Consider the following 144,179-nt stretch of genomic DNA (forward strand, 5'->3'; position numbering starts at 1 on the left):
GGGGAGCTCTACAGAGCTTCTTTAGTAAAGTAAGTTTATTTTAGAGTTTGTTATTTTACAGGAAGGCTGCTGGCAACAGCCTCGCTGCAGGGAAGGACTGTGAGGGAGAGCAGTATCCGCCCTGCGGGGTCTGAGCCACTGTCTCCGCTGACTGGACACTGAGCTCCAGAGGGGATAGATTGCTCCCCGCCGCAGGGGAACGCTCACCACAGCAGCATGCCGCCAACCCCTTACAGAGCTGAGGTGTGGCGAGTGAGTCATCGGCTCCCTAACAAGCAGGGAGCCGATGTGAAGATGGTGGCTACAGGGTAGGAACGCAGTACTAACTGTGCTCCGGGTGGGGCTCAGCGGTACTTAGTCCGGCGCTGTGAGGGGCACCCTGAGCCAGCACCTTAACCCTACACTGACCAAAAAGCCTGTCGGGGTCCGCGGATCTCAGCCAGCACAAAATCCTCAGGCCAGTATAATCTTGGAAGAGCGGGAAGACAGCGCCATTAAGGGGGCGGAACTTCTCAGAGCGGACCCAGCAGCGTTCAGAGCCATTTTCCTGCCTGCAGACACGCTGCCAGTGCAGTGGCGGAACTAGCGAGCGGTGGGTCCAGGTGAGACAAGATGCTTTGGGCCCCCCCCCCTCATCCCATCCAAGTCCACCCCCTCACCCCTGGAGAGGATCTGATGAGGGGGACCTGCTCAGGGCCAGAGAAATGGATACCTAGCAACAGTGCCGTAACTAGACATTTTAGCACTGTGTGCAAGAAACGGCATCGGAGCCCCACCCCTGCATGCCGTTGGCGCGTGCAAAAATGCATAGGGGCGTGGCTTCGTGGGGATGGGGTGTGGCCACAAAATAATACCAATTCATAAAACGGTGCACAGTAGTCTCCATTATTCAAATTACGCCGCACAGTAGCACCACTACACCAGGTAGAGACCATTTTACACCTTACGGTGAACAGATTCCCCTTTTTACACATTACGGCAGACAGCGTCCCCTTTTTACACATGGCGGCATACAGCGTCCTCTTTTTACACATTACGGCAGACAGCGTGCCCTTGTTACACATTACAGCAGACAGCGTCCTCTTTTTACACATTACGGCAGACAGCGTGCCCTTGTTACACATTACAGCAGACAGCGTCCCCTTTTTACACATTACGGCAGACAGCGTACCCTTTTTACACATTACGGTAGACAGCGTGCCCTTGTTACACATTATGGCAGACAGCATCCCCTTTTTACACATTACGGCAGACAGCGTCCTCTTTTTACACATTACGGCAGACAGCGTCCCCTTGTTACACATTACAGCAGACAGCGTCCCCTTTTTACACATAATGGCAGACAGCGTGCCCTTGTTACACATTACGGCAGACAGCGTCCCCTTTTTACACATTACGGCAGGCAGATTCCCCCTTTTTACACATTACGGCAGACAGTCCCTCTTTTTGGAAAGAAAGAAAGAGAAAGAAAGAATGAATGAATTATACTTACCGTCTCCGCTGGCTCGGGCTCCTGCAGCTTCTGGCAGAGATCACGATTCAGGAGAGAAGGAGGAGGATGGAGGTGGAGGAGGGAGCCGCAGCAGCGCTGTGTTATTGGTGGAGGCGCTGCTGCTGCGCTCCCTCTGCTTCACCATAGGCTGTCCTCCGCTGCTGTGAATGCTGGGATGCGCTTCACAGCGGCGGAAGACCGCCTATAGTGAAGCAGAGGGACAGCAGCAGAGCCTCAACCAATAAAACAGCGCTGCTGCGGCTCCCTCCTCCACCTCCCTCCTCCTCCTTCCCCCCTTGTCCGCTGCGCTCCTCTCCTCTCCGGACGGCTGTGTGCTGCGGGCAGCGGTTGCCCGCAGCACACAGCGGCATGTAATGAGTCAGTTTGACTCATTACATGCTTTGGGCCCCTGGACAGTGGCGGGCCCCAGTGCAACGCACTGGTTGCACTGGCGGTAGTTCCGCCTCTGTGCCAGTGGAAGAGCAGTCCCTTCAGAGCACCTCCAGCTATCTATACGGTAGGGGGTTGTAGAAGGGAGGGGAGCCTGTGTAAAGAGTGTGTCATCTATTAAGGGACACAGTCAGCGCTGGTTAAGGGTCTCCCTATACCTATATAGCGCTGTGTGTGGGTTGGCTCCAATCTATGTGTCTCTCTGCCATTCTTGGGGGGGAAACTCTGTCTGCCCTGTACCCTTTGTGTATGTGGGGTGTGTGGGGTGTACAAGCAAACATGTTTAGAGATTCTGTCTCATATGCTGCAGAGGATTTATCTTCTCAGGAAGATCCCATCCCATGTAATCAGGATTGCACTGTTGTAGAGCAGATCCTAGCTAGAGAACCGGAGTGGTTAGCCTCTCTTAGGGGGGCTATTTCTCTGATTTCTGAAAGGGTTGCGAGGACTGTGCATGCAACTCAGGTATTGCAGTCCTCTATGGCAGTATGGTCCGATACTGCTCCCTCGGGGCCCGCTGCGGTACATTCTCACAAACGTGCTCTTGCCCAAATTATGCAGGATGACACAGCAGACGGTGATGGGGATGTGTCGAGGGGGACGGCATCACTTGCTAAGGGGGTGCAGTTGATGATTGAGGCCATGTGGGATGTGTTACATATTTCTGACACACTTCCTGAGCAGGTTGAGGAGGTTTTTTTCACAGACAGTAAGAAAGCCCCTCTCACCTTCCCGGCATCTAAGGAATTAAATGCTATATTTGAAAAAGCCTGGGAAAACCCAGAGAAAAAATTCCAGATCACTAAAAGGGTTCTGGTTGCTTTTCCCTTCCCGGAAGATGATAGAAAAAAATGGGAGTCTCCGCCTATAGTTGACGCCTCTGTCTCTAGGCTGTCAAAGCAGGTGGTCTTACCAGTCCCGGGATCTACCGCGTTGAAAGACCCGGCAGATCGCAAAGTGGATGCTATGCTCAAATCCATATAGACGGCTTCAGGGGCTATACTGCAGCCTACTATTGCCTGTGCATGGATTTCAAAAGCTATAGCAAAGTGGTCAATCACTCTGCAGGAGGACTTGACTAAGATGGATAAAGGTGACGTTGATTTATTTTTACGTAACATACAAGATTCTGCAGAATTCCTGGTAGAATCCACAAAGGATCTGGGTTCCATGGCTGCGGGGATCTCCTCCATGTCCATCTCGGCTCGCAGGGGTCTCTGGCTGCGCCAATGGTCTGTGGACGCGGAATCCAGGAAAAGTGTGGAGAGCCTACCCTATTCAGGTCAGGCTCTGTTTGGGGAGGCGCTGGATGCGTGGATTGCCACGGCTACCGAGGGTAAGTCTCCTTTTCTCCCCTCTGCTGCACCGGCTACGAAGAAGCCTTTTACACCCAACACGTCACAGTCCTTTCGGCCCACTAGGCCTAGAAAGAACAAGTCCTCTCACACCTTCTTTAGAGGTGGTCGTGCCAAATCCAAAAAGCCTGCTCCCGCAGGTTCCCAGGACCAGAAGCCTGCTTCTGGTACCTCAAAGTCCTCAGCATGATGGTGAACCGCAAAGCCTGGAGGAAGGTCAGGTGGGAGCAAGACTCTGGCATTTCAGCCACGTCTGGGTGTCGTCTGGCCTGGACCCCTGGATACAGGATATTGTGTTCCGGGGGTACAGGCTGAAGTTTCAAACTCTCCCACCTCACCGATTCTTCAAATCAGCTTTGCCGGCAGACAGAGCTATTCTACTGGACGCTATCCGAAAATGTATAGTGTCCGAGGTCATTGTTCCAGATCCACCTCATCAGTTGACCAAAGGTTACTATTCGAACCTTTTTGTGATACCGAAGCCGGATGGTTCAGTAAGGCCAATTCTGAACTTGAAATCTTTGAACCCTTATCTCAGGCACTTCAAATTCAAGATGGTGTCTCTGAGGGCAGTTATCTCAGGACTGACGGAGGGGGAGTTCCTGGTGTCCCTGGACATCAAGGATGCGTACCTCCACATTCCCATTTGGTCGCAGCATCAGGCTTATCTCAGGTTTGAACTGTTAGATGATCACTATCAGTTTCAGGCACTGCCGTTCAGTCTCTCCACGGCACCGAGGGTCTTCACCAAGGTGGTGGCAGAGATGATGGTTCTCCTCCGCAAGCAGGGGTGAACATAATTCCATATCTGGACGATCTGCTGATCAAGGCATCGTCCAAGGAGAAGTTGTTAAGATCCATTGCTCTCACGACGCATCTGCTCAAGGAGCACGGTTGGATTCTGAACCTTCCAAAGTCTCATCTGGAGCCGACAAGGAGGCTGTCTTTCCTGGGATGATCCTCGACACAGAGGTGCAGAGGGTGTTTCTACCGGTGGAGAAAGTGTTGGTGATTCAAACCATGGTCCGGGATGTCTTGAAGCCTGCCAGGGTGTCGATTCATCAGTGCATCCGCCTTCTGGGGAAGATGGTTGCCTCCTACGAGGCTCTGCAGTACAGAAGGTTTCATGCTCGATCCTTTCAACTGGATCTCTTGGACCAGTGGTCGGGATCTCACCTACACATGCACCAGAGGATATGTCTGTCTCCAAAAGCCAGGATTTCGCTCCTCTGGTGGCTACAACTACCACACCTTCTGGAGGGCGGAAGGTTCGGAGTTCAGGACTGGATCCTTCTAACCATGGATGCAAGTCTAAGAGGATGGGGAGCAGTCAGTCAGGGGGAGACCTTCCAAGGAAGGTGGTCGAGTCAGGAGTCCCTTCTTCCGATAAACATCCTGGAGCTAAGAGCTGTGTACAACGGCCTTCTGCAAGCAGCACACCTTCTACAGGATCGGGCTGTTCAGGTGCAGTCGGACCACGTGACCACAGTGGCCTACATAAACCGACAAGGTGGAATGAAGAGCAGGGCTGCAATGTCAGAGGTGACAAAAATCTTCTTCTGGGCTGAAAGGCTTGCTGTAGTGATGTAAGCAATCTTCATTCCGGGAGAAGACAACTGGGAAGCGGACTTCCTCAGCAGACACGATCTCCATCCAGGAGAGTGGGTGTTCGAGGAGGTAACCAGTTGGTGGGGGGTTCCTCACATAGACATGATGGCCTCCCGCCTGAACAAGAAGCTGCGGCGGTACTGTTACAGGTCAAGAGACCCACAGGCAGTGGCGGTGGACGCACTGGTAACGCCATGGGTGTTCACGTCAGTGTGTGTATTTCCTCCACTTCCTCTAATTCCAAGAGTTCTACAACTTGTAAAAAGAACAAAAGTTCTGACAATCCTCATTGCTCCAGACTGGCCAAGGAGGGCTTGGTACGCGGATCTGCTGGATCTACTGCTGGAAGATCCAAGGCCCCTACCTCTTCGGGAGGATCTTCTACTGCAGGGGCCATTCGCTTATCAAGACTTACCATGGCTACGTTTGACGGCATGGCGGTTGAGCGCCAGATCTTAGCTCGGAAGGGTATTCCGAGCGAGGTTATTCCTACCCTGATACAGGCTAGGAAGGGGTAACATCTAAACATTACCATCGAATTTGGAACAAATATGTGTCTTGGTGTGAATCAAATAAATTTCCTGTGGTGGAGTTTCAACTTGGACGTTTTCTCCTTTTCCTGCAAGCAGGTGTGGATATGGGCCTGAGATTGGGCTCCATCAAGGTCCAGATCTCAGCTTTGTCCATTTTCTTCCCAAAATAATTGGCTGTCCTCCCTGAGGTTCAGTCCTTTTTAAAAGGGGTTATGTACATCCAACCTATCTTTGTGGCGCCAACGGCACCCTGGGATCTTGATGCGGTGTTACATTGCCTGCAATCGGATTGGTTTGAACCTCTACAGGAGACTGAGATCAAGTTTCTCACGTGGAAGGCGGTAACTTTGATGGCCTTGGCTTTGGCTCGACGTGTGTCAGAATTGGCAGCTTTGTCCTGTAAAAGTCCCTATCTGGTCTTCCATGAAGATAGGGTGGAACTCAGGACTCGTCATCAGTTCCTTCCTAAGGTTGCGTCAGCTTTTCATATCAACTAACCTTTTGTGGTGCCAGTGGCTACTGACTTCTCAATTGCTTCAAAGGCCTTGGTTGTTGTGAGGGCTTTGAAGATTTATGTGAAGAGGACGGCACGTCACAGAAAATCTGACTCTCTGTTTGTCCTCTATGATCCAAAGAAAATTGGGTGGCCTGCTTCTAAGCAGTCGATTTCCCGCAGGATCAGGTTCACCATCCAGCATGCATATTCTACGGCAGGATTGCCGTGTCCAAAATATGTTAAGGTCCACTCTATTCGTAAGGTGGGTTCTTCCTGGGCGGCTGCCCGGGGTGTCTCGGCTGTACAGCTTTGCCGGGCAGCTACTTGGTCTGGATCAAACACGTTTGCTAAGTTTTACAAGTTCGATACTTTGGCCTCTGATGACCTCAAGTTTGGTCAAGCAGTTCTGCAGGAGCCTGCTCGCTCTCCCTCCCGTTATGGGAGCTTTAGTACATCCCCATGGTACTAATATGTACCCCAGCATCCTCTAGGACATAAGAGAAAATAGGATTTTATTTACCTACAGGTAAAGCCTTTTCTCGTAGTCCGTAGAGGATGCTGGGTGCCCGCCCAGCGCGTCTTTATCCTGCAGTGGTTGTTTGGTTCAGTACGGCCTGGTTCCTAGGTAAGTTCTGCGTTCTTTACTGTTTCAATACTGTTTCAGCTGTTTCTCAGTTTTCCGGCATGTTGGCCGGATTTGCCTTGTTGTGTGAGCTGGTATGAATCTCGCCACTATCTGTGTATTTCCTTCTCTCGAAGTATGTCATCTCCACGGGCACAGTTTCTAGACTAGGAGGGGCATAGAGGGAGGAGCCAGCCCACACTGTTAAACTCTTAAAGTGCCAATGACTCCTGGTGGACCCATCTATACCCCCATGGTACTAATATGGACCCCAGCATCCTCTACGGACTACGAGAAAAGGATTTACCGGTAGGTAATTAAAATCCCATTTTTGCAGCAAAACAATGTGTCTAAAGTAGTAGACGAAAGTAGAAAATTTTAAGAAAAACACATGGCATGGCTAAGTTACAGAGTTCATGGAATGCCAAACCATGCCATACGGCTAGCCGTTAGGAGAGGTGTATGTGGACACATCTGTAGTGGATGACTGGAGGGGAAGTAGAGTCAGTGGGCTCTGTCCCACTGCGTCTAGATAAATGAAGACTTGCAGCAGAGGGGTTTCTGTATGTGTGGGTCCCGGGTGCAGTGAAGAAGTCCCCGGGGTCCAGCAGCAGAAGTACAGCAGCTCTCAGGCTGAGACGGGGGATGGGGAGGCGGCGGTGTGTACACAAGGAGATGCCAGGGAGAGACTCACTGCATCTGCATGGGAATATTCGAGCACACACAGCTAACAAAGCATTGCTTCCCCATCACCCCGGAGCCAGCTGAGACACCAGCCAGCACGACAGCAGCGGCAATTTCCCATTGCCACGGTAAGCGGCGATAATAAATTATAATTATCTTGTCTAGAATGTGGTAATTAATAAATGTGCCCCAAAGTGAGATAGTTGCCACAGATGTCCGGTTGCTGAAGTGGGAGATGGTGCTAGGGTTGATTATGCATGTCTTACATATATCGGGCCTGATGCAGCGTCGAATGTAAGTCAGCTATAATAACCATTCCTGCATTGTGAGATTGGAACTAAATGCCATGTCTCTTCAGTAGCAAATGCAGATGTGGCTGCCATGCCTCACTCCACCGTGCAGCCCGTACTATACTTGTACACACTCCGAAGCAGTGGAAGAGCACACAAGCTACGCTCAGCAAACCGGCATCGCCCTCATAGGCTATATATACAGTATATGAGATAGAAATCAACTTTTAGGGTATATTATGTTTAGATACTATTGTGTGCCGGCCAAGCACATCATGATCCCTATCAGGAGCCACCGGATCAAGAGCCAAGAACGGGCCCCACCAAATATCACAGCGTCAACATCTGAGACTAATAGACATTTATGGTTGTGCAATAGACCCATTAGATTTGCTGATTTAGTTAATTGGTAACATTTCTTATTACCGGCATAAAATTCATACTGGAAAAGAACGTTATTCCGGAACATTAAAGTGGAACTAAACTTGTGACCTTTCTGAAATGAAGCCAGTCTACTTTGTGCCGGGTAACGGTGTCATGATCTTTGGAATGTAACATAGAACTTGTTTCCAGGGAATTACATTTCATGGTAAATGTTCCTGATGTACTGCAATAGCCACAAGGCCCCTTCCCAGAAACTGCTGCGGCTTCTACCATGCTGTTCCAACCAGAACTCCGTCTTACCGGAACACGTCGACTACAGCGCTCCACGTCTACGCAATGCAGACGGCCAGAGTATTATTAATGTTTTGATAAAACCAAAAAGAATTATGGATTCATTCAGTATGATATCCCGATGGACGGGGTGCCGGCGGATAGAGTACCTTAACACTCCCCTGCCCCCTACCCTAACCCTCCCTTGTGGGTGCCTAACCCTAACCTCCCCGTCTGGTGCCTATCCCTAACCCTCCCTTCCCCGCTGCCTAAACCTAACCATTCCCGCTTGGTGCCTAACCCTAACCTGCCCTTGTAAGTACAAAACCCTAAATCCCTCTCCCCGGTACCTAACCATACCCTTCCCGTTCCTGCACCCTAACCCTAACTCCCCTTCTGATTCTTAAACCTAACCTCACACCCCTTGCAGCAGGAAGCGTACGTGTCCTGCTGAAATAATGTTCGGGATTCCGGGCATCGGTATTTTGACACCGGGATCCCGACCCCCGTCGGTATTTAGACGCTGGGCTTATGCTGTCGGTTGAGATTCTGACGTCGGTGTTTCGACCGCCGGGATCCCGTCTTGCTGCATTTTAACTGAATCCTGTTTCATGAGTGATGGCACTTAAAAAAAAACCTGGATGCCTCTGATTAAATTAATGGGATGCCGGTATCTCAAGAGCCGATATTAAAGTCTGGTGAATAAAAAAATATCACTTATTCTGATGATTTCATGGACAAGGTTCAGGGGTCTATTTATGAAAATGCAGAATTTAGGTTGATTTTATGATTGACGCTTATCACATTTATAGAGAATCATCTTACGCCGTATTCCCCATTGAAACCTTATCAAGGCATCTTAACGATGCTTCTACGGTGGTGACGCGGAGTGGTAAGGGTTCCCTTGCGGTTTCTTGGGACAGTCTCATCATATGTGCCTCTCTTGCAGATGCTCTAATACAAGCAAAAAAAAAAGTAAAGAAGAAAATATGTCAAAAAGAAAAAACTTTTAAAATTACTGAGCATTGATAAAATGCATAATTCATGGACTAAAGGATTTTTTTTAGTATTTTTTTACTGTTATCTTTCATCGTCCTTGTATGGGGTTGCTGATGCCACGGGTGATAGTACAGCACCGTGGTATAGAACAAAGCTTATTAATAAGTGTACCCATTCATACAGCATATGCAATGCTTGGATTTTCCATCTCTGGGAGTGACATTGGCCCTCATTCCGACCCGATCGCATACTGCACTTCTTCGCAGCGGTGTGATCGGGTCTGGAATGCGCATGCGCGCCGGGCAACGGCGCTGACAGCGAAGAAAGCGGTCGCAGCGGCGACCGCAAGAAGATTTACAGCAGGAAGGCGTTCCGGGGCGTCAACTGACCGTTTGAAGTCGTTTTCGGGCAGTGGTAAGAAAAACGCAGGCGTGTCCAGGCGAACTGAGGGCGGATGTCTGACGTCAAAGCCATGACCACCATCGCTGGACCCGTCACACAGGATAAGTATGTCCAGGGCTGGTCTTGTTTTGAGTGAAACTTTTTTAGCATAGCAGGCCTGCACAATCAATCACAGCCCTGCTATGCTAAAATGCACTCCCCCATAGGTGGAGATTAGTTGATAGCATGAGCAGCAAAACGTTGCTTGGTACAATCAACTCAGAAACAGGGCCATTGTTAATATACAACATTTTCCCATTTGCTAAACTTTTGTTGCAAAAACCAAAAAAAATACCTTCAGTCTTTACCAATAACTTATAATGCACATGACAGGAAGAAGTTTAAAGTACTAGCAAATGACTTGAGAAATATAGCTGTTTGTATTCAATGATATCAGTCATACACATGAAAACTGTAGATCAGACTTTATGATTGAGACTCAAAACATGGCTCAGTAGGCAACACAACACAATTTGGCTTGTCGCTCGGGTTACCAAGCACTTGACAAGCATTGCAGATGACTTACCTGCCTCCACCAATGTTCCTTGTCACTAGGGGGTTGATTTTCAATTCAGCAGATGGTCAAGCCCGTGAATGATCGTCAACTTTGACAGATGGATTTGAAATGGCAATAGCAAATAATGCTACTCCAGCCTGTTTTACCATCAGTGACTACTGACGTTTCATAGGTGGCTTTGAAAAATCGATGCATGGTAAGTCTGCTCCAAGGTGCTCATAACAGCCAGAAGGAAGTGGGCAATGTAAGAGAACGGTGCAATCACCACCAGCTCAGTCCTACACCAGTGTATGACGGGTAATGATGAGGTGAGGCAGGAAATCCAAGTACTGATGAGGGACCTTCCTATGTGCCCCACCCAGAACTAGTGGTGTAACTAGGGGCTTGGAGGACTCTGGCAAACTCTCAAGGTGGACCTCCTATTTCATTTCTATTAACTGGGTAAGCAGATATACTTACAAAACTCTGATACTATATTGTCGCGCCACCTTGCTGTCTAGCCTGTAAGCAGAGCCGATATGGTTATAAAAGTCTGGCGCTCTTACTGCGTTGCCATTGCATTGTTTTATTACAAGTCACGACTCTAAATCACTAAAGATTAGGAAGGGTGTCTGCACTGTGAGCCGCACACCCACAAATGCTACCAACAGAGCCAAACAGGAAACTGGCAGATGAGGAGGGAGCTGTACAGAATGCTGGTCTTCCCCATGGCAGCCGAGAGCAGGGCTGGGCCCAGGTACTTTTCAAGGAGCGTGGCCTAATCACAGGAGGTGCGGTTATGTACCCGTACAAATTTTATTTGAAAAAAAAAATTGTATTTTAACTTAAAATACTATTTCAAAAAAAATAATAATTTTGTAGCACCTCCATGGCCACACTAGCCCAGTGCACAGCAGAGTGTGATGGGCTAAGGAGAAGCGCTGCAGCTTCTGCTGCCAGGTAAGTAGGAGGGGGCCTGGGCCCCTACTGACCCTCATTGGGCCCCCCCATCAGACCTGGGCCCGCATAATTTGTACCCTTTCCCCCCCTCTCTTGGCACCACTGGTCTTCCCACCGTGTAGTCAGAGGCATCACTCACCTATACTGTACCCGGTTCGGTGGCGGACACAAAAGGTGTGTGGCTTTGTGGGGTGGGGCTTCTTGAGAGGGTGTGTGGCTAAGGACAGGAGCCGGGTTGCTGCATATAATGTTACAGTTCAGCACTCAGTCACTGAGCAGGAGCCGGCACCTTGGTGTCACCCTTCAGCGGGTGACACCCGGGTGCGTGCCGCACACTCCACAAGTCCTGGCTCGGGTTTTCCCGCCAGGTTCAGATCCAAAATCCGAGACAAAGCACAGAGATCCTAGCGTTGGAACTCAAGTGTTTAGCTCCGAAAAGCTGTCTCTCTTTTGCCCGTCGAATCCAATCAGCAGCTAGTACCATGATAACAGGGAACTGGTTGGCTGAGAACAACTGTCTCTCAGCCAACCAGTGGCCTGTTAAATGGTAGTGGCAGATTTGATCCGGTAGGCAGAAGTGACAGAAGAGGACATCGCTACAACCCAGTGGGGCCATGGCTGCAATCGGTGTCTTGCTCCTTCTCAGCCGTGTGTGCTGGGCTCAGGCCTGGAAACTGCCCATACCTCACTCTTCCAGTGCTGCCCCCCGTGTGATAGGAGGTGTTGCCTGGCAAGGAGAGCCCTGACCACTGATTGGTCTGGTGGATTCCCCGCATTATCCACTCGGCTCTGGAGCTGCCACTGGGGATTCCTCTGTGTGTTTGGATCATCACCTGTATGTGTGAAACTTTCTCAGCCTTTGGATGGGGCCCAGGTCTCCACTGTCCCCTACTCTCTCCTGGGGGACTCAGCGAAACCTTCATAGGTTGTAAGCAAAATTAAAATTTATGGAGACCGGAGAGCCCTAATTGGCCCTTATTGTACATTTTTACTGTCATATTGCAGTGATCTGATTATTGATTCATTGATACACTTAATATAATTATATACTGTATGCTATATTATGTTTCCCTTTATTGGGGTTTATTTGCTTTCCAAACTACAGTATTTGGCTTACTTGGTTTTATAATAGGTTTACGTCTGTGTAAATATAGGGGTTAACTCAGTTATTACAACCATAAATACAGTTACCACATCAGAATATATGAAATAGACTTTGTGAAATGTCCAAACAATTCCTTCAGCAGCCTTGGGTTTTTACAGGATACACTCTCCTCTGCTCTCTTCAAGGTTGAGTTTCTCCTTCATCAAAAATATGTGTTCCTAAGACAGTGTTTCTAGACAATATTTTCCATCAAACAGGCCTCATGCAGTTGAAAGGGTGAGTATTGTTGCCAGATTGTGTCACGATACTTGGATGCACTGCTCATTTCACTAGCTGGTTGAATGAATCAGAGTTTCCTGTGAACCTTTCTCACAATTGTGATGTTCTAAGTATCATATGCTTTTCGTAGACACAATCAGGCAACAATACTCACCCTTTCAACTGCGTGATGTTACGTTCTCTGTGCTTAGGACGTGAGCTAGTGAGTAGGTAAGTCCCGAGCACAAGAACGTGACGCTGTAATAAGGACAAGGAATGGCAGTAACCCCTAGGACCCTACCTCCGTTGTTTAACCCGCGTGGTCAGTCTACATATCAAGGCTAAGTGTTCTTGGGCCTACGGCAGCTTCGTTTGAAGGGCGTATTAGGTCTGCTCAACTCCGATGCCCCCAGGTCTTAATAAGAGACAAGGCGTAAACCAAGACGGGATGATAACAAGGGGACCACTAACTAAACAAAACTCAGAGCTAGGGGCTACTACAAAACTAAAAGTAAACGTATGTGCTACACGCCGCCAAAGGAAAAGAACAACAAAGATACTACTGTCCACACCCTACATGGCACCGTCGTGTACCGGGGAGGACAGTTTGGGTGGAAACCTTCGCAAAAACACCAGCAACTAGTTTTACCAAAGAATACTGCGGCCTAGGCTGCAAGACGCGGCAGAAGCCGCTACTCACAACACCGGGAGAGTAACCTCAAGAAACCGAGAACCACGAGATGACAGGCACAGGTTTCAAGCGACTGGAGGACTGGAAAGACTCCCACGACCGGCTTCCGACACCAGGACTCAGGACCACTGGGAACAGAATAGACCAGATAACAGCACGCTGAACTAGGAATTCTCTAGAGCAGGAACAGCTCACAGGAAGCTATCACCGGCGTCTGTGTAAGGCACTGAGGGAGAATATAACAGGGAGCCCTCCAATAGCTGCAGAGCAACTAAATTACTAATGTTGTGCAGCTGCCCTGATGCACAACCAGAGCTGACAGGTGAATTGATTAATAGATAGCAATGGGGAACGCGGTCCGACTGTGGCGTCCCCGTTGCTAAGGGTCCGGCGGTTCAGCGCGCATGGTGTCCCGGTGTTGCCAGGCGCCGTGCGGGAACAGGAGGAGGCGTGGCGGCCATGATGCGCCGAGACCATTGCTTAGCAACGGTCGGGCGCTGGCGAGATCCGCCACGCCTAACACGTGAGGCCTGTTTGATGGAAAATATTGTCTAGAAACACTGCCTTAGGAACACAATTTTTTTTGAAGAGAGCAGAGGAGAGTGTATGCTGTAAAAACCCAAGGCTACTGAAGGAATTGTTTGGACATTTTACAACGTCTACTTCATATATTCTGATGTGGTAACTGTATTTATGGTGGTAGCACCTAGAGTGTATTCAATCTATAGCTTGTATATTTGTGCTTTGGTGTATATTTGTGCTTTGGTGATTGGGAATCACCAGAATACACTTGGGCGGCTTTTTTCCACCAAGCGCTATTTGCTGCTCCACAGACAGTTCTTTACAGTTATTACAACATCCGGTTCTGAATTGTAAGTATAATAACTTTACTGATTAAGATCAATTGGCAACAGTCAAGAGATCAGTGACCTTATATAATGCCTATAAATGTGGAACCATAAATACCAAATTTATCATTCTGGAGACTGATTGTTTTTTGTGTTGCATCTCTAGTGTGAAACCTATGGCCCTCATTCCGAGTTGTTCGCTCGCAAGGCGATTTTAGCAGAGTTACACACGCTAAGCCGCCGCCTACTGGGAGTGAATCTTAGCTTCTTAAAATTGCGAACGATGTATTCGCAATATTGCGATTACAAACTACTTAGCAGTTTCAGAGTAGCTTCAGACTTACTCGGCATCTGCGATCAGTTCACTGCTTGGCGTTCCTGGTTTGACGTCATAAACACACCCAGCGTTCGCCCAGACACTCCTCCGTTTCTCCAGCCACTCCCGCATTTTTTCCGGAAACGGTAGCGTTTTTATCCACACGCCCATAAAACGCCGTGTTTCCGCCCAGTAACACCCATTTCCTGTCAATCACACTACGATCGCCGGAGCGAAGAAAAAGCCGTGAGTTAAAAAACTATCTTCATAGCAAAATTACTTGGCGCAGTCGCAGTGCGAACATTGCGCATGCGCACTAAGCGGAAAAACGCTGCGATGCGAAGAAAATTACCGAGCGAACGACTCGGAATGAGGGCCTATGTGCGGTGCTTGGATATATGGGGTGTTTCATTGCAAATGCAAATTTATGTGTTTGTGACTTACAGTTATAGAAAATATTCTTATGATCTGTTATAGTGGTGTTGACTTTTTTGTGTGGAAAGCAATCCCATGCATTTTTCTTGAGAATGTTTATTATATAATATAAAAAAGGATAATCAATATATTTTTCCTATTTGAAAAGATTATGGGGGGTAATTCTGAGTTGATCGCAGCAAGAAAGTTAGCAATTGGGCAAAACCATGGCCCTCATTCCCAGTTGTTCGCTCGTTCTTTTTCATCGCATCGCAGTGAAAATCCGCTTAGTACGCATGCGCAAAGTTCGCACTGCGACTGCGCCAAGTAACTTTACTATGAAGAAAGTATTTTTACTCACGGCTTTTTCTTCGCTCCGGCGATCGTAATGTGATTGACAGGAAATGGGTGTTACTGGGCGGAAACACGGCGTTTTAGGGGCGTGTGGCTGAAAACGCTACCGTTTCCGGAAAAAACGCAGGAGTGGCTGGAGAAACGGTGGGAGTGCCTGGGCGAACGCTGGGTGTGTTTGTGACGTCAACCAGGAACGACAAGCACTGAACTGATCGCACAGGCAGAGTAAGTCTGGAGCTACTCTGAAACTGCTAAGTAGTTAGTAATCGCAATATTGCGAATACATCGGTCGCAATTTTAAGAAGCTAAGATTCACTCCCAGTAGGCGGCGGCTTAGCGTGTGTAACTCTGCTAAATTCGCCTTGCGACCGATCAACTCGGAATGAGGGCCCATGTGCACTGCAGGTGTGGCAGATATAACATTTGCAGAGAGAGTTAGATTTGGGTGGGTTATTTTATTTCTGTGCAGGGTAAATACTGTCTGCTTTATTTTTACACTGCAAATTAAATTGCAGATTAAACACACCACACCCAAATCTAACTCTCTCTGCAAATGTTATATCTGCCCCCCCCCCCCTGCAGTGCACATGGTATTGCCCAACTGCTAAAAAAAATCCTGCTGCGATCAACTTGGAATTACCCCCTATATACTGTATTTCTTTTTTTTTTAAAGGTACTTAAAATAGTCTCCTATCTCTATTAGGATACTGGCCCTCATTCCGAGTTGATCGCTCGCTAGCTGCTTTTAGCAGCATTGCACACGCTAGGCCGCCGCCCTCTGGGAGTGTATTTTAGCTCAGCAGAATTGTGAACGAAAGATTAGCAGAATTGCTACTAAATAATTCTTAGCAGTTTCTGAGTAGCTCCAGACCTACTCACAGATTGCGATTAGCTCAGTCCGTTTAGTTCCTGGTTTGATGTCACAAACACGCTCTGCGTTTGGCCAGCCACTCCCCCGTTTCTCCAGACACTCCCGCGTTTTTCCCTGACACGCCTACGTTTTTTATCACACTCCCGGAAAACGCTCAGTTACCTCCCAGAAACACCCACTTCCTGTCAATCATTCACCTATCAGCAGAGCGACTGAAAAGCGCAGCAGAATCCACAGCAAATCTACTAAGTTTTTAGTTAAATAACTAAGCGCATGCGCCCTACATGCTTTGCGCATGCGCATTTTGCATCAAATCGCAGCATAGCGAAAATCGGCAACGAGTGAACAACTCGGAATGACCCCCAAAGGGCAATGATTGAGTCTACTGATATCTATAAATAACTAATTACTGACCAGATACTGTCTAGTACCTTTTTATTCTAAAATAATAATTCTAATGTTAATAATACAGTATGTGAGGTGGTCAAAATTCACTGGAAGTGACTGTTAATGAGGTTAAAATTATGTGATTGTAGCTATTTTTTTACGTTTGTAAAAAAAAAATCTATATATACAGGTCAAATACCAAACCATGTGAGGCGGTTTTGGCAAAACCGTATCCAAAACCAAAACCCGACGACGAATTAGAACCAAAAGCAGCATATCTCTAGTAGTCACGCCACTGCTAAGAGAGAGACTGGTAAGAAAAAAACTGTCAATGAAAACTTGATTTGTTAATGTGGACAAATTCAGCCTCAACCTGATCTGCTCAAACAACACCCTGATCCTCTAATTCTTTTATTTCTCCCCATTTTCCAGTATGCCACTATCCCTGTACAGTTGTGTCCTCATACACCAATGCCGCTGTTGCGCCAAATAGCCCCTCTTGGTGAGTCACGTCCTGTGCGGCTTGGCCAAGCAGAAATTTTATTTGCTCATCTAATTCCTGTGTGGTTAAATGCGCAGCCAGGCCTTTGTAGTACACTGTGAGTGGTGTTTCCCTGCATCTGTGATGCGAATAAGATGCCCAATTTAAAGAAAATTGGGCGGCTCAGTCGTGCCTGGCATCTTGCGCCACATGGCGTATTGAGGCTTGGTGTTTGAGGCCACCTACGTAGATCAAGAGATCTTTATTGGCTGAGAGCTAAAGTAGGGTTGTTCATCTGGGTTAGGTATATTATCCTGTGCCGGCAGTCACATGACAGACAGCGGCATACTGACACGGATGATCCCAAAACCGAGTGGGGTAAGTATTCTAAACACCCCCTACCCTAACCCTTCTAGGGTGGCGGCTATGGCTAACACTTTGCGTGTTGTGGCTATAGCTAATCCTCAAGGGGTGGTGCCTAACCATAACTCTTCCCCACCACCACGGACCCTAGTCCGTACCCTGATACTCACCTTCAGGATGTCAGCTGTTGGTGTTCCGACGCAGGTCTCCTGAGTGGTGTCGGGATTCCAGTGTCGGTCTTATGACCGTCAGCATCACGGCTGCTGGGATGCCGAACGCGTACCGTTCATCTAAGATTTTGCATTAATGGTTTCTTACCATCATCTGAAAACCATCAATGATCAAACTCATCAATGGTTCACATCTTTGCATGCACACAAGGGGGTTTATTTACTAATATTCGTGTTTGTGACGTGTTTTAGGGAGTTTGATCTCGAATTTTATCCGATGTATTTTACTGCAACTTTTTGAATCCATCTATGGTAATTTACTAAGCTGCCAAGTTTTCTATTTTCGTCTTTTCTGATGTCGATGTGATTCGTATTGTCGGGCAGTGTTTTACGGGAGTGATTAGTAAAACACTGCCGGACATAACACAATGAATCCCGGCCAGATCAGTGAGGTCCGTGCAGGGCTTCATTGTGTATATACTATGAAGTGATGAAAGGGTTAAAAATGAAAAACAAATTGCGTGAGGTCCCCCCTCCTATGCATAACCAGCCTCGGGCTCTTTGATCTGGTCCTAGTTTTAAAAATACAGGGGAAAAATTGTGTAGGGTTCCCCCATATTTAAACGACCAGCACCGGGCTCTGCGTCCGGTCCTGGTTCAAAAAATATGGGCGACAAAAGACGTAGGGGTCCCCCGTATTTTTTAAACCAGCACCGGGCTCCACTAGCCAGAGAGAAAATGCCACAGCCGGGGGACACTGTTATACTGGTCCCCGCGGCCGTGGCATTACCCACCCAACTAGTTACCCCTGGCCGGGGTACCCTGGAGGAGTGAGGACTCCTTAAATTAAGGGGTGCCCCCTCCAGCCACCAAAGTGCCAGGGGTGAAGCCCGAGGCTGTCCCCCCAATCCGTGGGCGGTGGATGGGAGGCTGATAGCCTTTGTGTAAAATGAAAGAATATTGTTTTTTTGTAGAAGAACTACAAGTCCCAGCAAGCTTCCCTGCAAGCTGGTATTTGGAGAACCACAAGTACCAGCATGCGGGAAAATAACGGGCCCGCTGGTACCTGTAGTACTACTACAAAAAAATACCCCCAAAAAACACTACACACACACACCGTGATACTGTAGTACAATTTTATTTACACACACTTACACACTCACATACCTACCTCCAACGCTGCGATTCATGCCCACTTGTCCAGTAGAATCCACGGATTACCTGTAAAAATAAAATTATACTTACAAACAATCCAGTGTAGATCGGTCCTCTTCTTTATCTTTGTAATCCAGGGGCTTGTTTAAAATAAAAAAACGAATAACCCGAACCACGCACTTAAAGGGGTTCCATGATTACACATGGAACCCCTTTCCCCGACTGGCAGGACCCCCGTGACTTCTGTCAGTGAAGGTCCCGCCAGCCAATCAGGGAGCGCCACGTCATGGCACTCTCCTGATTGGCTGTGCACTCCTGCGCAGTGGTTACAATATATCTTAGCGGCGCTCCATTGTAACCAATGATGGGAACTTTGCGGTCTGTAGTTAACCGCCAAGTTAATTGTCCGGTGCTGGTTGTTTAAATATGGGGGAACCCTACACAATTTTTTCCCTGTATTTTTACAACCAGGACCGGCTCAAAGAGCCCGAGGCTGGTTACGCATAGGAGGGGGGACCCCACGCAATTTTTTTTTTACATTTTTCACCTAAACAGACCCATTCCCACAGATAAGCATGCACGGATCTCACTGATCCGTGCATGACTATCCAAACACGCCAGGAAAAAGCAGGTCTATTTTTCTGCTGCTTTTTTTTACGAATAGCAAAAAAATACAACCGCAATTGAACGTTCAGGGACAAACACCCAAATATGAATGAATAGTGAATTCCCGTGTTGTATGAACAAACTATTCATTCATATTTCTGATCTCTGCCATGAAAACCATTACGAATAGCCCAAACACTGCCGAGATTTTATCTTAGTAAATTCCCGTGTTGCCACTTAGAAAAAAAACACAAAGTCGGACAAAATCGGGACTTTAGTAAATAATCCCCCAGGAAGGAGACCTGGGAAATAAGCATAGGGGCCTCACCAATGACTGGTAAAACCTTCACCATCAGGCACAAATGATCGATGTTTGTCAACCATTTATGGTCAAAGATGGACAACCTAATCCAACATCAGGGCAGGTCAGCTTGTGTTCTGACTAAATCAGGTCACAGATCTGATCAGTGGGCATGCAGTAATTATGCTGACGTTCATTGTGTCAACACCAGTATGTATACATGCTAGGGTATTCAATTATCCGCAAATTCGCTGCAATTTTTCACCCGAAAATTTTTCGCGCCAATCGGGTGAAAATTGCCGCAAAAACGCTCCGTTTTTCGACCTATTTAATTCCAAACGGATTTCACCTGAAAATTCTTGCAGTGAAAAGTGCAGGTGAAAATGGGGAAATCAGCCTGTACCCCCAAAAATGCTAAACTAACATAGGAAAACAGAAGAGAAGTGTGTTAGAGATCACATTAGAGAGTTTTTGGGGACTTCAATTGTGTGAAATGGCGGTTATATGCATTTTTTTAAAAATGCAAAAAAATTATAGAAAGCAAGTTTTATTGAGCAAAATAAATGCTCTCATTAAATTTGGGGTACATGAAAATGGGTATAAGCAGGGGTGTATCTAGGGGTCTGAGCACCCCTGGCAAAGTAGGGCACTGGCGCCCCCCCCCCCCCCCCCCACACACACACACACATTTTTTAAATAGGGGCGTAGCCACGCAATACTTACTGTCGTCAGATATATATTTCTAAAGACAAAGATGAAAGGAGAATGCGCTCATAGTGGAGATTATTTTTATTATTATAAAAGCCATATTACAATATTTCATGACAGGCCAACAGTATTAGCATTATAGCATTAGTACTAGTATTATATGCTATATCAGCTGGATGGCACCGCAGGCATCATGTGAATAGGTGGAGTGCCGGTAACTGCTCGTTTTATATATATATATATATATATATATATATGTGTACAGTGGTCGAAGTGGAAATTTTGAAGTGGGGGTATGGAAATGTCAAGGACGTATCACCCAAAAGGGGGCGTGTCCAGTGTAGTAGAACCTCTTATACTATCTAGTACTGGTGCCCCTTTCGCCTTATAGCACACGGTACGAGCTGAAATTCACATTATAGCACACTGAATGAGCCGAAACTCACATTGTAGCATACTGAATGAGCCGACATTCACATTGTAGCACACTGAATGAGCCGAAACTCACATTGTAGCACACAGAATGAGCCAAAATTCACATTGTATCACACTGAATGAGCCAAAATTCACATTATAGCACACTGAATGAGCCAAAATTCACATTGTAGCACAGTGAATGAGCCGAAACTCACATTGTAGCACACTGAATGAGCCAAAACTCACATTGTGGCACACTGAATGAGCCGAAATTCACATTGTAGCACACTGAATGAGCCGACATTCAAATTGTAGCACACTGAATAAGCCGACATTCACATTGTAGCACACTGAATGAGCCGACATTCACATTGTAGCACACTGAATGAGCCGAAATTCACATTGTAGCACACTGAATGAGCCGAAATGCACATTATAGCACACTGAATGAGACGAAATTCACATTGTAGCACACTGAATGAGCCGAAATGCACATTATAGCACACTGAATGAGACGAAATTCACATTATAGCACACTGAATGAGCTGAAATTCACATTGTAGCACACTGAATGAGCCGAAATTCACATTGTAGCACACTGAATGAGCCAAAATTCACATTATAGCACACTGAATGAGCCAAAATTCACATTGTAGCACAGTGAATGAGCCAAAACTCACATTGTAGCATACTGAATGAGCCGACATTCACATTGTAGCACACTGAATGAGCCGAAACTCACATTGTAGCACACAGAATGAGCCAAAATTCACATTGTATCACACTGAATGAGCCAAAATTCACATTATAGCACACTGAATGAGCCAAAATTCACATTGTAGCACAGTGAATGAGCCGAAACTCACATTGTAGCACACTGAATGAGCCAAAACTCACATTGTGGCACACTGAATGAGCCGAAATTCACATTGTAGCACACTGAATGAGCCAACATTCAAATTGTAGCACACTGAATAAGCCGACATTCACATTGTAGCACACTGAATGAGCCGACATTCACATTGTAGCACACTGAATGAGCCGAAATTCACATTGTAGCACACTGAATGAGCCGAAATGCACATTATAGCACACTGAATGAGACGAAATTCACATTGTAGCACACTGAATGAGCCGAAATGCACATTATAGCACACTGAATGAGACGAAATTCACATTATAGCACACTGAATGAGCTGAAATTCACATTGTAGCACACTGAATGAGCCGAAATTCACATTGTAGCACACTGAATGAGCCAAAATTCACATTATAGCACACTGAATGAGCCAAAATTCACATTGTAGCACAGTGAATGAGCCGAAACTCACATTGTAGCACACTGAATGAGCCAAAACTCACATTGTGACACACTGAATGAGCCGAAATTCACATTGTAGCACACTGAATAAGCCGACATTCACATTGTAGCACACTGAATAAGCCGACATTCACATTGTAGCACACTGAGTGAGCCGAAATTCACATTGTAGCACACTGAATGAGCCGAAATGCACATTGTAGCACACTGAATGAGCCGAAATTCACATTGTAGCACACTGAATAAGCCGACATTCACATTGTAGCACACTGAATAAGCCGACATTCACATTGTAGCACACTGAGTGAGCCGAAATTCACATTGTAGCACACTGAATGAGCCGAAATGCACATTGTAGCACACTGAATGAGCCGACATTCACATTATAGCACACTGAATGAGCCGAAATTGTGACAGCAGGTATAGCCAGAGTGACAGCAGGGACAGGGAGAGAGAGTGACGATAGGGAGAGAGAGTGATGACAGGGAGAGAGAGAGTGAGGACAGTGACAGCAGGGAGAGAGTGACGAGAGTGACAGTAGGGAGAGAGAGAGTGACGACAATGACAGCAGGGAGAGCGAGAGTGACAGTGGGGACAGGGAGAGAGGGTGACAGCAGGGGACCATTACCTGACTGTGGTCGACGGAGGCACCCATGGGCAGCGGCGGTGAAGTCCCTCTGACCATCATTTGTTGCAGGTGGCGGCAGGTGGCTGGCGGCGGTGAGCGGTGGGCAGTGGTGAGCGGCTGGCACCGGTGAGTGGCTGTGAGCTAGTACAGCGCTCTACACAGCCACCGAGCAGGGACGGGAGTACCATATGCAGCAGGATGGCCACTTCCCTAGCCTCCTGCTGCACTTTAATTTCCGGGTCAGTGGAAGAAGTGGCGGTATACCGCACCACTTCGACCACTGTTTATATATATATATATATACATATATAATATATATATATGTACATATACATACATATATAATATATATATATATACATAATGTATTCATATATATATATATATCTACATATGTATACATATATAATATATACATATATATATATTTGTTGTTGTTTTTTTATTATTTTTTCTCTCCTGTCTTATCCCCCTCCAGGCAATTGCTCATCAGCAGCGGCGGCGGCATCCACTGTTCCTGATGCCGGTGTCCGTCCAACACTGCACCGCACTACAATCAAAAAACTCTGTAAAAACTACAGCTCCCAGCAGCCTTTGCGGCCGGGAGCTCTCAGCAATAAGGGCTGCTGCTGGGAGCTGTCGTTTCTACACATATTCTTGATTGTAGTGCGGTGCAAGTGACGGACACCAGCATCAAGAACAGTGGCTGCTGCTGCCGTGGTCACTTACTTCACTGCGGGTGAGGAGAGGATGGAGAGCGGATGGGGAGGGCGGGGGGGCGCGGCGGCAGCAGGCAGGTGATCACGCAGCCTCTGCACAGTGAATCTACCCAATGGCCGCGGATGGAACAGCTGGGCGGCGCCCCTCCTTGGCTGGCGCCCCTGGCGAGTGCCATCCCGGCCAATGGGTAGATACGCCCCTGGGTATAAGTATATATTTGGGTCATTTTAGGATACTTTAAAAAAAAAAGTGGAAACAGACCGATTACTCCCATTTGCAAGCCTAAAAACACCTGTCCCACTCATAAAGCACCCCAATATACCTGTCCCATACCCTTGAACCCCAATTTCCATCACTTTGTACTTTTTCACCCCAAAAAGGACATGTCATTATTGGCCAATTAAAAATAATTAAAAACCTCAACGTGCCTAATTAGTCATTAAGGGGGGTGTCCCAGGAGTTCTGTACCAGGGCCCTCATTCCGAGTTGATCGGTCGCAAGGCGAATTTAGCAGAGTTACACACGCTAAGCCGCCGCCTACTGGGAGTGAATCTTAGCTTCTTAAAATTGCGACCGATGTATTCGCAATATTGCGATCACAAACTACTTAGCAGTTTTAGAGTAGCTCCAGACTTACTCTGCCTGTGCGATCAGTTCAGTGCTTGTCGTTCCTGGTTTGACGTCACAAACACACCCAGCGTTCGCCCAACCACTCCCCCGTTTCTCCGGCCACTCCTGCGTTTTTTCCGGAAACGGTAGCGTTTTCAGCCACACTCCCATAAAACGGCCTGTTTCCGCCCAGTAACACCCATTTCCTGTCAATCACATTACGATCGCCGGAGCGATGAAAAAGCCGTGAGTAAAAATACTATCTTCATAGCAAAGATACTTGGCGCAGTCGCAGTGCGAATATTGCGCATGCGCACTAAGCGGAATTTCACTGCGATGCGATGAAAAATACCGAGCGAACGACTCGGAATGAGGGCCCATATCCAAAATTTTTACCTTAAAATAGTGACTTTTCCCAACTTTTCACCTGCTTCAGAGTAGGTGAAGTGAAATTAGTGAAAAAATGATCACCGATAAATTTTCCAGGAAAATTGAACAGGCTGTAATTGCGTTTCGCGGGAAAAGTCCGGTTTTTCACGCGAAAACCGGACTTTTCACGCGAAAAGTCCGTTATCGCTGCTAATTGAATATACCCCATGGTCTGTATGTCGGCATTCATAATATTGAAATGTTGATAGTGAAAATGTTACATTCACAATGGACATAATGTCAGAATGCTCATTATATCATTATTGAGAATGTGGACAGTCACAAAGTTGACTGTATAAATCAGGGTTTAGGAATAGGGTTAAGGTGCATACACACGGAGCGATATAACTGAGCGATTTTGACTATATAGTCAAAATCGCTCAGAAAGTTAGTGCAGATCGCTCCGTGTGTATACATGCAGCGATAGCGATGCGCGTCCCCGCTAGGTCGCTATCGCTGGGAAAAATAGTCAGTGCAGGCAAGTCAATTTTGGCTATGTCGCTGCAAAAGTTAGTCAAAATCGCTAATACTTTAAGAGGCTAGCGATTTTTCCCAGCGATAGCGATGTTGCAGGCGGCGGTGGTGCGGGCGGCGGCGGGTTGTGGCGGCGGTGGGTTGCGGTGGCGGTGTGGGCGACGGCGGGTTGCGGCGGCGGTGCGGGCGGCGGCGGTGCGGGCGGCGGCGGGTTGCGGCAGCGGTGCGGGCGGGGGAAATTTACCTTTATCTTGCAGAGTTTGGCAGCGGAGCGGTACCAGTTTCAAAAATGGCACCTCAGCGTCATTTTTGAAATTCAAGATGGCCGCCGCGAGCCAATCACGGCTTGCCGCGTCATCGCCCCGCCCCCTCCCGCTGACTTATATAAGTCAGCGGGAGGCAGCGGCTTTCAGTCCGACGGCGGAGGAGGAGCGGAGAAGAGCTCCTGAAGACTGAAGACGCCGTGGAAGTCCTGGATGGGCGGCGGCTATGCAAAAGAGCTTAGCAGCCGCCGCCCACCAGGTGAAGACGCCGGAGCAAGACCCCAGAAGCCCTGGGGAGGTGGCGCCCCCCCAGGTGAAGACGCCGGAAGCCCTGGGAAGGCGGCGGCCATGCAAAAGAGCTTAAAGGCCGCCGCCCCCAGGTGAAGACCCAGTTTAATAAAGGATTTTTTAAAGAATGTGTCGTGTTTTTTTTCCAATATTTTCTTTACAGGTGGACTACAGGTGCCAGCGGGCCCTTTATGTCCGGGCATGCTGGCACTTGTGGTTCTCCAAGTGCCAGCATGCTGGGGCAGGCTTGCTGGGACCTGTAGGCCACCTGTAAAGAACAATATTACTATTGAAAAGCTATCAGCCTCCCATCCACCGCCCACGGATGGGGGGGACAGCCTCGGGCTTCACCCCTGGCCCTTGGGTGGCTGGAGGGGGGGACCCCTTGATTTAAGGGGTCCTCACTCCTCCAGTGTACCCCGGCCAGGGGTGACTAGTTGGGGGGGTAATGGCACGGCCGCAGGGACCAATATAAAAGTGTCCCCCGGCTGTGGCATTATCTCCCTGGCTAGTGGAGCCCGGTGCTGGTTTGAAAAATACGGGGGACCCCTATGTCTTTTGTCCCCCGTATTTTTTAAACCAGGACCGGACGCAGAGCCCGGTGCTGGTTGTCTAAATATGGGGGAACCCTACTCATTTTTTCCTCTGTATTTTAACAACCAGGACTGGCTCAAAGAGCCCGAGGCTGGTTTTACATAGGAGGGGGGACCCCACGCAAATTATTTTTTTAACTTTTAGCTATTTAAATACCAGCCACCCTGTAAAATCGTCCTATATATGACACTCATCCCCTTATTTAAATGAGATAGTCAAAATCTCCCATAGCCAAAATCTCCCATAGCCAAAATCTCTTGCATAGTTAGACAAAATCTATGGTAAAGTTAGTCAAAATCTCCTACTGCCAGTTCAAGGGAAAAGTTAGTCAAAATCTCTCATAGTCAAAATCTCTCCGTGTGTATGCACCTTTAGGGTTAGGCTGCGTTTAGGGTTAGGCCTCATATACTGGAAAAGATGCGGTGTGAAGAGCCACTCCTTGTCCAAGTAAGGCGGCAGTTTCCAGCAGTAACAGAGGCAGGACATAGCACAACTCTAACAGGCATTCTGGTGTCAACATTCTGGATGTCAACTTTGGTGCCATATCCGATCAGTGAACATAAGCAGAAAAATGAGCACATTGTGCACAATTACAGAAATTGGGACAGCCTGCAAAGATAGGGACTCTTGGCATGACATAACATATTGATGTACAGTATTTGTTAAATGGCCTGCAGGAAAGAAAGCAGATGGAGGCTCCACCAGCATCTGATGACATGTTCTTTCCAGATCACTGCAGATCCCATTGTTTGGCATTTGGATCAGAGACCGGGGGGTGGATTAGTAGATCGATGGATTAATAGATGGATTAATAATCATTAGGTCAACAGTGAATGGTCGACATGCAATAAGTCTACCGGTACAAATGGTCAACAGGTACAAAAAGTCGACAGGTAAACGGGCAACAGTGATTATGGTTAACAGGTACAAATGGTCGACATGAAAATGGTCAACACACAAATAGTCTTCACATGTTGGGTTATTTTGTGGCAAAGCTTGGATTTTTACTATTATCTGACTACCATCAGTAGAAACTTCGAACCTCGCGGGCCTGCTTCACTCGCCACGATTCAGGCTTAGGGGCTCTCTTCACTTGCCATAGGTTACTATTCCCAATAGATGTTCACATGGATAGTAAAATCAAGCAGATGTTGAAAAATCAACATGCAACCTCTTTAAAACATACGTTGACCATTTTCATGTTGACCTTTGGAACCTGTCGATCTTTGGTACCTGTCAACCACTGTACCCAATGCCTACCTTTGTCAGGGGGCTCTCTGGCCGGAGGACACTGACATCACTAGCTTTCCCTCTTATGCAACTGCAGAACCAGGCAGCCAGAATGCCAGCAGGACAGTATTCAGTGCTGCTGTATTCATTATTCAGTGCACCCCTGCCTGGTTGTCTGAGTCCTGTTTAACCTGTTAGCTAAGGAGGGTCTTGAGAGACATGCACGCGCACACAAGCAAAGAGTCCCCCTGAGTCCTGTCCCAGTATGTAAGTTGTACAGAGGCTGCTGCTATTCTTACATGTGACAAGATAAATTATAGATTTTATTTTTCTGTGTGTATTTTAAGGTTAAGTTGTCTTTGTTCCACTACAAGAAAACTGTATAAAATAGTTGTCTTTAAATTAGGTGGAGCTATAAATAGTACCCAGGCACTATTAAACTATTAGTTTAAATCTAATATACGCCATTGGTTTAATCTTAATATACACAATCCATACCTCCCACCATGACCCATTCCAGGAGGGACACACTGCTCTCTACCTGGACTCCCTTCTTAAGTTATGATTGCTATCACCTGTGTTGAAACAACTTTCGAATCAACTAAATAGTTCAACACAGGTGACGCCAATCATATATTAAGTAGTGATGAGCGAGTTCGGTTTCTCGGAAACCGAACCCCCCGAACTTCACCTTTTTTACACGGGTCCGAGGCAGGTTAGAACCTTCCCGCCTTGCTCGGCTAACCTGAGCGCGCCCGAACGTCATCATCCCGCTGTCGGATTCTCGCGAGATTCGGATTCTATATAAGCAGCCGCGCGTCGCCGCCATTTTCTCACTCGTGCATTGGAGATGATAGGGAGAGGACGTGGCTGGCGTCCTCTCCGTTTATTGTAGAACTAGAAGTTGATTGGTTTATTTTATTGCTTAATTGTGGGGAGGATTGGGGAGCAGCTGTTAGGAGGAGTACAGTGCAGAGTTTTGCTGATAAGTGACCACCAGTTTTTATCCGTTCTCTGCCTGAAAAAAACGCTCCATACCATATCTGTGCTCAGTGTGCTGCATAATATATCTGTGCTGAGTGCTCACACTGCTTAATTGTGGGGACTGGGGAGCAGCTATAGCAGGAGTACAGTGCAGAGTTTTGCTGACAGTGACCACCAGTATACGTTGTCTGCCTGAAGAAAAACACTCCATATCTGTGCTCAGTGTGCTGCTTTATTGTGGGGACTGGGGACCACCAGTATAATTAATATTATATAGGAGGAGTACAGTGCAGAGTGCACTGCTGTACCTACCTCTGTGTCGTCATCCATTAAGTATACTATCCATCTACATTCTATACCTGTGGTGCATTTTAGTTTTGCAGTTTGCTGACACAGTGTCCACCAGTATACTATATATAGCAGTACGGTAGGCCACTGCTGTACCTACCTCTGTGTCGTCACTCGTCATCCATTAAGTATACTATCCATCTACATTCTATACCTGTGGTGCATTTTAGTTTTGCAGTTTGCTGACACAGTGTCCACAAGTATACTATATATAGCAGTACGGTAGGCCACTGCTGTACCTACCTCTGTGTCATCACTCGTCATCCATTAAGTATACTATCCATCTACATTCTATACCTGTGGTGCATTTTAGTTTTGCAGTTTGCAGACACTGTGTCCACCAGTATACTATATATAGCAGTACGGTAGGCCAATGCTGTACCTACCTCTGTGTCGTCACTCGTCATCCATTAAGTATACAATCCATCTACATTCTATACCTGTGGTGCATTTTAGTTTTGCAGTTTGCAGACAGTGTCCACCAGTATACTATATATAGCAGTACGGTAGGCCACTGCTGTACCTACCTCTGTGTCCTCACTCGTCATCCATTAAGTATACTATTATCCATCTACATTCTATACCTGTGGTGCATTTTAGTTTTGCAGTTTGCTGACAGTGTCCACCAGTATACTATATATAGCAGTACGGTAGGCCACTGCTGTACCTACCTCTGTGTCCTCACTCGTCATCCATTAAGTATACTATTATCCATCTACATTCTATACCTGTGGTGCATTTTAGTTTTGCAGTTTGCAGACAGTGTCCACCAGTATACTATATATAGCAGTACGGTAGGCCACTGCTGTACCTACCTCTGTGTCCTCACTCGTCATCCATTAAGTATACTATTATCCATCTACATTCTATACCTGTGGTGCATTTTAGTTTTGCAGTTTGCTGACAGTGTCCACCAGTATACTATATATAGCAGTAAGGTAGGCCACTGCTGTACCTACCTCTGTGTCCTCACTCGTCATCCATTAAGTATACTATTATCCATCTACATTCTATACCTGTGGTGCATTTTAGTTTTGCAGTTTGCTGGCAGTGTCCACCAGTATACTATATATAGCAGTACGGTAGGCCACTGCTGTACCTACCTCTGTGTCGTCACTCGTCATCCATTAAGTATACTATTATCCATCTACATTCTATACCTGTGGTGCATTTTAGTTTTGCAGTTTGCTGACAGTGTCCACCAATATACTATATATAGCAGTACGGTAGGCCACTGCTGTACCTACCTCTGTGTCGTCACTCGTCATCCATTTAGTATACTATCATCCATCTACATTCTATACCTGTGGTGCATTTTAGTTTTGCAGTTTGCTGACACAGTGTCCACCAGTATACTATATATAGCAGTACGGTAGGCCACTGCTGTACCTACCTCTGTGTCGTTACTTGTCATCTATTAAGTATACTATCCATCTACATTCTATACCTGTGGTGCATTTTAGTTTTGCAGTTTGCTGACAGTGTCCACCAATATACTATATATAGCAGTACGGTAGGCCACTGCTGTACCTACCTCTGTGTCGTCACTCGTCATCCATTAAGTATACTATCATCCATCTACATTCTATACCTGTGGTGCATTTTAGTTTTGCAGTTTGCTGACAGAGTGTCCACCAGTATACTATATATAGCAGTACGGTAGGCCACTGTTGTACCTACCTCTGTGTCGTCACTCGTCATCCATTAAGTATACTATTATCCATCTACATTCTATACCTGTGGTGCATTTTAGTTTTGCAGTTTGCTGACACAGTGTCCACCAGTATACTATATATAGCAGTACGGTAGGCCACTGCTGTACCTACCTCTGTGTCGTTACACGTCATCCATTAAGTATACTATTATCCATCTACATTCTATACCTGTGGTGCATTTTAGTTTTGCAGTTTGCTGACAGTGTCCACCAGTATACTATATATAGCAGTACGGTAGGCCACTGCTGTACCTACCTCTGTGTCGTCACTCGTCATCCATTAAGTATACTATTATCCATCTACATTCTATACCTGTGGTGCATTTTAGTTTTGCAGTTTGCTAACACAGTGTCCACCAGTATACTATATATAGCAGTAAGGTAGGCCACTGCTGTACCTACCTCTGTGTCGTCACTCGTCATCCATTAAGTATACTATCCATCTACATTCTATACCTGTGGTGCATTTTAGTTTTGCGCAGTAAATATAGTAGTAGGCCATTGCTATTGATACTGGCATATAATTCCACACATTAAAAAATGGAGAACAAAAATGTGGAGGTTAAAGGGAAAGATCAAGATCCACTTCCACCTCGTGCTGAAGCTGCTGCCACTAGTCATGGCCGAGATGATGAAATGCCATCAACTTCGTCTGCCAAGGCCGATGCCCAATGTCATAGTAGAGAGCATGTAAAATCCAAAACACAAAAGTTCAGTAAAATGACCCAAAAATCAAAATTAAAAGCGTCTGAGGAGAAGCGTAAACTTGCCAATATGCCATTTACACACGGAGTGGCAAGGAACGGCTGAGGCCCTGGCCTATGTTCATGGCTAGTGGTTCAGCTTCACATGAGGATGGAAGCACTCATCCTCCTGCTAGAAAAAAGAAAAGACTTAAGCTGGCAAAAGCACAGCAAAGAACTGTGCGTTCTTCTAAATCACAAATCCCCAAGGAGAGTCCAATTGTGTCGGTTGCGATGCCTGACCTTCCCAACACTGGACGGGAAGAGCTTGCGCCTTCCACCATTTGCACGCCCCCTGCAAGTGCTGGAAGGAGCACCCGCAGTCCAGTTCCTGATAGTCAAATTGAAGACGTCACTGTTGAAGTACACCAGGATGAGGATATGGGTGTTGCTGGCGCTGGGGAGGAAATTGATAAGGAGGATTCTGATGGTGAGGTGGTTTGTTTAAGTCAGGCACCCGGGGAGACACCTGTTGTCCGTGGGAGGAATATGGCCATTGACATGCCTGGTAAAAATACAAAAAAAATCAGCTCTTCGGTGTAGAATTATTTCAACACAAATGCGGACAACAGGTGTCAAGCCGTGTGTTGCCTTTGTCAAGCTGTAATAAGTAGGGGTAAGGACGTTAACCACCTCGGAACATCCTCCCTTATACGTCACCTGCAGCGCATTCATCATAAGTCAGTGACAAGTTCAAAAACTTGGGTGACAGCGGAAGCAGTCCACTGACCACCAAATCCCTTCCTCTTGTAACCAAGCTCCTGCAAACCACACCACCAACTCCCTCAGTGTCATTTTCCTCCTTACCCAGGAAAGCCAATAGTCCTGCAGGCCATGTCACTGTCAAGTCTGACGAGTCCTCTCCTGCCTGGGATTCCTCCGATGCAACCTTGAGTGTAACGCCTACTGCTGCTGGCGCTGCTGTTGTTGCTGCTGGGAGTCGATCGTCATCCAAGAGGGGAAGTCGGAAGACCACTTGTACTACTTCCAGTAAGCAATTGACTGTCCAACAGTCCTTTGTGAGGAAGATGAAATATCACAGCAGTCATCCTGCTGCAAAGCAGATAACTCAGGCCTTGGCAGCCTGGGCGGTGAGAAACGTGGTTCCGGTATCCATCGTTAATTCAGAGGCAACTATAGACTTGATTGAGGTACTGTGTCCCCGGTACCAAATACCATCTAGGTTCCATTTCTCTAGGCAGGCGATACCGAAAATGTACACAGACCTCAGAAAAAGACTCACCAGTGTCCTAAAAAATGCAGTTGTACCCAATGTCCACTTAACCACGGACATGTGGACAAGTGGAGCAGGGCAGACTCAGGACTATATGACTGTGACAGCCCACTGGGTAGATGTATTGCCTCCCGCAGCAAGAACAGCAGCGGCGGCACCAGTAGCAGCATCTCGCAAACGCCAACTCGTTCCTAGGCAGGCTACGCTTTGTATCACCGCTTTCCAGAATAGGCACACAGCTGACAACCTCTTACGGCAACTGAGGAAGATCATCGCAGAATGGCTTACCCCAATTGGACTCTCCTGGGGATTTGTGACATCGGACAACGCCAGCAATATTGTGAGTGCATTACATCTGGGCAAATTCCAGCACGTCCCATGTTTTGCACATACATTGAATTTGGTGGTGCAGAATTATTTAAAAAACGACAGGGGAGTGCAAGAGATGCTGTCGGTGGCCCGAAGAATTGCGGGCCACTTTCGGCATTCAGGCACCGCGTACAGAAGACTGGAGCACCACCAAACATTCCTGAACCTGCCCTGCCATCATCTGAAGCAAGAGGTGGTAACGAGGTGGAATTCAACCCTCTATATGCTTCAGAGGATGGAGGAGCAGCAAAAGGCCATTCAAGCCTATACATCTGCCCACGATATAGGCAAAGGAGGGGGAATGCACCTGACTCAAGCGCAGTGGAGAATGATTTCAACGTTGTGCAAGGTTCTGCAACCCTTTGAACTTGCCACACGTGAAGTCAGTTCAGACACTGCCAGCCTGAGTCAGGTCATTCCCCTCATAAGGCTTTTGCAGAAGAAGCTGGAGACATTGAAGGAGGAGCTAAAACAGAGCGATTCCGCTAGGCATGTGGGACTTGTGGATGGAGCCCTTAATTCGCTTAACCAGGATTCACGGGTGGTCAATCTGTTGAAATCAGAGCACTACATTTTGGCCACCGTGCTCGATCCTAGATTTAAAACCTACGTTGTATCTCTCTTTCCGGCAGACACAAGTCTGCAGAGGTTCAAAGACCTGCTGGTGAGAAAATTGTCAAGTCAAGCGGAACGTGACCCGTCAACATCTCCTCCTTCACATTCTCCCGCAACTGGGGGTGCGAGGAAAAGGCTAATAATTCCTAGCCCACCCGCTGGCGGTGATGCAGGGCAGTCTGGAGCGAGTGCCACTGCTGACATCTAGTCCGGACTGAAGGACCTGCCAATGATTACTGACATGTCGTCTACTGTCACTGCATATGATTCTCTCACCATGGAAAGAATGGTGGAGGATTATATGAGTGACCGCATCCAAGTAGGCACGTCAGACAGTCCGTACGTATACTGGCAGGAAAAAGAGGCAATTTGGAGGCCCTTGCACAAACTGGCTTTATTCTACCTAAGTTGCCCTCCCTCCAGTGTGTACTCCGAAAGAGTGTTTAGTGCAGCCGCTCACCTTGTCAGCAATCGGCGTACGAGGTTACTTCCAGAAAATGTGGAGAAGATGATGTTCATCAAAATGAATTATAATCAATTCCTCCGTGGAGACATTTACCAGCAGCAATTGCCTCCAGAAAGTACACGGGGACCTGAGATGGTGGATTCCAGTGGGGACGAATTAATAATCTGTGAGGAGGGGGATGTACACAGTGAAAGGGGTGAGGAATCGGAGGATGATGATGAGGTGGACATCTTGCCTCTGTAGAGCCAGTTTGTGCAAGGAGAGATTGATTGCTTCTTTTTTGGTGGGGGCCCAAACCAACCAGTCATTTCAGTCACAGTCGTGTGGCAGACCCTGTCGCTGAAATGATGGGTTTGTTAAAGTGTGCATGTCCTGTTTATACAACATAAGGGTGGGTGGGAGGGCCCAAGGACAATTCCATCTTGCACCTCTTTTTTCTTTCATTTTTCTTTGCATCATGTGCTGTTTGGGGACAATTTTTTGGAAGTGCCATCCTGTCTTGATTGACACTGCAGTGCCACTCCTAGATGGGCCAGGTGTTCGTGTCGGCCACTTGTGTCGCTTAGCTTAGTCACACAGCCACCTTGGTGCGCCTCTTTTTTTCTTTGCATCATGTGCTGTTTGGGGACAATTTTTTTGAAGTGCCATCCTGTCTTGATTGACAGTGCAGTGCCACTCCTAGATGGGCCAGGTGTTTGTGTCGGCCACTTGTGTCGCTTAGCTTAGTCAAACAGCCACCTTGGTGTGCCTCTTTTTTTCTTTGCATCATGTGCTGTTTGGGGACTTTTTAAATCGGCCACCCTGCCTGACACTGCAGTGCCACTCCTAGATGGGCCAGGTGTTTGTGTCGGCCACTTGTGTCGCTTAGCTTAGTTAAACAGCCACCTTGGTGCGCCTCTTTTTTTCTTTGCATCATGTGCAGTTTGGGGACAATTTTTTGGAACTGCCATCCTGTCTTGATTGACACTGCAGTGCCACTCCTAGATGGGCCAGGTGTTTGTGTCGGCCACTTGTGTCGCTTAGCTTAGTCAAACAGCCACCTTGGTGCACCTCTTTTTTTCTTTGCATCATGTGCTGTTTGGGGACAATTCTTTGGAAGTGCCATCCTGTCTTGATTGACACTGCAGTGCCACTCCTAGATGGGCCAGGTGTTTGTGTCGGCCACTTGTGTCGCTTAGCTTAGTCAAACAGCCACCTTGGTGCGCCTCTTTTTTTCTTTGCATCATGTGCTGTTGGGGACTATTTTTTAAATCGACCATCCTGCCTGACACTGCAGTGCCACTCCTAGATGGGCCAGGTGTTTGTGTCGGCCACTTGTGTCGCTTAGCTTAGTCAAACAGCCACCTTGGTGCGCCTCTATTTTTCTTTGCATCATGTGCTGTTTGGGGACAATTTTTTGGAAGTGCCATCCTGTCTTGATTGACACTGCAGTGCCACTTCTAGATAGGCCAGGTGTTTGTGTCGGCCACTTGTGTCGCTTAGCTTAGTCAAACAGCCACCTTGGTGCGCCTCTTTTTTTCTTTGCATCATGTGCTGTTTGGGGACAATTTTTTGGAAGTGCCATCCTGTCTTGATTGACACTGCAGTGCCACTCCTAGATGGGCCAGGTGTTTGTGTCGGCCACTTGTGTCGCTTAGCTTAGTTAAACAGCCACCTTGGTGCGCCTCTTTTTTTCTTTGCATCATGTGCTGTTTGGGGACTATTTTTTAAATCGGCCATCCTGCCTGACACTGCAGTGCCACTCCTAGATGGGCCAGGTGTTTGTGTCGGCCACTTGGGTCGCTTAGCTTAGCCATCCAGTGACCTCGGTGCAAATTGTAGGACTAAAAATAATATTGTGAGGTGTGAGGTGTTCAGAATAGACTGGAAATGAGTGGAAATTATGGTAATTGAGGTTAATAATACTATGGGATCAAAATGACCCCCGAGTTCTATGATTTAAGCTGTTTTTTAGGGGTTTTTGAAAAAAACACCCGAATCCAAAACACACCCGAATCGGACAAAAAAATTTCGGTGAGGTTTTGCCAAAACGCGTCCGAATCCAAAACACGGCCGCGGAACCGAATCCAAAACCAAAACACAAAACCCGAAAAATGTCCGGTGCACATCACTAATATTAAGAGGGAAGCAGAGCCGGTCATAGGCATAGGCAAACTAGGCAATTGCCTAGGGCATTTGATATGCCTAGGGGCATCAGCAGCTTCTGCTGATTAAAATGATATGTGGCATGCCTATATTCTGTGTGTAGCATTTAATATGCAGATACAGCCACAGTCTCACACAGTATATAGACATGCTGCATATCATTTTAATCAGCAGAAGCTGCCTGTGCATCCTAGCCACATAGCAATGGTTGCATTTTCATTAAAAAAAAGGTGCCCAACGTTAGCATTGAGGCAAAATTTATGAGGACACATCTGTAATCAAGCAGAGGCAGAGGTCACAGTGTTAGTGGCAGTGTGAGTGCTGTGTGCATGTGAGTGGGTTGGATGTGCAGTATTGTTCGGAATATGTGTAAGGAGCATTATGGGTGTCATGTAAAAATGCATTAATAATGTGCGACATATGTGTAAGGGGCACTATCTGTGTCATTATGTGTATAAGGGCATTAATAATGTGCGGCATATGTGTAACAGGGTAAAGGGGCACTAATAATGTGCAGCAAATGTGTAGGTGGCATTATGTGTGTCATCAGTGGCGGATTCAGCTGTCAGGACACAGCGCCGTGGCGGGCACCCTCATGGAGCAGTGAGAGGCACTTCCGGAAACTCAGGCGTCTGAGCAGCCACCAGTCTCTCCCGTGCCCGGAGATCACTGCCGCCGCATCCAACTGTAATCACCCAAGGTGAGGTGACCGGGGTGCGGGTGCTGCTGCGCTGGGGGTGTGCAGGGGTGTGCAGTGCACCGGACCAGGGGATGGCAGGGGAGGCCATGTATTTCTCCAATCTAACTGCTGCTCACTCCCCCTCAGTGTGACAGGATATATATATATATATATACACATATATGTGTGTGTGTGTGTATATATATATATATATATATATATATATATACATGTGTGTATGTATGTATCTATATATATATATATATATATGTGTGTGTGTGTGTGTGTGTATGTGTATATATGTGTGTGTATATATATACATATATATATGTATCTATATATATGTGTGTGTGTGTGTATATGTGTATATATGTGTGTATGTATATATATATATATATATATATATATACACACACACACACACATTTTTTTATTTTTTTTTAGCTGCAGCACCTGAATGGGGGCACATTCCCTCCTTTACTGGGTTGGGGGTATGTGCTCACTGTGCTGCTCTGGGTGCGGAAATACTTACTGGTCCACTAGTGAGGGGTATATGCTTGCTGCACTCCTTGAAGGGGGCGGGGGGGGGGTGGTAACGAACTGGGGATAGTAATGTGCTCGCTGCATCGGGCAGTACAGGTGGTGTAGTGGTTAGCATTATTGCCTCTGAGCACTTGGGATCCATTCCCTGTGTGGAGCTTGTATATTCTCCCCGTACTTGCGTGGGTATCCTCTGGTTTTCTCCCACAATCCAAAAATATATTTGTTAATAAATTGGCTTGTGACAAAAATGAACTCTAGTGTATAATAGTGCATGTACAAGGACAGAATAGATGGGCCAAGGGGTTCTTATGTATCCACTGCCTCTCCCTGTCACCCACTACCTCTATGTCTCTCCCCGTACCCTCACCCTCTGCTTCTCCCCTGAGTCACTATATCCCTGTCAGCCTCTCCTGTCATCCTCTGACTCTGCAAGGCATCACCCTCTCCCCATCACCCCCTGCTTTACCTTGGTACCCACTGCCTTTTCCTGTCACCCTCTCCCTGTCACTTACTGCCTCTCCCCGTCACCTCCCTGTCACCCACTGTCTTTTGCCGTCACCCTTTCCTATCATCCGCTGCCTATCCATCTCCCACTATTTCTCCCTGTCACCTTTCTCTTCTTCCACCCTCTTCCTGTCACCCACTACCTCTCTCCATCATACTCTAAGTCGCCCACTGCCTCTCCGTGTATACAGAAAAGCAGTCTGAGATTGAGGTGAGGAGCTGAGCAGTGGTGGGTGCGGGAAAAGGGGTCAGGAGGTCGAAGAGAGGACAGTTACTCGGAGTCTAGAGGCTGGGAAGGGGAGCCTGGCTGTGACTGGTGAGGGGACTCAGTGATGACTGAGGAGGAAAAGGTAGGCATGAGCTTTGGAATGGATGAGGAAGGGTTAGAAGGTGTGATGAAAATGAGGGCATGGCTTGTGGATAGGGCATTGCTTTTGAGGCCATGACCCTTGTTGCGGATCCACACCCACTTTTCCAGGAGCATGCGTGCCTTTGGCGCTCATAAAAGAATAACCCAACCCCCTCTTTCCCTGTAATGGTGCCCCCCCTGTCATTTTGTTCTGGATCCGCCCCTGTGTGTCATTATGTGTATAAGGGCATTAATAATGTGCGGCATATGTGTAAGGGACATTATGTGTAAAAGGGCATTAATAAAGGTTGTCATAATGTGTAAGGTGCATTATGTTTATAAGGACATTAATAAGGTGTCTCATATGTGTAAGGGGCATTACTGTGTGGAATTATGTGTATAAAGGCATTACTAATGTGTGGCATTATGTGTATAAGGTGCTCTACTATGTGGCATTGCGTATAGAAAGGGCACTACTGTGTGGTCTAATGTGAATAAAGAGCATTAGGGTGTGGTGTAATGTGAATAAGGAGCAATTCAGTGTGATGTAATGTGAATAAGGGGCTCTACTGTGAGGAGTAACGTTTATAAGGTAAAGTGATACTACTGTGGGATGTAATATGAATTATGGACACTATCGCATGAACAAATGTGAATAAAGTTGCAGTACTGTGTGGCGTAATCGGAATTGGGGTTACTATTGTGTGGCCATGCCCCTTGCCAGCAAAAACACACCCCTTTTTGGGCTGTGCGCCAAATGTGCAAGCTCAGAGGTGGAACCAGCGGTGGTGCTAGGGGGCACCAGCCAAAATCTTGCCTAGGGCATCATATTGGTTAGGGCCGGCTCTGGAGGGAAGTGCAGGTAGAAAGCATTTTGCCACTCCTGGAATGGGTCATGTTGGGAAGCATGCACAATCTAATATATCCACTCCCCCTTCCCCCTCTTAAGTGCCCCGGGCAACCCCAAGGTTTAATTCAGCCCTGGGTGTTGTCCTAGTGACTATCGACCTAAGCAATGACCATCTACAGTATCATCCCTGTGGTCAGTCTAAGTGACTCTTCACTTAATTAAATCAAGTAAATTAAATCAGACAAGCTGGCTATAATTTTATGCTGAAGTAGAGGGAATTGAATTCATTTGCATACATAACCTAATGCATAATTAAATTTATTCGCAGCAAAAGCAAAATTCCCCAACAGCAACCTCTTTCATTACAATAATTTATTTTTGATGATGCGTTATTATTTGTAAGAAGTATAAAAGTTCTAAAAGGTTAAAAAAGAAGAAAACTGAGACAAACAAATATCTCCCAACTTTCTCTAGCTCCTCATTCTCTTTTCTGCTTTAATGTTCCGTCGCCGAGACACTTTCCGCACCCCCTCCTCCCACGTCGCGTCTCATTAAGCCATTACACAGCGCATTCTGCATATCAAATTTCTGAGATTTAAGGGCGAAAGTATGAAAACGTCTACTGCAAATATTGTCGCCCGGAGATCTTTCATATTAGGCAAAGAATGATTCAATTAAAGGTTTTATTATTTCCTCATACGGAGCCTTGCAACCTCTAGTGTTTCTTACATTTGGCCTCAAACACTTTCTTTCGCTCGGTGATAAATATTTAATACTCGTGTTTTTCTGCTTTTCTTCTCGTCCTTGGTTAGCCCCAGGTGAATTAATCAGCACAGTTAGTTTTACAAAGAGAAGAGTAAGCACAAAGTTTATTGCGTTTTCAATTCTTAAGCGTTTCTATTACATTTTTCCAAATGTCCCAGTGACCAAGAAGGGAGGGGGTTGGGGGTGACGGAATTGGAATAAAAAAAAGTGAAATGTCTGTAAATTTTATAAGAAACTTGACAAGGATAAGCGAGACTTCCACAAATTAGGTTGCAACATCTACTTCCCAATGTACATAAATACTGAGATACACTTTTATACACAATACACATATAGAACATTGCAGATATCAGCAGAATTCTTCCCATTTCTATAATATGCTTTGTTCCAGGGGTGAAGCTAAGCTTTTAGTCACGGGGGCAAAGACTTAACTTGCCACCCCCCTCCCCCCACTCAAGGGCGATCGGTCTATCGTTCATTCTAATATCTCTCTCTCTCTCTCTCTCTCTCTCTCTCTCACTACAGCACTCCTCCACTCTTTTTCTCCTACTTTTTCTCCCCCCTCATACTTATGGAACTTTCTGGAAATGACATCATTGACACTGGTGTAAGGGGTCAGAGTACCGACTAACAAAGTCCAAAATGGGAAATCATTTTTATCACTCTATGGCAGGGGTTCTCAAACTCGGTCCTCAGGACCCCACACAGTGCATGTTTTGCAGGTAACCCAGCAGGTGCACAGGTGTAATAATTACTCACTGACACTTTTTAAAAGGTCCACAGGTGGAGCTAATTATTTCACTTGTGATTTTGTGAGGAGACCTGCAAAACATGCACTGTGTGGAGTCCTGAGGACCGAGTTTGAGAACCTGTGCTCTATGGGATCTGTTTAACAATTATTATTTTCGGCAATCCTCATGGTTTACCATTTCCGACCACAACGTACTACGGATGATGTAATGGTTAGCATTGTGGAGTTTGTATATTCTCCCCCTGCCTGTGCGGGTTTCCTCCGGGTACTCTGGCTTCCTCCTACAATCCAAAAATATACTGGTAGTTTAATTGGCTCCAGACAAATGTAACCATGTGCATGTGGTAGGGAACATAGATTGTAAGCTCCACTGGGGCAGGAACTGATGTGAATGGACAAATATTCTCTGTAAAGCGCTGCAGAATATGTGTGCGCTATATAAATACTAAATAAATAAAGCAGCCCCCCTAGTGTGATGCATTAGCCTAAAGTAGCCTATGGATTCTGCATCAGGGATTATTTTTTTGGATAGGGATCTCAGGATCCCCTTGTGTGTGTCCCTTCACTGAAGCATCTGATGGTGAAGCGCGCACAGCTCTTCATCTTGGTGGGCTCTTGTTGGAGACGGTCTGCCGTCAGGAGCATAACGGTACATTTCTGTGAAGATACAGTATTCATTCCTTTAGTGTTAAACAATAAAGGAAGTGCTTGCAGCACTTGTATTTGTGATAAGCAGCTCTGTTCTATAGTAGCAATAATATAAATATGAAAATTGGATCGCTACGTAAAAAGTGTATGTAAGTGAAAGCAATATAATTTATTAAAAACAATAAAGTAAATGTTTATAGACTTTTTTGCTGTTGTCCCGTGCTGGGGTTGCTATTACAGGAGTCTTTGTAGTGCCTTATGAAGGTATAAGAAAATTATGCCGAAAGAAGTATTTTTAGAAGGACCCTCTCACTGGAGCAAATGTCGACATAAATAAGACATAACATAGAACGATCAAACCAAATTCCACTTTCTTTCCTGCTGACATTAAAGGATCACATCTAGAAACGTTCCAAGAGCTCATAAAGGAAGATATAATCAAATTACCTGACAGAGGAAGAATGAAGTATATTCAGAAAGAAGGAGGTTGTTTTGAGGAAAAAGTGCACTGGATTTCACCTGCAAATGGGTGAAAAAGTAGGATGTGTTCTAGTATTCATATTGGTATTCCGTAAATGAAAGACTAAAGTTGTCTAATTATAGTAGGTTGATTATAGAGAACAGGTGGTGGTCCCAAGAGTTATATCTCCTATATATTAGCCCAGATCTGTGACTGTGTGTATAATGCTGGGCGGAGTCACAATGCTGGGCGGAGTCAGGGCGAGATGTACTAACTTCTACCACTGCGGTATCTAGCTTAAAGCATCCTGTGTGGTCTCCTCGTTAATAGGATCGCCACCTGCTGCCCGTCGCTACCCGTAGTTTTCTCCTCACTGCGCTTCTGCCTCATCACCGCCGTGGCCACTCAGTCCTGAACTCTCCGTAGCGTTTGATCAGCGCTGAACTCCCCCTGACAGTCGCGCATGCGCACACTGGTTGTGGCACACAGCAGAGACAAGTGCATATGCGCGACTGACAGGGGGAGCGTAGCGCTGATCAACCGCTATGGAGAGTTCAGGACCGAGTGGCTGCGGTGGTGATGAGGCGGAAGCGCAGTGAAGAGAAAACGACGGGCAGCGGGCAGCGATCTTATTAACGTGGAGACCACACAGGATGCAATAAGCCAGATACCGCAGTGGGAGAGGTTAGTGCATCCTGCCCCCTGAGTCCCCCGCACCACCTCTCCCCCCCGCGCCCCACCCCCACCCCCCCACGGCACCCCCGCAACCGCCCCTCCCCCACCCGCAGCACCTATGGACCCCATCCGCGGCACCCCCACACCTGCCACTCCCCCACCTGCATCAACCCCGCTCCTTCCCCTCCTGCACCTCCTGGCCCCCTACTTCACTCGCAGCTCCCCCTTCCCCACCCACAGTGCCTTTGTAACCCCTCCCCATCTGCAACAGCCCCACACCTGCCCCTCCCCCACCCACAGCACCCCCACCCTTCCACCACCCGCAGCGCCTCCGGAACCCACCCCCCATCAATGGCCCCCACATTTCCACCCCTCCCCCACCCGCAACACCTCCCGACCACCTCACCCATCCACAGCACCCCCTCTGCCCCAACCCCTCCCCCACCCACCCCTCCCCCACCCCTCCCCAACCCACAGCACCTTCTGTCCCCCTCCCCCATCCGTGGCACCCCACAACCACCCCTCCCCCACCCGCAGCACCTCTGCTACCACTCTCCCAACCACAGCATCTACTATGTGATTCATCGGGCCCTGCGTGAACTGTTCACATCGTCGCAAGGGGCTACGGCTTCTTAACCATCCCTTTGTCCGTGCAATACCACTTATGATTGGAGGTAATACTCCATATAATAAAAATATTGCATGCCCCAAGGGCGCGCAAGGGCTAAAGGGGGGCGTGAAGAGCGCCCGCAGGGCGCGATGAATCACCTAGTACAGTAATATAAGCGAATATAAAAAAGAGGAAAGGTAACTCTATTTTGTGGGGCACTCTTTCTGTACAGTAAAGTTTAAAGCGTAACTTTTATTAGTAGAAACAAAGACATACAGACAATTAACATATAGTAAAAATACAGCGCAATAAGTGGGCATGACGCAAAACAACAAATGCCACCATGAAAGTGCAATTATAAATTAGCAACTGTAATTATTGGCTGTTGCTGGCTAGTTTCCAATAAATCTTATTTATTGCTCACAGTGGTCGTAGTGACACAATATCTGTTGCATAACCTCTTTGAGAATCACTGGATCAGTAAGCTTGCTTGGTAGATAAATCAGAAGAGTATACTAGCAATAAAGTATCATGAGTTTCTGAACTCAAGTCTAATACTTCAAAGCTCACCTATTTTCTGTCTTGATATTGTGACAACTTATATGGTGATAAGACACTACGGGGGATATTCAATTGTTTGAAAAGTCAGTTGGGTGTCTGTTTTTTTCCTATCTAATAGACAGGAAAAAACAGACTCCCAACCGACTTCTCAAACATTTGAATTCTCCCCTTTGTATCCTGTGTTAATTGTATCAATATTTTGTGGCTGCACAGTGATTGTCTTGACAGTAACATACCTGTATATAAATAATATGTTTCCTCTGTTAGTCTTATCCTCCTACTTAGGGTTGTCAAAAATTAATTCATGAGGTTTGTTCAAAGGTAGAAAAAAGGTTGAAATAAGTGAGGTTTATCGTCTGTACCTGATTTCTGCTTTTGGAAATCTGCTAAGTTAAGCATCAAATTTTCAATGAGAGAACCATGTACAGGTGGGATATGTCTCATAGAGCCTGCATCTGCTGTCAGCTGTGGAAATGCAATGGTATTTTGCAGTAACTACTGAGAGTGCAGGAGAGAATTTATTTGAGCTATATTGTGAAAAATATATACAAATAGTAATTACACGTGTACGGTGAAGACGCCGGAAGCTCTGGGAAGGCAGCAGCCATGCAAAAGAGCTTAAAGGCCGCCTCCCCCCTGGTGAAGACACCGGAAGCCCTGGGAAGGCGGCGACCATGCAAAAGAGCTTAAAGGCCACCCCCCAGGTAAAGACCCTGACTAATAAAACTTTTTTTTAAGACAGTGTGGTGTTTTATTTTAATATTTTCTTTACAGGTGGACTACAAGTGTCAGCAGGCCCTTTATGTCCGGGCATGCTGGCACTTGTGGTTCTCCAAGTGCCAGCATGTTGGGGCAGGCTTGCTGGGACCTGTAGGCCACCTGTAAAGAACAATATTAACATACAATGAACCCCACACCACCGCCACCAGGGGAGCGGGGCATAGCACTGGGCTATCAGCCCAGTGCTGGTTGTTGCTCAGGAGGGGGGACCCCATTTATATTTTTTGGGATCCCCCCTTTCGAGGAATTACAGTTCTGAGCTGACTGGCTTGGGGGCTGATTAATGTTATGGCAGGGGGACCGCACACTGAGTGTCTCCCCTGCTATGGCATTATTCCCCCCTGGCTGGTTCTGCCTGGTGCTGGTTTTAGTGGTGTGTGGGGGACTACACTTTTTTCTTTTTTTCCCCCCCCTCTATGCGGGGGGAGGGTTAGCTGCCAGTGCCTGCCCAGTCACTGACCTCACCGCACGTCACTGTTGAAGAGAGGATCTTTGGTGTTTCTAAATAGTGTGCTTCTACTGTTGGCCCCTGAATGTTAGAGAGGCCAACGAGGGGGCACAGAAAGAAATAGGAGATGGAACAAACCTCTTATTAAGTCAGTGTATGACTGGAACTTCCTATTAGCTACTGGATAGTATTGTATATTTAGCTTCCCCCCAACCCTTAGTCAACTACACTGAGAGAGCTTAAACTATAAATAGTTGATTGGCTGTAGTCTATGCACCGTTAACAGAACTATTTAACCAGTCACTAGCTACAGGAGTAATTCCAGAGGACTGGAACTGAGCAAACGTAGTACCACTACACAAAAGTGGAATCAAAGAAGATGCAAGCAACTACCAACCAGTGAGCCTTACATATATAGTAGGGAAATTGATGGAAATACTCTTAAAAGAAAGAGTTGACTCTTAAATCAAGCAATTTACAGGATTACAAACAGCATGGATTCATTGGGGGGAGATTATGTCAAACAAACCTTATTGACTTTTTTGACAGGGTGACAAAAGTAATAGATAAGGGGGGGGGGGGTGGCTGTAGCTATAGCTTACCCATACTTTAGTAAGATTTTGACACTGACCCACATCGCAGACTGCTAAATAAACTCAATAGCATGGGATTGGATACTAAAATGGTTGAATGGGTAAGATCTTGGTTGCAGGATATAAAACAGAGCATTGTAGTAAATGGAGTGCATTCACAGGAGGGAAATGTTACCAGTGGAGTTCCCCAGGGATATTTACTTGGACCAGTGCTTTTTAATATCTTTATTGGTGACACTGCAAATGGTATTGAAGGGAAAATATGCCTTTTTGCAGATGACACAGAGGTATGCAACAGGGTAGATACACCAGGAGGTGCAAAAAAATGCGTAATGATCTAGGTAGACTAGAGGAATGGTCAAAAATTTTGGAGGCCATATCTTCAGAAGGAAATTAATACATTAGAGACTGTATAAAGAAGGGCAACTAAAATGGTGCATGGCCAACATCACAAAACGTACCTGGAAAGACTAAAAGATATTAACATGTATAGTTTGGAGCAGAGAAGGGAAAGTGGGGGACATGATAGAGACTTTCAACTATATCAAGATTTTTAACAAAGTCCAGGAGGGAAACATTCTTTAAATGAAGAGAAGCAATAATACACGAGGACATGCACTGAGACTGGAGAGGGTTTAGGGGAAATTTGAGGAAAACTTACTTCACAGAAAGGGTAGTGGACAAATAAAATAGCTTACCATCAGAGGTGGTAGAGGCTAAGACTGTAGAGCACTGTAAACATGCTTGGGATAGACATAAGGATATCCTTACAAAGAAATAAGGATCAAATAAGGTTTGAGGTAACAGTATGGATAAAAAAAGGGGCAGACTAGATGGGCCAAGTGGTTGTTACCTGCTGTCACATTCTATGGGGTCTATTTACTAAGCCTTGGATGGAGTTAAAGTACCAGCCAACCAGCTCCTAACTGACATTTTTTCAAACCCAGCCTGTGACATGACAGTTAGGAACTGATTGGCTGATACTTTATCTCCGTCCACTTTATCTCCATCCAAGGCTTAGTAAATAAACATCTATGTTTCTATGTTTACATCACTCACACCAAGCTCGGCAAACCTTTTGTTGCAATATAGGAGACAGAAAAAATTTGGAATCAAAACCCATATAGAAAATTCGTGAACAGTTGGCATAGATATATTAATCTGTTTTTTATATGGGATGGTCCTGAAACAATACTGAAAGAATTCATTGAATACATGAATAATAACACAGTTGGCTTGGAGTTCACCTCAGCTACAAGTGAAGAGATGGTGGTATTTCTGGATTTAGAGTTTACGTCAATAAGACCATCGTCCAGCGTCGAACACATATAAAAGAAGTAAGCGCCAATAATCCAGTGGCTTGCTCGTATACCTGGTGGATAATTCTGAAGAATGAGAAGAAATTGCTCAGACAAGGACACTTTTCTTACTCAAAGTCAAATTATGAATAGAAAGTTTGCTGATGAAGGCTATTTTGAAGACCATTTACGAAAACCAATAGAAGAGATGTTAGAATACAAACAAAAAGCAGAGACCACTGATCTTCAAACTGCCTTCATCACACAATGTAACAGTCATAACTAATTATTAGAACAAATATTGAAGAATAATTGGCACATTCTCGGATTAGATGAAAGCTTACTCAACTACTACCAAAAAAAGCAAAAAATTTTTATAGATAAGAATGGATCTGACATAAGAACTCACAAAAATGTAATTCCAACAGAAATATCAGATAAAAGAGAGATAAATCAAATCACATTATCATTGCTTAAAATGTATGGCTTGCAGAACAATTAAAATAAAAAATACCAAGCCAATTACCCAGGTTCACTCCAACCAGACAAGAAAAGAATATAAATTAAGAAATCACAAATCTTGTGAAACAGAAGTAATCTATTTTCTTGAATGTCCATGCGGACATCAATATGTCAGACAAATTAATAGAAAAGTAAAACCAAGGATATCCAAACATATTTATGTAAAATAGAAAGAGAGGCCTACAAAAACTAGGGGGTAAATTTACTAAGGTGGGAGTTTTTTTTTTTTTTTTTTAGAAATGTTGATGTTGCCTATAGCAACCAATCAGATTCTATTATTTTCTAGAAGCAGCTAGATAAACGTTAAATAGAATCTAATTGTTTGCCATGAGCAACATCACTAACTCTAAAAAACTCCCACCTTAGTAAATTTAACCCATAGCGTCCCACAACTTTTTTTGGAATGCCACAGTAAAGACCCATCATCACTAAAGTTTATGGGAATACAAAAAATATTCTAGAATTGGAGAGGTGGAAACATAACGTCTGAACTAATTAAAAGTGTAACAAGGTGGATTTATAATTTAAAAACACTAAAACCCCATGATCGTAATAGTCATTAGATATAGTGCTCAGTTCCTTTTTATAGAAACTCCTTTTTTATACTGTACTTCCATATACAATTTTTTTTTTATAATTATATAAATTAGATTTTACAACAGTCTATATATAAATGTGAAAGCCCTCACTCACTCACTCACTCACTCACTCACTCACGCACTCACTCACTCACTGAGTCATCACTAATTCTCTGACTTCCCGATATGTTAGGAAGATGAAATGTAACATAGATATTCTTCAGGTGAAAAATAGGAAAACAATGTAATTAGAATTTTAATAAACCTCCCCTAGGGGGATGAACAGGGGATTGACATAATGACATCATTACCGATGCGTGGCTTGCTTTGCGTGACCGATAACGCCGAAACAGACAACTGGATCAAAATTTGGATTGCACCTCCAGTGTGTAGAATTTAATAAACTACAAAAATGATCCTGTCACATTTTACTGTATCTGTTATGGGTGTTCCTCAGGTAACGCCAAGAACCATGGATTAATATTTACTTACATTAACAAGTCTCAAATTTACTTCTCTATAGATTTACACAACTTATTAACACTCATTTATATATACAACCTTGAAAATCAGAAACTCCCGTGCGAAGAACAGGTAGAACAGCTAGTTTTTAATATAATTTAAATAAATATTTTTACACATTTCCTCTAGTACATTTTTATTTCACATCCCTCACACAAGTGCAATACCTACACCTCCTTTTAAGTTTGCCATGACCACTTCCTGAATGGGAATTCCGTTTTCAATAATAAAATGAATAAAGTATAAAGAGACAACACCAGAGGCATCCAGTATCCCTGACAAAGTGCGCATGAGTGAAACGCGTTGGAGGCATCAGTGGAAAACTGAAGTTCAGAAATGCTGCAACTAGAAGTAGCCTGATGGACATGCAGAAGACCAGCCGGAGGATGGAGCGGATACCAAAGGTAGGCAGCATAGGGTCACATAGCTCAGGGCCTGCTGGCCGTTTGTACCCTTATAAGGCATTACAAATTGGAATCCTGTCACACCAACCCTGGTACCACACAACAGCAAAAAAGGCTATAAACATTTATGTTATTATCTTTCATAAATGTTATTGCACCCGCTTACATACTCTTTCTACATAGCTCTCCAATTTACAAATTTATATTAATGGTGTGTACACGGGTGTGGGATGATAGATAGACAGTGTCTGGCTATCATCTGGATACCCTGTACACACGGTGAGATCCTTGCTACTGTATGTGCCCGATTTTGGCTATGAGATTTCCCTTGAAACCCCCCCCTCCAGAGCCCAGATAGCACAGACAGTACAGATGTTGACTATCTGTGCTTGAGATTTTGTCTATGTACGATTATGACTAAGTGCCAGTTGTGACTATACTTTGTACTAGATAGTACATTAGATAGTCAAGACTGATTTGCCTGCACAGTCTATCCAGCCTTACGATACTGACCCCGCAGGAGTGCACATCGGAATCAAATCTGTATCGTAAGCTTCCTAACACCTTGCGTTTGTCCACTAACTTTCCTTAAGATTTTGACTATATATTCAAAAACTTATAGATTCATCTCGCCGTATGTAGACACCTAAATTCATTTAGCCAAAAATTAATTATTACACCCGAATTAAAAATGCAATGCATAGGTCCCTAAATATATGAACACATATCTAACCATCCAGTGCTTAAAGTGGTCCTAGAGAGGTGGTGGAACTCACCCCCCCCTCCCCACGGTGCCCACGTTATAAAGGTATTGTGCGCGCCTACGGCGCAAATGGCAAAAGGGGCGTGGTCTCGAAAAGAAAGGGGGCGTGGTCACACAATAGTAATAATGCCCACAGTAGTAGCACCCAGTGGTCGATGTGGAAATTTTGAAGTGGGGATATGGACAAGCGAAGGTTGTAATTGTGCGCACACTTGGGAAAAGGGGGCATGGCCACTCAGAAGAGGGCATGTCCTTAGGTGTAGTTTACCACACCATATACGACTTATATACATTATGCACCACAATAGTAGAACCCCTTACTGGTGCCCCTTTCACATTATACCACACAGTATGAGCCGAAATTCACATTATAGCACACATTATGAGCCGAAATTCACATTATAGCACACGGTATGAACCGAAATTCACATTATACCACATAGTATGAGCCGAAATTCACATTATAGCACACGGTATGAGCCAAAATTCACATTATAGTAAACAGTATGAGCCGAAATTCACATTATAGCACATGGTATGAGCCAAAATTCACAATATAGTACACGGTAAGAGCCGAAATTCACATTATACCACACAGTATGAGCCGAAATTCACATAATAGCACACAGTATGAGCCGAAATTCACATTATAGCACACGGTATGAGCCGAAATTCACATAATAGCACACAGTATGAGCCGAAATTCACATAATAGCACACAGTATGAGCCGAAATTCACATTATAGCACACGGTATGAGCCGAAATTCACATTATAGCACACAGTATGAGCCGAAATTTATATTAAAGCAAACAGTATGAGCCGAAATTCACATTATAGCACACAGAATGAGCCGAAATTCACATTATAGCACACAGTATGAGCCGAAATTCACATTATAGAATGACAGAGGGACAGGGAGAGTGACAGCAGGGACATGGAAAGTGACAGCAGGGACAGGGAAAGTGACAGAGAGAGGGACAGCAAGGGCATACAGTAGGGACTAGGGAGAGAGAAAGGCAGCAGGTCAAATCCCCCCAGTAGTAATGCCCCCCAGTAGTTAGCCCCAGTAGTCACGCCGCTACACATATGAAAAAAAAAACACACCATACTCACCGTGCCCCGCTCCTGCGTCCGACCACTGCTGTCCTGTTGGCGTACGCTCCTCGGCACTATGGGAGAGACATCATGACGTCTCTCCCATAGCGCGCACTGACAGAGCCAGAAGCCGGAGCTCAGTAGTGAGCTCCGGCTGACGCTGTGGAGAGGGAGTCGGGCGCCGGCTGGTAAAACAATCTCAGCGGGCACCCAGCATCTCCCTGCAGTGCCGGGCTAACATTGGGTGAGGTGAGCCGGAGGAGGCAGAACTGTTTTCCGTCTCCAAGTGGAACTGACAGAATGCAGTTCCGCCCCGTTTTGGCTCACTTTAACCCCTGTAACCATCCATCTATGCATCTGTCTGTCCAGAAATGAAAACGTCTAACACACATAGAAATTACAGCACGGGGTACATAACCCATGTAAGTTATATAAGGTATCGGGTACTATATATTTTCTATTATCTGCGGTACATTACTGTACCTGGGGTCTATCTAATTAGCCCTGACTGCTGCCAATTTTTGAGGATTAGGCTTCATGTACCTCAGGCACGCGAAGCAGAATCCCCAATAAGCAGCCAATAGCTTTTCAGCGGGTCTCTAAGCTAACTTATCTCAGAGTGCATGTGTTATAGCTGAAAATGGCCATTTACTGCACGGTAAAGACGGGCTATAATTGTATAGATACTATCGGGCCTGTTTTTGCCATGCGGTTAATTAGCACCGGCAATTGGATACTGCCTTAAACCAGTATTGGACTGGGGCATGAAGGGCCCGCCAGGGAAATGCAGTAGTAGGGGCCCATGCTTATGGGTGTGGTCAGCCACCCCAGAGATTTGGGCTAGCTATTAGAGAGTGCCCTTGATGAATATTTATAGTAAATACTGCTAGTGCATGCATGATAATAACAGCAATGCTCTGTAGTGAATGCACTGTAGCCCTACGCAGTATAAAGTATAGACATGTATAAAGGGCCCAACACATTGGGGGTCATTCCAAGTTGTTCGCTCTGTAAATTTTTTCGCATCGCAGCGATTTTCCGCTTAGTGCGCATGCGCAATGTCCGCACTGCGACTGCGCCAAGTAAATTTACTATGCAGTTAGGAATTTTACTCACAGTTTTTTTTTCGTTCTGGTGATCGTAATGTGATTGACAGGAAGTGGGTGTTTCTGGGCGGAAACTGCCCGTTTTATGGGTGTGTGCGAAAAAACGCTACAGTTTCTGGGAAAAACGCGGGAGTGGCTGGAGAAACGGAGGAGTGTCTGGGCGAACGCTGGGTGTGTTTGTGACGTCAAACCAGGAACGACAAGCACTGAACTGATCGCAGATGCCGAGTAAGTTTGAAGCTACTCAGAAACTGCTAAGAGGTGTGTAATCGCAATTTTGAGAATCTTTCGTTCGCAATTTTAAGAAGCTAAGATTCACTCCCAGTAGGCGGCGGCTTAGCGTGTGTAAAGCTGCTAAAAGCAGCTTGCGAGCGAACAACTCGGAATGAGGGCCATTGGCCGATCCGCCGCCGAGCTGCCCGACGGCGGATATGGCCGATGGGCGACTCGGCGGCGTGGGGCAGTGGAGTTACTTCACTCCCCCCTTCACACGGCTCCATAGAAATGCAGGCAAATATGGACGAGATCGTCCATATTGGCCTGCATGCACAGCCGACGGGGCACCAGCGATGAACGAGCGCGGGGCCGCACATTGTTCATCGCTGGTGACTCCACACTGCACGATATGAACGTTATCTCGTTCATTAATGAACGAGATCGTTCATATCGTGCAGTGATGTCGGCCAGTGTGTAGGGCCTATAACTTAAGTGCATAATCTAGAACTTGATCCCTAGAGGAGAAGGTGGGCCCACAGGCAGCGGGGCCCACCTGGGTGTTTTCCCACAGTACCCCTGTGGGTCAGTCCACCCCTGCCTTAAACTTCCTTGTAGCGATAAAGTTCAAGGGTGGAACTACCATAAGTGGATGTCGACGTGCATTTTTCTATTATTTTTTTTCTTAATTTTTTTTTTACTTTTTGATACTTTACGATAACCTGGCATGGCGAGTGAAGCGAGCTATGCGAGGGGACACGGTGCACTAAATGGGGTTCCTGGTCACTCTACGGAGAAAACGACACCAAAAGACTGTGTCGGTATTTTGACTGTCGGTCAATGGCTGTTGGAATTATGATCGTCGGTATTGTGTCCGTCAGTAAATCAACAGCTACCCCTGCAGTGCCCTAGGAAAGAGTGCACTCTCCAAGCAGCTACACTCCACAAAGACATTAAACAACTTGTAAAGAGGGTTTCGACCCCCCTATGTGCACCACCAGTGCTGGAATACATTATATCCAAAATATTATAACAATTGGTATTCAGAGACTTACAGTATACTGCAGTATAAGAAGTGGTTAGGAGGTAGACAGTAACATGCTAAAGTGTGTGATGCATTCAAATATGAAATAACAATTATAAAGATGTGAATTTAGATATATGTATTATAGAGAAATACAACTGTGTAACCAAGGTATCCTTTATCAGTAGAAGATGTTTTAATTCAATGTATAACTATTGTATTTTCTGACTTGAATGTATAGTTTAGTCTGGAAGATAGTATTAAGAAGAATCAGGGCTTACTTAAACCCCAAAACTGTATTTGATAATTTAGCTTGGGTGGAGGCACTAAATAAATAACGTATCCTAGTAGATGGGAGAATAAAGGTGGGCTACAAGATTAAATAGCAAATAACTAGCGCTTATAAGCAGCAATGCTAACCACTGTGCCTCTGTGCTGCCCGGTAGCAGTACACTGGCTATACATGGGTACAGATACAGGGGGTAATTCTGAGTTGATCGCAGCAGGAATTTTGTTAGCAGTTGGGCAAAACCATGTGCACTGCAGGGGAGGCAGATATAACATGTGCAGAGAGAGATTTGGGTGGGTTATTTTGTTTCTGTGCAGGGTAAATACTGGCTGCTTTATTTTTACACTGCAATTTAGATTTCAATTTGAACACACCACACCCAAATCTAACTCTCTCTGCACATGTTATAAATGCCTCCCCTGCAGTGCACATGGTTTTGCCCAACTGCTAACAAAATTCCTGCTGCGATCAACTCAGAATTACCCCCACAGACTGCTTGAAATGCAAGGAAAAATTAAAGCAGCACTTCAGTAGTCAGGGGTATGGGATTTTACTGAAAGGTTTATCAGCTGATGTTGTGTTTTAACAGTATCTACCCGAGTGTGGTATATTTTGACGACATTGATCATGTCGGCATCACACCCTTGTGGGGAGCTAGGCCACAGAGGTAGACCGGAATGCAGAGGAGGAGGGGGAGGAGGAGGGAAACTAAGGGTGACCTGGGAGTGGCAAAGGGGTAGCCTCTGGATGCACATCCATCCACAGAGCAGTGCCCTTGGCTCCTATCATTACACAGCACAGAGCAGTGCCCCTAGTTCATATCATACCACACTGCAGTGCCCCTGGTGCATATCATACCACACTGCAGTGCCCCCGGTTCATATCATACAACACTGCAGTGTCCCCGGTTCATATCATACCTCACTGCAGTGCCCCCGGTTCATATCATACAACACTGCAGTGTCCCCGGTTCATATCATACCACACTGCAGTGCCCCCGGTTCATATCATACAACACTGCAGTGCCCCCAGTTCATATCATACCACACCGCAGTGCCCCCGGTTCATATCATACCACACCGGAGTGCCCCCGGTTCATATCATACCACACTGCAGTGCCCCTGGTTCATATCATACCACACCGCAGTGCCCCCGGTTCATATCATACCACACTGCAGTGTCCCCGGTTCATATCATACAACACTGCAGTGTCCCCGGTTCATATCATACCTCACTGCAGTGCCCCCAGTTCATATCATACCTCACCGCAGTGCCCCCGGTTCATATCATACCACACCGGAGTGCCCCCGGTTCATATCATACCACACTGCAGTGCCCCCGGTTCATATCATACCACACCGGAGTGCCCCCGGTTCATATCATACCTCACTGCAGTGCCCCCAGTTCATATCATACCACACTGCAGTGCCCCCGGTTCATATCATACCTCACTGCAGTGCCCCCAGTTCATATCATACCACACCGCAGTGCCCCCGGTTCATATCATACCACACCGGAGTGCCCCCGGTTCATATCATACCACACTGCAGTGCCCCCGGTTCATATCATAAACACCAACATGGCTGCATCACCTTTTGCATGCTCCTGATTATCTCCATAAAACAGCTTAAATTCTCCAAAACTGACCTATAAATCATCATAAATATCCAAGGACTTACCTTTAACTTGTACTACTCTACGCAGACATCTGATCAAAACCAACGGATTGCATTCCTGCACTGAGATACACACTAGATTGAAACCTCTGCATCTCTCCACTTAGAAGTCCTTTAGTTTGGAATCTACTGAGCTCTGCATTGGACATCCCAGACACGGTACTGTAGACTACAACGTATCTTTGGCTCCATCCAGCCCCTCACTTAGACATCATTCACCTCTGTTCTCTGAGCAAAAAATAACTGACTTCTTGCATTAATGAACTAATATACAGTATATTCAGGCTCTGAATCACTGAAGGGTCACTGCTCACTTCAATTTGCAAGAGCCATTCCAAAGGACACATGTTATCACTACCCCCACAAGAAATCTACTTCAAAGGCCTCTCACACTGAGATCTTTCACACCTACACAACAGGAATTGGATTCTAACACCTCTCCACAAGTCTGCTTTTAGTTTTGACTAAATCAGCAACAGAAAAAGCAGTTATTTTATTTACAGGTTCACTTGTTTCAAATATACCCATTGTATTAAGGAGCAGCAATAGGTTACAGCAACAACGATTATAGCGATTACAGTCTAAGATGGCGCCGCAGATGGCTGCCTCGGAGCTACGCAGCTCAGCCAAAATACCTGTTTCCCCTTGTTTTCCCTTGCCCTTGTCTACCCCACCGGTGACCAAATACAGCAGGGAAGCCCTCCTTAGTTGGAGCGCTCCCGAGGTGCTTACCACACGTTCGGGCCGTCGGCGGGCGGATCAGCGGCCCTTGCAGCCCTCGCTGCCCTTGCTGCCCTGTGTGGCAAGGATGCAGACGTTGTGGACACCGAAGTGGATGACCGAGCGGCCGCGCCCCCCCGCAGCCCAGGTGGCGACTGGCGGATGGATCACCGGCCCCGGAAAGAGAATGACGGAGGCCCTCATGTCGGCCCTAGTAGAAGGACCTGGACTCAGAGGAGAGGCTGTCGCGCAGGCGCCCTAGTGAGGTGGCGGTGGCGAGGGCACCGGTCTGCACTTCCCGCGATCCTGCTTTCGAATGTGCGCTCACTGGCAAACAAGTTCGACGAATTGTCCCTCCTTCTGGGCAGCGCAGGGTCAGGCATTACAGGGTCATCCGTCCTCTGCTTTACGGAGACGTGGCTGGACGGCCATATTGCGGACAACCCGATGTCTCTGCCGGGCTTCAGTCTCTTCAGGGCCGATCGCTCCAAGGTTCTCTCAGGAAAAACGAAGGGTGGTGGCATCTGCTTCTACATCAACGACGGATGGTGCACCAATGTCACGATCATAGGCAAATCATGCAGCCCTCACCTGGAGATGCTGAGTATCAACTGCAACCCCTTCTATTCCCCCCGGGAATTTGCCTCAATTGTCCTCGTGGGAGTGTACATCCCCCCCTCGCCTGCGCGAACGAAGCCCTGCACCACCTGGCCATATGTATATCCGACATAGAACAAAAACACCCAGACTCTCTGCTTATAGTACTGGGTGACTTCAACAGAACTAACCTGAGCAAGGAGCTACCTACAGATGTGTCCACTTACATCTTTGCTTTTTTACAAATTTGGCACAACATGCAAAACACGGCTAAGCTGTTTATCACGAGTAGCGAGTGGATGAATTTTAAAATTTTTGTTTGCCATAATAGAATATGTATAAAGTAACATATTAAAGAGGCAAATTAAGAAAATTAACAAGGCTTGGCTAAATCTCTGAGTCTAAGGCATGCAAAACCGTGCCATACATGGCGGGATATAGCAAAGATGTATGTGGACACATCTGTAAGTACAAACAACAAGTCACGTGTCCCAATAGGGAAGGGCGCACCCTTGATCACTGCTACACTACCCTCAAGTCTGCCTTCCGGTCTATCCCGCGTGCTGTACTCGGCCTATCTGACCACTGGCTCATCCACCTACTCCCTACCTATACACAGAAGCTGAGAGCAGTTAAGCCTGTCGTTAAGACAGTCAAGAAATGGACCAATGAGGCCAAGATGAAGCTCCAGGCCTGCTTTGACTGCACGGAATGGGGGGACTTTGAAGCCTCGGCAACCGACCTGAATGACTTGACAGACACTGTCACATCCTACATCAGCTACTGTGAGGACATGTGTGTACCTACCAAGACTTACCGCATTTACAACAACAACAAGCCCTGGTTCAATGCCCAGCTCAGGCAACTTCGTCGAGCCAAAGAGGAGGCCTATAGCAGCGGTGACAGAGCACTATACAACCGTACTAGGAACTCTCTGACTAAAGGAATCAGGCTAGCAAAAAAGCGGTTCTCGGACAAGCTGACAAACGATCTCTCCACCAATGACCCCGTATCTGTATGGAAAGGAATGCAATCCATAACCAACTATAGGAAAACATCAAAGTCCACCGCCATGCACCAAGACCTTGCAGATGAACTGAACCACTTTTATTGCAGGTTCGCAAAAGAAGTCCCCTGCAACCCAAACAATCACCTCTACGATGCCCCGAACACCGACGGCCAACCCCAGGCACTGCAAGTCACCCAAGAAGAGGTGGAGGCATTGTTCAAAAGGACCAAAACCAGGAAAGCTCCGGGTCCTGACGGAGTGTCACCATCTGCCCTAAGAGCATGTGCGGGTCAGCTCGCCCCCATATTCACCAAGATCTTCAATAAATCGCTGGAGCTACAGAAAGTCCCTTCCTGCCTCAAAAGGTCTACTATAGTCCCGGTCCCCAAGAAAACCACTATCACGAACCTGAACGACTACAGGCCGATAGCACTGACGTCTGTGGTCATGAAAACGTTCGAGCGTCTGGTTTTGAATCACCTGTAAACTGTGACTGGACCCCCTGCAGTTCGCCTATCGCTCGAATCGGTGTGTCGAGGATGCAGTCAACCTGGGCCTGCACTACATTCTACAGCACCTAGACATTCCCGGTACCTACGCGAGGGTCCTGTTTGTCGATTTCAGCTCGGCCTTCAATACAATCGTCCCCAGCATCCTCCATCCCAAATTACTTCGCCTAGGGGTCCCAGAAGCTACCTGTTCCTGGATAATAGACTTCCTGACAGAAAGGATACAGGTGGTGAAAGCGGGGGAATTCACCTCTCAAGCGCGGTCCATTAGTACAGGGGCCCCTCAGGGCTGTGTCCTCTCACCCCTGCTCTTCTCCCTGTACACAAATGACTGTACCTCAGAGGCGCAATCAGTAAGGATCATCAAATTCGCCAATGACACCACCGTCATCGGCCTCATCAAGGATGGGGACGAATCGGCCTATAGACGGGAAGTAGACCGGCTGACCCAGTGGTGCATCCACTACAACCTCGACCTCAACCCCCTCAAAACTGTCGAGATGATAGTGGACTTCAGGAAGAAGTCATCTAGTGCACCTCCGCTAACGATTGCTGACAGTGTGGTATCGCTAGTGGACTCCTTCAAGTTTCTAGGGACCACAATCTCCAGGGACCTTAAATGGCGCCACTGTTGGGAAAGCGCAGCAGAGGTTGTTCTTCCTCAGGCAACTAAGGAAGCTCAACATCCCACAGAAGCTCCTGCTCCTCTTCTACTCCGCGATTGTGGAGTCGGTACTGTGCTCCTCGATACTCGTATGGTACAGCTCCGCCAGCGCGAGGGACAGATGCAGGCTCCAAAAGGTGGTCAGAACCGCAGAGAAGATCATCGGGGCCGACCTTCCCTCAGTCCAGGACCTGTACTTCTCCAGAGCTAAAAAGCGGGCAATGAAGATAGTAAAAGACCAGCTACACCCCAGCCACAGCATGTTTAACTTGCTTCCTTCAGGTAGGCGTTACAGGGCTGTCCCCGCCAGATCCACCAGAAGCCTCAAAAGTTTCTTTCCCCAAGCTGTCCGCCTGCTGAACTCCTGAACATTGACTGACTAGACGTACATGTAATTAACTTGTGTCCCTACGGTATACCTATCTGTGTAACTTTACTTGCCCCCCCCCCCCCCCCACACACACACACACACACCTGCTTACCTGTTACCTACTTGGCTGTTGTATAGCAAACCGAAGACAAATTCCTAGTATACGTAAGTATACCTGGCCAATAAAGCTGATTCTGATTCTGATCATACCACACCGCAGTGCCCCCAGTTCATGTCCTACCACACCGCAGTGCCCCCGGTTCATATCATACCACACTGCAGTGCCCCCGGTTCATATCATACCACACTGCAGTGCCCCCGGTTCATATCATACCATACTGCAGTGCCCTTCCACTACTGAAATTAAGTTGCAGTCAGTGATGCATCTATAATAAGAGCCACTGGCTAGAGAGGAGCGGGCTGGGTGGAGACTGCACATGGCCTCCTCCACTCTTAATACACCCCTGACTGTATACTCCTAGACTATGGGCCTAATTCAGAGATGAGCATTAACCTGATGGTTAGTGCACGTCTCCGATGGTGGGAGGACTGCGCCTGCGCAAGATGTGTTCTGCGCATGTGTCCGCTCGCAGTGTCTCCCAGGCATAGCTTGCCTGACAAGCTGTGGCATTTGGGAGGCAGAGAGCGGCGGCATTCCTGGTCAGCATTCCGTGAGGGACGAGGCTAGGGTCTGCGTGGCTGCATGCTTACAGGCGCTGCACTCGGATCGCAAATTATGCAGGAAGTGTCGATTTCATATAGACGCCTCTTGCCGCGTTTGCATTTTTGATGGTCGGAAATTGCAAAGCCGCCTGCGTGCACCTCTGCAATTCCATCCATTTCTGAATCAGGCCCCATGTTCTCTCTCAGGCCTCTCCCTCCTGGAAGGCTTCCCCATTGCAGCAGCTCCTCAGAGGGTATCACTTCTCCCACAGCCCCTTTCTAGCTTCCCCTCCTAGCTTCCAGAGATGATGTATTGCCGCACTCTGCCACGGTGATCTGAGGTACTCCTCTCCAATGCCACGCTCCGACAGTGCTGCCACGTGCTGATCCGGAACACACTGATGTGTCCTGGGCGCTCCAACGCTTTCCCGCCCGGCACCTCAGCTGTGACAGCAGATCAGTAATGTGTACCCCGCTCACTGTCACATGACACCTGGCCTGCACTATGAAGTGACAGCGACACGGCTGCACCCTTCCAGGCTACGGCACACCGGGCAATGGTCCTGCCAGCCTGTGCCTTGAGCCACCCTTGGACACTGGTAAAATCTCGACATGATTAGACATTGCCGGTCCGGGTATATTGTCAACATTTCACATGTCATGTGATGTCGACACAGGTAAATGTCAGTATTATGAGTATGTAAGAGGGTAGCGGTGCGGTGTAGTGCCTGCTGCCGTGCAGGTGTAGACTCACCAGGCGCCGCACTCTCTCACCTTCAGGTCACGGAGTCTTCGACAGACCTGGAACCTTCAGATTGGACCCGGACACGGCGATCCCCTCTCGGAGCCGACGACGGACGAACTGGGGAGAAAGTAACCCAAATTCAGGGGGTATCAACTCTTCTTCCACTGGAAAAGAGGATACCCCTGGGGTGACGGCGACCTTCACCGGTTGGGTCTAAGGTCATCACCGGCACAAAGCCTCAGCCACCCAAATTTCACACACTCGCACTCTCGCGCATAGTGTGAAATTTAGGGGAAAATAAAGGGGTTTCACACGTCCGTGAGCAAACGCCTTATCCGGTGCTCGGGGACAGACAAAGGGACAGACAGACACAGATGTTACTCACCGTTGTTAGTCCCGCACTGCGAACTTCTTCTCCACTTACAGGTCCCTGTGAGGAGGCAACCAAACGACAGCCGTGCAGGGTCCAACTCTAACCTAATGTAACACCCCTATACCGCCTATTATTATTATTATTATTATTATTATTATCCTTTATTTATATGGCGCCACAAGGGTTCCGCAGCGCCCAATTACAGAGTACATTAACAAATAATCAAACATGAAAACAGCAACTTACAGTTGACGACAATATAGGACAAGTACAGGGTAAATAAACATAGTTACATCAGCAGATGACACTGGAATAAGTATCACGTGTCAGAAGACTGCTGCATGTAGTGCAGCTGAAGATTATTAAAGTAAGAAAAGGGTAAGCACATGAGGGAAGAGGGCCTATAACGGCAGAACCCTCAAACTAGCTCTGTGTGTGTGGTGCAACCAACTAGACACAAACCTAACAAACTTGGCCCTGCACGGTAACAACACACATCACGAATCACAATAACAGTGCGAGTAACTACCATGGTGCTGTCCCTTTAATACTTAACTGCTTTGGATTACCGGGGAGTGGGCGCCGTACAGCCTACCCACTTCCCGTCGCTTAGTTGGACCTAGTGCCCCCGATCTGCACACCGAGGTGGCCTGGGCCTAGTGCCCAGTACCACCTTTATTCACCTTGGAGGGGGAGGGGGGGGGAAGTAACCCTCTCTTTGCTGGGCCTAGTGCCCCCTATTTATCCACAGGCTGGAGGCCTGGCTTTGCCCACAGGCATAGTGCCCTCCTAACATGCGGCTGTTGGAATAATCTGGGCCTAATCCCAAATCAGTCTTATTTGGGGTGTTCTATCTAAACTCGGGCCTAATGCCCACTATGTATCCTCAGGCCAGAGGCCTGGCTTTATCCCACGTGCCTAGTGCCCGGCTAAAAGGGGCCACGGGCCGGTAGGGCCCGACTATATATGGCCACGGGCCGAGAGGGCCCGACTATGTACCCACAGGCCGGAAGAGCCTGACTGTGCCTACGGGCCTAGTGCACGATCCCTGGTGGTCTAGGGAGGAGAGGGGGTAGCTCAGCCTCAGAGACCCACCTTGTCCAGGGGTCTCCAGCGCCCTCTTCTGCCGCTGACTCGTCCTGGCTAGCAGTGCCGCCTCCGCCGTCCTTCTGAGTCCAGCCGCCGCTGGACATTCTTCTCTTGGTGGCTGACGTCTTCCGGCCTCTACAGCGGCCACCGGAGCTCTTCTCACCACGGCAGCCGTCTTTTTCATTTCCGCCACCTCTGCTCCCGTCCGGCTCTTTGCCGCTCTTCCACACGGCCTCCTCTCTCCTCCTCCTCTCCTCTCTCCTCCAGGGTCCCTGCGGCATCTTCTCTCTTCGGCTTCCGCCCAGCGTCTCCCATCAGATGCCGGGGGCGGAGCCTATGACGCGGCGAGCGCCGATTGGCTCGCTGCGCCAGTCTGTGATTGGCCGCCGCTCCATGAGCCGCGATTGGCTCACGGAGGGCGCCAATATTAAAATGACACCCGTCGCTGCTGCACAACCAGAGCTGGGGACAGACAAGCTGCCCCAGCGCTGTCCACAGCCCATACCTGCAGGGGACGCAAATCCCCTGCACTCTCCCGGGAGCCTGGCGCTGATGGCGGGCACACCGCCCCAGCGCCCACACACCTCTCCACAAATACATCTCCTCCGTCCTATATTAATGCTAAGCCGTCTCAGAACAAGCCGACCAGAGGGGGGGTTAATAAGCTCTGAGACGGATGACGGCAGCCAGATTCACCGCTGATGATGATGAAAACGTGCGTCTGTGATCCCCGCTGAGCGTATCTGAGCCGACATCTTATCTCCCCACTTGCATTAATGCCCGGCATGTGGTCTGTTGCCTCCTACTTGTATTTCCTGCACTGTAATCATCACCAGTCAGAGCTCCTTGTCCCGCCACGTATTCCGCACTGTTATATTTGATAATGATCAATTAACACTGTGAGGGGAAATGTCAGACAGCGTGGGGGGAAAAGGCATATGAAAGAATCGAAGAGGATGTGAGTCAATGAGGAGCAAGTAATGCCATTCTCCATCTCAAGCTCGCCCTCTGGAAATATTAATAGAGTAATAAGAAGCATTGCTGCCTGAGAGCTGGGACCTGGAGGCTTCCGACATTCTCACATAAAGGAACATTATATCCTGGACAATGGGGAGCCATCACCCAGCGCAGGTCTCAGCGTGGGGTGGAGAGCAGTGATAATAGCGGTCTATCATTACCGTCTTGGCACATTACATCGTTAGATGTCCCAGTGAGAGGAGATCAGGGCTTTGGTTAAAGAAAAGGACCTGTTAAAGGAAAACTGTCTGACAGACACGAACCTTTCCTGCATCGCTGACAGGGTCACTTACAGATGTACAAAGCAAATGTGCTCCACATCTATAGGCAGCCATTTTTACACAAATGTACTTTTCTTTTTAGGATTACATGGATCTGTGAGACAAAATATATGTGATAGAACGTTACCAAGCAATTGCATATTATTGCAGTGGCATACCTCCCAACATTGGGAGGAGAGCAGGAGGGATGCTTTGGAGGGGGGCTGAGCCGCAACCGCTCGAAAAGGGGTGTGGCCTATAGGGAAGGGGGCATGGCTATGGGGGAGGGCCGCGATCGCGAGGGGGCATGATGTTTCTTTGATGTTCTATGAGCTGCTGGCATGCCCCCTCTCCTTCCATCTGTAGTGAATAGACGCACAGCGTCTATTCACCGCGTCTATTCACCGCTGCTCTGCTAGGCAGAGCAGTGAGTGCAGGAGACTCCCAATTCCCCCCATCACCGCGGGATACTTTGGCCCGCAGGTGGGACAGCGGGAAAGTCCTAAAAAAAAACGGGACTGTCCCGCGAAAATTGGGACAGTTGGGAGGTTTGCAGTGGGAGCTAGGCAAATTCGGCTGTGGTATAACAGATAGTGTCTAGTTAGTCAATAGATAGACACCACATGTTAGACAGACAAAAGGTCGACATGGTCAAAAGGTCGACATGAAAACGGTTGACATAAAAAAGGTAGACAACATTTTTTTTGCATTTTTGTGGTTTGTGTGGATAGTTTTGTCATCTGGGACCCCTAATTGTAGAAAGGCATACGCTCACTGCGCTCACCACAAGATTTATAACCAACTCTATGCTGACATGGATAGAGAAGGTATGAATAAGGCCAAATACATGTAAAATTGAAAAAAAAAAACTGTCAACCTTTTTTATGTCGACCATTTTAATGTTGCCCTTTTAACCCTGTCGGCATTTTGTACTGTCTACAATTTTCACGTCGACCTTTTGATCCCGTCGACCTAATGTCTGTCTAACATATGGTGTCTTTCTATTGACTGTCTAACTAGACACTGTCTGTCTATCATCCGGATACGGGCGAATTCAGGGGCAAATGCAGGATCTCTAGAGGGGGGTTTCCAGTGTTTGATTTTGAAGTAAGTGTGGCCAGACCATGAAGAGGGCATAATAAGCTACAGGCTTCCTCATGTTATGTGCAATATATGTAATATGTACACATACTTGCCGACATTTAGAAGTCGGCTTCTGGGAGAGGTATCCAAGTCAGCACAGGGGGGAGGGGGAGCACCAACCGCGTTTTCGCCTCCGGGCTCCTCTTATGAACGTATGCCCCTAGCTTACCATCTGCGCGTCACAGCAGAAGATGCATTGGGTGACATTTTTCCGACCTTTAGCTGTTCAGTGTTGGGGCGAGATGTACTAAACAGAAAATGCGGTAAACCCCCTTTTTACCGCATTTTCTGAATGCACTAAGCCCCAGCCCAGTAGCGGATCTTGCCATGGGCAAGCATGACTTCTGCCTGGGGTGCCGCCTTCCGGAGGGCGCCGGCGCCATCCGGACGGCGCCGCACCATGGCAAGATCCGCTACTGTTTGGCAGTTATCCCCGCTGTGCCCACCGATGTGAAGGGTACTAGACGCTACCCGTCTAGTTTCCCTTTGTGGAGAGGATCTTTGCTGTGCGGTGCGCGATGATGTAATCGCGCACCGCACAGCATTGTGGGACTGGCACAGACGCTAGGGGTCATAATTGACCTCTAGTGTCTATCTATGCTGTGCTATGGGAGAGACGTCATGACGTCTCTCCCATAGATCCGAGGAGAGGAGCGGCGCCGGCGGAGGTCTGCGGCGGTCGGGAGCGGGGATAGTAAGTATTAATTTTGTATTTTTTTTTGTAAGCAGCGCTACTGTACAGGGGGCACAAATGGGGGCACAACTCTACAGGGGGCGTAACTGACCACGCCCCTGTATGAAGCCATGCCCCTATTTTTCGCCCGGGGCGCCACAAGGGCTAGAACCAGCCTTGCCCCAGCCGCCGGGTCAGCGACGCAGCACCATTGCAAGACCTGAGCACTGCTGTTCTGGCGCATGCACTGTGCCTAAAACATCAGTTCATTGCTACCAAATCTAGACTGCTTTCGGAGCTGAATCAGACCCATACTTCCATACAGTATGTACTGTGGATCACGTACATCTCTTAAGAATAAATAAAACATAAATATGCCTCTTGTAAGTGTATCAGTTCACAGCGCTCATTGTTCTGCAGATAAATAACAAAATATTGTTTCCATCCTTCCGGGTGATCGCTTGCTCACATAGCGGGCTGACATTGGAAGAACTGTGACGACGGCACAGCAGAGGAGCGAGGACATGCAGTGATGTGCCCTGAAGTACCGTGTCTCTGCTGCTACATGCTGACAAGCTATAATAGGTGGCATCATCTCACGATACCCTCTGGCTTGGCTGGCGTCTGTCACTGCTGTGGCAGGTCCATTACTGAGATAATGCCATCACTTAGACAACTGTCAGACAGGGCACCCAGATGCTGTCACCGGGAAAGATTTATTAATGCACAAACTTCTATTTCACGTCGCTTTTGAGAAAAGTTGTGCCAGCAAGTGAAGATGAGATCAGCTCATTGGAGGTCACTGATAAAGGGCGAAGCAAGAGCTCCGCTGCCCGACTACCCGCTGTGTGCCTCGGCTTCTGCACACGGGCCTATATTTCTGCCAGGGCACGCAAGTTTAGGATGCAAAGTGGCCGTAGAGCCGCCATCATTGGGGGGCTGCGGGGACTGGAGTCCCAGGCCCTTACAGAGAGGGGAGCTCACTCCTGGCTCCTAACACCAATCAGGGCTGCCATCAGGGGGGGACTGCAGGGACTGGAGTCCCAGGCCCTTACGCAGAGGAGGGCCCACCCCTCTGGGTGGGCCCTTGGGGGGGGGGGTTCTGGGCCATTTATCCGGCACAAATATAATTCCGTTTTGCACCAGCAGGAATCCTCAGCAGCATGACCTTACAAATAATCATCCAGACATTTCACGGGGGTACTGGCAGGGCCGGCTCTACCATTTGGTGGTCATTCCGAGTTGTTCGCTCGCTGCCGATTTTCGCAGTGCAGCGATCAAGTGAAAAAATGGCAAAAATGCGCATGTGCATGGTACGCAGCGCGCATGCGCTAAGTACTTTCACACAAAACTTTGTAAATTTACACAAGCTCGAGCAACGTTTTTTCATCGCTTGAGTGATCGTAGTGTGATTGACAGGAAGTGGGTGTTTCTGGGCGGAAACTGGCCGTTTTCAGGGAGTGTGCTAAAAAACGCAGGCGTGCCAGGTAAAAACGAAGGAGTGGCTGTAGAAACGGGGGAGTGGCTGGCCGAACGCAGGGCGTGTTTGTGACATCAAACCAGGTACTAAGCGGACTGAGCTGATCGCAGTCTAGGAGTAGGTCTGGAGCTACTCAGAAACTGCAGGGAATTATTTAGTAGCAGTTCTGCTAATCTTTTGTTCCCTATTCTGCTAAGCTAAGATACACTCCCAGAGGGCGGCGGCCTAGCGTGTGCAATGCTGATAAAAGCAGCTAGCGAGCGAACAACTCGGAATGAGGGCCATTGTGGTTTCCAATGTCAGGACACCACTGTGAACTTTTTAAAATAATATGGAACACATCTTATGTTTGAGCCTTACAATGGCCCTCATTCCGAGTCGTTCGCTCGGTATTTTTCATCGCATCGCAATGAAAATCCGCTTAGTACGCATGCGCAATATTCGCACTGCGACTGCGCCAAGTAATTTAACAATGAAGATAGTATTTTTACTCACGGCTTTTTCATCGCTCCGGCGATCGTAATGTGATTGACAGGAAATGGGTGTTACTGGGCGGAAACACGGCGTTTTATGGGCGTGTGGATGAAAACGCTACCGTTTCCGGAAAAAACGCAGGAGTGGCTGGAGAAACGGGGGTGTGTCTGAGCGAACGCTGGGTGTGTTTGTGACGTCAAACCAGGAACGACAAGCACTGAACTGATCGCACAGGCAGAGTAAGGTTGAAGTTACTCAGAAACTGCAAAGTAGTTTGTATTCGCAATATTGCGATTACATCGGTCGCAATTTTAAGAAGCTAAGATACACTCCCAGTAGGCGTAGGCTTAGCGTGTGTAACTCTGCTAAATTCGCCTTGCGACCGATCAACTCGGAATGAGGGCCAATAATCATAATAATTTATGTTTTTGGCTCATTTTAGTGAAACAAGTAACATTTGTTTTTCAGTTGTGGTTCTGCTATGGAAACTTCTACCTAAATCAATTGTCTAGTAACCAAAAAGGATCAGCGAACCCTAAATATTAAAGGTTCTTACAGGAAGAACATTTTGGTACGCAGCTGTTATTATTGTACCAGGGATAATCTATTTTATATATCTTTGAAAGAATATTGGGATTCGTTGGCCACTCCACTTGCCGCGGCCAGTGGCGGATATACATTTTTGGGGCCCTGAAGCTTGAACTGTTGTGGGGCCCCCTTCGCAACCAGCAACAATAGAGCAACATTTACCAGGGTCAAAAGGGCCTTGTTGCCCTTGCTAGGACATTGAGGCCCAAATGTCAGAGAACAGGGTGATGGGGTGGAATCACCTCACAGGCACCCCCCTTTCAATAATCACCTCACAGAACCCCCACTTCATTAAACACCTCACAGAACTCCCTTTTCCCCCCTCTCTTCAATAAACACCCGACACTCACACACCACTCAGTGACAGGGAAAATTACCGCATTAGACGCCTCCATGCCCAGGGCAACGTCTCACCTTTCATTGCTCCCAGCTTCCTTCCTAGGATGGGCCCTCTAAGGCACCACCATTCCCGGGAATGACACAAAGATAAGTTCTGCAGGCTGTCGGGAATCGTAGTTTAAAACGGATACATGTTTAATGCTATTGGTAGACAGTAACATTCCCCCCGTAAATTTTATTGCTTCATGTTGGCCGGAGTCTACATTCACCCACAAGCCGATGTACCTGAGGTGCAATGCCAGCTTGGCAACCAAATATGGGGAGGGGGAACCCGGACTCCCCGTTTGTTGTTCTTGGGGACTTTAAATATTAACTTGCTATCTCCCCAACTATAAACAGCTAATTAAATGTCCGACCAAGGAGGAGAAGATTTTGGATAACTGAGCGGCTCATGGACTCTCTGTCCACGCTCTTATTCATCTCATCCCCGCATATAGGCAGAAACTAAAACATTCTAAACCTGTCATGAGGAGATCCAAGAACTGGAGCAATAGAGAAGCAGTGGAGGACCTGCCTTGAAAACACAGACTGGGAAATATTTAGCACTGTCTCCAATAGCCTAGACAAATATACAGAGGCTGTGACCTCATATATCAGTTTTTGTGAGGGTGCTTGTATTCCAACACGTACCAGGATGAGTTTGAACAACAATGACCAACCTTGTCTCACAGCTAGACTCAGACTGCTTCATTTGGAGAGGGAAATAGCATTCAAGAGTAGAGACAGGGACAGGTTTTTATTGGCTAAGTACACATTCGTCAAGGCGATCAAGGAAGACAAACAACAGTACTCTGAGAAGCTGGAACAACAATTATCTGCCAATGACTCCTCATCAGTCTGGAAGAGATTACAAACTACAACACCAAATCCCCCCACTCTATTAATGATCTCAAACTGGCAAACAACCTGAACGAGTTCTATTGACAGACAATGGAACAGTCCTGACTTTGATCCATATACTCTACATAGTCCATATAGTCTATCCCCACAGCTATGACACACTTCCTTTCCAGTCTGGACAGAGACAACACCTTTTTCCACATGTTTTCAAACGGCAACCTCCCCTCCCCCATTACTCCTCTCTCCATTCAGGAGGGAGACATTAACAAACTTTTTAAAGACAGGACCCACGTAAGGCTGCTTGACCAAATGCTGTCTCCCCCTCTACACTGAAGCATTGTGTGGACCAGTTGCCCCCAGTGTTCACAGACATCTTAAACACTTCACTGGCTGATTGCAGGGTACCTGCCTGCTTCAAAACATCTAGCATTATCTTAGCTTTTAAAAAACTAAGGATCACAGGCCTTGATGGCTACAGACCAGTCGCTCTGACCTCTGTGGTAATAAAGACTTTTGAGCACCTCGTGCTGACCCATCTCATGGAAACCACTAACTTCCTTCTCGACTTATTGCACTTTGCTTACAGAGCCAACAGGTCAGTAGACAATGCAGTTAACATGGGACTCCATTTTATCCTCCGGCATCTAGACTCTCCCAACACCTATGCCAGGATCTTGTTTTGTGGTTTTCAGCTCTGCATTCAACACCATTGCCCAGTACTTCTCTAAGATAGACTATCCCAGCTCAACGTGCCTGAGACCATCTGCAGGTGGATCACTGATTTTCTGACAGACATGAAACAGTACGCGAGGCTGGGTAAGTTAGTCTCGAAGTCCTGGACCATCAGCATTGGAGCCCCACAAGGCTGTGTGCTCTCTCACCTGCTCTTCTCTCTCTATACTAACAACTGCACCTCTAGCCTCTAAGAATGCTAAATTGATTTCTCACAAATATTTAAAATGCCCACTCTAATATATATTGTAAATGCCTGCATCTCTTATTACCATATCCCATGAATGTGCGCTATACATCGCAAAATGCTGCATTCCATAAGAGAAAACAATACACCCACACATTATCTGAGTTCCAAAGCTCATTGATGGATATATTTGTTATTAAAAGGATATGGATTCAATATATATTACAAAGTACAGTATACCTATAGTTACATGATTACAACTCACACAGTAAGCAGTTAATACATAAAGTTACATACAGTTACATGCCAGCATACAATACCATTATCCTTAAGTTATATAAATTCGTCTTTCCATATCACTCTCTCTCTCTCTGTAAATAAATAAATACAGGAACTGATCTGCCAGCAAGTCCATCATCGTCTCAGACCTTACAGCCCATGAGCTTCTGTGTGATCAATGTGTTATCTAGTTTCTGGGGGAGGGATTCAGGATGAGTCACCAGTTCCTTTGTATATGCTGAACAACAGGTTCAGCCTTGGGGACGTCCAAAGGGGCTGGCCTGAGTTTCCTGTTCATTACCTGTTTGGAGTATCTATTGTTCTAATAAAAGTGATTTTAGCTTTTATACATTTAATCATAATTCCGTGTTGCAATGTCCTACAACTTAATAACAAGTATCAAATGAATCTACACATCAATCTGGTTGCTTCAATAGTAAACATGACCGGTCTATCTGGTTTCGTTCAAATAATACACATACATGACACCACTCCATCATATACAATTCTAAATCATCATGATGTCTGGCGCTTAATGTTATTATAATTATGTACTGTATGAAATAAGTGTCGAATCCATCTCTGTGGCATGTCCATGTAAATGCGTGTGTTACCATACATCGCTGTACTCGCTGCACGTATTTGCAAGTATAGCGACTTATATGTGTGTAGTTTGCATGTTTTCTTTATGTAATATTTTTTTGACTTCGACAGTCCACCCTTTGGCAGCAAACAATAACTGGCATCAATTATTAACATAAGAAAAAAATATTTCATACAATAATTGGTGACCTAGACACAAGTATGTATGCATTTCGCAAATCAGACACTTGACTATATTTGGGGAAGACAGGGAGGAGGACGAGACATCCTCTATATGCACTCGGCAGTCACGGGACCACTGGTTGGGTGTGGGACAACATTCAACCTATAGAGTATGCTGGGACAGTGCTTTGGCCTATAATGTCTGATTTGTGACGAACATTTCACACATACATGTATCTACGTCTTTGTACACTGATGTTTGGATTCGATTGAGGTTCTGCTGGGTAGATGAAGAAGACACAAACAAATTGTGACAGTGACATATAAAATTTTCATGATCTACATATTCCTATCATTTTCTGAACATTGTTTCCATTTCTGGAACGTATGCTAGGTCGGTTTAATCATTGAACATGGGTTATAAGTAGTGTCCTTCCTAAATAACATAAACCTTCGGAGTTCGGGGAGAGCCACGCATAAACCTTTCTTCCACATATATTAATGAGCTCTTCATCTGCAATGTGTGAATAGCCATTGTCTGATTGTTCCTGATTACCTCTGAACTCCATAACTACTAGACCTTTGATTTTTCTCTGATTTTAACAAACTGATCGGCTAATCCTGGGATCCTATAAGGAGATCACTCCTTCCTACAGAACCAGTTCCAGTCCCACACTCGACTCCTCATAAAAAAAACCTCGCAAAAATAGAATATCCTGAAAGAAAATGTTTGTCAGCGGGAAAGAGAGAAAAGAGAAATAGAACAAAACAACTCTTGTTCATAACAAATCAATTACAATGACTGGTCTTTCTGCAATCCTTTAGTACGCTCAGGTAGTGTCCAACAGTGCCGCCTCTCAGTCTTCACGGAACAGAGTCTCTGGTGATACTTTTGCGATCTCTTTGCCTTGCTCTTTGAACACACAGTTCACTTGGAACACACAGTTCACTTTACTCTCCAACTTGCTCTTTGAACACACAGTTCACTTGAAACACACAGTTCACTTTGAACACACAAACTCGATGAATGTGAACAATAAACTACTTTGTCACGAGTTCTCTCCGGGTCAGCGACCTTCTTGCAGTGGGACGAGTGGACCCAAATCTCTCTTTCGGCGACCTTTAGTGCTGTCAACAAATCTTGGTATGGTCCTTCCCACCTGTCTATTAGGCAACCTAAGCGTAAGGACAATCACACAGTCTCTTGGTTCATAATCAAGATAGTTAGCATTTGGCATACCAGCAATCAACAGTTTCAAGTTCTTTTGTCAAGTTCTCAAATGCTGGCTCATCTCCACAAGGTACTGTACTGTCACCTCATTGGTGTATTTCTGATCATTGTGCGGATCAATCATGACATGAGTTGTCTTCCAAAAACAACCAAAAAACACAAATACCAAAACAAAACCAAAACAAATTTCGAAGAAGGTGATTCGTTGAGTGAAGATCTGGGAGTGGTTCCGAAGCTACATAATACTAGTGGCAGTATCTATGATCACAACAGTACAATTTCAAGCTTTGCTCCTACTTCTAGGGGTACCATTATCTACACACAAATTTCTGCGCAATTTTTCTTTGTGGTAAACACAGCAGTATCCATGGCGGCAGGAAATGCCTCTACCCAGTTTGAGAAAACATCAGTGCACACCAATACATAACAATAATTCCTAAAGGGTGTTAACTGTACGAAGTCGATTTGTATTTCCTGAAAAGATCCGTCTGCAGGAGGGATATGGGATGGCTCTGTTGGTATTGCTTTACCAATTATCTTCCTCAAGCAAGTAAGACAGGTCATTGCTCTCTTACATGCATGAGAATAGAATCCTGGCGCACACCAGTAGGCTCTCATCACCATGCACCTACCCTCTTTGCCTAGATGAGTCAGACTGTGTGCCACCTCAGCTAGACTTGGAAGGTATGCTCTGGGGGCTACTGGCTTAACGTGTCCACCTGCCCACAGTCCTGAGGACTCCTGGCCATACCCCTTTGTCCTCCAGACTGCCTCTTCCTGCAGGGAGCACAATTTTTTTTTGTATCTTAATTTAACTATCGTTTGTTTGCAATGTAGAGTACCATGAGCATAACTCAAAAAAGAAAAGAAAAAAGAAACATCTCTAGAGGAGAGAAGGAAGAAGAAAATGAAAAAGAAAATGTCAGGTTTGTCATTCACCAACAGGCATATCAGTGTCTATACAAAATTTCCCTTCACCAGTATTCCCATTCTCCACCCTTTGTGCATGACAAGGCACACTGCAGTAATACTGGTGTCATTGTTCTGTTGAGATATACTGGGTTCGGGCAGAACTCTGAAGGACCTAGGCATGTGGAGTTTGAACTGTACTTGGGTCCATGTATTGTACCACCCTGTGTGAATGCAAAAGATGAAGAGGAAAACTGTAGAGAAACAGAATAGAGGTTGGTGACAGATGAGTTTGTAGAGGTGGAGAAGATTTTATAAAAATTTGACAACTGGATTGGGCACTACAGGGAAGTGATTCTCTACTTGGTCTACTCCCCTTAAAAAAAAAAATTCTGTGTGTCTTATCTCTACTGGGACTATTCCAGCCATCAAGCCAGTGTCCTGTCCATCCTAAGTTCATAGGGAACCCGGTATCTGTGAGATAATTTCCTCTACCTGTGATGGACATGCATCTAGAACAGTAGAATGCGACATTAGCCTTTGAGGGGTGTCTAGTATATTTTATACTTCTTGAGCATGGTTCTCAGGTATATCCAAGAAGACACCCTCAGGAGTACAATATATGACACACCGCATTTTACACACTAAGTCTCTGCCGAGTAGATTAGTCGGAGCCGATGCAGCCAGCAGAAAGACTGTTTGGTTTGCAAGGGCCCTATCGTAATCTCTGCAGGTCTACTCAAAGGGTATTGTTGCATCGTTCCTGTTACTCCCATTGCCCTAATCTGTTTTCTATATGGCTCGTGATTCCTTACTATATGTCCCTTGGTTCCGTCGATGTGTTTAATAATGTGGCTTGTGTTTTCTGTCTAGGGGATCTATATTGACTATGTGTCCTCCTACTCCTACAATCTCTGGCAAAACGCCCTTCCTTCCTACAAGTGTAACATATTATTGACCATTAGGGATCTGAGGTTTGGACTGATGGGTCTTTCCTGTATGTGCCAGTATACTTACCATCCTCAACCTCTCCACCTGTTGTTCTCTGCGCGTATCACTATTCTGGTGATGTTCAATAGCACACTATCTAAGATTAGCTACTGTGACCCCTTTCCAATTTTGCAAAGAAGTCTGCACCCTGACACTCAATGCCTTATTGAGCCCGTCCATTTGCACAGAGACAGCCACCTCCCATTTGCCGAATTAGTGTTTACCAGTGATCTAATCCAGATGGAGAGTTTTTCTATTTCTGCAAGAGACAAAAACAAAAAAAAGTTTAACAAGCTTCTAGGTCATGGAAAATATTTAATTCAATCCTTCTCATCCCGAACTAAGGGTCTGTACATGGTCCAACAAACATTTCCAAGCTCATCTTTACTAGGGGCATTACTAGGAATGAATACTTCTTATATGGTAACTGATAGAAATACCCTGGGGTTACCTTGTCTCTGTCCGCTTTCCTACTGGCAAATACTAATGTGCGGACAGGTTTTTTTCTCCATTTCTGACATCACTTTCTTGATTTTTTTTTGTTTTATTTATGGGTTTTACTATATATGTACACAAATGATACCATACTTACCTGTTCCACTGGTCTCAGCCACTTCCCCCACAGGCTACTGCTCTTCTTTTACTGGTTGGATACTCCTCTGGGTACATGAGAAATGGCTGAAAACAATCAGGTCACCTCCTCCTAAATGAAACTTCAACATTCATTAGTACATATATAGGTTACGTTACAGTCATATTTTTCATATTTTTATTATTTTCTATAGTTTGTATGCTGGCCGTAACTGCTTCCACATGTACATAAGGCGGTGTACTTGCATTCTCTTTTTTTTTTCTTCCTACTTATTTATTGTTGCTACAAGTTCAAACAGTTCTTATATTTCCATTCTTGTCTTATATGACTTTGGTTAGACATACCACCTGCAATACCTTAGGATCAAACTCACCAACCCCTCTTGCTGTCACAGGTTTAAACAATTTGTATGTCTGACTAGTGATGAGCGGGTTCGGTTTCTCGGAAACCGAACCCCCCCGAACTTCACGCTTTTTACACGGGTCCGAGGCAGACTCGGATCTTCCCGCCTTGCTCGGTTAACCCGAGCGCGCCCGAACGTCATCATCCCGCTGTCGGATTCTCGCGAGGCTCGGATTCTATCGCGAGACTCGGATTCTATATAAGGAGCCACGCGTCGCCGCCATTTTCACACGTGCATTGAGATTGATAGGGAGAGGACGTGGCTGGCGTCCTCTCCGTTTAGAATAGAAATAGATAGTGAGAGTGAGACACTTGATTTACTGGAGCTTAGGAGTACTCAGAGAGTGCAGAGTTTACTAGTGACTGACCAGTGACCACCAGTGCAGTTTTATTATTATTTAATATAATCCGTTCTCTGCCTGAAAAAAAAGATACACAGTGACACAGTATACCATATCTGTGCTCAGCCTCAGTGTGCTGCATCATCTATGTATATCTGACTGTGCTGAGTGCTCACTGCTCACACAGCTTAATTGTGGGGGAGACTGGGGAGCAGTTATAGCAGGAGTACATATATTTAACAGTGCACACTTTTGCTGCCAGAGTGCCACTGCCAGTGTGACTGACCAGTGACCAGTGACCACCAGTATATTGTGATTGTCTGCCTGAAAAAGTTAAACACTCGTCGTGTGGTGTTTTTATTCTATAAACGCATTCTGCTGACAGTGTCCAGCAGGTCCGTCATTATATAATATATACCTGTCCGGCTGCAGTAGTGATATATATATATTTTTTATATCATTATCATCCAGTCTATACTAGCAGCAGACGCAGTACGGTAGTCCACGGCTGTAGCTACCTCTGTGTCGGCAGTCGCTCGTCCATAATTGTATACCTACCTGTGGTGGTTTTTTTTTTATTCTATCTTCTTCATACTAGTAGTTAACTTTAGGAGTCTGCAGTGCTGACAGTGTCCAGCAGGTCCGTCATTATATAATATATACCTGTCCGGCTGCAGTAGTGATATATATATATTTTTTATATCATTATCATCCAGTCTATATTAGCAGCAGACGCAGTACGTTAGTCTACGGCTGTAGCTACCTCTGTGTCGGCAGTCGCTCGTCCATCCATAATTGTATACCACCTACCTGTTGTGTTTTTTTTTTCTATCTTCTTGATACTAGTAGCTTACTTTAGGAGTCTGCAGTGCTGACAGTGTCCAGCAGGTCCGTCATTATATAATATATACCTGTCCGGCTGCAGTAGTGATATATATATATATTTTTATATCATTATCATCCAGTCTATATTAGCAGCAGACGCAGTACGGTAGTCCACGGCTGTAGCTACCTCTGTGTCGGCAGTCGCTCGTCCATCCATAATTGAATACCACCTACCTGTGGTGTTTTTTTTTTCTATCTTCTTGATACTAGTAGCTTACTTTAGGAGTCTGCAGTGCTGACAGTGTCCAGCAGGTCCGTCATTATATAATATATACCTGTCCGGCTGCAGTAGTGATATATATATATTTTTTATATCATTATCATCCAGTCTATATTAGCAGCAGACGCAGTACGGTAGTCCACGGCTGTAGCTACCTCTGTGTCGGCAGTCGCTCGTCCATCCATAATTGTATACCACCTACCTGTTGTGTTTTTTTTTTCTATCTTCTTGATACTAGTAGCTTACGTTAGGAGTCTGCAGTGCTGACAGTGTCCAGCAGGTCCGTCATTATATAATATATACCTGTCCGGCTGCAGTAGTGATATATATATATATTTTATATCATTATCATCCAGTCTATATTAGCAGCAGACGCAGTACGGTAGTCCACGGCTGTAGCTACCTCTGTGTCGGCAGTCGCTCGTCCATCCATAATTGTATACCACCTACCTGTTGTGTTTTTTTTTTTCTATTTTCTTGTTACTAGTAGCTTACTTTAGGAGTCTGCAGTGCTGACAGTGTCCAGCAGGTCCATCATTATATAATATATACCTGTCCGGCTGCGGTAGTGATATATATATATTTTATATCTCATTATCATCCAGTCTATATTAGCAGCAGACGCAGTACGGTAGTCCACGGCTGTAGCTACCTCTGTGTCGGCAGTCGCTCGTCCATCCATAATTGTATACCACCTACCTGTGGTGTTTTTTTTTTTTCTATCTTCTTGATACTAGTAGCTTACTTTAGGAGTCTGCAGTGCTGACAGTGTCCAGCAGGTCCGTCATTATATAATATATACCTGTCCGACTGCAGTAGTGATATATATATATTTTTTATATCATTATCATCCAGTCTATATTAGCAGCAGACGCAGTACGGTAGTCCACGGCTGTAGCTACCTCTGTGTCGGCAGTCGCTCGTCCATCCATAAGTATACTAGTATCCATCCATCTCCATTGTTTACCTGAGGTGCCTTTTAGTTGTGCCTATTAAAATATGGAGAACAAAAATGTTGAGGTTCCAAAAATAGGGAAAGATCAAGATCGACTTCCACCTCGTGCTGAAGCTGCTGCCACTAGTCATGGCCGAGACGATGAAATGCCAGCAACGTCGTCTGCCAAGGCCGATGCCCAATGTCATAGTACAGAGCATGTAAAATCCAAAACACCAAATATCAGTAGAAAAAGGACTCAAAAATCTAAAATAAAATTGTCGGAGGAGAAGCGTAAACTTGCCAATATGCCATTTACCACACGGAGTGGCAAGGAACGGCTGAGGCCCTGGCCTATGTTCATGGCTAGTGGTTCAGCTTCACATGAGGATGGAAGCACTCAGCCTCTCGCTAGAAAAATGAAAAGACTCAAGCTGGCAAAAGCACAGCAAAGAACTGTGCGTTCTTCGAAATCACAAATCCACAAGGAGAGTCAAATTGTGTCATTTGCGATGCCTGACCTTCCCAACACTGGGCGTGAAGAGCATGCGCCTTCCACCATTTGCACGACCCGCAGTCCAGTTCCTGATAGTCAGATTGAAGATGTCAGTGTTGAAGTACACCAGGATGAGGAGGATATGGGTGTTGCTGGCGCTGGGGAGGAAATTGACCAGGAGGATTCTGATGGTGAGGTGGTTTGTTTGTCAGGCACCCGGGGAGACACCTGTTGTCCGTGGGAGGAATAGGGCCATTGACATGCCTGGTGAAAATACCAAAAAAATCAGCTCTTTGGTGTGGAAGTATTTCAACAGAAATGCGGACAACATTTGTCAAGCCGTGTGTTGCCTTTGTCAAGCTGTAATAAGTAGGGGTAAGGACGTTAACCACCTCGGAACATCCTCCCTTATACGTCACCTGCAGCGCATTCATCATAAGTCAGTGACAAGTTCAAAAACTTTGGGCGACAGCGGAAGCAGTCCACTGACCAGTAAATCCCTTCCTCTTGTAACCAAGCTCACGCAAACCAACCCACCAACTCCCTCAGTGTCAATTTCCTCCTTCCCCAGGAATGCCAATAGTCCTGCAGGCCATGTCACTGGCAATTCTGACGAGTCCTCTCCTGCCTGGGATTCCTCCGATGCATCCTTGCGTGTAACGCCTACTGCTGCTGGCGCTGCTGTTGTTGCTGCTGGGAGTCGATGGTCATCCCAGAGGGGAAGTCGTACTCGTAAGACCACTTTTGCTACTTCCACCAAGCAATTGACTGTCCAACAGTCCTTTGCGAGGAAGATGAAATATCACAGCAGTCATCCTGCTGCAAAGCGGATAACTGAGGCCTTGGCATCCTGGGCGGTGAGAAACGTGGTTCCGGTATCCATCATTACTGCAGAGCCAACTAGAGACTTGTTGGAGGTACTGTGTCCCCGGTACCAAATACCATCTAGGTTCCATTTCTCTAGGCAGGCGATACCGAAAATGTACACAGACCTCAGAAAAAGACTCACCAGTGTCCTAAAAAATGCAGTTGTACCCAATGTCCACTTAACCACGGACATGTGGACAAGTGGAGCAGGGCAGGCTCAGTACTATATGACTGTGACAGCCCACTGGGTAGATGTATTGACTCCCGCCGCAAGAACAGCAGCGGCGGCACCAGTAGCAGCATCTCGCAAACGCCAACTCTTTCCTAGGCAGGCTACACTTTGTATCACCGCTTTCCAGAATACGCACACAGCTAAAAAACCTCTTACGGCAACTGAGGAAGATCATCGCAGAATGGCTTACCCCAATTGGACTCTCCTGTGGATTTGTGGCATCGGACAACGCCAGCAATATTGTGTGTGCATTAAATCTGGGCAAATTCCAGCACGTCCCATGTTTTGCACATACCTTGAATTTGGTGGTGCAGAATTATTTAAAAAACGAGAGGGGCGTGCAAGAGATGATGTCGGTGGCCAGAAGAATTGCGGGACACTTTCGGCGTACAGGCACCACGTACAGAAGACTGGAGCACCACCAAAAACGCCTGAACCTGCCCTGCCATCATCTGAAGCAAGAAGTGGTAACGAGGTGGAATTCAACCCTCTATATGCTTCAGAGGTTGGAGGAGCAGCAAAAGGCCATTCAAGCCTATACAACTGAGCACGATATAGGAGGTGGAATGCACCTGTCTCAAGCGCAGTGGAGAATGATTTCAACGTTGTGCAAGGTTCTGCAACCTTTTGAACTTGCCACACGTGAAGTCAGTTCAGACACTGCCAGCCTGAGTCAGGTCATTCCCCTCATCAGGCTTTTGCAGAAGAAGCTGGAGACATTGAAGGAGGAGCTAACACAGAGCGCTTCCGCTAGGCATGTGGGACTTGTGGATGGAGCCCTTAATTCGCTTAACAAGGATTCACGGGTGGTCAATCTGTTGAAATCAGAGCACTACATTTTGGCCACTGTGCTCGATCCTAGATTTAAAACCTACCTTGGATCTCTCTTTCCGGCAGACACAAGTCTGCTGGGGTTCAAAGAACTGCTGGTGACAAAATTGTCAAGTCAAGCGGAACGCGACCTGTCAACACATTCTCCCGCAACTGGAGGTGCGAGGAAAAGGCTCAGAATTCCGAGCCCACCCGCTAGCGGTGATGCAGGGCAGTCTGGAGCGACTGCTGATGCTGACATCTGGTCCGGACTGAAGGACCTGACAACGATTACGGACATGTCGTCTACTGTCACTGCATATGATTCTCTCCCCATTGAAAGAATGGTGGAGGATTATATGAGTGACCGCATCCAAGTAGGCACGTCAGACAGTCCGTACTTATACTGGCAGGAAAAAGAGGCAATTTGGAGGCCCTTGCACAAACTGGCTTTATTCTACCTAAGTTGCCCTCCCACAAGTGTGTACTCCGAAAGAGTGTTTAGTGCCGCCGCTCACCTTGTCAGCAATCGGCGTACGAGGTTACATCCAGAAAATGTGGAGAAGATGATGTTCATTAAAATGAATTATAATCAATTCCTCCGTGGAGACATTCACCAGCAGCAATTGCCTCCACAAAGTACACAGGGAGCTGAGATGGTGGATTCCAGTGGGGACGAATTGATAATCTGTGAGGAGGGGGATGTACACGGTGATATATCGGAGGATGATGATGAGGTGGACATCTTGCCTCTGTAGAGCCAGTTTGTGCAAGGAGAGATTAATTGCTTCTTTTTTGGTGGGGGTCCAAACCAACCCGTCATTTCAGTCACAGTCGTGTGGCAGACCCTGTCACTGAAATGATGGGTTGGTTAAAGTGTGCATGTCCTGTTTATACAACATAAGGGTGGGTGGGAGGGCCCAAGGACAATTCCATCTTGCACCTCTTTTTTCTTTCATTTTTCTTTGCGTCGTGTGCTGTTTGGGGAGTAGTTTTTGGAAGGGCCATCCTGCGTGACACTGCAGTGACACTCCTAGATGGGCCAGGTGTTTGTGTCGGCCACTTGGGTCGCTTATCTTAGTCACACAGCTACCTCATTGCGCCTCTTTTTTTCTTTGCGTCATGTGCTGTTTGGGGGGTGTTTTTTGGAAGGGCCATCCTGCGTGACACTGCAGTGCCACTCCTAGATGGGCCAGGTGTTTGTGTCGGCCACTTGGGTCGCTTATCTTAGTCACACAGCTACCTCATTGCGCCTCTTTTTTTTCTTTGCGTCATGTGCTGTTTGGGGGGTGTTTTTTGGAAGGGCCATCCTGCGTGACACTGCAGTGCCACTCTTAGATGGGCCAAGTGTTTGTGTCGGCCACTTGGGTCGCTTATCTTAGTCACACAGCTACCTCATTGCGCCTCTTTTTTTCTTTGCGTCATGTGCTGTTTGGGGGGTGTTTTTTGGAAGGGCCATCCTGCGTGACACTGCAGTGCCACTCCTAGATGGGCCAGGTGTTTGTGTCGGCCACTTGGGTCGCTTATCTTAGTCACACAGCTACCTCATTGCGCCTCTTTTTTTCTTTGCGTCATGTGCTGTTTGGGGGGTGTTTTTTGGAAGGGCCATCCTGCGTGACACTGCAGTGCCACTCCTAGATGGGCCAGGTGTTTGTGTCGGCCACTTGGGTCGCTTATCTTAGTCACACAGCTACCTCATTGCGCCTCTTTTTTTCTTTGCGTCATGTGCTGTTTGGGGGGTGTTTTTTGGAAGGGCCATCCTGCGTGACACTGCAGTGCCACTCCTAGATGGGCCAGGTGTTTGTGTCGGCCACTTGGGTCGCTTATCTTAGTCACACAGCTACCTCATTGCGCCTCTTTTTTTCTTTGCGTCATGTGCTGTTTGGGGGGTGTTTTTTGGAAGGGCCATCCTGCGTGACACTGCAGTGCCACTCCTAGATGGGCCAGGTGTTTGTGTCGGCCACTTGGGTCGCTTATCTTAGTCACACAGCTACCTCATTGCGCCTCTTTTTTTTCTTTGCGTCATGTGCTGTTTGGGGGGTGTTTTTTGGAAGGGCCATCCTGCGTGACACTGCAGTGCCACTCTTAGATGGGCCAAGTGTTTGTGTCGGCCACTTGGGTCGCTTATCTTAGTCACACAGCTACCTCATTGCGCCTCTTTTTTTCTTTGCGTCATGTGCTGTTTGGGGGGTGTTTTTTGGAAGGGCCATCCTGCGTGACACTGCAGTGCCACTCCTAGATGGGCCAGGTGTTTGTGTCGGCCACTTGGGTCGCTTATCTTAGTCACACAGCTACCTCATTGCGCCTCTTTTTTTCTTTGCGTCATGTGCTGTTTGGGGGGTGTTTTTTGGAAGGGCCATCCTGCGTGACACTGCAGTGCCACTCCTAGATGGGCCAGGTGTTTGTGTCGGCCACTTGGGTCGCTTATCTTAGTCACACAGCTACCTCATTGCGCCTCTTTTTTTCTTTGCGTCATGTGCTGTTTGGGGGGTGTTTTTTGGAAGGGCCATCCTGCGTGACACTGCAGTGCCACTCCTAGATGGGCCAGGTGTTTGTGTCGGCCACTTGGGTCGCTTATCTTAGTCACACAGCTACCTCATTGCGCCTCTTTTTTTTCTTTGCGTCATGTGCTGTTTGGGGGGTGTTTTTTGGAAGGGCCATCCTGCGTGACACTGCAGTGCCACTCTTAGATGGGCCAAGTGTTTGTGTCGGCCACTTGGGTCGCTTATCTTAGTCACACAGCTACCTCATTGCGCCTCTTTTTTTCTTTGCGTCATGTGCTGTTTGGGGGGTGTTTTTTGGAAGGGCCATCCTGCGTGACACTGCAGTGCCACTCCTAGATGGGCCAGGTGTTTGTGTCGGCCACTTGGGTCGCTTATCTTAGTCACACAGCTACCTCATTGCGCCTCTTTTTTTCTTTGCGTCATGTGCTGTTTGGGGGGTGTTTTTTGGAAGGGCCATCCTGCGTGACACTGCAGTGCCACTCCTAGATGGGCCAGGTGTTTGTGTCGGCCACTTGGGTCGCTTATCTTAGTCACACAGCTACCTCATTGCGCCTCTTTTTTTCTTTGCGTCATGTGCTGTTTGGGGGGTGTTTTTTGGAAGGGCCATCCTGCGTGACACTGCAGTGCCACTCCTAGATGGGCCAGGTGTTTGTGTCGGCCACTTGGGTCGCTTATCTTAGTCACACAGCTACCTCATTGCGCCTCTTTTTTTCTTTGCGTCATGTGCTGTTTGGGGGGTGTTTTTTGGAAAGGCCATCCTGCGTGACACTGCAGTGCCACTCCTAGATGGGCCAGGTGTTTGTGTCGGCCACTTGGGTCGCTTATCTTAGTCACACAGCTACCTCATTGCGCCTCTTTTTTTCTTTGCGTCATGTGCTGTTTGGGGGGTGTTTTTTGGAAGGGCCATCCTGCGTTACACTGCAGTGCCACTCCTAGATGGGCCAGGTGTTTGTGTCGGCCACTTGGGTCGCTTATCTTAGTCACACAGCTACCTCATTGCGCCTCTTTTTTTTCTTTGCGTCATGTGCTGTTTGGGGGGTGTTTTTTGGAAGGGCCATCCTGCGTGACACTGCAGTGCCACTCCTAGATGGGCCAGGTGTTTGTGTCGGCCACTTGGGTCGCTTATCTTAGTCACACAGCTACCTCATTGCGCCTCTTTTTTTCTTTGCGTCATGTGCTGTTTGGGGGGTGTTTTTTGGAAGGGCCATCCTGCGTGACACTGCAGTGCCACTCCTAGATGGGCCAGGTGTTTGTGTCGGCCACTTGGGTCGCTTATCTTAGTCACACAGCTACCTCATTGCGCCTCTTTTTTTCTTTGCGTCATGTGCTGTTTGGGGGGTGTTTTTTGGAAGGGCCATCCTGCGTGACACTGCAGTGCCACTCCTAGATGGGCCAGGTGTTTGTGTCGGCCACTTGGGTCGCTTATCTTAGTCACACAGCTACCTCATTGCGCCTCTTTTTTTCTTTGCGTCATGTGCTGTTTGGGGGGTGTTTTTTGGAAGGGCCATCCTGCGTGACACTGCAGTGCCACTCCTAGATGGGCCAGGTGTTTGTGTCGGCCACTTGGGTCGCTTATCTTAGTCACACAGCTACCTCATTGCGCCTCTTTTTTTCTTTGCGTCATGTGCTGTTTGGGGGGTGTTTTTTGGAAGGGCCATCCTGCGTGACACTGCAGTGCCACTCCTAGATGGGCCAGGTGTTTGTGTCGGCCACTTGGGTCGCTTATCTTAGTCACACAGCTACCTCATTGCGCCTCTTTTTTTCTTTGCGTCATGTGCTGTTTGGGGGGTGTTTTTTGGAAGGGCCATCCTGCGTGACACTGCAGTGCCACTCCTAGATGGGCCAGGTGTTTGTGTCGGCCACTTGGGTCGCTTATCTTAGTCACACAGCTACCTCATTGTGCCTCTTTTTTTCTTTGCGTCATGTGCTGTTTGGGGGGTGTTGTTTGGAAGGGCCATCCTGCGTGACACTGCAGTGCCACTCCTAGATGGGCCAGGTGTTTGTGTCAGCCACTAGGGTCGCTTATCTTAGTCACACAGCTACCTCATTGCGCCTCTTTTTTTTCTTCTTTGCGTCATGTGCTGTTTGGGGAGTAGTTTTTTGAAGGGCCATCCTGCGTGACACTGCAGTGCCACTCCTAGATGGGCCAGGTGTTTGTGTCGGCCACTTGGGTCGTTGAGCTTAGTCATCCAGCGACCTCGGTGCAAATTTTAGGACTAAAAATAATATTGTGAGGTGTGAGGTGTTCAGAATAGACTGAAAATGAGTGGAAATTATGCTTATTGAGGTTAATAATACTTTGGGATCAAAATGACCCCCAAATTCTATGATTTAAGCTGTTTTTTAGGATTTTTTGAAAAAAACACCCGAATCCAAAACACACCCGAATCCGACAAAAAAAATTCGGTGAGGTTTTGCCAAAACGCGTTCGAACCCAAAACACGGCCGCGGAACCGAACCCAAAACCAAAACACAAAACCCGAAAAATTTCCGGTGCTCATCACTATGTCTGACCCTTTGTTTTCGGGATTTTATCAGACATATTCTTATACTTAAGTTCTGCTATACCTCTGGTTCAAAGCTGCTCACCTTAGGGAATGGTACCCTATCTTTGTCAGTCATACATACCCATTCAGACAAAAAGTCTTCCGTGTGTGATCCATATTTACCACACATAACAAACCTCGCTGACCCCTTGGACCGCGGCTCTTCAACCTGAATGCTGGCTACAAAACGTCCACCGCTTGTGCAATTGGATCCCATCGCGGACTTTTTCCTTTTTACGCAATCCCCAATGCACAATACGAATAGACGGTGAAAGTTCTTAGAGCGCTTTCACCTACTCCTTCTCCTCCGAGTACCACGACTCACTCCAATAATGACCACCGCGAACCCAGTGAGGCCCCTATCTGGTTTCTATTTACTGGAAGTGTTTAGGAGTGACTTACCTATTCCAGTGAATATACACCGCTGGAGATTTTCCTGAGAGAGACCAGCGAAAACTCCCTATACACTTATACACAAATCACGCTTGCGTATGCTCTACACAGCACCACTGATACCGCGATTTTACGCAAAAGTTCATAAAGGGGTATCAAGTTACAGTTACATGCCAGCATACAATACCATTATCCTTAAGTTATATAAATTTGTCTTTCCATATCACTCTCTCTCTCTGTAAATAAATACAGGAACTGATCTGCCAGCAAGTCCATCATCGTCTCAGACTTTACAGCCCCTAAGCTTCTGTGTGATCAATGTGTTATCTACTTTCTGGGGGAGGGATTCAGGATGAGTCACCAGTTCCTTTGTATATGCTGAACAACAGGTTCAGCCTTGGGGACGTCCAAAGGGGCTGGCCTGAGTTTCCTGTTCATTACCTGTTTGGAGTATCTATTGTTCTAATAAAAGTGATTTTAGCTTTTATACATTTAATCATAATTCCGTGTTGCAATGTCCTACAACTTAATAACAGGTATCAAATTAATCTACACATCAATCTGGTTGCTTCAATAGTAAACATGACCGGTCTATCTGGTTTCGTTCAAATAATACACATACATGACACCACTCCATCATATACAAATCTAAATCATCATGATGTCTGGCGCTTGATATTATTATAATTATGTACTGTATGAAATAAGTGTCGAATCCATCTCTGTGGCATGTCCGTGTAAATGCGTGTGTTACCATACATTGCTGCGCTCGCTGCACGTATTTGCAAGTATAGTGACTTATACGTGTGTAGTTTGTATGTTCTCTTTTTGTAATATTTTTTTGACTTCGACACCACCCATTAGTCAAACTCATAATCTTTGCAGATGACACAACCCTTATTGGATTAATCTCTAATGGGGATGATTCTGCCTACAGAAGGGAAGTTAAATGGCTTCTTAGTGTGGCCAGAACCACCTGGGGCTGAATGCTCCAAAAACTGTGGAGATGGTAGTAGATGTCAGGAGATCAGTAGCACTGACTGCCCTCCTCAGGGCCGTCTTAACAGCAGTGTAGGCCCCCGGGCATAGCATTGCACTGGGGCCCCTACCCATCCTCCAGTGGTAGGGGTTGGGGGTGCTATCAGCGGCAGCTTTGATGCCCCGAAGGTGGTGTGGGGTGTTCTATCTTCTGCTCAGCTTGTAGGACCTGGAGCAGTAATTTCTGCTAATTACTCCTTTAGTGCACAGATGCGGCAGGAGGTAGAACACTAAACTGTAGAAGAGGGCATTGGACTGAAAGAAGGGGCCCTGGTTTATGACTTCCAGGGTGGCAGGGGGTGTTTAATATGTAGGGTATGGGTTGGATAGTGAAGTGGGCTTAATATTCATCATTTTCTGATGGGAAGGCAGCTTGCCTGTCTGCAGATATCTCAAGTTCCTGGAAATAGATTTCTTAGCTTTTAATGTGATAAAAAACTAGAGAGTCCCACCTTTCAGTAGGTACTAGGGATTTGGGGATCAGAGGTCAGGAGCCAGATCAATCCACTATTGAAAATATAAAACTGCATACCAAGCGTGTGGAGATGGAGCAGGGAACAGCTGCTTGAAGGCTGATATCTCTGGTTCTGGGCATAGTATATGCAAGCTGCCAGTGTTCACCAAAAGGGAAGAGTCCCAGCTTTCAGAATATACCCTCAGAAAAACTCGAAATCAAACAGAACCCGAGATATGTGGCTGGGAAGAGCAATTAACAGCCTTGGATGGGGACCACTGCTTTAAAGTTGGATATCTCCGTTTCCCCAGGTCCGATTTTCAAAAATCTGGTACCCCCGGAAAGAGGGGACCCTCAGCTTTCAGCCTTGGGCCCATTTTCTCCTGAGGCCCTTGGGAAAGTGCCCATTGAACCCATTTGGAAAGATGGCCCTGGCCCTCCTCATCATGTGTGACTTCCCAGTTAATCATTCAGATTCCTTGGGATTATAATCTCCAAGGACCTTAGGTGGGAGTAGAAACCTCACCTCCATCATTAAGAAGGCACAGCAGAGGATGTTTTACCTGTGGCAGGTGAAGAAATTCAACCTGCCACAAAAAGTGATGGTCCAGTTCTACACGGCCAAAATTGAGTCCATCCTCAGCTCATCGAGCACCATCTGGTACTCTTCTTCCAAAGCCAAGGACAAAGGCAGACCACAGCAGATCATATGGTCAGCTGACAAGGTTATCAGCTGTGACCACCCGCCTCTCCTGGACCTATACCACTCCATGACAAATAAGGGGAGATCATCGCCGACCCATCCCACCTCAGCTCACAATAATATTATTATTATTATTATTATTATTATTATTATTACATTTTATTTATAAGGCGCCACATGTGTTTTGCAGCGCAGTACAAAGGACAGTACAGGGAGACAAAACATAGCATTACAGTAAATAAAAAACAGAAATAGTGTACAGGTAACATAGAGCACCATGCATTCTCAAGACATAATACAGCTAAGATGTAAGTATTGAGGGATTGATCATCGTACTACTAGAGGCTGGTGGCCATAGATGGAGATGAGCCTTTACTTGCAGGGTAAAGATGATCTTTGAGTAGGGGAGAGCTGTGAGTGAAATGTGTTGAGACGAGGGCTTAGATAACAAGAGGAAAGAGGGCACTACTCTGAAGAGCTAACAATCTAGTGGGGAGGGGCGACAGACAGATGACAAGAGGTGCAGGCAAGCGGGAGTTAGCCTGATGGCAGTATGCAAGCAAAGCTGAGATGTTCACGGCATGAGGCAGGGGGGTGGAGACGCAGCTTCAGGACTGGGTTATGCATCGGGAGGGTATGCTTTGATAAATAGGTGGGTTTTTAGTGCCCGTTTGAAGCTTTGCAAGGTCAGGGAGAGTCTAATGGAGCGGGGGAGTGCGTTCCACTGAAGGGGAGCAGCACGGGCATAGTCTTGAACATGAGCATGGGAAGCAGTGACCAGGGCGGTGGAGAGGCAATGGTCATTGGTCGACCGTAGGGGGCGGGAGGGAGTATGAAGGTAGAGGAGGTTGGAGATGCAGGGAACAGTGGAATTAGAGATGGCCTTGTATGTGAGGTTGAGAAGTTTGAAGAGGATTCTGTAGGGGAATGGGAGCCAATGTAGATTTTGGCGAAGGGGAGTGGCAGATGTGGTGCGGCGGGAGAGGAAGATAAGCCTAGCTGCAGAGTTTAGGACAGATTGGAGGGGAGCAAGATGGGAGCAAGCGAGGCCAGTGAGGAGAATTTTGCAGTAGTCAAGTCGTGAGATGACCAGTGAGTGGATGATGAGTTTGGTTGCACTCTGGGAGAGATATGGCCTGATACGAGCAATGTTGCGTAGCTGGAAACGACAGGATTGTGCCAGAGTCAATAGTGACACCCAAGCAGCGGAGTTGGGGAACGGGGGAGATGGTGGTGTTGTCAACAATGATAGAGATATTGGTTGGGCGTGTTGCTCTGGATGGGGGGAAGATGATGAGTTCATTTTTGTCCATGTTGAGCTTCAGAGAGCGCTCAGACATCCAGGAGGAGATTGCGGAGAGGCAGCTGGAAACCTGGGAGAGGACAGAGGGGGACAGATCAGAAGAGGAGAGGTAGAGTTGTGTGTCATCAGCATAGAGGTGGTATTGAAGGCCAAAGGAGTTAATGAGCACACCCAGGGAAGAGGTGTACAGGGAGAACAGAAGGGGTCCAAGGACAGAACCCTGAGTGACACCAACAGGAAGGATGGAAGGGTATGAGGTGTTGCTGGAGGCAATAGTGTTTTCATCCAGTTTAGGCCAAAAGGTTGCACTGAGCTAGCTGGCTGACTGAGCCAAGCATAAAGGGGGATCAGACTGCACACCCTATTTTTAAACATAATGGAAGGTGCAACCATGCTGAAGCTTCGCGTACTATACAAAATAAAGAAAAATGCAGGTGCACACTCTATGCACTAAGAATACCGATAGTCAAAATATTTTTGATCAACTCTTGCAATTAATATGGAGTATAAGTGAAGTTCTTAGCACATGGTTGACCAAATATGTGGGACCATCCACTGCGTCCAGGTGACTTTAGATGAGTCCCTAACATCTCTAATACTAACACATCTTATACATTTATCCAGGTCTTACCTGTAAAATAGAGCCCATTCTGATATGTAGTCAGCAATGAGTAGTATATATTCGCACCCAAGACCCATTCCCTTTACATTGAGCGACTGCGGGTGCTATTAGGTGCAAAAGGTCGACATGGTCAATAGATCGACATGAAAAAGTCAACAGTGATTAAGGTCGACATGGCAATGGTCGACACTTTTTGGTGGTTTTTTTTCAACCTTTACATACCTTTACCATCTACGTGGACTACAATTGGGATTAGTAACCTGTGCTGAGTGCAGCGGTAGCAGAGAGAAGCACCTTGCCCGTAGTATGGCAAGAGAAGTGAGCCTTGCAGGGAACGTGGTACACACATGTGGTTAAACATAAAAAGACACTCAAAAATGGAAGAGAAAGTGTTGACTTTATGTGTTGACCATTTCCACATCAACCTTTTTTTTACTGTGTTGACCTTTATACATTACCTGTTGACCTTTTCAGACATCTACTTTTTCCCTGTTGACCTTTCTCACTCTGTCGACCTACTGATCCTGTCGACCATATGGGATCAATCTAGTGACTCGACCTAATATGGGTTGACCTAATGGTCAACAGCCTACTAAAAACTGGTCATTCTACTGGATAATTATTGATTTTTGATGTACATGTATCTGCCAATATGCTCTCCTTATGTTTCTTCTGACCTCTTAATAAAATTGTTACACAAGAAATATATTCAAGTCAGTGTTTAGTTAAAATATGTTCTAAAATTAAATCTTCCATTCTTTTCCCTTCAGTTACTCTTTTGAACTTTCCAGGGGAAATGTAATGTGACATTGTTTCCAGATCAGATGGTGTGACTGTGCTATGTGAACCAAGTCACTATTTTTATAGCTTGTGCTGCGGACTGTTTAAAGGTTACTAGAAGCCAATTTCCGGGAATGTTGGGTTTCCTGAAAAGCTGCAGATTTGTCTGTTTCTGTTGCATGCTGCGCTGTAAACAATTAAAGGCTGGCGAGTGTTTACCCTGTGTGATCCCTACCTCCATTGTAACCAATCTTCTCTCCTTCTGCAACCTTAACTAAATACACTGCTTTTATTCCTAGGCTTCCGACTGTGCTTTTCAGTCATGTCTGTACAGAAAGAAGCCAACAGGAGGTGTTTACTTTCACTGCTCTGGTCTATGACGCAAAGCTGGCCTTTGCATCCTGAGCAGATCATTGTTATATGCAAGGGCATGAAGCAATGCAAAACAAACAAGATGCAAACGCTAAGATGAGAGGCATAGGGGATATCATTTCTTTTTTTAAATAAATTATTTTTATAAATGCATAATGCATTTATAAAATCACTAATACACTATCGGACTACTTCAGAGAGAGAAAGATACTCCAAGGTTTTCGTATACACAATGGGCCTAATTCAGATCTGCTCGCTCGCTAGCGTTTTTCGCTGCACAGCGATCAAGTAACTACTGCGCATGCGTACGCACAGCAATGCGCAGGCGCGCTGTATGGTTACAAAGTTGATCGTTGTTGTGCACTGGTTTTAGCGAAGAATCCATTCGCACAGTCTTTCACAAGGAGATTGACAGGAAGAGGGCATTTGTAGGTGGCAACTGAGCGTTTTCTGGGAATGGTTATAAAAACGCAGGCGTGTTAAAGCGTTTGCAGGGCGGGTGTCAGACGTCAATTCCGGGCTCGAATAGGCTGAAGCGATCGCAGCGGCTGAGTAAGTTCTGCGCTACTCAGAAGCTGCACAAGGTGTTTTTGTACAGGGCGGCTGCACACGCGTTCGCATACTTGCAAAGCAAAAATACACTCCCCCATAGGCGGCGACTATCTGTTCGCAGCGCTGCAAAAAATAGCAAGTGAGCGAACAGATCTGAATTAAGCCCAATGGGGGTAATTCCGAGTTGATCGCAGCAGCAAATTTGTTAGCAGTTGGGCAAAACCATTTGCACTGCAGGGGAGGCAGATATAACATGTGCAGAGAGAGTTAGATTTGGGTGGGGTGTGTTCAAACTGAAATCTATATTGCAGTGTAAAAATAAAGCAGCCAGTATTTACCCTGCACAGAAACAAAATAACCCACCAAATCTAACTCTCTCTGCACATGTTATATCTGCCCCCCCTGCAGTGCACATGGGCCCTCATTCCGAGTTGTTCGCTCGCTAGCTGCTTTTAGCAGCAGTGCAAACGCTAAGCTGCCACCCTCTGGGAGTGTATCTTAGCTTAGCAGAAGTGCGACCGAAAAGAACGCAGCATTGCTACAAAAAAAGATTGAGCTCAAGACCTACTCCTAGCTAGCGATCACTTCAGTCTGTTTCGTTCCTGGTTTGACGTCACTAACACGCCCTGCGTTCGTCCAGCCACTCCCCCGTTTCCCTAGGCACGCCTGCGTTTTTATCCGTCACGCCTGCGTTTTTCAGCACACTCCCCGAAAATGCTCAGTTACCACCCACAAACACCCACTTCCTGTCAATCACTCACCGATCAGCAGAGCGACTGAAAAGCGTCGCTAGACCTTGTGTGAAACTGCATAGATTTGTGTGCAATTACGTCACACGTGCGCACTGCAGCCCATACGCATGCGCAGAAAAGCCGATTTTTAGCCTGATCACTCCGCTGCAAACAACAGCAGCTATCGATCAACTCGAAATGACCCCCAATGTCCTCACAATAGGACGCTGTAACCAGGAATTCTGTAGAAAACGGACAGCCATCCTAAATAAATGCTCTTTCGATCATATCTTACTGGTTATTGAAGAGTCCAAACGGGAACTCACTGATATTAAAGAGAAGATAACCAATTTCGGATCTTCTTACAGTGATACTATAAAGAATGACAAATCCCAGGACTGGTTTGCCAAACTGACTGCCCAAATTGAAAAATACCGCACTGAATTGATCCAGTTTAAAAAGAACGAACCTGCTACGGTTAATCGAGACGACTCCGAGTTTAAGGTCTATAGCTGGGCTTACAATAGGGAAACCAGGGCACAGCATAGACCAACATTTAGGAGACACAGGAGAACTCCACTTGATACAGAAAACTCCAGCGGTGTGTGTTTCATCAAGTGACGGAGAATGTGTAGGAAACCAACAGGGGTGTGGTTCATTAGGTCGACATGAGTTAGGCCGACATACATTGGGTCAACCACGTTTGGTTGACATGCATTAGGTCGACATGGAAAAAGTTCGATATGAGGTTTTAAAAAAAAAATGGTGTTGTTTTCTTCGAAAAGTGATGGGGAACCCCATTTAGTGCACCGTGTCCCCTTGCATGGCTCGCTTTGCTCGCCATGCTTGGGACACGGTGCCTCGCTACACTCAGCACAGGTGACCGTTCCCAATTGTAGTCAGAGCCGGCCCTAACCAATATGATGCCCTAGGCAAGATTTTGGCTGGTGCCCCGTAGCACCGCCGCTAGTTCTGCAGGAGATGCCTGGCATGAGTCAGATGGCAGCTTTGCTAACGTCGGGCGACTTTTGTTTAGGAAAATGCATCTTATTTGCATTATTATGTGGCTAATACGCACAAGCAGCTTCTGCTGATTAAATTGATATGCGGTATGCCTATATTCTGTGTGTGACTGCGGCTGTATCTGCATCCGAAATGCTACATTACAGTGATTTCCAGGAATACACTGCAACATAGCATTTCGTATGCAGATACAGCTGCAGTCACACACAGAACATAGGCATGCCACATATCATTTTAATCAGCAGAAGCTGCTGGCGCCCCTAAGCATACCCAATGCCCTAGGCAATTGCCTAGTTTGCCTATGCCTAAGGCCGGCTCTGATTGTAGTCCACGTGGATCATTAAGTATGAAAAAGGTCAAAAAAAGTGAAAAATTTTGTGAAAAACTCATGTCGACCTTTTTCCATGTCAACCTAGTACATGTCAACCTAATGACCATGTCCACCTAGTGATCATGTAGACCTAATGCATGTCAACCAAACGTGCTCGACCCAATGTATGTCGACCTAACTGTTGTCGACCTAATGACCGACATCCAACTAACAGATGCCCAATTTACCAAAAAAACCTTTACGCGTAACCATGAGAGCCAGAAAGGACCCTGGGAAAGGAAAAATGCCCGCCGGGGGGGGCAGTGGGCAAGGCGCTACAAAAAGAGGAATTACAAGAAGACATAGGGGGTCATTCCGAGTTGATCGCTAGCTGCCGTTGTTCGCTGCGTAGCGATCAGTGAAAAAAATGACTAATCTGCGCATGCGTATGCACCGCAATGCAAACGTGCGTTGTATGGGTACAAAGTCCTTTGTGGTTTTGCACTGGTTCTAGCAACGATTCCAAACGCACAGCCGATCGCAAGGAGTTTGACAGGAAGTGGGAGTTTCTGGGTGTCAACTGACCGTTTTCTGGGAGTGTTCGGAAAAACGCAGGCGTGGCCGGGCGTTTGCTGACGTCATTACCGTGTCACTCGTCGCAGCAATCATCGCACAGGATAAGTAACTACAGGGCTGGTCTTGTTTTGCACAAAATGTGTTTGCAGGCGCTCTGCTGCACAGGCGTTCACACTTCTGCAATGCGAACATACACTCCCTCGTGGGCGGCGACTATGCATTTGCACGGCTGCTAAAAACTGCTAGCGGGCAATCAACTCGGAATGACCCCCATAGTCTTTCATTTGTCCACACGCACTTTAACTCATGATGAAAGGGTTGTTTTAAACAAAGGTCTTACCTTTGTTACCACCAATATTCGCAGAGGTATTTAAAAAAAAAGTTGATTTATACAAATTTGGAATGAGGTTAAGACCCAGAGAACATTTCTGTGAAGGACTGCCCTCCACGAAGCGTTGAACCACGGCACCCATCTATAAACCTTCAAAATTCGACCCACTACTAAATAATTCTGCTTTGAAATGTTTTAAAAACCACCTTGATAATACCATGGAATCCCTAGGTACCCTCCCCCCCCCCTCACAGTCTGGAATTTGACTCGATCACAGAGGCAAGCACTTATGGATCTTGGACATTATCATGATATTGTTATATGCCCCGCTGATAAAGGCGGGTGCATTGTGGTAGAAAAAAGGGGGAGAAAATTGCTGCGCATGTGTCTGCCAATTAGGCTAATCTCATATCCTAAACCTGGAATTAATAATGTCAAAGGTACGTTCGCCTCTATAAGGAGTTGTGTGATACTCCTGAACCTAGATATCAGAAAAAAGAATTAATAGAGGCGCTCATTTCATTTTGACATTATGAAGTCCTATATTCTTTCACAACCAAGGAGTCAGATGAAAATAGAATAAATATTTATTATCAAAATAAATCAATAAAAAACCCTTTGTTTATAACAAGCTCATATATAAAATACAATTCATAATCCCTGTCCTCACTAGATTGCCGCTTATGTAAAGATTGGAAGCTCACATAAATTGCATATATTATTCCAACAGCACTGAGAGCAATAAAACAAACTGAATAGCTGACGGCAGTCCAAATGTAACAAACTGTTACAATGCTTATAGAACACTGTTGCCAAACTGCTGTATGAAGCAATGCGGGTGCATTGTGGTACAAGATTTGGACAAATACAAGGCTGAAATTTACAGACAAGCTGTACAGAAAATTACCAGGTGATCCGACAAGCAAATTCAAACATGAACTAGATAAGGTACTGACGACTGCACTACAGCAGAATATCATATCAAGTAAAAGTAAGGATGCCCTCTCACAAGACTGGCCACGTATTCCGGTAATGTACACTATTCCTAAGTTAAACAAAGATAAAATAACTCCCCCCGGAAGACCGATCATTGCGGCCAGAGATTCTTTATTTTATACTGTATCACAATATCTTGATTGGTTTCTACAACCTATTGTTCAAAAACAATTTACTTACCTTCAGGACACTACTGCATTTTTACTGAAGTTGCGACCATTAACCACACTGCCTAAAAATTTCCTGATGTGCACTATAGATGTGGTAAGCTTATATACTAATATCCCACATTCACGTGGTATGGAAGCAATCTGCAAAACATTGATGCACAATACAGAATACACAGGTCCTGGTTTGAAACTCTTTATGCACTTGTTGAATATGACACTGGGGGTCATTCCGAGTTGTTCGCTCGTTGCCGATTTTCGCAACGGAGCGATTAAGGCAAAAATGCGCATGCGGTAAGTATTTTAACACAAAACTTAGTAGATTTACTCACGTCCGAACGAAGAATTTTCATTGTTGAAGTGATCGGAGTGTGATTGACAGGAAGTGGGTGTTTCTGGGTGGAAACTGGCCGTTTTCTGGGAGTGTGCGGAAAAACGCAGGCGTGTCAGGGAAAAACGCGGGAGTGTCTGGAGAAACGGGGGAGTGGCTGGCCGAACGCAGGGCGTGTTTGTGACGTCAAACCAGGAACGAAACGGCCTGAGCTGATCACAATCTGTGAGTAGGTCTGGAGCTACTCAGAAACTGCTAAAAATTTTCTATTCGCAATTCTGCTAATCTTTCGTTCGCTATTCTGCTAAGCTAAGATACACTCCCAGAGGGCGGCGGCCTAGCGTGTGCAATGCTGCTAAAATCTGCTAGCAAGCGAACAACTCGGAATGACCCCCACTGTCTCTTAACTATTTTCTCTTTGATAAAAATGTATATTTGCAATGCTCCGGCATTGCTATGGGATCTTGCGTAGCTCCAATGTCTAGCTAATATCTTTATACATGAGGTTGAGAAGGATTTATTCTTCACTAATCCACAGGTATCCAAATTCATACATGGATGTTGCCGCTACATTGACGATATCTTCTTAATATGGTCAGGCACCTTGAAGAATTCAAACAAGCTATGAACCAGATCAACCATATTTATCCCTCCATCAAATTTACATACACTGCCAGTGAGAAAGATATTCACTTTTTGGATGTTTCCATCACTCTTACGGCAGATAAGCAGTATCAAACATCCATTTTCTTCTGCGACAGATAGAAATACCATTCTACAAAGCAGTAGTCCCTATCCAAGTCCATCAAAGAGAGGTCTCCCGTTCTATGAATTTTTGAGGACGTATCGTATATGCAGTGACAGAATTGATGCCATTAATAAAATTGACGATATGTTAAATAAATTCTTGATTAGAGGATATCGCTTACCACTCTTGAAAAATGCGAAGGAATGAGTCCTCTCCATGAATAGGGATGACCTCTTTATTCCAGTAGCAAAAAGAATATGGATAATAAGGTCATTTGGACACAGGAATACTCTACCATCGGTGAAGAATTGATGACAACAGCAAAAAACATTTGGCCTATTGTATCGCAAGATAAGACCCTACATTCATTGAAAGGAACGAGAATATTACCTTCATACAGACGTGGCCGTAATATCAGGGGTATCATGGTAGACAATTATATTTCCACCTTTAGCAACGTTAAAGCTACATATTTTCTTACCAGGAAGCATGGAAATTACAAATGTCCAGGGTGCACCACCTGTAGTAGTTTAGAGGCTGGCGATTCGTTCTTTCATCCTATGTCGGGTAAAAAATTCTACATCAAACATTCTATAACATGTACTAGCAGATTTGTCGTATACTATATTAGATGCCCTTGTGGCAAATTTTATGTGGGAAAAACCACTCGACAACTGCAGAACGCATTGCCCTACATAGATCAAGCATTCTCTGGAGGGCAAAGGGTCAGAACAACCAGTGGCACGTCATTTTAAAGAACAGCAACACTCTACATTATCTATTAAATATAAAATGATTGACTGGGTGCCCCCCAACATTCGAGGAGGTGATGGAGGACGCATTTTATTACAACGAGAGGCTAGATGGATTTCAGTACTACAGACGGTCCAACCTTTTGGACTTAATAAAAAAATTATCTTATTCTATGTTCCTTTAATTAGTGCTACAGAATTCATTTTTCATAATTTTTGATTAATGCTAATCGCATATTTAGCTTGTTTGATTTAATCTATTTAGTAACTGTATATAGCATACTGTATCTTTGTGGATACATTGTGCAATAATCGTATTTACATCTTGCTATCTAGCTCCCATGTTTATTCGTATTTTAATGTTTATTATAGTCACTATGGTGATGGGACACGTCATCAGGCCGGGCCCGTTGGAGTATCCAGGTCCGTCAGGTATGCGCCTATGACGTCAGCAGGACTCCACCGGGAACTCTGGCCAGAAGAAGTCTGCACGAGGTGGAAAACACTTGTATTTAAGTTTGTATTTTGTCATTTACTTGTTGGTCTTGATAAAGGAGATAACGCCTCCGAAACGTTGATCAGAGCTATGATGTGATTTGCGTCTTTTGTATACTGCTTTTAGTCTCCTGGAGTGCCATCCTTCATTGTATACATATTGGGGGTAATTGTGACTTGATTGTAGATGTGCTAAATTTAGCACATCTACGTTCACTTTCACAGACATGCGGGGGGACGCCCAGCACAGGGCTAGTCCGCCCCGCATGTCAGGCTCTGTCTCCCCCACCCGAGCAGGTACAAAAGCATCGCACAGCGGCAATGGTTTTGTACCTGAGGAGTAGCTCCCTACCAGCGCAGCTCCCGCGTGCTGGCAGGGAGCTACCCGTCGTTCTCTGGGTCGCAGCAGCTGTGTGTGACGTCACGCAGCCGCCGCGGCCCACCCCCCGTGCGGTCTGGGTACGCCTATATTGCCCGGTATGCACCCCCAAAACGGCCCGCCCCCTCCTGCCCAGCGAACGCCTCTGCATCTCTAGCATGCATTGGCGCACTGCGGCGCAGTTCAGACCTGATCGCTCGCTGTGTGAAAACGCACAGCAGCGATCACGGAAGGACACTGGAGCACATTGTTATAATGCAACATTGGAGTGTCGGGCATCACTCATACTATATATATATATATATATATATATATATAATATGTATGGGGTACTGGGGATTGGGTTTCTCAATTTCCGTTCATAACAGCAGTCCCCATATTGTGAGATTTCCCAGGCTTCGTATTCCCCCGCAATAGCCACTTGAACATGCGTTGTTTGCTGACGGTACATGAGCAGTAACGTGGCCAGTCACGAATGGGAGCTTTTGAAGGTACTGGCTCCTCTGTGTTTTCTTATACATCCAGTGGTACTGCACATAATTACGTATTGCCGCAATAAGCAGGGATAAGAAATTAGCCGGACAATAAATAGGCCCTTTTGTTATGTGTTGTTGATAGGTGTATAAATCCCCACCAGATAAAATAGTCCGTTTTCATTTCTCTCTTTAATCTTAAGATTACATACCGTCCTGGATCTAAATACGATACGACAGATGCTTTATCGCATTTGATTCCTCTGATGTCCAAGTTATTTCAGACCCTGGGAGCAGAGCCGGCCATAGGCATAGGCAAACTAGGCAATTGCCTAGGGCATTTGATATGCCTAGGGGCATCAGCAGCTTTTGCTGATTAAAATGATATGCGGCATGCCTATATTCTGTGTGTAGCATTTCATATGCAGATACAGCCACAGTCTCACACAGTAGATAGGGATGCTGCAACTCCTTTTAATCAGCAGAAGCTGCTTGTGCATCCTAGCCACATAGCAATGCAAATAAGATGCATTTTCATTAAAAAAATGTGCCCGACGTTAGCATTGAGGCAAGATTTATGAGGACACATCTGTATGCAAGCAGAGGCAGAGGTCACAGTGTTAGTGGCAGTGTGAGTGCTGTGTGCATGTGAGTGGGTTGGTTGTGCAGTAGTGTTAAGAATATGTGTGAGCATTATGTATGTCATGTAAAAATGCATTAATAATGTGCAACATATGTGTAAGGGGCACTATGTGTGTCATTATATGTATAAGGGCATTAATAATGTGTGGCATATGTGTAAGGGACATTATGTGTAAAAGGGCATTAATAAAGGCCATAATGTGTAAGGCGCATTATGTTTATAAGGACATTAATAATGTGTCTCATATGTGTAAGGGGCATTACTGTGTGGAATTATGTGTATAAGGTGCTCTACAATGTAGCGTTGCATATAGAAAGGGCACTACTGTGTCGTCTAATGTGAATAAAGAGCAATAGGGTGTGGTGTAATGTGAATAAGGAGCAATTCAGTGTGATGTAATGTGAATTAGAGATGAGCGGGTTCGGTTTCTCTGAATCCGAACCCGCCAGAACTTCATGTTTTTTTTCACGGGTCCGAGCGACTCGGATCTTCCCGCCTTGCTCGGTTAACCCGAGCGCGCCCGAACGTCATCATGACGCTGTCGGATTCTCGCGAGGCTCGGATTCTATCGCGAGACTCGGATTCTATATAAGGAGCCGCGCGTCGCCGCCATTTTCACACGTGCATTGAGATTGATAGGGAGAGGACGTGGCTGGCGTCCTCTCCGTTTAGAATAGATTAGAGAGACACTTGATTTACTAATTTTGGGGAGCATTAGGAGTACTCAGTACAGTGCAGAGTTTTGCTGATAGTGACCACCAGTTTTATTTATAATCCGTTCTCTGCCTGAAAAAAGCGATACACAGCACACAGTGACTCAGTCACATACCATATCTGTGTGCACTGCTCAGGCTCAGGCCAGTGTGCTGCATCATCTATTATCTATATATAATATTATATATATCTGTCTGACTGCTCAGCTCACACAGCTTATAATTGTGGGGGAGACTGGGGAGCACTACTGCAGTGCCAGTTATAGGTTATAGCAGGAGCCAGGAGTACATAATATATTATATAGTGAGTGACCACCAGACACACAGTGCAGTTTATTTAATATATCCGTTCTCTGCCTGAAAAAAGCGATACACACAGTGACTCAGTCAGTCACATACCATATCTGTGTGCACTGCTCAGGCTCAGGCCAGTGTGCTGCATCATCTATATATATAATATATCTGTCTGACTGCTCAGCTCACACAGCTTATAATTGTGGGGGAGACTGGGGAGCACTACTGCAGTGCCAGTTATAGGTTATAGCAGGAGCCAGGAGTACATAATATTATATTAAAATTAAACAGTGCACACTTTTGCTGCAGGAGTGCCACTGCCAGTGTGACTAGTGACCAGTGACCTGACCACCAGTATATATAATATTAGTAGTATACTATCTCTTTATCAACCAGTCTATATTAGCAGCAGACACAGTACAGTGCGGTAGTTCACGGCTGTGGCTACCTCTGTGTCGGCACTCGGCAGCCCGTCCATAATTGTATATACCACCTAACCGTGGTTTTTTTTTCTTTCTTTATACATACATACTAGTTACGAGTATACTATCTCTTTATCAACCAGTCTATATTAGCAGCAGACACAGTACAGTGCGGTAGTTCACGGCTGTGGCTACCTCTGTGTCGGCACTCGGCAGCCCGTCCATAATTGTATATACCACCTAACCGTGGTTTTTTTTTCTTTCTTTATACATACATACTAGTTACGAGTATACTATCTCTTTATCAACCAGTCTATATATTAGCAGCAGACACAGTACAGTGCGGTAGTTCACGGCTGTGGCTACCTCTGTGTCGGCACTCGGCAGCCCGTCCATAATTGTATATACCACCTAACCGTGGTTTTTTTTTCTTTCTTTATACATACATACTAGTTACGAGTATACTATCTCTTTATCAACCAGTCTATATATTAGCAGCAGACACAGTACAGTGCGGTAGTTCACGGCTGTGGCTACCTCTGTGTCGGCACTCGGCAGCCCGTCCATAATTGTATATACCACCTAACCGTGGTTTTTTTTTCTTTCTTTATACATACATACTAGTTACGAGTATACTATCTCTTTATCAACCAGTCTATATATTAGCAGCAGACACAGTACAGTGCGGTAGTTCACGGCTGTGGCTACCTCTGTGTCGGCACTCGGCAGCCCGTCCATAATTGTATATACCACCTAACCGTGGTTTTTTTTTCTTTCTTTATACATACATACTAGTTACGAGTATACTATCTCTTTATCAACCAGTCTATATATTAGCAGCAGACACAGTACAGTGCGGTAGTTCACGGCTGTGGCTACCTCTGTGTCGGCACTCGGCAGCCCGTCCATAATTTTATACTAGTATCCAATCCATCCATCTCCATTGTTTACCTGAGGTGCCTTTTAGTTGTGCCTATTAAAATATGGAGAACAAAAATGTTGAGGTTCCAAAATTAGGGAAAGATCAAGATCCACTTCCACCTCGTGCTGAAGCTGCTGCCACTAGTCATGGCCGAGACGATGAAATGCCAGCAACGTCGTCTGCCAAGGCCGATGCCCAATGTCATAGTACAGAGCATGTCAAATCCAAAACACCAAATATCAGTAAAAAAAGGACTCCAAAACCTAAAATAAAATTGTCGGAGGAGAAGCGTAAACTTGCCAATATGCCATTTACCACACGGAGTGGCAAGGAACGGCTGAGGCCCTGGCCTATGTTCATGGCTAGTGGTTCAGCTTCACATGAGGATGGAAGCACTCAGCCTCTCGCTAGAAAAATGAAAAGACTCAAGCTGGCAAAAGCAGCACAGCAAAGAACTGTGCATTCTTCGAAATCCCAAATCCACAAGGAGAGTCCAATTGTGTCGGTTGCGATGCCTGACCTTCCCAACACTGGACGTGAAGAGCATGTGCCTTCCACCATTTGCACGCCCCCTGCAAGTGCTGGAAGGAGCACCCGCAGTCCAGTTCCTGATAGTCAGATTGAAGATGTCAGTGTTGAAGTACACCAGGATGAGGAGGATATGGGTGTTGCTGGCGCTGGGGAGGAAATTGACCAGGAGGATTCTGATGGTGAGGTGGTTTGTTTAAGTCAGGCACCCGGGGGGACACCTGTTGTCCGTGGGAGGAATATGGCCGTTGACATGCCAGGTGAAAATACCAAAAAAATCAGCTCTTCGGTGTGGAGGTATTTCACCAGAAATGCGGACAACAGGTGTCAAGCCGTGTGTTCCCTTTGTCAAGCTGTAATAAGTAGGGGTAAGGACGTTAACCACCTCGGAACATCCTCCCTTATACGTCACCTGCAGCGCATTCATAATAAGTCAGTGACAAGTTCAAAAACTTTGGGTGACAGCGGAAGCAGTCCACTGACCAGTAAATCCCTTCCTCTTGTAACCAAGCTCACGCAAACCACCCCACCAACTCCCTCAGTGTCAATTTCCTCCTTCCCCAGGAATGCCAATAGTCCTGCAGGCCATGTCACTAGCAATTCTGACGAGTCCTCTCCTGCCTGGGATTCCTCCGATGCATCCTTGCGTGTAACGCCTACTGCTGCTGGCGCTGCTGTTGTTGCCGCTGGGAGTCGATGGTCATCCCAGAGGGGAAGTCGTAAGCCCACTTGTACTACTTCCAGTAAGCAATTGACTGTTCAACAGTCCTTTGCGAGGAAGATGAAATATCACAGCAGTCATCCTACTGCAAAGCGGATAACTGAGTCCTTGACAACTATGTTGGTGTTAGACGTGCGTCCGGTATCCGCCGTTAGTTCACAGGGAACTAGACAATTTATTGAGGCAGTGTGCCCCCGTTACCAAATACCATCTAGGTTCCACTTCTCTAGGCAGGCGATACCGAGAATGTACACGGACGTCAGAAAAAGACTCACCAGTGTCCTAAAAAATGCAGTTGTACCCAATGTCCACTTAACCATGGACATGTGGACAAGTGGAGCAGGGCAGGGTCAGGACTATATGACTGTGACAGCCCACTGGGTAGATGTATGGACTCCCGCCGCAAGAACAGCAGCGGCGGCACCAGTAGCAGCATCTCGCAAACGCCAACTCTTTCCTAGGCAGGCTACGCTTTGTATCACCGCTTTCCAGAATACGCACACAGCTGAAAACCTCTTACGGCAACTGAGGAAGATCATCGCGGAATGGCTTACCCCAATTGGACTCTCCTGTGGATTTGTGGCATCGGACAACGCCAGCAATATTGTGTGTGCATTAAATATGGGCAAATTCCAGCACGTCCCATGTTTTGCACATACCTTGAATTTGGTGGTGCAGAATTTTTTAAAAAACGACAGGGGCGTGCAAGAGATGCTGTCGGTGGCCAGAAAAATTGCGGGACACTTTCGGCGTACAGGCACCACGTACAGAAGACTGGAGCACCACCAAAAACTACTGAACCTGCCCTGCCATCATCTGAAGCAAGAAGTGGTAACGAGGTGGAATTCAACCCTCTATATGCTTCAGAGGTTGGAGGAGCAGCAAAAGGCCATTCAAGCCTATACAATTGAGCACGATATAGTAGGTGGAATGCACCTGTCTCAAGTGCAGTGGTGAATGATTTCAACGTTGTGCAAGGTTCTGATGCCCTTTGAACTTGCCACACGTGAAGTCAGTTCAGACACTGCCAGCCTGAGTCAGGTCATTCCCCTCATCAGGCTTTTGCAGAAGAAGCTGGAGGCATTGAAGAAGGAGCTAAAAGGGAGCGATTCCGCTAGGCATGTGGGACTTGTGGATGCAGCCCTTAATTCGCTTAACAAGGATTCACGGGTGGTCAATCTGTTGAAATCAGAGCACTACATTTTGGCCACCGTGCTCGATCCTAGATTTAAAGCCTACCTTGGATCTCTCTTTCCGGCAGACACAGGTCTGCTGGGGTTGAAAGACCTGCTGGTGACAAAATTGTCAAGTCAAGCGGAACGCGACCTGTCAACATCTCCTCCTTCACATTCTCCCGCAACTGGGGGTGCGAGGAAAAGGCTCAGAATTCCGAGCCCACCCGCTGGCGGTGATGCAGGGCAGTCTGGAGCGACTGCTGATGCTGACATCTGGTCCGGACTGAAGGACCTGACAACGATTACGGACATGTCGTCTACTGTCACTGCATATGATTCTCTCAACATTGATAGAATGGTGGAGGATTATATGAGTGACCGCATCCAAGTAGGCACGTCACACAGTCCGTACTTATACTGGCAGGAAAAAGAGGCAATTTGGAGGCCCTTGCACAAACTGGCTTTATTCTACCTAAGTTGTCCTCCCACAAGTGTGTACTCCGAAAGAGTGTTTAGTGCCGCCGCTCACCTTGTCAGCAATCGGCGTACGAGGTTACATCCAGAAAATGTGGAGAAGATGATGTTCATTAAAATGAATTATAATCAATTCCTCCGCGGAGACATTGACCAGCAGCAATTGCCTCCACAAAGTACACAGGGAGCTGAGATGGTGGATTCCAGTGGGGACGAATTGATAATCTGTGAGGAGGGGGATGTACACGGTGATATATCGGAGGGTGAAGATGAGGTGGACATCTTGCCTCTGTAGAGCCAGTTTGTGCAAGGAGAGATTAATTGCTTCTTTTTTGGGGGGGGTCCAAACCAACCCGTCATATCAGTCACAGTCGTGTGGCAGACCCTGTCACTGAAATGATGGGTTGGTTAAAGTGTGCATGTCCTGTTTTGTTTATACAACATAAGGGTGGGTGGGAGGGCCCAAGGACAATTCCATCTTGCACCTCTTTTTTCTTTTCTTTTTCTTTGCATCATGTGCTGATTGGGGAGGGTTTTTTGGAAGGGACATCCTGCGTGACACTGCAGTGCCACTCCTAGATGGGCCCGGTGTTTGTGTCGGCCACTAGGGTCGCTAATCTTACTCACACAGTCAGCTACCTCATTGCGCCTCTTTTTTTCTTTGCGTCATGTGCTGTTTGGGGAGGGTTTTTTGGAAGGGACATCCTGCGTGACACTGCAGTGCCACTCCTAGATGGGCCCGGTGTTTGTGTCGGCCACTAGGGTCGCTAATCTTACTCACACAGCTACCTCATTGCGCCTCTTTTTTTCTTTGCGTCATGTGCTGTTTGGGGAGGGTTTTTTGGAAGGGACATCCTGCGTGACACTGCAGTGCCACTCCTAGATGGGCCCGGTGTTTGTGTCGGCCACTAGGGTCGCTTATCTTACTCACACAGCGACCTCGGTGCAAATTTTAGGACTAAAAATAATATTGTGAGGTGTGAGGTATTCAGAATAGACTGAAAATGAGTGTAAATTATGGTTTTTGAGGTTAATAATACTTTGGGATCAAAATGACCCCCAAATTCTATGATTTAAGCTGTTTTTTAGTGTTTTTTTAAAAAAACACCCGAATCCAAAACACACCCGAATCCGACAAAAAAAATTCGGTGAGGTTTTGCCAAAACGCGTTCGAACCCAAAACACGGCCGCGGAACCGAACCCAAAACCAAAACACAAAACCCGAAAAATTTCAGGCGCTCATCTCTAATGTGAATAAGGGGCTCTACTTTGAGGAGTAACGTTTATAAGGTAAAATGATACTACTGTGGGATTTAATATGAATTATGGACACTATCGCATGATCAAATGTGAATAAAGTTGCAGTACTGTGTGGCATAATTGGAATTGGGGTTACTATTGTGTGGCCATGCCCCTTGCCAGCAAAAACTCACCCCTTTTTGGGCTGTGCGCCAAATGTGCGAGATGTTCCTATTTAAAACATAAGGGGTACAAACACCAAAATAAGGACTGCTATGGATGAGGGGTGATGGTGCTGGGAAAGAGGTGCAAGGTCAGAGATGGAACCAGCAGTGGTGCTAGGGGGCACCAGCCAAAATCTTGCCTAGGGCATCATATTGGTTAGGGCCGGCTCTGCCTGGGAGAATTTTGGAACCACACTGTGTAGTACTTTCCTCTACCTCACCTACAGTACTTCTCTTAGGCCTACATCTGGTAATAATATGTACCATCTACACTCCATCCCAAAGTCCTTGCATGGGCTCCCAAATCTAATTTCTCGGGCCATGGAGAGTCAGGAAAACTTGGGAACCCGTTATCCAGAAGACCCTGGTGGCCCACTTAGGATGCCAAAGACTTTGTATCTCTCTGCGCTACATGCACTCACTTCTCCTCAGAAACCTGCTGGTCTACTAAAGCTACCAATCCAAGAGTCCAACAATGCACATCACCTCGCTTTACAGGTGCTTTCAGGGTTGATAAGTCTGTGGCATATCATTTGGATCAATAGCATTTAGTACTCTAAACTATAAAGAGTTTCTCTTCTCTTCTTAATTCACTGGAAGGAGTTTGATCCTGAAGAGCACTCTGCGTGCACCCTGTCTCCTCAAGCTGTTTCATGGGTGATTTCCTGACATAACTATTTTGTGGTGTTAGTTGCCCACTCCTGAGAGGGGTGGAACTGTCATAGCTGGATGCCCAAAACTCACCATGGGCATCTGGTGCTTCAAGACTTGTGGCTGAAACCGATCCTGATCATAGCCTGTTTCCCATTTCTGGACCAGGCTATGTTCCCCTGACCCTTTGCTACATCTCTGGATCACATTTCTCTGCCATGCTATTAGTATCATACATTACCACCCAGCCAGTCACTTTAAGGGAGCAGTTAGAGGACCCTGACCTACAGAATCCTGTTGGCTAAGATACCGCCTATCAGTAGTTCCTGGTAAAGACCACACACCTGTACACTGCAAGCGATAACCATCACTGGCTAATAGTATCCAATTATTCTTCATGTACACGCAACTCCCTCACTTATCAATATGAAGTCCCAATGTGATGCCAATTCCAATCAACATTACATTAACTTTGATTGAAGGTCAACTTTGCCTGATTGACCAGTAAGTGCAGCCTGATAACGTGTGGGCTCATTGGCCAAACACATCTGTTCTGCACCATAGCATCTGGTCATCCAGTTGCAAACGCAACTTGGAGTACCTGGAGCACCTGTTCTGCCCATACTGGACCCATCTGACCATTGCTTGGACCAAATGACTCAATCTGCCTCTCTCTGGTCGGCCCAAGCCCTCTGCCTCCAACAAAGAGGGGACGGAATTTACGTTTTTGCTTGTTAACGATGTAGTCAATGGGGAGCATAGTCTAATTATTTCTCTATTGCTTCATTCAAGACTCTCCAAGATAATTAGTACTTATGAAGCCACCATCTGTAAACGGCTCCTAATGTTTCTCAAGAGCTAAACAAACGTAAAATGTGTGCGGCTAAAAGATAAGACGCAGGGAAACATAGTGCGGGAAACATGCAGATGTATAACTTGGAAGCAAGACAACAAGTGATTAATAAAACTGCTTTACAGAGAGGAACACATTAACTAATTACCATGCTTCGTCTGCTATACAGTACGCGAGTAGAAGGGTACGATTCATGGATTATTTATTTTATGCTGACATAAATCAAAGAGGAGAGAAGCTATAGGTTAATCATCATATCAGTCTAATTAATCAGCGCACCGCTAGCCAACATCCAAAATGAAAAAGCTTGGGTAATAGGAAAATTCTGTCCGGCCTTTGATGGTAAAATTAGTATATTCCAGTAAATAGGAGAGACCACCTGCTGTCTGCCCCTGGCATGCATTTGTTTTACTGATGTTTTGCCTAATTAGCACGGGTCATCCCTTCAGTTATAGTAGGAGTCATGCTAGGAACTGCGCAGGTACTAAGGGGGTCAATCAGAACCGGCCATTGTTGCGGCCCGAGGCGCATTGCGGCTGTGCGGGCATACACATTGCGGTCGCATTCCCGTTGGATGAGACTGCAATGTGAATGACAGTGGTGGGCGTGTTTCGCAGTGGCGACGGAGCGTTGGGGGGGGGCAAAGCGCGGTGAACGGGGGCAGGCCAGGACAGTTTTTGAGGCGGCTGTGTGACATCAAAAAATGGCCACGCCGTTGGTCAACCTTAGTTCCGATGCATCCGCAATGAGATAGCGAACGCATCGGAGGCGGCCTCACACATGTGGGGCAGCCTTGACGTGTGCTGGGTGACCCCCAGCATGTGCGGAGATTAATGCAGTCGGTTGCGTATGCAGCGATCTTCGTTCATCTCTGAATAACCCCCTAAGTGGTCTATGTACTAAGCCTAGGAGAGAGAGATAGAGTATCAGCTTCTAACTGCCATGCTACAGACTGGGTTTGAAAAATGACAGTTAGGAGCTAATTGGTTGGTACTTCATCTCCATCCACTTTATCTCTCTCCAATGATTAGTACATAGGGGGTCATTCCGACCCGTTCGCACGCAGCTGTTTTTCGCAGCAGTGTGAACGGGTCGGTTCTGCACATGCGCAGCGACCGCAATACGCAGGCACTTCGTTGCCCAGCGATGGCCGTCGCTTGGCAACGACAAGAAGAACGAAGAAAGTGATCGCTGCTGCGATCACAAGAAGATTGACAGCAGGAAGCGTTCCGGGGCGGCAACTCACCGTTTTCTGGGAGTGGTGAGTCCAATGCAGGCGTGTCCAGGGCGGGTGTTTGACGTCAATTCCGGGACCGGACAGGCTGAACACATCGCAGTGAGTGAGTAAGTTGAAAGCCACTCAGAAACTGCACAAAATGTTTTTGCATAGCACGGCTGCACAAGCGATCGCAGCCTTGCTATGCAAAAAGCCCTCCCCCATAGGCGGCGTCTAGTTGAACGCACAGGCAGCAAAAAGTTGCTACGTGCGATTAACTCGGAATGACCCCCATAGACCCCCTATGTTGGATGTGGCTCACAAATGTGCTACTGAATACTACAGATGACTCATACATCTTTGCTGCAGTCACGCCAAACAGCCCCTCTTGGCACGCCAGGTCGCATGAGAATCTTCCAGCGGTGGGCATCTTAGTCGCAAAGCATTGCGACTAGGACGCCCGAGGAGACTGATTAATCTGATATGTGACACTTGTATATCTGTGTGCGACTAAGTATCTGAATCTGTACACACAGTGCTACAATGTAGCAGCCACATCTTTTTCCTGGGATCCGGTCTGAAGATCGACAATGTTTAGGTCGACAGCCACTAGGTCGACAGGGTTGGAATGTCGACAGGGTTTCTAGGTCGACATGTGCTAGTTCAAAAAAAAGAAAAAATTTCGACCTAGCACATGACGACCTAGAAACCCTATCGGCCTTCCAACCCTGTCGACGTAGACACTGTCGATCTAATGATCCACACCCCTTTTTCCTATACAAGTTCTGTTCTGCTCCATATACAGACTCAGCCACACACAATTTACAAGTCTTATATATCAAAAGAAGACGTGTAGGACCTCAAACTGGCCGCCGGTTCGTGAGCCAATCAGAACTCGCGGACCGGCAGCGGCGGCTCCTGATTGGCTGCCGGTCTGCGAGCTCTGACTGGCTCATGAACCGGTGGCTGGCTTGAGATCCTACCCGCCGCTGCTGCCGGAGATAGTAGCTGCGCTCTCCTCCCTGCCCTGACAGCTGAGACACGCCGCCGCCGGACTGACGAGCGGTGTATTTCGCTAACACACAGCAGTGGGCCGAGACAAACGGCTTTGCGGGCCTTATGCGGCCCATGGGCCAGAGGTTCCCCACCCCTGCTTTAGAAGAACGTTATGTACAGTATGCGCCCAGTATGGATGCAGAACCAACGGTCCTACAGGAGATATATTATTACTCTGTGCTTTCTCTACATTACGGGGGTCATTCCGACCAGATCACACTTTTTTCACAGTTTTTCGCAGCCGTGCGATCGGGTCCGGAATGCGCATGCGCTGTGGCCGCAATGCGCAGGCGCGTCGCTGCCTGGCAAGGGGGAATGCCAGGCAGCGAATGTTCTAACGAAGATTTCGATCACAGCGGCGATCGCATACCTCCCAACGGGTGGTCTTCAGTATGCCGGCGGTCGGGCTCCCGGCATACCGGCGCCGGGAGCCCGACAGCTGGCATACCGACACTTATTCTCCCTCGTGGGGGTAGACCCCCTGGTGGGAGAATAAAATAGTGTGGCGCGCGTAGCGCGCAACCGTGCCCGTAGCGTGGCGAGCGCAGCGAGCCCGTAAGGGGCTCATTTGCGCTTGCCACACTGTCGGTAAGCCGGCGGTCGGGCTCCTGGTGCCGGTATGCTGGTCGCCGGGAGCCCGGCCGCCGGCATATCGTCGTGAACCCCTCCCAACTGTCCCGATTTTCGCGGGACAGTCCCGTTTTTTGGGGACTGTCCCGCTGTCCCACCCGTGGGCTGCAGTGTCCCGCGGTGGGGGCAGTTGGGAGGCTCTGTGTCTCGCTGCTCTGCTAAGCAGAGCAGCAGTGAATAGACGCTGTGCGCATGCTCACAGCGTCTATTCACTTGAGTCAAAGTGCCAGCAAGACCTACTAAGTAGCGGCAGTGTCGGACTGGGTTATGAAGGGCACACAGAGGAAATGCAGTGATAGGGACCCATACTTAGGGATTGGCTGCCGGTCTGCGAGCTCTGACTGACTCATGAACCGGTGGCTGGCTTGAGATCCTACCCGCCGCTGCTGCCGGACATAGTAGCTGCGCTCTCCTCCCTGCCCTGACAGCTGAGACACGCCACCGCCGGACTGACGAGCGGTGTATTTCGCTAACACACAGCAGTGGGCCGAGACAAACGGCTTTGCGGGCCTTATGCGGCCCATGGGCCAGAGGTTCCCCACCCCTGCTTTAGAAGAACGTTATGTACAGTATGCGCCCAGTATGGATGCAGAACCAACGGTCCTACAGGAGATATATTATTACTCTGTGCTTTCTCTACATTACGGGGGTCATTCCGACCAGATCACACTTTTTTCACAGTTTTTCGCAGCCGTGCGATCAGGTCCGGAATGCGCATGCGCTGTGGCCGCAATGCGCAGGCGCGTCGCTGCCTGGCAAGGGGGAATGCCAGGCAGCGAATGTTCTAACGAAGATTTCGATCACAGCGACGATTGCATACCTCCCAACGGGTGGTCTTCAGTATGCCGGCGGTCGGGCTCCCGGCATACCGGCGCCGGGAGCCCGACAGCTGGCATACCGACACTTATTCTCCCTCGTGGGGGTAGACCCCCTGGTGGGAGAATAAAATAGTGTGGCGCGCGTAGCGCGCAACCGTGCCCGTAGCGTGGCGAGCGCAGCGAGCCCGTAAGGGGCTCATTTGCGCTTGCCACACTGTCGGTAAGCCGGCGGTCGGGCTCCTGGTGCCGGTATGCTGGTCGCCGGGAGCCCGGCCGCCGGCATATCGTCGTGAACCCCTCCCAACTGTCCCGATTTTCGCGGGACAGTCCCGTTTTTTGGGGACTGTCCCGCTGTCCCACCCGCGGGCTGCAGTGTCCCGCGGTGGGGGGGGGGCAGTTGGGAGGCTCTGTATCTCGCTGCTCTGCTAAGCAGAGCAGCAGTGAATAGACGCTGTGCGCATGCTCACAGCGTCTATTCACTTGAGTCAAAGGGAGAGGGGGCATGCCAGCGGCTCACAGAGCGCTGGGTATGCCCCCTTAGTGACGAAAACGGGGGCGTGGCTCGCGATCGCGGGTCCTCTCGTGAAACCACGCCCCCTTTCTTAGGCCACACCCTTTTTTCGGGAGCGCAGCTTCGCCGCACGTGTGTCCCTCTTTAAAAAACCAAGAAGTTGGGAGGTATGCGATCGCAAGGAGATTGGCAGGAAGAAGGCGTTTGTGGGTGGCAACTGACCGTTTTCTGGGAGTGGTTGGAAAAACGCAGGTGTGTCCAGGTGTTTGCAGGGCGGGTGTCTGACGGCAATTCCGGGACCTGACAGACTGCAGTGATCACAGCGGCTGAGTAAGTTCAGAGCTACTGACAAACTGCACCAAATGTCTTTGTACAGCTCCCCTGCACATGCGTTCGCACACTTGCACAGCTAAAATACACTCCCCCATAGGCGGTGACTATCTGATCTCACGGGCTGCAAAAAGTTGCACAGACATTTTTATCGATTGAATATCATTTTCCCTCTACATATCAGTCAGACATATAATATACATGGCATGTTTTCTAATGACCTTGTGCATCTCACACGTGGGAAGCCAGCACCGTGCTGCTCCGAGGAGATGTCTCCCACTCAGGTTTCCGCCACTCTGTCACATCTAATTATTTAACCTAATCAATATCTGCAATATGGAGTCCTAGGAGCAATTCTGGGTCAATTGGAGTTTAAAGGGCACAATCTCTCTGATGTGGAAAGGAGTCTGCAGTTATGAGATTATCAGAGCGTAACGTTGCTGACTCCGGCACTACAGGTGACACGTATGTGCCTGTCTGTGGTGTAGCAGTGATGTCCTAGAGTAGGCTGGGGCCCCATGTGACTCTCCATCTGCTGAGGAACTGAAAGTGCCAGCAAGACCTACTAAGTAGCGGCAGTGTCGGACTGGGGTATGAAGGGCACACTGGGGAAATGCAGTGATAGGGACCCATACTTAGGGGTGTGGCCAGCCTACAAAGGGGGTGTGGCCAGCCTCCACAGAGGCTTGAAATACACAATAATTTAGTGCAGTGTAATGCAACATATCTACCATGTATAATACAAGTGCACAGTCTGGAACCTGATCCCTAGAGGAAGGAGTGGACACTCAGGCAGTGGGGCCTACCGGTGGTTTCCTTGGTACTCCTGTGGGCCAGTCCGACCCTGAGTACCGGTAAGGAGCCACAGGGTGATCAGCCCGAGAATCTGAGCTTTCTGCAGTAACGATGTGAGGAGTACACAAAAATGATATTAATTTAAAAGCAGCAATAGTCCTGAAATATTGACATACCCTCCAACATTTTACACATAAAAATCGCTACAAATTAGAAAAGGGGGCGTGGCCATGGGTAAAGGAGGACGTGGTCAGTCCCCTTTTCCTATACTTTCAATGGGAGCTTGGAGAGTCAAAAATCGGTACAGGCCATATAAAAAAGGTCCTGTACCTGCTAAAAAGGTCCAGCTGGAGGATATGTATTACTCATTACTGATCCTGAATATGCATGACGAACATGCTAATCAAAAAATTACAGATACATTTAATTTTTTATTTTATTAATAATATGATAAAACCATATTATCTATAAATATAAGTTGGAATTAGCCTGTCTGTAGTGGATCAGCGGTGGCATCATTTCACAGCATCCAAGCAAACATGTTGGTAGAGAGAATACAGGGCCCGATTCAGCATGGAAGGCAGGTACGATTGATTTCACACGCTGGGGCCTTTTGAAGTATGCGCACATGCAGAAGCCGCATTGCACGTGCGCATACTGTGAGATGCGACTGCATCTCACATCTGCAAAGGCCTCTGCCTCACTGACAGGCAGAGGTGTTCGTGGGGCAGGAAAGGGCACTGCAGTGGCGTTTAGGGGGCGTCTTGGTGGTGTAGGGGGGGAGCGTGGTCTGGACAACGCAGGTGTGTCCGGACCATTTGTGGGCGTGCCGTGGCAGCTCTGTGACGTCACATGCAGCCACTGCAACCCGAAACATGGTGTGTAGCCCTCTGCCTTCGCAGCTAGTCGCCGTTGTGCGATGCTGTTGCATGTGTGTGTGTGTGGGGGGGCGGAGGGCTGGATCCGGCATGTGGGGCGGACATGCCCTGTGCTGGGCGTCCCCCCGCATGTCAGTGTAATGGATTGTAGATGTGTGATTTTTCGCACATCTACGATCCATGCTGAATTAGACCCACAGGACTGGATGTATTAACTTATATCGCCACCCCTCGCCGCAATGTTGATCACATATTTACTAACATATGCGATCAACATTGCAATGCGGTGATGGAGGCCCCCCGCGATACCTGTAAGGTGGTGTGCATCACCTCTCTGGGCTCTCCTTCTCCTCGGCTGCCGGGAACAAGGCAACAGGCTGGTCCTGGCGCCTCCTCCTCCCCCCTGCACCCGGAAGGACCTCCGGCTGCGTTGCCAGGGGGAGGAGGAGATTACCTTCCGGGTCCAGGTTGCCTGCAGGAGGGGGGTCGGCATCTGCGGCAGGGCGGCGACGGAGGCGATGGGTTGCGGCGGCCGGCGATAAGAAGACCATAGGCTTCTATTGGGTATCGCCATCCAAAGATGGCGATACCCTGGGTAGCAAAAACCCGGCAGCCGAGAACAAGTGGGCGTTCCGAGGGGGATACGATGATGCAATTTGCGTCATTGTAGCTCCACCCCCCACTGTACAGTGCCTGTTTTCTCGGCACTGTCTAGCGGGGGCGGAGCTACAATGATGTGACAGTGTTGCCACGCCCCCAGACTGTTCACTTTCCCCATCGGCCCCGCCCCTGGACCGCCCACATTGCCGCTGGACATGCCCCTATTAGCCTACCACGCTGCAACCTCCCGGAGGATGGTGCAGCAAGGTAGACAACGATGGTACATGGTGCCAAATAGTTGATTTTTGCAACTTTTCTAAATGATAGCCAGCAAGACTATTACAGCAAATAATTATATCTAGAGTATTTGGGGGGGGGGGGGGGGGCATAAAAATGTCTATATAGTGGTTTTTAACTGGGTATATACAGGTTTGTAAAAAATAAAAAATAAACACTTGTAACTCTGCAAGATCAAAGACGCCTTATCCAGCAATAACGCACCTCCACATACATGTACCACATCATTACACAGGTTTTCTGCATTTTAAAGAAAATGACAAGAACAATTACGTCTTTTATTTACCAAATTCGACTATTTAAAAAAACCAAAACACTATTTACAGTAAATAGAATATTATTCAGTGGGAGGGGTGTCTGTGTCTGGTGCACTGGCACCGTGAGAGGGTAGGGGGGGGGGGAGTGGGTACTCATTACCTGGGCCCAGGCCTGCTGGAGGGGTCCGGGTCCTGCCAGTACTTACCTGCAATATAATAAATGCCATTGCACCCTTTGCATTGCAGCATGGTCTCCCAGGAGCTCTGATCGATGAATCAGACCCACTATGTTCTCATTAAATTATTTAAAGTAGAAATGGTTTACTTATTAATATTATTTTTCCGATGGAACGCAGCTCATTTGTTGTAAATGTTTCTGTTCGATAACGATTGATATTTTATGCTGTTTGTATATATTTTAGTAGATCGTAGCTGTCGATAATGACTGACCCACGATTGGTTCAATGCACATGAAACAGAATACGACATTCAACCCTAGGAGAGAGATAAAAGTACCAGCCAATCAGATCCTAATTGCCATGGTACAGACTGTGTTCGGAAAATAACAGAAGATGATTGGTTGGTAGTTTATCTCTCTCCAAGGTTTGATACATTTCCACCCAAGTCACCAAGGGGCCCTTGTGCGGTTGGACATACATGTGGGGTTTTAGAAGTATTCCTGTACTGTGCATGTATGCGCAATTGCGCACCAATTATTTTATGTGAATCTTCAGCTTACAACTGCTCACATGAGTGAGGGAATTGCGATGGGTGTGGTTCATCAAATCGACAGTATCTAGGTCGACAATGTTTAGGTCGACCACTATAGGTCGACAGTCACTAGGTCGACATGGATGGAAGGTCGACAGGGTTTCTAGGTCGACATGTGCTAGGTCGACAGGTCTAAAGGTCGACATGAGGATTTTTTTGTGTCGTTTTCTTCGTAGAGTGACCGGGATCTCAAATTAGTGCACCGTGTCCCCTCGCATGGTGCCTTCGCTCCACTACCACTTCGCTCGGCACAGATTACCGTTCCAATCGTAGTCCACGTGGTTCGTTAAATATGAAAAAATTCAAAAAAAGGAAAAAAATGTGAAAAACTCATGTCGACCTTTAGACCTGTCGACCTAGCACATGTCGACCTAGAAACCCTGTCGACCTTCCATCCATGTCGACCTAGTGACTGTCGACCTATAGTGGTCGACCTAAACATTGTCTACCTAGATACTGTCGATCTTCAGACCGGATCCCAATTGCGATAATGTATACTGTCTACATGTATACTGTCGACATTACAGGCACATTCAGTTAGATATGGACGCGGGATGCAGTCAGTTTACCGACAATCAAAATCTCGACGGTCAAAATCCCGACATGGTCAAAATTCCAACATGGACAAAATACCGACATTTAAAATACCGACAAGGTCAAAATACCGACATGTAAAATGTCAACAGGTCAAAATGCCGACATGAGTTTTTCATGATTTTTTTCATTGAAACCGACATGTTCATACTTTACCATCCCAGTGGACCTGGAGGGGGAATATAATAGTGTGCCGAGCGCAGTTGCGAGGGGACGCGGTACACTTATATGGAGTCCATGTTGACCTATGTCGACATACACACCAAAAACCAATGAAAAACTCATGTCAGCATTTTGACCTGTCGACATTTAACATGTCTGTATTTTGACCTTGTCGGTTTTTTAAATGTCTGTATTATGTCCATGTCGGGATTTTGACTGTCGGTCAATTGATGTCGGGATTTCGACTTTCGGGATTTTGATTGTAGGTATTTCATACCGATCCCATGGACGCAGGTAAGCCTGACAGGAGGCAGTTTGCGCCTTAAGCCCCAGCTGATAGATCTTCCTGATTAGCGTTGCGGCCCTATTAGCTCATTTAAATAAATGAGTTTGTTCTCGTCTATTACTATTCTCGCTTGTTTTATTGCCCTATTTGCCCAAACCACAAAAAATGAACTGAAATGTTATTTTATTATATTTTAATGTCATGTATAAAGGGTCCAGATATCGAGCACGCCGTCCGCCTCCAGTGAAGATGATGGGAAGGACGAGCGATGGAGTAAAAGAGAAGACGGTAACACAGAAGGTTTTAATTAGAGATGAGCGGGTTCGGTTCCTCTGAATCCGAACCCGCCCGAACTTCAGGTTTTTTACACGGGTCCGAGCAGGCTCGGATCTTCCCGCCTTGCTCGGCTAACCCGAGCGCGCCCGAACGTCATCATCACGCTGTCGGATTCTCGCGAGGCTCGGATTCTATCGCGAGACTCGGATTCTATATAAGGAGCCGCGCGTCGCCGCCATTTTCACACGTGCATTGAGAGTCATAGGGAGAGGACGTGGCTGGCGTCCTCTCCGTTTAGAGAAGAGAGAGACACAGTATTTTGGGGAGCATTATTAGGAGGAGTACTACTATACTGTATACTACTATACTACTTGCTGAAGTGATATTTATAGATTAGATAATAGATAGTGTGACTGTAAGTGTATTATCTGACTTGTGGGGGAGACACTGACAGTGGGGAGCAGTTAGAGTCTGAGAGCAGGACTCAGGAGTACATATAACGTACAGTGCACACTTTTGCTGACAGAGTCAGTGCCACACTGCCATTGTTGTGACCACACTGACCACCAGTATAATAATATATTTTGTGATTGTCTGCTTAGGCCTCGGAGTACTAGTTGCAAGTTGCAACGTGACCTGAAGTGACCACCAGTTTAATAATCAATCACCACCAGTTTAATATATATATATATATATATATATAATTGTATATAATATAATATATATATATATATATAATATTGTATACCACCTACCCGTGGTTTTTTTTTTTTCATTCTTCTTTATACATACTACTATAGTAGCTTACTGTAGCAGTCTGCGGTGCTGTGCTGACCTGACAGTGTCCAGCAGGTCCGTCATCAGTCATTACATAATAAATATATATAGTACCTGTCCGGCTGCAGTACTAGTGATATTATATTGATTTCATCTCATTATCAATAATTTATCATCCAGTCTAGACTCTATATTAGCAGCAGACACAGTACGTTAGTCCACGGCTGTAGCTACCTCTGTGTCGGCACTCGGCAGTCCATCCATAATTGTATACCACCTACCCGTGGTTTTTTTTTTTCTTTCTTCTTTGTACATACTACTATAGAGTATAGTAGCTTACTGTAGCAGTCTGCGGTGCTGCTGAGCTGACAGTGTCCAGCAGGTCCGTCATCAGTCATCATTACCTAATAAATATATTATCTACCTGTCCGGCTGCAGTACTAGTGATATTATATATACATACATATATATATTGATTTCATCTCATTATCAATCATCCAGTCTATATTAGCAGCAGACACAGTACGTTAGTCCACGGCTGTAGCTACCTCTGTGTCGGCACTCGGCAGTCCATCCATAATTGTATACCACCTACCCGTGGTTTTTTTTCTTTCTTTCTTCTTTGTACATACTACTATAGTATAGTAGCTTACTGTAGCAGTCTGCGGTGCTGCTGAGCTGACAGTGTCCAGCAGGTCCGTCATCAGTCATCATTACCTAATAAATATATTATCTACCTGTCCGGCTGCAGTACTAGTGATATTATATATACATACATATATATATTGATTTCATCTCATTATCAATCATCCAGTCTATATTAGCAGCAGACACAGTACGTTAGTCCATGGCTGTAGCTACCTCTGTGTCGGCACTCGGCAGTCCATCCATAATTGTATACCACCTACCCGTGGTTTTTTTTTTCTTTCTTCTTTGTACATACTACTATAGTATAGTAGCTTACTGTAGCAGTCTGCGGTGCTGCTGAGCTGACAGTGTCCAGCAGGTCCGTCATCAGTCATCATTACCTAATAAATATATTATCTACCTGTCCGGCTGCAGTACTTGTGATATTATATATACATACATATATGTATTGATTTCATCTCATTATCAATCATCCAGTCTATATTAGCAGCAGACACAGTACGTTAGTCCACGGCTGTAGCTACCTCTGTGTCGGCACTCAGCAGTCCATCCATAATTGTATACCACCTACCCGTGTTTTTTTTTTTTTCTTTCTTCTTTGTACATACTACTATAGTATAGTAGCTTACTGTAGCAGTCTGCGGTGCTGCTGAGCTGACAGTGTCCAGCAGGTCCGTCATCAGTCATCATTACCTAATAAATATATTATCTACCTGTCCGGCTGCAGTACTAGTGATATTATATATACATACATATATATATTGATTTCATCTCATTATCAATCATCCAGTCTATATTAGCAGCAGACACAGTACGTTAGTCCACGGCTGTAGCTACCTCTGTGTCGGCACTCGGCAGTCCATCCATAATTGTATACCACCTACCCGTGTTTTTTTTTTTTTCTTTCTTCTTTGTACATACTACTATAGTATAGTAGCTTACTGTAGCAGTCTGCGGTGCTGCTGAGCTGACAGTGTCCAGCAGGTCCGTCATCAGTCATCATTACCTAATAAATATATTATCTACCTGTCCGGCTACAGTACTAGTGATATTATATATACATACATATATATATTGATTTCATCTCATTATCAATCATCCAGTCTATATTAGCAGCAGACACAGTACGTTAGTCCACGGCTGTAGCTACCTCTGTGTCGGCACTCGGCAGTCCATCCATAAGTATACTAGTATCCATCCATCTCCATTGTTTACCTAAGGTGCCTTTTAGTTGTGCCTATTAAAATATGGAGAACAAAAATGTTGAGGTTCCAAAATTAGGGAAAGATCAAGATCCACTTCCACCTCGTGCTGAAGCTGCTGCCACTAGTCATGGCCGAGACGATGAAATGCCAGCAACGTCGTCTGCCAAGGCCGATGCCCAATGTCATAGTACAGAGCATGTCAAATCCAAAACACCAAATATCAGTAAAAAAAGGACTCCAAAACCTAAAATAAAATTGTCGGAGGAGAAGCGTAAACTTGCCAATATGCCATTTACCACACGGAGTGGCAAGGAACGGCTGAGGCCCTGGCCTATGTTCATGGCTAGTGGTTCAGCTTCACATGAGGATGGAAGCACTCAGCCTCTCGCTAGAAAACTGAAAAGACTCAAGCTGGCAAAAACACCGCAAAGAACTGTGCGTTCTTCGAAATCCTAAATCCACAAGGAGAGTCCAATTGTGTCGGTTGCGATGCCTGACCTTCCCAACACTGGACGTGAAGAGCATGCGCCTTCCACCATTTGCACGCCCCCTGCAAGTGCTGGAAGGAGCACCCGCAGTCCAGTTCCTGATAGTCAGATTGAAGATGTCAGTGTTGAAGTACACCAGGATGAGGAGGATATGGGTGTTGCTGGCGCTGGGGAGGAAATTGACCAGGAGGATTCTGATGGTGAGGTGGTTTGTTTAAGTCAGGCACCCGGGGAGACACCTGTTGTCCGTGGGAGGAATATGGCCGTTGACATGCCTGGTGAAAATACCAAAAAAATCAGCTCTTCAGTGTGGAGGTATTTCAACAGAAAAGCGGACAACAGGTGTCAAGCCGTGTGTTGCCTTTGTCAAGCTGTAATAAGTAGGGGTAAGGACGTTAACCACCTCGGAACATCCTCCCTTATACGTCACCTGCAGCGCATTCATAATAAGTCAGTGACAAGTTCAAAAACTTTGGGCGACAGCGGAAGCAGTCCACTGACCAGTAAATCCCTTCCTCTTGTAACCAAGCTCACGCAAACCACCCCACCAACTCCCTCAGTGTCAATTTCCTCCTTCCCCAGGAATGCCAATAGTCCTGCAGGCCATGTCACTGGCAATTCTGACGAGTCCTCTCCTGCCTGGGATTCCTCCGATGCATCCTTGCGTGTAACGCCTACTGCTGCTGGCGCTGCTGTTGTTGCTGCTGGGAGTCGATGGTCATCCCAGAGGGGAAGTCGTAAGCCCACTTGTACTACTTCCAGTAAGCAATTGACTGTCCAACAGTCATTTGCGAGGAAGATGAAATATCACAGCAGTCATCCTGCTGCAAACCGGATAACTGAGGCCTTGACAACTATGTTGGTGTTAGACGTGCGTCCGGTATCCGCCGTTAGTTCACAGGGAACTAGACAATTTATTGAGGCAGTGTGCCCCCGTTACCAAATACCATCTAGGTTCCACTTCTCTAGGCAGGCGATACCGAGAATGTACACGGACGTCAGAAAAAGACTCACCAGTGTCCTAAAAAATGCAGTTGTACCCAATGTCCACTTAACCACGGACATGTGGACAAGTGGAGCAGGGCAGGGTCAGGACTATATGACTGTGACAGCCCACTGGGTAGATGTATGGACTCCCGCCGCAAGAACAGCAGCGGCGGCACCAGTAGCAGCATCTCGCAAACGCCAGCTCTTTCCTAGGCAGGCTACGCTTTGTATCACCGCTTTCTAGAATACGCACACAGCTGAAAACCTCTTACGGCAACTGAGGAAGATCATCGCGGAATGGCTTACCCCAATTGGACTCTCCTGTGGATTTGTGGCATCGGACAACGCCAGCAATATTGTGTGTGCATTAAATATGGGCAAATTCCAGCACGTCCCATGTTTTGCACATACCTTGAATTTGGTGGTGCAGAATTTTTTAAAAAACGAGAGGGGCGTGCAAGAGATGCTGTCGGTGGCCAGAAGAATTGCGGGACACTTTCGGCGTACAGGCACCACGTACAGAAGACTGGAGCACCACCAAAAACTACTGAACCTGCCCTGCCATCATCTGAAGCAAGAAGTGGTAACGAGGTGGAATTCAACCCTCTATATGCTTCAGAGGTTGGAGGAGCAGCAAAAGGCCATTCAAGCCTATACAATTGAGCACGATATAGGAGGTGGAATGCACCTGTCTCAAGTGCAGTGGAGAATGATTTCAACGTTGTGCAAGGTTCTGATGCCCTTTGAACTTGCCACACGTGAAGTCAGTTCAGACACTGCCAGCCTGAGTCAGGTCATTCCCCTCATCAGGCTTTTGCAGAAGAAGCTGGAGACATTGAAGGAGGAGCTAACATGGAGCGATTCCGCTAGGCATGTGGGACTTGTGGATGGAGCCCTTAATTCGCTTAACAAGGATTCACGGGTGGTCAATCTGTTGAAATCAGAGCACTACATTTTGGCCACCGTGCTCGATCCTAGATTTAAAGCCTACCTTGGATCTCTCTTTCCGGCAGACACAAGTCTGCTGGGGTTGAAAGACCTGCTGGTGAGAAAATTGTCAAGTCAAGCGGAACGCGACCTGTCAACATCTCCTCCTTCACATTCTCCCGCAACTGGGGGTGCGAGGAAAAGGCTCAGAATTCCGAGCCCACCCGCTGGCGGTGATGCAGGGCAGTCTGGAGCGACTGCTGATGCTGACATCTGGTCCGGACTGAAGGACCTGACAACGATTACGGACATGTCGTCAACTGTCACTGCATATGATTCTCTCACCATTGAAAGAATGGTGGAGGATTATATGAGTGACCGCATCCAAGTAGGCACGTCACACAGTCCGTACTTATACTGGCAGGAAAAAGAGGCAATTTGGAGGCCCTTGCACAAACTGGCTTTATTCTACCTAAGTTGCCCTCCCACAAGTGTGTACTCCGAAAGAGTGTTTAGTGCCGCCGCTCACCTTGTCAGCAATCGGCGTACGAGGTTACATCCAGAAAATGTGGAGAAGATGATGTTCATTAAAATGAATTATAATCAATTCCTCCGTGGAGACATTGACCAGCAGCAATTGCCTCCACAAAGTACACAGGGAGCTGAGATGGTGGATTCCAGTGGGGACGAATTGATAATCTGTGAGGAGGGGGATGTACACGGTGATATATCGGAGGATGATGATGAGGTGGACATCTTGCCTCTGTAGAGCCAGTTTGTGCAAGGAGAGATTAATTGCTTCTTTTTTGGTGGGGGTCCAAACCAACCCGTCATTTCAGTCACAGTCGTGTGGCAGACCCTGTCACTGAAATGATGGGTTGGTTAAAGTGTGCATGTCCTGTTTATACAACATAAGGGTGGGTGGGAGGGCCCAAGGACAATTCCATCTTGCACCTCTTTTTTCTTTAATTTTTCTTTGCGTCATGTGCTGTTTGGGGAGGGTTTTTTGGAAGGGACATCCTGCGTGACACTGCAGTGCCACTCCTAGATGGGCCCGGTGTTTGTGTCGGCCACTAGGGTCGCTTATCTTACTCACACAGCTACCTCATTGCGCCTCTTTTTTTCTTTGCGTCATGTGCTGTTTGGGGAGGGTTTTTTGGAAGGGACATCCTGCGTGACACTGCAGTGACACTCCTAGATGGGCCCGGTGTTTGTGTCGGCCACTAGGGTCGCTTATCTTACTCACACAGCTACCTCATTGCGCCTCTTTTTTTATTTGCGTCATGTGCTGTTTGGGGAGGGTTTTTTGGAAGGGACATCCTGCGTGACACTGCAGTGACACTCCTAGATGGGCCCGGTGTTTGTGTCGGCCACTAGGGTCGCTTATCTTACTCACACAGCTACCTCATTGCGCCTCTTTTTTTCTTTGCGTCATGTGCTGTTTGGGGAGGGTTTTTTGGAAGGGACATCCTGCGTGACACTGCAGTGACACTCCTAGATGGGCCCGGTGTTTGTGTCGGCCACTAGGGTCGCTTATCTTACTCACACAGCTACCTCATTGCGCCTCTTTTTTTCTTTGCGTCATGTGCTGTTTGGGGAGGGTTTTTTGGAAGGGACATCCTGCGTGACACTGCAGTGACACTCCTAGATGGGCCCGGTGTTTGTGTCGGCCACTAGGGTCGCTTATCTTACTCACACAGCTACCTCATTGCGCCTCTTTTTTTCTTTGCGTCATGTGCTGTTTGGGGAGGGTTTTTTGGAAGGGACATCCTGCGTGACACTGCAGTGACACTCCTAGATGGGCCCGGTGTTTGTGTCGGCCACTAGGGTCGCTTATCTTACTCACACAGCTACCTCATTGCGCCTCTTTTTTTCTTTGCGTCATGTGCTGTTTGGGGAGGGTTTTTTGGAAGGGACATCCTGCGTGACACTGCAGTGACACTCCTAGATGGGCCCGGTGTTTGTGTCGGCCACTAGGGTCGCTTATCTTACTCACACAGCTACCTCATTGCGCCTCTTTTTTTCTTTGCGTCATGTGCTGTTTGGGGAGGGTTTTTTGGAAGGGACATCCTGCGTGACACTGCAGTGACACTCCTAGATGGGCCCGGTGTTTGTGTCGGCCACTAGGGTTGCTTATCTTACTCACACAGCTACCTCATTGCGCCTCTTTTTTTCTTTGCGTCATGTGCTGTTTGGGGAGGGTTTTTTGGAAGGGACATCCTGCGTGACACTGCAGTGACACTCCTAGATGGGCCCGGTGTTTGTGTCGGCCACTAGGGTCGCTTATCTTACTCACACAGCTACCTCATTGCGCCTCTTTTTTTCTTTGCGTCATGTGCTGTTTGGGGAGGGTTTTTTGGAAGGGACATCCTGCGTGACACTGCAGTGACACTCCTAGATGGGCCCGGTGTTTGTGTCGGCCACTAGGGTCGCTTATCTTACTCACAGAGCTACCTCATTGCGCCTCTTTTTTTCTTTGCGTCATGTGCTGTTTGGGGAGGGTTTTTTGGAAGGGACATCCTGCGTGACACTGCAGTGACACTCCTAGATGGGCCCGGTGTTTGTGTCGGCCACTAGGGTCGCTTATCTTACTCACACAGCCACCTCATTGCGCCTCTTTTTTTCTTTGCGTCATCTGCTGTTTGGGGAGGGTTTTTTGGAAGGGACATCCTGCGTGACACTGCAGTGACACTCCTAGATGGGCCCGGTGTTTGTGTCGGCCACTAGGGTCGCTTAGCTTAGTCATCCAGCGACCTAGGTGCAAATTTTAGGACTAAAAATAATATTGTGAGGTGTGAGGTATTCAGAATAGACTGAAAATGAGTGTAAATTATGGTTTTTGAGGTTAATAATACTTTGGGATCAAAATGACCCCCAAATTCTATGATTTAAGCTGTTTTTTAGTGTTTTTTTAAAAAAACACCCGAATCCAAAACACACCCGAATCCGACAAAAAAAATTCAGTGAGGTTTTGCCAAAACGCGGTCGAACCCAAAACACGGCCGCGGAACCGAACCCAAAACCAAAACACAAAACCCGAAAAATTTCAAGTGCACATCTCTAGTTTTAATATACAGTACTATGTGTTTGGCTCAGAAACATTTTGTTCACTGGTGGCAGTGTACTGTACTTACAGATTATTCTGGTTGTGGTCCCATCGCAGAGAAGAAAATGTTTTGTGGTCATTTAAAAAACCCCAAATGACTGAACTGCACAGAAAGCCATGGAAAATGCATTAACATTTAAGTACAGCAAAGTAGCAGAGTAGGTGGGCTGATCCCATCTGCCATCAATTTACAAGATACAGTTTCCACTCACACAATTATGGTCTATCTATCATAATTCCACTATAAACCAACAAAACCTCAATGTTTGACTGAAGGTCCCTTAAGTCTGAAAGCAACGCCCAGTAATGATGTACGGGAGAGGGGGTTACATGGGAACAAATCCAAAAAGCCAAGTTCCCAAAATAACCCCGTCCTTGTTTTCCGCAACTTCTCACCTGGTCACCGCAAGGGGAAATGATGAGACCTCTGGGCAGCTAAGGGGATGATATTACACAGATGCCCGGATGTGCACAATGGGGGTCATTCCGAGTTGTTCGCTCGCAAGCTGCTTTTAGCAGCTTTGCACACGCTAAGCCGCCGCCTACTGGGAGTGAATTTTAGCTTATCAAAATTGCGAACGAAAGATTTGCAGAATTGCAAATAGACACTTCTTAGCAGTTTCTGAGTAGCTCCAGACTTACTCGGCATCTGCGATCAGTTCAGTGCTTGTCGTTCCTGGTTTGACGTCACAAACACACCCAGCGTTCGCCCAGACACTCCTCCGTTTCTCCAGCCACTCCCGCGTTTTTCCCAGAAACGGTAGCGTTTTTTCACACACTCCCATAAAACGGCCTGTTTCCGCCCAGAAACACCCACTTCCTGTCAAACACACTCCGATCACCAGAACGAAGAAAAAACCTCGTAATGCCGTGAGTAAAATTCCTAACTGCATAGCAATTTACTTGGCGCAGTCGCACTGCGGACATTGCGCATGCGCATTAGCGACAATTCGCTCCGTTGCGACAAAAAAATAACGAGCGAACAACTCGGAATGACCCCCAATACACGCACTGCAACATTCTGCCACTGACACTGCAGGATTCAAAATTAATTAGAATGCATTGTGGATTAGTGAGAACAATCTCCAAATATGTTAACATGATCAGGAACATGACATGCAGCTGTCTATTGCTAAAGGTATCATGTATACCAACTGCAAAGGACACGGGCCCTCTGAGATTTCAGCAGCATATATAGGGGGAGACAGGGCTGCCATCAGGGGGGATTGCAGGGGACTCCAGGCCCAGGCAATGAGGGGGGCCCGCCACTTTATTGGAGCCAATCAGCAGTCACACGGGCAGGCGACCATAAAGAAAGTGCAGGTGTCATTTTGAAATTGGTGCTAGCTGCAAGGCAATCAGAGCATGCAGACTGGGAGCCAATCAGGAGCAGCGGCAGCTCACGATTGGCTGCCGGTCTGTGAACTCTGATTGGCTCGCAACCAGTACCAAATTCAAATGATGGCTCTGATTGGCTTGCCTGCTGCATGCCAATTACAGCTTGCAAACAAGCATCCAATCTGGAGCTGCCACATGGTGTGCCCTGCCTATTTTATCAGTCCTGGGCCCCACACATTTTGATGGCAGCCGTAGGGGTAGATGTATCCAGAGCCGGCCCTAACCAATATGATGCCCTAGGCAAGATTTTGGCTGGTGCCCCCTAGCACCACCGCTGGTTCCGCCTCTGACCTTGCACCTCTTTCCCAGCACCATCACCCCTCACCCATAGTAGTCCTTATTTTGGTGTTTGGACCCCCTATATTTGAAATAGGAACAGTTCGCACATTTGGCGCACAGCCCATAAAGGGGTGTGTTTTTGCTGGCAAGGGGCATGGCCACACAATAGCAACCCCAATTCCAATTACGCCACACACTACTGCCACTTTATTCACATTTGATCATGCGCTAGTGTTCATAATTCATATTACATCCCACAGTAGTACCACTTTACCTTAAACGTTACTCCTCACAGTAGAGCCCCTTATTCACATTACATCACACTGAATTGCTCCTTATTCACATTACACCACACCCTATTGCTCTTTATTCACATTAGACGACACAGTAGTGCCCTTTCTATACGCAACGCCACATAGTAGAGCACCTTATACACATAATGCCACACATTAGTAATGCATTTATACACATAATTCCACACAGTAATGCCCCTTACGCATATGAGACACATTATTAATGTCCTTATAAACATAATGCGCCTTACACATTATGACAACCTTTATTAATGCCCTTTTACACATAATGTCCCTTACACATATGCCGCACATTATTAATGCCCTTATACACATAATGACACACGTAGTGCCCCCTACACTTTTGCTGCACATTATTAGTGCCCCTATACACATAATGACACACATACAGTACTACCCTGTTACACATATGCCGCACATTATTAATGCCCTTATACACATAATGACACACATAGTGCCCCCTAAACATTTGCTGCACATTATTAGTGCCCCTATACACATAATGACACACATACAGTACTACCCTGTTACACATATGCCGCACATTATTAATGCCCTTATACACATAATGACACACATAGTGCCCCTTACACATATGTTGCACATTATTAATGCATTTTACATGACCCACACAATGCTCCTTACACATATTTCGAACACTACTGCACAACCAACCCACTCACATGCACACAGCACTCACACTGCCACTAACACTGTGACCTTTGTCTCTGCTTGGATACAGATGTGTCCTCAGAAATCTTGCCTCAATGCTAACGTCGGGCACCTTTTTTTTATGAAAATGCATCTTATTTGCATTGCTATGTGGCTAGGATGCACCAGCAGCTTCTGCTGATAAAAATGATATGTTGCATGCCTATATACTGTGTGAGACTGTGGCTGTATCTGCATATGAAATGCTACACACAGAATATAGGCATGCCGCATATCATTTCTCTATCGTCCTAGTGGATGCTGGGGTTCCTCAAAGGACCATGGGGAATAGCGGCTCCGCAGGAGACAGGGCACAAAAAGTAAAGCTTTAGGATCAGGTGGTGTGCACTGGCTCCTCCCCCTATGACCCTCCTCCAAGCCTCAGTTAGATTTTTGTGCCCGGCCGAGAAGGGTGCAATCTAGGTGGCTCTCCTAAAGAGCTGCTTAGAAAAGTTTAGCTTAGGTTTTTTATTTTACAGTGAGTCCTGCTGGCAACAGGATCACTGCAACGAGGGACTTAGGGGAGAAGAAGTGAACTCACCTGCGTGCAGGATGGATTGGCTTCTTTGGCTACTGGACATTAGCTCCAGAGGGACGATCACAGGTACAGCCTGGATGGTCACCGGAGCCTCGCCGCCGGCCCCCTTGCAGATGCTGAAACGAGAAGAGGTCCAGAATCGGCGGCAGAAGACTCCTCAGTCTTCTTAAGGTAGCGCACAGCACTGCAGCTGTGCGCCATTTCCTCTCAGCACACTTCACACGGCAGTCACTGAGGGTGCAGGGCGCTGGGAGGGGGGCGCCCTGGGAGGCAAATGAAAACCTTTTTTGGCTAAAAATACCTCACATATAGCCTCCGGGGGCTATATGGAGATATTTAACCCCTGCCAGAATCCATTAAAGAGCGGGAGACGAGCCCGCCGAAAAAGGGGCGGGGCCTATCTCCTCAGCACACAGCGCCATTTTCCCTCACAGAAAGGCTGGAGGGAAGGCTCCCAGGCTCTCCCCTGCACTGCACTACAGAAACAGGGTTAAAACAGAGAGGGGGGGCACTAATTTGGCGTTAGAAATATATAAAAGATGCTATAAGGGAAAACACTTATATAAGGTTGTCCCTATATAATTATAGCGTTTTTGGTGTGTGCTGGCAAACTCTCCCTCTGTCTCTCCAAAAGGGCTAGTGGGTCCTGTCCTCTATCAGAGCATTCCCTGTGTGTGTGCTGTGTGTCGGTACGTGTGTGTCGACATGTATGAGGACGATGTTGGTGAGGAGGCGGAGCAATTGCCTGTAATGGTGATGTCACTCTCTAGGGAGTCGACACCGGAATGGATGGCTTATTTAGGGAATTACGTGATAATGTCAACACGCTGCAAGGTCGGTTGACGACATGAGACGGCCGACAAACAATTAGTACCGGTCCAGACGTCTCAGAAACACCGTCAGGGGTTTTAAAACGCCCGTTTACTTTAGTCGGTCGACACAGACACAGACACGGACACTGAATCCAGTGCCGACGGTGAATAAACAAACGTATTCCTTATTAGGGCCACACGTTAAGGGCAATGAAGGAAGTGTTACATATTTCTGATACTACAAGTACCACAAAAAAGGGTATTATGTGGGATGTGAAAAAACTACCGTAGTTTTTCCTGAATCAGATAAATTAAATGAAGTGTGTGATGATGCGTGGGTTCCCCCCGATAGAAAATTATGGGCGGTATACCCTTTCCCGCCAGAAGTTAGGGCGCGTTGGGAAACACCCCTTAGGGTGGATAAGGCGCTCACACGCTTATCAAAACAAGTGGCGGTACCGTCTATAGATAGGGCCGTCCTCAAGGAGCCAGCTGACAGGAGGCTGGAAAATATCATAAAAAGTATATACACACATACTGGTGTTATACTGTGACCAGCGATCGCCTCAGCCTGGATGTGCAGAGCTGGGGTGGCTTGGTCGGATTCCCTGACTAAAAATATTGATACCCTTGACAGGGACAGTATTTTATTGACTATAGAGCATTTAAAGGATGCATTTTCTATATATGCGAGATGCACAGAGGGATATTTGCACTCTGGCATCAAGAGTAAGTGCGATGTCCATATCTGCCAGAAGATGTTTATGGACACGACAGTGGTCAGGTGATGCAGATTCCAAACGGCACAAAGGTGTATTGCCGTATAAAGGAAGAGGAGTTATTTGGGGTCGGTCCATCGGACCTGGTGGCCACGGCAACTGCTGGAAAATCCACCGTTTTTACCCTAAGTCACATCTCTGCAGAAAAAGACACCGTCTTTTCAGCCTCAGTCCTTTCGTCCCTATAAGAGTCATATCTGCCCAGGGATAGAGGAAAGGGAAGAAGACTGCAGCAGGCAGCCCATTCCCAGGAACAGAAGCGTTCCACCGCTTCTGCCAAGCTCTCAGCATGACGCTGGGACCGTACAGGACCCCTGGATCCTACATGTAGTATCCCAGGGGTACAGATTGGAATGTCGAGACGTTTCCCCTTCGCAGGCTCCTGAAGTCTGGTTTACCAAGGTCTCCCTCCGACAAGGAGGCAGTATGGGAAACAATTCACAAGCTGTATTCCCAGCAGGTGATAATCAAATTACCCCTCCTACAACAAGAAAAGGGGTATTATTCCACATTATATTGTGGTACTGAAGCCAGAAGGCTAGGTGAGACCTATTCTAAATCTAAAAAAATTTGAACACTTACAAAGGTTCAAATCAAGATGGAGTCACTCAGAGCAGTGATAACGAACCAGGAAGAAGGGGACTATATAGTGTCCCGAGACATCAGGGATGCTTACCTCCATGTCCAAAATTTGCCCTTCTCACTAAGGGTACCTCAGGTTCGTGGTACAGAACTATCACTATCAGTTTCAGACGCTGCCGTTTGGATTGTCCACGGCACCCCGGGTCTTTACCAAGGTAATGGCCGAAATGATGATTCTTCTTCGAAGAAAAGGCGTCTTAATTATCCCTTACTTGGACGATCTCCTGATAAGGGCAAAGTCCAGGGAACAGTTGGAGGTCGGAGTAGCACTATCTCGGATACTGCTACAACAGCACGGGTGGATTCTAAATATTCCAAAATCGCAGCTGATCCCGACGACAAGTCTGCTGTGCCTAGGGATGATTCTGGACACAGTCCAGAAAAGAGAAAGCCAGGGAGTTATCCGAGCTAGTCAGGAACCTCCTAAAATCAGTGCATCATTGCACAAGGGTCCTGGTAAAGATGGTGACTTCCTACGAAGCAATTCCATTCGGCAGATTTCACGCAAGAATTTTTCAGTGGGATCTGCTGGACAAATGGTCCGGATCGCATCTTCAGATGCATCAGCGGATAACCCTATATCCAAGGACAAGGGTGTCTCTCCTGTGGTGGTTACAGAGTGCTCATCTTCTAGTGGGCCGCAGATTCGGCATTCAGGATTGGATGCTGGTGACCACGGAGGCCAGCCCGAGAGGCTGGGGAGCAGTCACACAAGGAAAAAATTTCCAGGGAGTGTGATCAAGTCTGGAGACTTTTCTCCACATAAATATACTGGAGCTAAGGGTAAATTTATAATACTCTAAGCTTAGCAAGACCTCTGCTTCAAGGTCAGCCGGTATTGATCCAGTGGGAAAAACATCACGGCAGTCGCCCACGTAAATAGACAGGGCGGCACAAGAAGCAGGAGGGCAATGGCAAAAACTGCAAGGACTTTTCGCTGGGCGGAAAATCATGAGATAGCACTGTCAGCAGTGTTTCATTCCGGGAATGGAAACTGGGAAGCAGATTTCCTCAGCAGGCACGACCTCCACCCGGCAGAGTGGAAACTTCATCGGGAAGTTTTCCACATGATTGTAAACCGTTGGGAAATACCAAAGGTGGACATGATGGCGTCCCGTCTGAACAAAAAACGGGACAGGTATTGCGCCAGGTTAAGAGACCCTCAGGCAATAGCTGTGGACGTTCTGGTAACACCATGGATGTACCAGTCGGTGTATGTGTTCCATCCTCTGCTTCTCATACCTAAGGTACTGAGACTTATAAGACGTAGAGGAGTAAGAACTATACTCATGGCTCCGGATTGGCCAAGAAGGACTTGGTACCCGGAACTTCAAGAGATGCTCACAGAGGACTTATGGCCTCTGCCGCTAAGAAGGGACTTGTTTCAGCAAGTACCATGTCTGTTCCAAGACTTACCGCAGCTGCGTTTGACGGCATGGCGGTGGAACGCCGGATCCTAAGGGAAAAAGGCATTCCGGAAGAGGTCATTCCTACCCTGGTCAAAGCCAGAAAGGAGGTGACCGCACAACATTATCACCACATGTGGCAAAAATATGTTGCGTGGTGTGAGGCCAGAAAGGCCCCACGAAGAAATTTCAACTCGGTCGATTCCTGCATTTCCTGCAAACAGGAGTGTCTATGGGCCTCAAATTGGGGTCCATTAAGGTTCAAATTTCGGCCCTGTCGATTTTCTTCCAGAAAGAAGTGGCTTCAGTTCCTGAAGTCCAGAAGTTTGTCAAGGGAGTATTGCATATACAACCCCCTTTTGTGCCTCCAGTGGCACTGTGGGATCTCAACGTAGTTCTGGGATTCCTCAAATCACATTGGTTTAAAACCAGTCAAATCTGTGGATTTGAAGCATCTCACATGAAAAGTGACCATGCTCTTGGCCCTGGCCTGGACCAGGCGAGTGTCAAATTGGTGGTTTTTTTCTCAAAAAAGCCCATATCTGGTTGTCCATTTGGACAGGGCAGAGCTGCGGACTCGTCCCCAGTTCTCTCCTTAAGGTGGTGTCAGTGTTTCACCTGAACCAGCTTATTTTGGTGCCTTGCGCCTACTAGGGACTTGGAGGACTCCAGGTTGCTAGATGTTGTCAGGGCCCTGTAAATATAGGTTCCAGGACGGCTGGAGTCAGGAAAACTGACTTGCTGTTATCCTGTATGCACCCAACAAACTGGGTGCTCTTGCTTCTAAGCAGACTATTGCTAGTTGGATGTGTAATACAATTCAGCTTGCACATTCTGTGGCAGGCCTGCCACAGCCAAAATATGCAAATGCCCATTCCACAAGGAAGGTGGGCTTATCTTGGGCGGCTGCCCGAGGGGTCTCGGCTTTACAACTTTGCCGAGCGGCTATTTAGTCAGGGGCAAACACGTTGGTAAAATCCTACAAATTTGATACCCTGGCTAAGGAGGACCTGGAGTTCTCTCATTCGGTGCTGCAGAGTCATCCGCACTCTCCCGCCCGTTTGGGAGCTTTGGTATTATCCCCATGGTCCTTTCAGGAACCCCAGCATCCACTAGGACGATAGAGAAAATAAGAATTTACTTACCGATAATTCTATTTCTCGGAGTCCGTAGTGGATGCTGGGCGCCCATCCCAAGTGCGGATTATCTGCAATACTTGTACATAGTTACAAAAATCGGGTTATTATTGTTGTGAGCCATCTTTTCAGAGGCTCCGCTGTTATCATACTGTTAACTGGGTTCAGATCACAGGTTGTACAGTGTGATTGGTGTGGCTGGTATGAGTCTTACCCGGGATTCAAAATCCTTCCTTATTGTGTACGCTCGTCCGGGCACAGTATCCTAACTGAGGCTTGGAGGAGGGTCATAGGGGGAGGAGCCAGTGCACACCACCTGATCCTAAAGCTTTACTTTTTGTGCCCTGTCTCCTGCGGAGCCGCTATTCCCCATGGTCCTTTCAGGAACCCCAGCATCCACTACGGACTCCGAGAAATAGAATTATCGGTAAGTAAATTCTTATTTTTAATTTGCAGATGCTGCTGATGCCCCTAGGCATATCAAATGCCCTAGGCAATTACCTAGTTTGCCTATACCTATGGCCGGCTCTGGATGTATCAAGCCTTGGAGAGAGATAAAATGGTGCAATTGCCCATCCAATCCGCTTCTAATTTTCATTGCATAGACTGTGCTAGATAAAGGATAGATCTAAGCTGATTGGCTGCTTTGTGCAACGCTTCCACTTTATCTCTCTCCAAGATTTAATACATCGCTCCCTCTTACAGAACAACAGAGTGTGAGATATTGACAACACATGCTTGAAGTAATTCTATACATTGGCAGTGACCTGTACACAGTCTTTTCCATGGTTTGAGCAATACTATTATCAGGAGACTTGTACAACGGCAGCAGTAATTATAAGAGTGCTTGGAACTCTATGCGGTGTGCGTGTAACCCCACACAGTCACTCTACATGCAGGCAGCATAGTGCTCATTGTTCACTTCTGCTTTCTGGGAATTGGATGCACAGCTGAAATCTCTATTTAGTACATAATTCATAAGCAATCACACATGTATGAGCTTCTAAAATGGGATTCTACATATAGAGACTCATTGGAAAAGATTGTATAAAAAAAAAACCTCACTGTAATCTTCCTAAATGAGACAGTTTTTTGTATAGAAAATTGAGTGAATCTCTCTCTCTCTCTCTCTCTCTCTCTCTCTCTCTCGTTCTCTCTCTCTATGGGGGTAATTCCAAGTTGATCGCAGCAGGAATTTTGTTAGCAGTTGGGCAAAACCATGTGCACTGCAGAAGAGGCAGATATAACATGTGCAGAGAGAGTTAGATTTGGGTGGGGTGTGTTCAATCTGTAATCCAAATTGCAGCGTAAAAATAAAGTAGCCAGTATTTGCCATGCACAGAAACAAAATAACCCACCCATATCTAACTCTTTCTGCACGTTATATCTGCCTCCCCAGCAGTGCACATGGTTTTGCCCAACTGCTAACAAAATTCCTGCTGCGATCAACTTGGAATTACTGTATATTTATTTCAAGATAAAGGGGGATATTTACAGTATTGAGATCCACATTTTAGACTTGATACATCTACATTTTTTTTTTTTTTGGGGGGGGGGGGCAATTTATCAATACAGGTTGAGTATCCCATATCCAAATATTCCGAAATACGGAATATTCCGAAATACGGACTTTTTTGAGTGAGAGTGAGATAGTGAAACCTTTGTTTTTTGATGACTCAATGTATACAAAATTTGTTTAATACACAAAGTTATTAAAAATACTGTATTAAATGACCTTCAGGCTGTGTGTATAAAGTGTATATGAAACATAAATGAATTGTGTGACTGTACACACACTTTGTTTAATGTAAAAAGTTATAAAAAATATTGGCTAAAATTACCTTCAGGCTGTGTGTATAAGGTGAATATGAAACATAAATGCATTCTGTGCTTAGATTTAGGTCCCATCACCATGATATCTCATTATGGTATGCAATTATTCCAAAATACGGAAAAATCCGATATCCAAAATACCTCTGGTCCCAAGCATTTTGGATAAGGGATACTCAACCTGTATTTCCTTACAAGGACACATGCTCCAATAAAGCGAAGACTATACAAGGTTTGGAACCATCAGAGCTACTGTGCATGAGCAGTTATCTGGTTGTCAGGTTTTGCATGTGCAAGCATTAGTTATTGGGACCCTTTCTGAAAAAAATTATCTATATATGGCCTTTGCTACAGTATATGGAGCTTAGCTCCGAAAAGCTAAACTGTATGACAGTGATCTAATACAGTAATATACCGGGCAAAAACCTGCAACTGCAGTCATTTGAGCTTCTGTGACATCATAGGTCCTGCAAAATATCCCAGTTTTGCAAAACCTAATCCAGATGACCTGAGGGTCATTTCTGTAAATGATTCATGTTCGGACACATCTGGAGGGCTTAGAAGGTAGCAGATGAATAATCTGTGCACATGTGTGATAAATGTTGTGTCACACACCCTGCATGGAAACCCTGCACTGTGCACATGCCAATAGTGGCAATTGAATCTTACAGTCTAAATACCCTAACACAAACATGTGTGCCAAATATCAGGGGGCGTGGCTTACCATTGAAGGGGCATGGTCTCAAGGGAATGCCGAATCCATGAGACACGCCCCCATATTTCATCATGCGGGGGGCTTTCCCAGCGCTCCTGTATCTGTTGGACAGCCCTAGCCTCGAGTCAGAGGCGGCAGCATGCGTGTGGATGACGTGCGCAAGTGCCCGTCATCCACTCTCCGCCAAGAGCAGCCGTGTCAGCGTGTCCTCTCAAACCACCCTCTGCCCGCCGGACACTATGACCCGCGGGTGGGAAAGCAGGACAGTCCCAAAATATCGTAACTGTCCCACTAAAATTGGGACAGTTGGGAGGCATGTTGTTGTAAATTGAATCCAAGACCCCAGTGCTGTGAAATGGCAATGCTGACCACTGTGCTCAATTGTAGCCTTATGACAACAATGTATCTTAACAATAGCTATTACAATATGACAGAAATCTATAAAATCAATAGAGAATGCGTCCTGAGACTGACGTACAGTGTCAGAATACTTCATCTCTTATTTTCTGTTAGCCCGGCTTTGTGTAGCGCAGCCCAAGGCGGCCTTGGAAAACGAGACCCCATCGAATAAAAGCGATTTCAGAAAACGTCTGATTAATTGATATTTTTGTTACGATGGCTGACGGGAAATTTTCAAGGTTTTTTTTTTTTTCATTTTATTTCATCATGTTATCCTGGATGTAATTTCTCCCAGCGTCTTGTGACAGGCAGAAAGGTCAAAAGAACATTTCTCCCTGAGTAACAGCGATTTGCAGGAACTTGGACGTCTCACTTGTCATCATTTACTACAGTAAGACCAATAGGCCTGGAGATCAATTTCAAATTATGTAACGTTTACTGTTCTTTCTGCATTTCCCGTAACTCCTGAGCTATTCGCAGATTCTCTGCTCATACTCAGTCACAGTGTATTGCGCGCACGCCATGTTCCCGGCGATTTCTTTAGTGCGCATGGCAGCAGCCACAAGGTAAGTACATTTAATACCGACATGTTCAACATGCTGACATTTGAAATGCCGACACGCATTTTTTAAGGAATTTTTGCCCCAATAACAGACTTGTTCATACTTTACCACCCCAGTGGACCTGGAGGGGGAATATAATAGTGTGCAGAGCGTGGCGAGGTACTGTGCCCGAAGCATGGTGAGCCACGCGAGTGTACGCGGTACACTTACACAGTGTCTGTGTAGACCTATGACACAAAAAAAAACTCATGGCGGCATTTCTAATGTTGGTATTCTGACTATGTCAGCATTTTGAACATGTTGGCATAATGAATGCTGGAATTTGGACTGTGTCGGTATTCAGACTGTCGATCAATGGCTGTCAAAATTATGACCGTGGGTTAATCATACTGAACCCCTAAGGGGGAAGGGTTAGGGTTTGGCTGTAGAAGGGGGGGGGGGGGGGTTAGGGTTTGGCTGTAGAAGGGGGGGGGGTTAGGGTTAGGCACCTCCGGGGGGAGGTTAGAGTCAGGTACTAAGGGGTAGGTTAGGGTTAGGCTGCGGAAATGGAGGGTTAGGTTTAGAGGGTAGGGGAAAGGGGGGAACACGTCGGCATTTACACGTCGGTATTCTGACCCCTGGCATCCCGTCGGCCGGGATATCATACTGATTCCAGCTGGGAAACCTGCTTAAACCATGGTGCACACAATAAATTAATAGTGAGGATAGAACGTCCAATGAGAATATTTATCCTGAAGAATTTTTCATTCATCCTCGTGCAGCGATGTACCTACCAGTCACAAGATGGGAACAACTTACTGCATACATGAACTTACAATGCAAATATAATCACTGGTTGACAGAACAAGCGCCTATGGTGGTCATTCCGAGTTGATCGCTAGCTGCATTTGTTCGCAGCGCAGCGATCAGGCTAAAAAATGGCAGTTCTGCGCATGCGTATGCGGTGCAATGTGCACGTGCGTCGTACGGGCACAACGAACGATATTGTTTTGCACAGGGTCTAGTGAAGCATTTCAGTCGCACTGCTGACCGCAGAGTGATTGACATGAAGGGGGCGTTTATTGGGTGTCAACTGACCGTTTTCAGGGAGTGTTCGAAAAAACGCAGGCGTGCCAGGAAAAACGCAGGCGTGGCAGGGCGTGTTTGTGACGTCAAATCCGGAACTGAACAGTCTGAAGTGATCGCAAGCGCTGAGTAGGTCTGAAGCTACTCTTGAACTGCACAAAATAATTTTGTAGCCGCTCTGCGATCCTTTCGTTCGCACTTCTGCTAAGCTAAAATACACTCCCAGTGGGCGGCGGCATAGCGTTTGCACGGCTGCTAAAAACTGCTAGCGAGCGATCAACTCGGAATGACCCCCTATGAGAGCTGAACCGAGATTCTGTACGTTGTTTAATAGGACTTATTCACTTGTTAAAAAACAGCTTATTCTATATAACTTAGATATCAGTCTTTCATCTGGAAGCGGTGAAATGTTTTTGCTCAGAAACATCCATCCATACAAGAAATAAGGGTAACATACAGATACGTCAAAGTCAGCATCCCCCTTGCTGCATTGTAGCTGGTTGTGCTACGCTGGAGGTTACATTGGAAACGCATCATAGCATCATTATATTGTGCTGATCGGCTAACGACTCCCGGCCCACAGATTGCCTCTTGAAAGACATTAATACACACGAGAGAGATAACTACCTCCAGGTAAGTACACCGCATGCAGCATTAATATGAGATTATAGTGCCATTTAAAGATTTAACCTCCCACTTACTGTACAGTGTCATCGCTGCGCATTTAAATCACTTGCACTTTATATTAAGCTACCATTAAATTGTCCTGTAGTCATGTAAATGGTAAACAGGAATCAGTGACTCACAAGGGCCCTCCAGCTACAGATAACATTCAGAAGCCAAACGCTTGTCATAATTACTCTGCAGATTGTTACAGAAGTCACTTCAGGCCAGAATACGATACCATCAGCTCTACTTATACTTAAAAAGGAATTATGCCTAAATATATTTGGGGCATTAAGAGAAACTTGGGATAAAGCTGAAACTTTAGTAACTATGTACTTATAATTAATTATTAGGATTATTTTTAGGAAAAATTAGGTACAAGTCAGAAGCCACATGAAAAAAGTTGTGTTCTAAAAAAAAATAGGAATAAAAATGTATTTCTGGATATAATTCTTAAGTGACACTATAGATCCAGAAACAACATAAGGAATACCTATACAGTATTGGTAAGTTTCTGACTCATGACTCTATTGCTAACAGACCACCACCCCAAAGTAATGTCTGACCAACAGGTATCACGTGCTGAGGAATAGAACACTGTTGGAAGGGACCGTTGGACACTGACATAATTGTACAAAGTTCACAACAGGTACTCAAGGCCATAATCAGTGAGTAGACTGACATAAAAGTGGTGCTGAAAGATGAATATATGAATGGCAACTGAAATGATTATGTATAATAAGGTAAAGTAGGACCGTATGGTTGTAATGTGTGTGTGATTTATTTCCTGTGGGGCCTAATGTGTGTTTTATTTTTTCATGTGAGGGCAAATATGGTTATTTTTTTCCTGTGAGGGACAATGTTTTTTTTTTTTTTTATTTTATTTCTGTTAGGTCCAATGCTTTTTTTTTTTTTTATTTACCTGTGAGGGACAATGTTTTTTTTTTATTTCTGTTAGATCCAATGCTTTTGTTTTTTTTTTTGTTTTTTTACCTGTGGAGGACAATGCTTTCCTAAACAACCACAATGAGTCATTATGTGCCTTTTTATTTAGGGGTGAGGGCACCCCTAGGCACAACATTTTTTTAATTGGCTATAAGCCCTCGTTTGATGACAGCCAATTTCATAGAATAATAAAAGTCACTATGATTTATTATTTTTTCATTATCTATACATACAGTATTTACTAAGTAGAATAGCTTACATGGGCGGTATGTCCCCGCCAGGTCCACCAGAAGCCTCAAAAGTTTCTTTCCCCAAGCGGTCCGCCTGCTGAACTCCTGAACATTGGGGGTAATTCCAAGTTGATCGCAGCAGGAAATTTGTTAGCAGTTGGGCAAAACCATGTGCACTGCAGGGGGGGCAGATATAACATTTGCAGAGAGAGTTAGATTTGGGTGGGTTATTTTGTTTCTGTGCAGGGTAAATACTGTCTGCTTTATTTTTACACTGCAATTTAGATTGCAGATTGAACTCACCACACCCAAATCTAACTCTCTCTGCACATGTTATATCTGCCTCCCCTGCAGTGCACATGGTTTTGCCCAACTGCTACCAAAATTCCTGCTGCGATCAACTCAGAATTACCCCCATTGACTGACTAGACGTACATGTAACTAACTTGTGTCCCTACAGTATTCCTATCTGTATGACTTTACTCCCCCTCCACACCTGCTTATCAGTTACCTACTTGGTTGTTGTATAGCAAACTGAAGACAAATTCCTAGTATATGATGTGCATGTCTGACCCATTTACACTTCATTCAACATGGCACATGGTACAGTACAGTGGAAATATTTTGCAGTTACTGGTACATTGTGAGCTGACTATACCAACACTTGTATCCAAGTGCCGCCCCTAGGCACTGCCTGCTTCCAGGTTTCATGATAAATATGGCAGCATCATCAACATAAAATAATTTTCTGGTAATTTGTACATCTACTGTACACATTGTTTTTCACGTATTCCTCTCCTGTCCTTTAAGTATGCTGCATTGACCTGTAATCTCTGCTATTCGTATGTACCTGGAACCAGGAGCGGTTCTTGGTGTGGGAAAGCAGTGCCTGCGCCCAGGGCGCTGTGGCCTGGGGGCGCGGCCGCAGGCACCGCCACCTACCCGCACCCCGCTCCCCGGCTGCAGCAGACGCCGTTGGCTGTGTGGGTGTCCGCTGCTGCCGGCTCCAGTGACAGACACTAGAGGTCATTATTGTGCGGCGCTGCTATGGGAGAGACGTCATGACGTCTCTCCCTTAGAGAGGAGCCACGGGAGGCCAAACGGAGCAGCAGCAGCGCTCGGGAAGCATGAGCGGGGCAGTGGTAAGTACTGTTTTTTTATTTTTGCGTGTGTTTGACAGCGACGGGGCACAACTGCTGGGGGCACAGCAACAGGGGGACAACTACTGGGGGCACAGTGACAGGGGACACAACTACTGGGGCAAACCAACAGGGGGCACAACTACTGGGGGGGGGGGGGGGCGCCAGTGGAAACTTTCGCACTGGGTGCCACAAGGTGTAGAACCGGCTCTGCCTGGAACCATCCACCAAGGCCTGCTAACTGATACGGGCGCTTATGTGATATTTGGTCCCTGAGGCTGCACAGGATGTAGGGCACTTGGTGGCTGCAGCATTTCAGCCGTTGTCTTTTATTCCCATTTATTACTTGTTGTTTATGACAGTATACCATTGCTGTATCATTGCAGGCAGAGTTATGGAGCGCACTGAGAGGGAACCGTACTATGTGATTAATCAGGTTGGGCTGAAAGCGGCTCCGAGGGTTATTTATGGCCATTGTCTTCCGAAACAAATCTGCAGAAGAAAATAAACCGCAATTTGCTGGCACAGGAGATTGAGGGCAGACTCACTGTGGTTCTAGAGAGGATCGTGTACCATTTAGCAGTGTTAATAAATAACACTCTACGCTAGAGACGCCGGGAACGGCCACATGTCAATTCTCCAACTGGTTTGCAGATGGAATTTGCTCCAACCTCCGGGCAGCCACTGGTGAGTGACCCGAGGATTTAATCGCTCTGCAGCAACTTTCATGTGGCGTAATTGGTTGGAAACAAATTGCAATCATTTCAGATGTAATTGGATCACGCTCCTGTGCGATTTCTAGATTCAAATTAGCAAAGTACCAATTGCTGGGCGATAAAAATAAAGAACTTTCTATTAACACCTCAAAGATGAAGGACTACATGAAGGTGAGTGCAATATGACTTTACGGACAATTAGGGTGGGATGTAATGGCTTTCGAGATCGCTAGACCTGCTATTACTTGTAAAGCATCCCGCACCTCCGGCAATCATTATCATGCAGCACATGCTCAGTAAAAGTTCTTATGCTACCATCTGTATGTACTAAAGGTCACTTATTGTGCTTACAACGCCTTATCCATTAAGAGGTGGAATGGGGGAGGTAGGGGGCATGCAAGTGCCTCCCAGGTACTGTAAGAGCGTCCTTACATAAACGCGACTCATGCAGACCACAACAAAAAAGTGTATTTGCACCTGTCCGGTGGTGCATACAGTATCTTGCAGAGGCTCCACTCCTGGTGCAAAATACTCACTGATGATGATGATGATGATGATGACAATATCGACAATCTACAACTGGATCCCTCCCATTATTATGTTATATACGTAAGTCCATCTTAAGGTATTGGCACACATGATTCTAGGGTCCTCCGAGCAGGGGCAGGTGGTGGTCACCCAATCAGAGCAGCCAGGAAGCATTCTCTATCTACCTCCCAGCCCGCAGCCAGACAGTGAATGGCTATCAGAATGCTGATTGGTGGATGGCTGGAGATATCCACCAATCAGAGTGCTTACAGCCACTCACTGTATGGAAACATGTGGGGAGACAACGCAGTCCCAGGAGGGGCTTGCTATCTGTGCACTTGCTGTGCTTCCAATTTAGGCTCCAGCTGCTGCAGGGTGTCATTTCTTATGGGGGAGGAATTCTAATCCCGAAGCTGCTGAGGACCAGTGGGGCTTGTTCTCCACACGATGGGGGTCCATATTCCAAGATCAGCCTCACTTGTTCTCTGCAGCGAAGGCGTTCAATTAATACTGCTTTAAAGTTTGCACTAACCTGCTGGAATCATGGGGGTCATTCTGAGTTGATGGCTAGCTGCCGTTGTTCGCTGCGTAGTGATCAGTGAAAAAAAACAGCTAATCTGCGCATGCGTATGCACCGCAATGCGTACGCGCACCGTACGGGTACGAAGTCCATTGTGGTTTTGCACTGGTTCTAGCGACGATTCCATTCGCACAGCCGAACGCACGGCGATTGACAGAAAGAGGGCGTTTATGGGTATCAACTGACCGTTTTCTGTGAGTGTTTGGAAAAACGCAGGCATGGCCGGGCGTTTGCTGGGCGGGTATCTGACGACATTACCGTGTCACTCGTCGCAGCAATCATCACACGGTATAAGTAAATACAGGGCTGGTCTTGTTTTGCACAAAATGTGTTTGCAGGCGCTCTGCTGCACAGGCGTTCGCACTCCCGCAAAGCGAAAATACACTCCCTGTGGGCGGCGGCTATGTGTTTGCACGGCTGCTAAAAACTGCTAGCGAGCGATCAACTCTGAATGACCCCCCCATGTCTGTACCTGCATCTCGCAAGTTATCACATAAGGCCCATTCTCTAACTAACAAGCTGAAGCCAGCATACAACAGGTTAAATGCAGTAGTCCGGATAATGGCAGCACACAGGCCCCCATAGTAAATGGTCACGTATACTATATAGCAATATGAAGAAGCGATATTAATGAATAAAGCTGTCACACAACACTGTATATAGGGGGTAATTCCAAGTTGATCGCAGCAGGAATTTTGTTAGCAGTTGGGCAAAACCATGGGGGTCATTCCGAGTTGTTCGCTCGCAAGCTGCTTTTAGCAGCTTTGCACACGCTAAGCCGCCGCCTACTGGGAGTGAATCTTAGCATAGTAAAATTGCGAACCAAAGATTAGCAGAATTGCAAATAGACACTTCTTAGCAGATTCTGAGTAGCTCCAGACTTACTCGGCATCTGTGATCAGTTCAGTCAGTTTCGTTCGTGGTTTGACGTCACAAACACACCCAGCGTTCGCCCAGACACTCCCCCGTTTCTTCAGACACTCCCGCGTTTTTCCCAGAAACGGCAGCGTTTTTTCACACACACCTATAAAACGGCCAGTTTCCGCCCAGAAACACCCACTTCCTGTCAATCACATTACGATCACCAGAACGAAAAAAAAACCTCGTAATGCCGTGAGTAAAATACCTAACTGCATAGCAAATTTACTTGGCGCAGTCGCAGTGCGAACATTGCGCATGCGCAATTAGCGGAAAATCGCTGCGATGCGAAGAACATTACCGAGCGAACAACTCGGAATGAGGGCCATGGTTTTGCCCAACTGCTAACAAAAATCCTGCTGCGATCAACTCAGAATTACCCCCATAGAGAGAGCAGAAACTGTGACACAAAGAGACTCAGTCATTCTATATAATAAAGATCCCATAGTGATTGGATATAGAGATATCACCCCAATCAGACGTTACCTCTGTCAATGTGATTACAGCAGGGTCAGTGCAGAATCAGTCAGACGCTTAGGCTTGCGCTGTGCTGCATAAACTAAGACTGCGCAATTCCAGATGACAGGCACAAACATAAAGAAGCATTACTCGGGGAAAGTGATGGCATAAAAGATTCCACCGATTTCCATATCTAACCTACCACATAGGGGTAAATTTATCACGCAATGGATTGTAAAAATCACCAGATTTCTTTTGGCGAATCCCAAACGGACAGATTTATCCAGGCCAAATGTGTTGGAGAAATCGCCTAAAAATTGTGGTTGTCAAACACAAATCGCTGCAATTCGTCACCCCAATATTTTTATTGTTTTATCAATCATTAGATTTATTAAAATTAAAATTTCAAAGCTGCCACCAAACTCAAATAAACAACATTTTCATGGGAAGAGGTGATGCCTATGGCAGGGTGGGATTGCTGAGACTATGCGCTGTTCCAGCTACCGCGACATCCAGGGCATAATAAGGAACCACGTTCACCATATGTATTACGGGGACTTAAGGGAACAAAAGAATGAATAAATATATTTATGGGGGCACAGTTATTTACATTATTTATTGTTGGATCTATTTAATAAACATGATATATTATTTTTATCAAGTGGATAAAATAAGGCGTCTATTAATTTATTGAGATTGTACTTTAACAACACTGTAAATTAGCTTAAGAATAACAACACAGACACAACTGCATTGAATTAAAAGGTCATTAACATTTATTAATTGGAATGACCCTATTCGTAAAGGGATGGCAAGGAAGGTGCTACATTAACCAACTCCAGTCAATTAGATCTTATAAAATGTCGGCGACTGAAACGCCCCATCTGGAAAATGGCGGCGACTTAAACACCCCATCTATAAATAAGCATAACCTGCGCTGAGAGGGTCACTCTCACCACCATTTACTATGGCACAGTGCGGATGCTACAGCAGAGAAGTGCCCATAGTCCCCCCCGCAAGGGCAGGACACACCCGCCGTCCTTCAAAAGGGTAAGTGCACCACAATAACCACTTACGCCACACATAACCGCTGGCCAGTAGCGCCTTCCCGCCCGCTGATTTTGAGATGATTCTGAAGAAATTAACAAGCCAAATGGTATGAAGTTAAATGAATGTTTGGGGGGGGGGGGGGTGTTTCCAAACTGAACAAGAGGAATTTTAATATTCAAATTCCCTTTATATACCCTAACAAATAATAAAACCGTTCCTATATTCCCTGAGAGGATAAACCTAGCTACCCACAACAATAAACGAAACTTGATCTGCCTAGCAACCAACTGACCTAAACTTAACCCATCACAAAAATATAAGGCTCTTAAATAGTTTTGTGCCTATGTGGCCCTCACCTAATCTAATAGGTAGAAACTGTCAAAATGACAATATATATTATACAACTTAATTTTTTT

The sequence above is a fragment of the Pseudophryne corroboree genome, chromosome 3, assembly GCF_028390025.1.
Source record: "Pseudophryne corroboree isolate aPseCor3 chromosome 3, aPseCor3.hap2, whole genome shotgun sequence".
Lineage (NCBI taxonomy): Eukaryota > Metazoa > Chordata > Amphibia > Anura > Myobatrachidae > Pseudophryne > Pseudophryne corroboree.